This window comes from Embiotoca jacksoni, unplaced genomic scaffold (genome assembly GCF_022577435.1).
Source record: "Embiotoca jacksoni isolate LCO1_2020_lvr unplaced genomic scaffold, fEmbJac1.0.p SCAF_2, whole genome shotgun sequence".
NCBI classification, from domain to species: Eukaryota; Metazoa; Chordata; class Actinopteri; family Embiotocidae; genus Embiotoca; species Embiotoca jacksoni.
Window position 1 is genome coordinate 18,145,351 of NW_027185340.1, and position 144,179 is coordinate 18,289,529.

Below are 144,179 nucleotides of genomic sequence, written 5' to 3' on the forward strand. Positions count from 1 at the left end.
CCACACCAGGAAGATAAACTGAAGACTGATTCAGCACATTGATTATTATCTAGTGTTATTATCGTATCAGTATTTAAGTGATCACTTAGCTGCAGTTGCCAGAGACCAATTTTTTTTAATTTTTTTGATAATGTCCAGACTAATTAATACACAAATAAGTCACAAATTAATATACAGAGATTCAGCATCCCGCTAATTAAATCCCAAGAAATTGTAACGCGCACCAGGGCAACAAAGCTTACCGGCGTTGCCAAGTAAACACGACATGTGCTGAGCGAACGCATGCAATGTGAGCAGCGGAGAGCAGAAGCGGCAGAGTCGGTGACACTTTACCGCGTAAACGGCTGCCGCTGCGGAGAGCAGGCAGCGGAAGAACCGCAGCGTACCGCTGTGATCGTCTACTTTTTTAATGAAGTTGTCCAAAATAACACGATGGCCAACTGCGCTAGTGCGAGCGTGTCAGGTGCACGATGTCTGCATGCGCACCTGAGTGAATGTTATTGGATGCTACACGGCTGCAAACAAGCCGATCATTGTGATGCAAACTAAAAAAAAAAAAAAAAAAAAAAAAAAAAAAATGGCTGATGCCAGTCCACCAATACAAGCAGGACTCGGCCACAGGAAGAGTTTAAAACGAGGAGGACAGGACAGATGCGCAATATTAAGCATCGATGACGGCGGCACGCAGGTCGAAACAAAATGGTTAGAATTAGCACGGACCGCGCGGATCGGTGAATTTGGGACTCAAGGGACCTGCGGAGGTCTGGGACTTTAACCTTTTATGTAAATCTTATCAACATACTTAATCTGAGACATGTGGCAATAATATCACTTGTCTCGAGCCTCAACAACAAAGCTGCTGGCAATGAATTCATTTCCTTATTAAAACTTCATTTAGGCTTCATCCCTCATCTTTTTTTTTTTTATGATAATAATATGCGTAAATAATAATGAATGGATCGTTTAATAATATGTGCCTTTATTTATGAGTTCGTTTTTTTTTCTCAATGTATAGAAAATAGTCAAATATAATAGTCACATATTTTTTATGTAATCATCCTGCTTTTTTTGTTGTGTGTGTGTGTGTGTGTGTGTGTGTGTGTGTGTGTGTGTGTGTGTGTGTGTGTGTGTGTGTGTGTGCGCGCGCGCGCGCGTGGACTACACCAATAAAAGGATAGGGCCAGTGTTAATAGCACATTAGTGTGTTTTTGAGTACGAGCTGCGCGGTCCGAGTTAGAGGATGTCGGTTGTCGCTTCAAGCCTTTTTACCTGAGAAAACACAAACCTCCTCCCACGGCCTGTTATTGAAGTCGCACCCGTCAGTGACTTTCAGATGGGCAGGTTGTTCTCCGCGGTCACGTGGTCGTGCCGAGCATCCTTGGCAGATCCAGCGCGCTGCGTGGCGTGTCTTCACTGGGTTACAAGGATGGATCATATCGACCGCTGCCTCGTGTAGTCGCAGCATCTCTTGCTTCTAGGTTTGTTTGTTGTTTTTGTTTCCCCCCCCCCCTCACTCCCCCCCTCCCACACTCCCACCCTGCAGCTGGATTGCTCTCTGAAATCGCAGGTAGGTCGTTGAACGCGGTGGTTAGGGAAATGCAAACGGTATGTGGCGTTGAGTTGTGAGTGGGCAAACTACGCACAGGCATTAAAAAAAAAAAAAAAAAAAAAATGATGCCGAGTCTCCGCCTGCTGTGCAACAAAAGACGTGCATGTGCTTTCCGCAAAGTAAAACGTCTGTCTAACGTGGCAGATTTGAGGCGTTTTTTGTTGTTGTTGTTGCTCCGACTGAGACGTGCAAACCTCGTAAACGGGAGCGCAGACCGAGCGAGTCCTTTGCGGGCACGGCGCTGCGTTCGGGTGCGGGAGAGACGTCTTCATTGTGTGCAGGTGGAAGAGCGGCGCTGCTCCAGATCGGAGGCGGTGGCTTTTACTGAGTGTAGTACGTTGGCAGTCGTTGTTGTTGTTGTTGTTGTTGTTGTTGTGCTGCAGTGTGTGTTTTAATTTTTTTATTTATTTATTTATTTTTATCGTTGTTTTTATTTTTTTTTTTTTTGCAGTAGAAAGTGCATTTTTTTTTATCCTCTGGTCGCACAAGGCTGCGGGTAAACCGCGTGAAATAGCCCCCGAGCTTCAAGTTCAAACAGAGGCTGGAGGCGGATAAGGTCACATAGTAAATGACTCAGCAACCATCGCGCTGAGCAGCACGTACGAACTGATGGTGCTACGGAGGATCGCACGGGGTTAAAAGAAGCTGGCTCTTTTTTTTTTTTTGTCTTTTTTTTTTCGGCTCGTGGAAAACCAGATGGAGTTGAGGTAACCCGACACCTTTTCAGCATCTTATGTTTTTATAAATAAGGAATCTCAGAATTGAGTGCACATATTGATTGTTTCGACCACTTTGTGCGTGAGCCAGAGGCAGCAGAGTGGGATTTCAAAAAAAAAAAAAAAGAAAAGAAAGAAAAGCTGTGCAAATGACAGCGTGTCCTCGAGAAGAGCTGTCGTTATAAATAAACTGAAGACTCCGCGTCTTTTTTTTTTTTTGTCTTTTTTTTTTTAGCTTAAAAGTGTCTCTTCAGAGATTTTGATCATCCCGTCTCTCTTCTGCATTTTAGGCTGTGTCAGTAAACATGAGTCGTTTTACATGACAGGAACCAGCGATGAAAGGCTCAGTTCACCCTGATTACATAATACATTTGTTGAGATTTGTATTGAGAGTACATGTACATTTCAGTGACGGAAGTGAATTTAATATTCAAATGTAATATTCAAATTTTGTGAAGAACAGAGCTAAATACTAATATCAACATGCTGACATGCGCGCATGCTGTGTTCAAATGGGGTCTTATTTACTCTTACACAAAAAAGAGTCCATTTGAACCCCCACCCACCTCCTCACCCCCCCTCCACGCACACACACACACACACACACACACACACACACACACACACACACATATACATCCATGCACATGTATTATTCACTATGTTGGAACCAAGCGGCAACCGGCAGTGACGTCACCCCGTTAGTTTTGTGAACTGAACTGTGTTTCTGAAGCCTTGAGTTCAGCGTTTCGTCCATCGCCATCTTAGGAGAAGTTGCAATATTTGGACGAGCTGGGGAGGATCTGAGGATCTGAGGATTTGGAACTTGAGGGCACCCATAGTGGAAACCTGACTGCACCCCGGGCTTGTCAATCAAATGGACACACCTCCTTAACATAACGCCTTTTGAGGCTTAGTTTTTAATTAACGATAGAAATATTTTCAAATGGACCACCACAAAACTAATAAGAAGCAGTGACTCAAGCGAATAACACCATTTTGACTGGTGGAAAAAAATGATTGACTTTGTTTTTCATGAGAGAAGTTGAATGGCAGTCTGTGTAGCCAAAGCCTTTTTGAAGCCAACCCCTAGTGGCCCTTGGTGGTATCGCAATTCATGACATTTCCACATTGGCCTTGTCAGACCCGGAAGCTATGTCCACTTTTATATATACAGTCTGTGAATGGAACTTGAAATTTTCTCTAATCTCCGAGTTCACGAGTTGTGACGTGTTTGCTGAACCCCCATGGATGTTCATTTTTAATGTGGTGTTAAGCTAATATTTTGTAATTGTAGTCATGTAGAACTTTTCTTCATAACCTAAATAATGCGTCTGAGGAAAACGTTGATGTTCCCGACGGCCTCGTCTTTTCCCTCTGTTCTTATTATTCCTTTCCATTTCCTGCATCACGTAACCTGCCTGTTGGCAGCTTCAGTGTCTCAGATCCTGTCCACGTTGCCATTGCCAACGGTGTTCTCACGACTTGTACCACTTGAACGCCAAGGACACCATGCACATGACTTCCCATGTCGTAAACACGAGCTGATGACAGCTAGCTTATGACTACACACAGCACTCCTCGCTATAAAGTTGTGCGAAGAATTACGGCACTATATGGAAAGTTTCAATTCGACATTTAGAAGGTCCGAAAATGTTATTCTTCTGTGCTGCCAATGAACTTGCGTTCAGTTTGATTGTTTGGTATTGAAGCACAAATTTTACAGACTGCAATCCCAAAACCTTGGAAAACTATTGCATGGCCACAAATACCAGAGTTAATAGTTCTATTAACCTTTTCTATATGTGGTTTAAATGACATTGTGATTGTAGTACACAAGTATGACTGACTTTAGTTGATGAATAGCCTAAAAATAGATGTTCGAATTCCATCAATCATGCTAAATATTATATCACCTCTATTACAATCTCACCATGTGAATGTGCACTGTTGTTTAGTTTAGTTTATTTAATATTATTTTATTTTATGTTATTGTGTAGAATGTGCATTTAAAAAAAAAAATTATATTCCATATTTTTGCCCTGTACATGCTGCTGTAACATACAAATTTCCCTCTGAGGGATTAATAAAGTATCTATCTATCTATAACTGATTAATATAGTAGTACAAATACATTTGTTTACTACCCGTATTTGTCCTTGAAGCCATTTTTAATCATTGCACTCTCAGCGCCGAGCAAAGTGTTGAAGTTTGAGGCCTTTGTAGAACTATGAGCCACCGTGCCTCTGAGTTTGCTGCCCACTTGTCTCTAAATATAGATCTATACATCATGAAATAGCACGCTTGTGTGTCTGAAGTGGCCCGATCCGGCCTGGAAGTGGGGGCACCGGTTGTTACCGGGCAAAAACCTGTGAATGACGCCTCCGCTAGGGGGTTGCTGGTCCGACTTCCTAGAGGCTTCCTGACCAACGGGGAGAGCGTTTGTAGTGAGTTTCCCAGAGGACAGCAACGCTCTGCAGAGATGATATTTTGGAAGTGCTGCCTTAAGCACTGAGTAATCTTAGCAGGACTAAAGACTGATAAGTGCGATTTAACAGGTTAACACTGGTTGGCAGTAACTCGTGATCTCACACTCTCTGTCTGCACTGTATGTGAAGTCCTGTCCATGTTTGTCAGTGTGTACTGTGAAACTCTGCAAGATGTCCCTGTACTGATGCCAAAATTAATAATTGCTCAGTGTTTGGTCAACGTTTATTTCTCTCTCTGTGGTTTCATTGTTTCCGTAACAATTCCCAGATAATGTGATTAGCGATTACAAACACAAGAAGCTGTCAGGCTGATTATCTGTTCCAAATTCAGGGGTGTTGGTGAAATATTGCATGTTTTAAGGGGTGTCTTCACTACCTGAGATATTTTTTTTCCCCTGACAGATTTTTGATGACATTAAGCACCAAAAAAAAAACCTGGTTGGGTGTAGCAAAAGATCATGGTTTTGGTTAAAATGAGTAAACAGTTTTACGTTGGTAACGTTGCGTGTGTCAAGTATATACGTTACGTGAGTGAAATATGTTACGTTTGTATGTAACTTACTTTAAAAAAGTCCATAATGACTTTTGCTTTATTGCGGACTTAAACACCAGACTCCTGGGTGAAATTTCTGTGTTTGTTCCATTTGGCCACCCCTGATGTCCTCCCTCGGCAGACTTTATCACACCTCCTTCCGTCATATGACCTCCTTCTTTGACCCTGCACATGTCTGTTCTTTTCATGTCTAGGCGAGGTAAAACGTGACTTTTGCTGCTCTTCTGCACTTTTGCGTTTGAATGGGGTCGTATTTACCGCGTACATGAGAAGAGTCCGTATGAACGCCTCCCTCTTGAGCTATTCACGACGACGGAGGTTGAAATTTTCACGAGTTGTGACATGTTTGCTGACTTTGACGGAAATGGCAGAGGCCATGGAAGTTCATTGTTCCTTGGATGTTAAGCTAATATATTAAAAAAAAAAATTCAACTTTTTTCTTCATAACATTAATAGCTTACATCTGAGGAAAATGTTAATCTTTCCAACGGTGTCATCTTTTCCCTCTGTGCCTTTGCATTTCCTGCATTACGTTGTCCCCCTGTTAGTTTTCTAAATTGTGGCTTCTAGACGCCATCCATGTTTCTGTTGCCTAGCGGCGGTGTTTTTACGACTTAACCATTGAAATGCCAAGCATACGGTGCACACGGCATCGCGTGTAACCACAAGCTCATGCATTTCATTTCAACGCAGCAAGTGACACTCTAGTGGACTGATGGGTGGTTTACACATTTTTTGCATGTAAACAGTAAAACCTAATTTAAATTTATAACATTTTAGTCATTTGTAAAAGAGAAAAACAATGTTGATGTGTTTGGTTTTAGTTTCAACTGAGTTTTACAGTAATAGTGCATCAGCTAATTTGCTGTTTAACCATGAAAGTAAATCTTGCTTGTCAACCAGCAGGTTCAAAATGATAAATGCATGTTTTCAGTAAAGCAGTCAACAGAGGTGAATTCAACAGTCATACTGAGCATGATATACTTTGTGATTCCCAGCTTCTTTCAGACTGCATTGTATGTGAGTTGATTGAATCCCTGCAGCCATCTGGAGGCCACACGGCACCAATCTGAGTTTGGCATCTGCAGCCTAATTGTTAAAGTGCTGGACCAAAGCATCTCATAGTGGCCACGAGACACAATGATCCACTGAATCATAACCTTGATTAAATCATTTGCAATAGACACCAGGCTGCTAAAAAATGACTACATAAACATTTGTGCATCTCTTCTTCCGTGCGCATTTTACTGTTAGTTATAATTATATATCTTTGGATAGGCATGTTAACATTATAATTTTGGATTATTGTTGTTAATTTGTGCAGTTGTATAGTCTAACTGGCTTGAAGAAATCAGGGAGCTCTGTCAAATTTATTTTTTTATTTCTGTTTTTATCAAGCGAAACATCCCTATCAGCAGATAAATTCTTCACTGGCTTTTTAAACCCCAATATATTGATGTCAGTATTATCTCGGTAAACATCAAGAAATAATTCAGTGACTAATCCTCAAATCACTTATTGTGGTGAATCATTCTGCTCCATTGCGGTTTTCATCTACAACAGTTTGGAGAGGTTCCATCATTACTGTTGGCCATAACATTCTTAATGCAAAGCTCTTGAAATACATTTCTATCATTGTTGACATGTTCGCGGCAGCTTGTACGGCATTCTTCATGCAGAATGAGCCCTGACTGAGCGTTTGTTACAAAGTCAAGTACGAGGTGAAGTGCTCCGCTTTACACAGTGATCTAATCCAATGAAATGCCTTCCTGTACATCTTATCTACCAAACTGGTCAGTCACTAATTTTCTAATTTTCACCTAATCTAATATCTTAAGGGTTTCTTGGTTGTTGAAATTAATGATTGGGTGTTGTGTCCAATGGCCAAACATCCGTGCCATTGTTTCTTTTCTGCAGTGAAATACGTGGTTGAAATCTGGCCCGAGTCACCCCATCATTTCTATTGTAGACCAGTCATTCACCAGCGGTTTTGTTGTCCTTTTTTTGTTTTTAGCCTCTGTTGGCATTCCTCAGCTGCTCCCCCCACCCTCTTCCTTCACCCCATCACCACCACCACAACACCATCAGCGTCTGTCACTTATGTCAGTCAGCGTTCCCTTCACACATTCAAAGCGCTGGACCATTCAGGGCTCTCTGATTACACAGGCGGTATGAAGGGGGGTGGGTCATTTGATATTAATTACTCCGGCAGTGAGTTGGGTGGTGGTGAGCGGCCTGGCAAGAGCTGGGTCAGCTTTGGCCGAGGTGACCACACACTCGAATGACACTCAGACACCATGCAAGGTAGGAAGGTGCTCGAGTTAGGAAGGTGCAGTCAGGTGCTCAAACATAGGGAATGCATATTTTTCCATGGCACATTTAAACATCACTGTTTACTGAGAGGTATGAGACACTGGGAGTTACTCAGCATGGATTAGTCTATTGTTATGCAGGGAGAGCTGCAGGTAGAAGATGTTTACTAAGCTGTCAATGCAATGCTCTGCAATCATAGACTGTATATAAAAGTGGACGCAGCTTCAGGGTCTGAAAAATGAGGCCAATGCGGACGTTTCTTAAGCTGCAATACCACCGAGTTTCGCTAGGGGATGGCTCCAAAAAGCCTCCGGCTCCACGGGCTCCAATTCAACTTTTCTTATGAAATTCAAAGTCAATAACAATTTTTCCACACGTTTTTCAGTTTAAACTAAAATCCCTCCTTCTTACTAGTTTTCTGGCGGTCCATCTGTAAATAATCCCATCAATTAGAAACTAATCCTCATAAATCCGTGTCTGTTTGATTGACAGGCCTGTGGTGCAGTCTGTTTACGGCTATCGGTGGGCGGGACGTATTATCAATACTAATTTATATAATGTATCAATATCAATGCATAGAAATACAAAGAAAGAACAATAAGGGTCAAAAAACATCTTTTTGTAAAGCTTTTTGACTGAACAGGTTTTGGTTTTGTGATGACGAAGAAAGGTCCGCTTGTATTTTGTCTTTGGAGATGGAGCGCAGCGTAATAACACCATAGCGTGCACAATAATTACCAAGGTGTTACAGAGATAACCCAAAACTGTTCTGCATCTCAACGGCATACTTTTATTTGTGCAGTGCCTTGTGCATAATGTGAGCTTTGAGCCAAATGTAAATGTCTCAGAGGGAACGAATGAGTCAGCTGAATAAAAACTGAGGACAGATGTAGAGCCTCTAATTGTGACGGTGGGAAAAACAGCAGTGACAGAATGGGTCACCTGGGATTTATCAGCTCAATTGCATCATTTCCCATGACTTCTTTATGTCTGCAGAACCTACTCGGATATTATCGGCTCAATTCAGTCCAACATTTTCTCTTTTTTATTTACCCCTTTGCACGTATTGCTGCTAAACCTTTACAAAACATTTAGACACATGCCATTTTACCACAAGTAATAACTGAACAATTGAAAAATATGAATTGTACAAAGACAAAGTATTGCCTGCACATCGGAGAGGGATTCGTGGAATAACAGTGGAGGCTGAACAGAGACTCATAAAGAGACAATCTTTGTTGGCGTTGGTGCATTTTAAATTGTTTCTGTTGGCCTGTCCCCTCCTGCACCGCCTAGAATAATTACAGACCAACAATCCTTGGCATGTTCGCGTTGATGAGAGGCATCTGTTTTCCCTTCACGTACCAATATAATCAGCAGCATCTATTTTGGCGTTGTCAGGATAATTAAGCAGTCAAAAGGTACCTTCTCCTGTTTGTTTACGTGCATGTGGGCTAGTGGTGTTCAAATTAGACTGATAAGTGATAAGTAATGCAAATGCAGCGTGTTACTGGAAACTATCTGAAGTAAAGACGTAGAATTTTACAATTAAATCATTTCCTGCCTGAAGCGCTTAGTTTAGGTCTGTTAAAACATATTAATAATTAGTCCATCTGAAGCTGGTAAGTTGCTATTGCTGTGTTCAAATGGAACTCGCGGGCTCGTGGTTGCAACATGGGAAGTTGTGCGCACCGTACGTTTGGCGTTCAAGAGGTTAAGTCCAAAAACACCGCTGCTAAGCAAGCTAAGAGGCGAATAATTCATTTTCCAAGACCTCTTCCATTTCCATGAACATCAGCAAACACGTCACAACTCGTGAACTCTGGGTTTACATTAAATGTCGAGTCCTGGCGAAACTCTAGATTTCCCCAAAAATACAAGAGCATCTCTTACGTTGTGTTTGTTCAATTTGTCATAGAACACGATCATCCGTGAGCGTTAGAGGTGCTGATAGGTTTGAACAGAGCCAAGTTATCTGTTCCTGCGGTATTTGTGCTAAGTTAACTTCCTCCTGACTTAAATTACCATACAGATGTGAGAGTGGTATCTTCTTATCTCACTCTTGACAAAAGGCATGAAAGTGCATTTACGAACGTGTCACGCCGTTGCCTTCAGATGCACAAGAGTACACTGAGGAGCCGCACAGCGCGTGTCCTGATTGTTCTTGTTGTGTATAGATTCTACCAGGCACTGAATTCCAACAGTGGGTGTTGGTGTTGCACTGCATATTGGTGGACAGTGTTTGCGGTACATTATGTGTGCTTGGTTACTGGCTACGTATCTGCCTGGTGACATTGCCTGTCCTGTCCTTTCTGCTGCAGGTTATGCCACCCCAAAGGCTTCCTGGATCCCCAGCCGTGAAAGAGAAGGGCTGATCCCTGTCCTCCTCCAGGTTCCTGCTGCTTTGCACCCCGTCTCTCCCACCTTCCCTCTCCTGCTTATTCCCGTCTCCCAACAGCACTAACCCTACCCCGACACCTGACCCCTGGATCAACTCCACCTGCAAAATCCTCCCCCCGTAGCACCTCTCCTCCTACTTTTAGTCCAGCCGCACTAGCCGACATTCCCGCAGGCCGCTGCCCTCTTCAGACGGTCTACTCTTCATCCTCTGACTACTCCCTAGGCCCCATGGCTACAGGAGGTCATGCCCCTGACATAGATGTGTTGATCAACCTACAACAGGTAAGGATTATTCCGAGGTGTGTCTTCAATTTCTTAAACGCATTTTTGCACATTTATGGCTTCATCCCATTTGGAACAACCAGTTTGCAAAGAAGTCTCGTGCAGCCCATATGTCACAATTTCACAAGTCTTTCATTTAATAAAGAGCTAATCACTCCCTCACTGAGGGAGAGTCTGATGCCTCAACCTCTCAGGAGCTTAACCGTACACGCCGGGCCTTTGCATAACATAACCTTGTATTAAAGCCAATAGCTTTGAGTTTGATTTAAATTACCCTAATCACACATGAGAGCTCCCCCAAGCAACTGTTTGATGAAGAACAGGGGCAGACTGCCGGAGGGGAAAGAAGGTAACGCGTGTTCTGAGTGTTGTACTCTTTGGGTTTTTATTCCATTCACAGATCTGCTGTAGACGCCCACTGCAATGTATTTTCCCATTAAATCTGCGAAATTGTTCTGCAGACATTTTTGGAAATATTTTTCTTGCCGTGTCTTTCCGAGAGTGGGATGAGATGTTTGGTTCCAGCCTTGTTTTTGTTCATTAAGTATACATCTACAGCCAGGAGGTGTTTAGCTTTGCTTAAAGACTGGAAACAGGGGTAAACAGCAAAACCGGCCCTCTTCAAAGGTAAAAAAAAAAAAAAAAATGGATCTGCAAGCACCACTAAAGCTCACTAATGAACACATTATATCTTGCTTGTTTAATCCCCTACAAAAGCACAAGAATTAAAGACATCAATTTGCCATTTTATAAGAGCAGGGCTTACTGGCTTTGAAATACCTACTAGCATCTCTGAACCGGGCTAATTAACACTGTAAGTCTAATGTGCTTATTAAACACAAAAAAAGGTACAAATGTACTTTTCCTAGTAAACTGTACTTAGTGCAGTGACTTTCCAGTATCTGTTGTTTACCAAAAATATAGATATAGCATGTGAAAGCCCCGTAAAAACAAGTTTTACATTTGCTCATTGTGCAATGTGTTTCTGCAAAAGCCAGGATACCTGTTCCCCCCTGCTGATACGTATATTTTACAAAATGACCAACAATTCCTTGAAGAGAGAAATGCAAAAAGAATAGCAAAATCAACTTTATTGGTATTGAGAGCAATTAAGACTTTTGTAAGGACTGGATTCATTAAGCAAACATTTTTGCAGCGTGAACAATTGTTAGAAAAAATAAGATTTGCCCTTTTTAGACGTAAAGGAAGTCAACGAGGGGTGAGATTTAATTTTGCAAAGCACTGTGACTGCTGTCTTTAATGCAAATGTGGACTGCCGGGAGACTTGGGAAAACTACTGGAATCTTTGAAGTGAGAGAAGAAAGCTGGACATTGAGCGTGCAGCAGATGCTGCTACGGGAGCTTGTGCATTGGAGTCATGCTCAGCGAGCCGGTAAAAAAAAAAGTCTTCTGGAGCTACAGCGGGTGGCCTTTTTTTAAAAGAGACTTTAGCTACTGCCAGCCAGCGTGGCTGGAAGCTTGAGATGGAAAAGTGAAGTGAGAAAACAAGTTGTCCAATTTGTCAGATAGCTATGAATTAATTCTTTGATTTGGTGTTAACTCAGTTCTCAGCTGCAAAATCTGGAACAGTCATCTCACATTTTCACAGCTACCAGCTGCCAAATAGCAGGTTGATTACAGGCCAGAGAGCAGTGCCTGCAGATACTGTCTGTAAAATTTTGCTTTATGCATTAGTGTCAGCTGAAAAAAAAAAAATCACGATTGGTGTTGGTGGTGTGTTTTTGGTTTTATTTTTCCAGCAGGATGTGGAATGCATTGGCTGTAACTGTTGTGTAGCCCTACGGCAAAAACTGCCCTTTGCAACACTGTGTGTGTGTGTGTCATGAATGTCAAAAACAAAGAGCCTGTTTCCCATCTTTCAAAAGGCATTTCTGATAGTGCTACAGTATGACGATAAAACAAATAAACAGTTTGAAGTTGAAGCAAGCTCTGCCTACTGATCTCAAAGGTTTTATTGACCGCAGGCAATTCAGTTATTTCAGATTTTACTAAACTGTTTGATAAATGGAGAAGTTAAAAACCATTTCCATCATTTAGTCATTCAATATTCTAGTTGCCAAAGCAAAATAAACCCTCGCATGTGCGAAAATGTGGAGACGTGGTTGCACCAACTCATTGGCTTACAATGGTCTACAAACTGAATTATTTGAGATGCAGGTCGTAGTTTGGATTTAGGTTTTGGATTGTGCAACACTGCTAATGAGCTAAAGAAGCGTTCACCTTCCCAGACTCCCGAGGTCTCTGTTGCCGCCAACGTCAACACTGAACGATGATTAAAGCAAATTTTGACCTCAGGGTTCATCAAAGTTGAGCAATTTGCATTCGTTCTTTGATTATTATTTTTTTTTGCCATAAATTCTGCTGATTTAAACTCTACTGTGAACGTTTTTTTTTTTTTTTTTTTTTTTTTTTTTTTTTCATTTTTTTTAATCCCCGCTACTAATTAGAGCAACATGATTTCCTCACACAACAGCATGATGATTATCTAGAATGAAAAGAGCACTGAATTATCATCTGGACTGAATTGTTCCCTCCGGAGAGTCGACACACGTGTGTGAGTCACAGCCCGTCTGTGGGAAAACGCTCCTGTCCTTAGCAGAATGCTCTCTAGCTGCTCTTCAAGTGAGACAGATTAGGCGAAGTAGGTGATGTGTCATTATGCACAATGGGGACCGTGTCACTCCCAGGTGGGCATAGCTTGTTGTGACACTGTTCTGAAGAAAGTAACCGACCGAATGCATGGCTATATAATTAGACCCTTCAATTTTCTCCCCTCACTTATTTTTGAACATACACAACATCCATAGTGAGAGACTTCCTGATTGATTTGTTTTTTTTTGTGGTTTGGTATGAAATTTCAGATGTGAAAGAAAACTCCTCCAGTCCAGCTGAGCTGAAGAAATCAGCGGCTGCTGCTGTCACCTGCAATTTTTAAAGAGATCCGCTTGTGGGTGTTGGTGGTTTTGGTCATTACGCGTGTCTCGTAAGATTAGGATGTGGTTTTTTTTTTTTTTGATTGATAGAATACAGAGTAGGTCCTGGGTTCAGACTGTAAACTGTGATGGTCAATGGAGCTCAGTGGAGTCCGATCTAAAGATACAGCGTGAAGGTTTTACCAGTCATCGCACCATGATGATGCACATGCATGTGGATGACTTTACACACATTGTGGCGCTAGTTTATCTTAACTTTATGATCTAAACGTGCTGGTATTGTACCAAGAAACATAGCACTTGAATTTGACTGTTTAAAAAAAAAAAAAAAAACATTTATGCTACACACTTGATGTCAAATTGGCAATTTTGTTTCTTAATTTTCTTTGGTTTTACTTATTTGCAGGATTTATTTCCAAATGCTGCCTTTGTGTTGTCAAAGTGGTGAAAAGCTTTTCTTCAGTTGCGTGTGTCAGTTAGCAGTCGCAGTGCTTTGACTTCTGTCAGCTGCAGTAGTAAACCCTTTATGAAGGTTTCACAATAAAACGACCAAAGTAGCCCTTAAACCTTGAACTGATACGGTGGGCCCCGTTACAAACTGACTGTTCTGTCAAAAACCCACAAAACGTTTTATTAATGTGATGTTTAGGAGGCAGAATATAGAATATTTGTGTTTATATTCCAGCTATAAAATGTATACCTTAGAATATTTCACGCAGCGACATAAATAACATGATGAACAACACAATAGAGCAGGGGTGGGCAAACGTTTTGGCTCAGGGGCCACATTGACTTTTAAAATTTGACAGACGGGCCGGGCCAGCACCAGATGCATACATATCAAACATAAACATAAAAAAGGCATTACGGTGTTAATACGTACATTCACTTTTAGTGGGAACAGTGTTGTTGATCACCCTTCTTTGCCAGTGCATCGAAGTCTGGTGTTAGTTTTGTTGTGTGTTCTCAGAACAGATCTGAGGTGTTCATCACTCAACTGGGATCTGTGAGGTGCTTTGTTGGTGTTCATCACACTAAAAGTCTGTTCACACACGTACGTAGAGCCAAACAACACCAGCATCTTCTGTGACATCTTCTGGATGTTTGGAAATTTGGCTGCGCTTAATGAAGCATAAAACTCATCCAGTTTGAGAGAGCTGAACTTCTCCTTTAAGATGGTGTCACGTTGGAGATCAATCAGTTCCAACTGCAGCTCCTGTGGCGCCGTTTCAGGGTCTCGTGTGAAGGGACACGAGACCAGCTGAAGTGACTTGTCAATTTTCCCAAAATCAGAGAACCGATGGCAGAATTCTCCGTGCAGGTCGTCCAGTGATTTCCTGTATTTTTTTCACATGTCGAGGGGCGTCTTTCAGCGTAGCCAGCGTGGGGAAATGAGCAAATGACTTGTTTGACATTTGCTTTGAGAATAAAGCAAGCTTGGTTTTTGAAGGCTCTGACGTTTGTGTACATTTCATGCACAAACTGGTCTTTCCCTCGTAGCTTCACGTTCAGCTCATTCATGTGTGTCAGTACGTCCACAGCAAAAGATAAATCACAAAGACAATCTGTGTCACTCAGCTCAGGAAAATCGTCAGCTTTCTCAAGTAGCTCCAAAAATGAGATAATCTCCCGTTTGAGCTCCCAACACTCGTTGACGTACTTTCCCCAAACTTAACCAGCGGACGTTGGAGTGGTGAAGCAAGTCCTGGTGATCAGCGTCATTTTCTTCAAGAAACTTAATAACCTGACGACGGTGAAGTCCCCTCGCTCCAATAAAGTTAACCACTTCTACAACTGGCTTCACCAGGTGGTCGAGCTGCAGGACGGATTTACACATTGTAAGAAAATGACCTCCTGCTCAGGGTTGTCCTCTTTCACCCTCTCCTGGATTCTTTTGAGCAACCCGACGTTTTTTCCAGTCAGATTTGGCGATCCGTCCGCGGTAACGTTGGGCGAGCGTACTCCGAGGTAGCCGGAGCCTCTCGACGACCCCCGACACGCCGTCATACGAGTCCTCTCCCCGCGTTTTCCCCTTCAGGGGTTCCACAGCCAAAAACTCCTCCGTTATCTCAAAATTGTCATTAATCCCTCTGATAAAAACTAAAAGCTGAGTGGTGTCCTTTATACTTTCGTCCAGTGCCAAGGAATATAATGTAAATGACTCCGCTTTTTTGTTTAGCTTGCCAGCCAAGTCTTCGTCAATCATCTCAACACGGCGAGTCACCGTCCTGCGTGATAAGCTAATTTTTTCTAATTTGTTCTTGCTCTCAGGACACAAGATACCTGCTGTCTCTACCACGCACTCTTTGAGAAACTCCCCTTCGGAGAAAGGCTCGCTGGTCTTTGCTAATTTGAATGCCAGCAAATAACTTGCCTTCGTGCTTGATTCTTGGACGGCAGCTTGTCGGATAAAGGTGTTTTGCTGAGCCTGCAAACTATCTGCCGACCTCCGAGCGGTCGCCGTCCGTTCCCGCGTTGACTGGTTGTTAGCGCAATTAGCATGCTTGGTGGAAAAGTGACGGCTGATGTTGTATTCCTTTAAAACCGCAGCGGTTTCTTACCAAATAAGACACACGGCCTTCGACCGGACTTCAGTGAAAAAGTATTTTGTCGTCCGTTCCTTAATAAACACTCGGCGCTCGCTGTCGACTTTTCTTTTCTTTGGCCCGTTCATTGTTGCAGATGTGTCCGGAGCAGCAGCAGAGTAACAACAGAGAGCAGCCCGGCCTCCGCAAAATCAAGTCAATGTATCACTGCGCCTAGTGCGCCACCTGGTGGACCGCCAGGCATTACAGGACAAGGTCAAATGAACGCAGTCATAATTATGATGTGATTTGATTTGGGCAATTCTGTACCAATCTTCGGCGGGCCGGATTAAAAAGACCAACGGGCTGGATGTGGCCCGCGGGCCATAGTTTGCCCACCCCTGTAATAGAGAGTGGCATAGTGGGATAAGGTATTTTTTTAGACACCTGAAATGAAAACTAAATTCTATTTTCAGCATTTTTTTATTGTTTCTACTGAAAGTCTGTTCATATAGATGACCTGGCACATTCACCTTTGTCTCCGGATTGCTTAGCATCCCTCGCCTGATCCACTTTTGGCAGCAAGCGGCAACACGCGGCGGAATGCGGCGCCCTCCATCGCTGCCACCGGGGCTTCGGTGTAGATCGTTCTTGAATGTGAGCTTTTAAACGACTTTTACCGGTGGAAAGGGAAAAGAAATTCACACATTGTATATCTAATTGTTCCAGCATCCCATGGACGATATGATTTTTTTTTTGGTACGTAAATGTAAATATTTTTGACATCATGTGCGTGATTTCATAAACAATTTCCGCATAAATATTTGATAAAATAAGAATGTGATTTTGAATATTAAATTAGGGTTTTCTAGATACTTGTTCAGCATGTTCAGCATGTTGTTCAGCATCATCAGAGGTGAGATGCACTGCAGGTTTAGAGTCTAATATGTTGTATTTGTGTTCAGCTACTAAGATTCAAAACATAACCAGAGACAAAGCTCTTAAAACTAAAACTATATTCTGACGTAAACCAAATCATTTTGCTGTAGTGGGTCTAAATTTGGGTTGATTAAACCTAAACTGTCCTAATTGTAGACCCTGTAGTAATCCTAACCCACCTTGTCACATTAGACATAAAGTGAAGGCACAAATGGCCCACAGTTCGGAAGTGTTTCCTGATCACGAATGTGAGAGCACTTGATCCTGACAAACACACAACACCACAAATGCCCGCATGAATAGTTGTTCCTGAATAGTTAGCAGCTGATAAATATTTTAATGCACCTCTCTGGCTTAAATATGAAATATTAATGTGGTATTAGAAGTTGGGCAGTTCGTGAGATAAGGTTAAACAGCATATTCTGAGCTGAAGTGCAGCTCGGCTCGGGTTGATGAGGCTGTTTTTAATTGGAGCTCCCTCTCCTCATAATTCATTATAAGTGGCCAAACCAGCCGCTGAGAAGTTAGATTTCCATGCATGAAATATTAGCGTGTTTGATGTAGATGGAAACCCACAGAGATAATACTCACAGTAAACAGGCTGGGATTAGGTGATAGTTCCTATCCAGCATTCAATATCACAATATTTAGAAATGCTCTGTGCAGTAGTGGATTTATTAAACATGTCAAAGAATCCACTTTGTTGACTGCTGATTATTTATTTCTTATTTTCCTCATGGTCTATAAATATTAGCAAATGATGAAAAATGCATATCACTTTTTCTTGGAGTCCGAGTTGAATTTTATCTTTGGCCATTAATTCTGAAAACAATGATCTCCAGCAAGAACAGGCTGTTGTGTCTTTAAGGGGCATTAATATCATTGGCCCTCTCGTCTGATTGGCTAACCCTTTTCTGAGTGACACACGCCTAGGCCAATCACAGGCTTTCTTTGGTTTTGCGTCTCACTAGCTCTGTGATGAAATGACCGCTTGGTGTTTTCTTCTTCAAAATTAAAGGTTGAACTGTGGGCCGTGCTGAGGACGGGCATAAGACATAAGCATCAGCTTGTGACATCACAAATTTACAGAAGTCCAAACGGCACAGTTGCCTAATATAGACTGTGTGCACATGCACATGGAAAAGCTCAAAGGTTGCCTGATACACATTCCTGTTGATGATTTTAACTTTATTCTACAAAAAAAAAACAAGAATAATGTCAGTTCCAACATATATAAAAATTTATTTCCCACATTTACAAGCTCAAATTATGTTTATCTTAAAAAAACATTATTTCTTGCTACATGCCAAAGATCATAACACATTTTTGAGTAATTTTTAGGCCTCTCTTTTTCTCTTATTCTGACTCATCTTCAACTCGCGGATGTGGACTTAAATTTATGCAGTCAAATGTGACTTGAAGCGACTTGTGACCGTGAGACAGTGAATTTGTTACATTCACTTTTAAGCTGGCCAGTCAAGTTTAACTCCTTGTCATAAGTAAACCCCGTCTACTTATTCCCTTGTGCACTATTCTATCTGTGATAACTGGAGTCAAAATGTCTCCATTAAAGGAATTTACACATTTTCGATGTATTATTTTGATTTCTTTTGGAGCTTATTGTCTTTCAAATCTATTGTATTTAAAAAGAACATTGAGTCCCTCCATTGTCTGTCACCCTATTCCGGTTCAGACCACCACCACCACCACCACCTGGACCTCCCGTGTCCTTCCACCCCAACTGACTTCAAAGCTGACATGAAAGAGTTTCGAGACATTTGCAACAACACAGCTTCAGCAGCAACAGAAGCCGGTTTAGAAGAAGCAATAAGCTCGGCCTAGAGTCTCATTCCCTTGTTGCATTACATCAGGACCATTAAATTCTGGGTCTTACACCGATCAACGGCACAGGAACACAGAGCACCTTAAATAACGAGCGAAAAAATGGAGCCGGGCCTCCAGTGGAAAAAAACAAGGGAGTTACTGCTCACTCAGTTTTAACTTTTTCTTTTTTATTCTGTCTGGCTTTGTCTGCCTTTGGCCCTCGCGTAGATAGGTAGCTCGGATCATTAAATGCATCCTGTCCCTTCATCCCGCCGGTAATTAGGAGGTAATGGAGCCCTGGCACAGAGAAATCCGAGACCACTGAGCGGTAGCCCAGAGTGCTTACTGTGCCAGCACCAATCTGAGGCGGACGCAGCAGCCTTGTCCCAGTGATTTGACCTATCAGACAACACCGGGCGGCCGAGGCGGGACACTCCCGTCGGCCCCCACTGTCTCCAGGGGCTGACTAGTGCATTAGTTCTTTGCTGCTTAGCACTTTGTTGTATCGATTTGATGTCCTCCCTACGTGTAGTGGCGGACACGCAGACACCATGTGCCCATTTGTAACGATACAGTATTGTGTTAGAATACATTTTAGTGTTCCTGCTGCGACACAGGTAAAATAAATACAAACGTTTTGGCCTAAAAGCTTTGTCAAAATACATGAAGTAGCGTGTTGGAGCCAGGTTTTCTGTAACATCCCCACATGTATTTGTTTCTTTGGTTATCCCAGGTCAACATTTCCCTATCGTTTAGCATCAATATACTCCTTGTGCGACTTCTGTTTCTGATATCAGAGCCAAGCCGCGTCATGCTGAAGGAGTGACTGATTGGATGACACACTTGGCAAATACATACAATATAGTAATCAGAGTAGAACAATTCTGTAATCACCTAGTTTCAAATTCACGGTGATGATGGTGGCTTTCTGCATGAATAGATGCCTTGTTTCCTCATCATTGTGTGGTCCCTTATAGATTTCATAACAAACTGTTGTTTTTTTTTGTAGCCGTGGCTCACTGATCGGGACCGCACCGACCGTATGTGAAGATTTAAACATTTTGTGTCCCTCCTCCTGCAAGTTCTCCTATTTAAATAGCCGCATTGCCGTGACTCTTTATTTCTCTTCTTTCTTTCTTTTTTTATTATTTTTTTTTTTAATATTGAAATTATTTCCATTCTTCTCCAGGTGAAGGTGGAGGAGGAAGATGACGAGGGATCTGCGGAGGAAGAGGAGGAAGAGGAGGAGGGGGAGGAGGAGAACTGGGAGAAAGCCCTGTCGGTGGAGCGCTTCGGAGATATCATCAGTGACTCTGCTTCCACCAGTGGAGACAGGATGGGCCGGCACTACACCGAGAAGGACTTTGAGTGTGAGCAAAGCTGAACACGGGTCTTGTGCTACCGGAACGACGCAGTATTTGTAACTAAAGCGTTAAAGAGAAAGAGAAACTTGCTCTTAAAGTAAACTCGGGCTTAACAAATGCCATCAGACTTCTAAAACCTTCGCCTTTCACAAAGCTGATGAGAAGCACATCTTCAGCTATCATCTTTGACATAAGGGTCGCTCTTCATGTCTTGTTTCATGACCAAGCGAGCCATTGTTGTTCAGTAGATGGACAGTCCACTCGCTGCTTCGCTCTCAAATAACTGTGGGTAGCTGTGGTAGACTTACGACATGCTGGCTTTACCTGCCACAGTTTACACTACCCCTCATTTTTGTTTATTTTATGCAATTATTTTGAAGGGGTTGCATGCAGACATTTTTGACAGCTGTAGTTGTCTTTGCATGTTTCCGCTGTTTCTACGGTAGCATCTTGTCTTACAGCGCCGCCCACGTTTAACCACAACCTGGCCCTAACGCGTTCATATTCTCTTCTTTGGTTGTTTAATTGGCAAACCGCTTTTCAGGTGCATTACCGCCACCTACTGGCAGTAGTAAGACAGTACTATCTGGTGGTTAAAAGTAGGGAAAATAAGTATATGAGAAAAGACAAAAGTCGCATTAACTATTCAGTTTTTAAAATGTAAAAGTCCTGATCCATCCCTTAAATATTCATGCGTATTCATGTTAAATATCTCAACAACTATTAGACCAAGACGCAATAGTTTCGATTTGTCCAATACTTTGATTTGTGCTTCAATGCATGTGAAACTGATACATATTTATTTATATGATTTATACATATACCTTATAGTTAGTGCTACTAAGCGAATGTTAGCACACTATCATGCAAAACTAAGATGGTTAAAAAATGGCTCACATTAAAACAACAAACTTGGCAAACAGTGGCACGTTACTGTACCTGGGCACAGTGACCATATTAGCACGCTAAGAGTACATATCTAAAGGCTGCAGGCTGTTAGTGTTGTTCAAAAATGATTCATATTAAATGTGTGTTTACACTGTCATAAAAAGACAAATATTACCCCGGTTAAATATGCGTGTATAAGTACAAATGTATACAAAGTGATCCCGACCTTGACTACGATGGAGGTTCCATGAAGAGATCAGATTCGGAGCAGGGCACCACATTGTGTATGTTGAGTGTGAGGGTGGATTAGTGTTGGAGAGATTAGCAGATGGATGCCACATGCTCTGACAGGAGATAATACGGGCTGAGATAAGATAGAGCTGCTTTTGATGTTTATTAAACAGAGTGTTTATCCATTATTGAATGTTAATTAAAACCTAAAGCTTTTATTTGTGTTGTGTCTTTCAACTGTTTAATTAGGGAATTGGAAGGAGAGAGAGAGAGAGAGAGACTCTCATCTGAGAATTGCAGCCATTTTTCCCCCCTACTAAATGTTTTATGAAATGGAATTAATGGAACAGCCTGTGCACAAGAAACCATTATTTGTTTCCTTTACGGCGGTTTAAATGGAAAACCTGAAAACGTTGGTAATCACATAAGGTGCTGTAGCTTAACACATGATTTCATGTGATTTCTAAAACTTAAATTACTGGTGTGTTATGGCCAAGCGGTTTCATTGGAAACCCGACGATACTGCGTCCCGCCCACCGATAGCTGTAACCTGACTGCGCCACAGGCCTGTCAATCAAACAGACACCGTTTTTTTGAAGCTTATTTTATTACTAATGACGGGATTATTTTCAAATTCACAGAAAACTAATAAGGAGTGAATTTAGCTAACAACACCGAAATAAGTGACTTCGAATGTTTATGAGACCCGTTGAATGGGAGTCTATGGAGCCGGAGCCATTTTGGAGCCAACCTCTAGCGTCCCTCTGTGGTATTGCAGCTACGTCCACTTTTATAAACACTCGTGATAAGTCCAGAAGTACACCAGGCAGGCGGAAATCTGTGAAGTAGCTCAGAATAATAACCTCCCTTGAGGAGAACCTGTGACTTAACATTAACAGCCACAGTGTAGTCTCATTAAAAACACAACAGAACATTAGCGTGCCACCTGTTCGCAGAAATTTCACTTCCATACTTCCCAAATGCTTTACAACAGTTTTCTATATTGTGTGACGGCGTCTTTTCAGTCAGAAGGTATAAATAGACGATTTGACGCTTACGATGCGTTTCTGACTCGATTCGTTCTTTTCACCGCAGATCACAGACACACATTTCACCACACGCACCACCCCTTGTCCACCCACCTGCCCGCGCCCCAGCGTCTGCGCAAGCGGGTGCACGGCACGGACAGCAGGCGGCGCAAAAAGAAACGGAAGAAAAAAAAGACCTCGCTGCCCCCCTCCGACGTCACACCCACCATACACGAGGTAGACGAGGAGGAGGAGGCGGAGTCTGAGACCGAGGCGGCGCGCCGGGTGGCTGCCACGCCCACGGACCTACCTGATGTCCAGCCACAGGTAAAATAAAAGTCTGAAGAGCCATGGCGAAATGCATTCGCGTTGTTGACGCGGGCTTCAGCTTGCCCCAGATCACGTCGTTAACCGGTGCAGCTGCGTCGACGGAGGCGCTATTAAAACTATTATCTCGGGGCGAGCCGGCGGTAGTTCTGATAGGTATATCCACACGTCGGCGTATTCCTCCCCTCTCACCGATCTTCCTCTTCCTCTCAGTTTAGTTTGGGGTACCAAGAGGACTTGGAGGAACCTCTTCCGCTCAACACCGTCCACACGGAAAATGAAGAACATCCGCTGTCGCGGAAAGACGCGCTCACCCTGACGAAGGAGGCCACTCAGAACGGGGGAATAACTGTAGCCGGACAGAACGACGAGGTGGACAGACAAGGGTCAGCTTGCAACAGGTGGGTTATTACGTCATCTCAGGTTATTCTGTTTGGCCTGCGAAACGTGCGACGGTGGTACATCATTGAAACGATTTTTGCCACGGTGGAATGTTATGGTGCCGTTGTCTTCGGCCGGACTGCAAAGGTTTGGTTTATTCTCGCTGCTCCGTTCAATTTATAGTCAGACGTAGCCGCCGTTTTTGGCACGCAGCTCGAATATAACGATTGCTGCCGCAACCCACGAAGCATCAAACAGCAGATAGGTAGAGTTAGCCGATAGCCGACACGGTGAACAAAGCCAGATATGATCCGAGTCTAGTAGTTAGCAGCTGTAGAGCTGGCGACTTTTCTTTCTTCTTTTTTTTAACCAAAACACACCTGAAAAGATCATGAACATTGGATTTGTACATTCATCAGAGCACTAGAATCATTATGTGTCTGCTGGATGCTAAGAACTAGACGACAGTGCATCGATGTGATGTTCACTCCTTTATCTGTTGCTTCCATGTGGGTGTCAAAAATAGAATATTATTAGTAACTTTTTTTTTTTTTTTTTTTTTTTTTCTAACTACAGCGAGACAATTTGTCTGCTGTGGAAAAAAAAGGCCTGTTGTTGCAGCCCAAAAGGGCGGAAATGATATAAGATCGTCAGTCACGAAACATTTTGATATAATATTATAACAATTTGGAATTTTAAAGTTGCATTAACACATTTTCTTTCCATTTTGGTCAGCAAGACAAGTTGTAAACACCACAGTTATTCACTCACGTTATTAAGTGTTCTACTTTGAGCTTTTTAGCTCTGTTTTGGTCTCCACCAATCTTTATAGCTGCTCTTCTATGTTTACTAACTAGCTGCTAACCGTGCCTACGAGCTGCTTGATGCCGGTCAGGTAGCATGCCGGGTGTTTATTAAAGCCTTTGTTGCTGTAAACAGCTGCCCCGCCGAAGCTGAAAACAAAGCTGACTAAAGCAAGTGAGAGAAAATGAACATTGTGGGCCATAAAACCAGAACAACATGCTAAAAAAGCACTCCGCAGCAGGAAGGGCAGAGTGATTATCATCTGTAGGTTTGTCACAGCGAGCAACTCCTTTAACGTTACACATGTTCTTTTGATCGACTGTGATCCTCTCGTAAGAGAATACAGATTTTGCAGCTTTAAAGATGATTTGTTTTCAGTTTATCCGACCAATATTGTAGGTCCTTTACCTCACAGGGTTTACTGGTAATGCAGAGAGAAACAAAGCTCACACACAGCCTTAATGACTCATTTACCAAAAGACTTCGAATCCTCCCAAGAACGATCCTTCGTTTGTTTTAACACCTGCCAAACAGTTAGAAATCATATTGTGTCAGGCATGATGTGCATAAGAGAGAAATGCACAGATACCAATTGATCAGAGATGATTCAATCAATATTCAAAGGTTTATTTTGCTTTCTAGATTTAAAAAAAAAAAGAAACCAAAAAACAGGTGCTTTTCTGCGCAGATACAAAGATACAAAACAGGACAGACAAGACACTACAAGAGGATTGTTCCTTCTCTCATTGCATGTATACCTAGGCTGCATTTTTAGATGTGTGAGTTTGTATTTAGCAACAATTTCATTTTTTCATTAGGAATGTAAACATCAAACAAATCACCATTAATCACCCGTACTTGCACTTCTTAAACCAATTAGGATCCACTAATGGCTCCATCCAAGTCCCACACATTAGAAGACCCATCTGGCTAGCCAACATGCATAACCATCACAATATGAATTATTTGGTGATGCTTTGAATTATGCATGGGGTTTGTTGCCGGGAGGTCAGGGGCTCCATGGTGATTCTGGTTGGTTCTGGCGGGATAAAAACACAGGAACAACGGTCGTGCGATGACGTGTCGCCGTGTTGAGTGAACACAGCTGAGGATGACTCAGAGGCTCTCGGAGGGGAGATCCAGGCCTGTGTTGTGAAGCCCTCTGTTGGTAAAGTGACGGCAGTGCAGGCAAAAGCCAAGGCCTTGTTTAACAGAGGTGCAATGATCATTTATTAACTTATAACATTACAGATAATAAAAGAGGTGAAATGCGGAGGTCACTATAGCATCACGTAAACAACTTTTCTCACCAGCATCTTTGCCCTCTGTCAGTATTTCACCAGGATCAGATCCCTCGGCCTCGACTCGCGGCTGGTTCCGCAGGAAGCCCGTCCACCATCGCGTGCCGGGCGCCCAGCGCAGCAACTATGACCTGCGGGAGCGGATCTGCATCGGCAGCATGACCGCTCTGGAGACCGCCGTCTACCAGCAGGTGCCCACCGACGAGGCCGAGGCCCAGATGTTGGCCAGCGCCGATCTGGACGACATGAAAAGTAAGGAAGTGCCGGAGTGGTTTTTAGCTCTGATTTTATTTGTAGGCATACAACATGCACTATAACACGGTTAATGGGCAAATTTTACAGATATTGTTTGTTATTTTAGGTATTAAGAAAATCATTTCATCATTTCACAACAGATAAGATTTAATGAAGATTTTTTTGTATCCGAAAAATAATTCAGTAGGGAGCCTTGTATTCGTCTGATAATCACCATTAGTGGCCATCGCAAAATTCAGACTTTTTACTATTTTATGACATTTTAAGTCAGCTTTAAACAACCACTGCAGTTGGGGTCGACCTCGTCCAACTTTAAGACCATTTTTCAGCTGTAATTTTTTTTTTCACACAGACAGAGCTCTGATTTTCTCGGTTGAGTCTTCAGCCGTCAATTAGCGCAACATTTTGGAAAAGTTGGAGAAAGAAAAATGTGGGCTGCAATTCAGTCGCTTTTCCCTCATTGTGTGGATGTAAACACTCCAGATTAGTTTAAATAGTTAGCCCTCTTGCTAACATGGTTAAAAAAAAAAAAAAAAAAATCCTTTTTGTTTTTCAGTTTATTTATAGTTTAAACTTGAAGTACAGTTTCCATGGTCACCTGCACTATAATACACAGAATCATGTGCACTGTCACAGCCTCAGTGTTTACAGGAAATTATATTTGAGGTATCTTCCTCTGCATCTGCCAGAATATGCACATTTTAAATCCCTGGTTTTACAATTTATACGGTACATTAGTAAGAAAGGATGTAAATTGCTGCAGTGGTGCTGCAAAGAGATCCTGAAATCAATCATCAATCCAAGTTAATTGGTGTTGATTTATCATTAAAATAATTGTTCAGGGTGTTGTATTGGACTGCATTTTACAGTCTGCTGCATGTGTATAAACTGCTTTTTAATATTTTGCACTTATTGTTTATGTAAAGGAAGGGTGGTGGTGGACAAAATAATGATGATGATAATAATAATAATAATAATACAGTTTTATTTGTTTGTACCTTTCATACAAGAAATGCAGCTCAAAGTGCTTCACAGCAAGAAAATCACATACAGTGTTTCACATAAAAACAGATATAAAGGAATTTATATAGAAAAATAGAGAAAAGAAATGAAATGCATGATAACATAAAATGCATAACATCAAACACAAATAGAGTTTAAATATAAAATAAAGCAATATGCATTTTAAAGGCGTAATAGTTTAAATGCAGGCAAGTGCTAGAGAGCTTCAAGAGTAGCTAGTTAAAGGCTAAAGTAAAGAGATGTGTTTTGAGCTTTCTTTTAAAAATAAATACCTGATATCTGCAGGTAGTTTGTTCCACAGCTTTGGAGCGTAGCTGACAAAAGCTGAATCCCCAATTTTCTCGGCTGTCGCTGAGAACCTCCAATAAACCAGCAGCAGTGTCCTTGAAGGCACATAGTTAACCAGAGAGTTAGCGATGTAGAACAGTATGTAGTTCAATGCAGTGGAGGCAATCAAATATATGTTTGTCTAAGAAGGCGGGTGAATTGTAGAGTAAATGTTTACAAGATCCCGTGTGATATGCGACGTTGTTTCCAGTGATTTACGGTTATGTTTTTCCTTATATGAAAGTGTAATCTGAGTTTTTCTGCAATTCAGTTCCTCTGATGTGGTTCCCTACCAAGTGATGAGACTTTTACAGTAAAATAGAAACACTCCCTCTGCATCTGGTCATCGGTATTAAGAAATAAAGGTTTTGCAGCGGGGGAATTGGAGATGATTCTCTCCGTCTCTAAAAGGAACCTTCTTAGATGACTCAGTTTTACTTTTTCAACCTACGACTCAACCATGTTGTGAAGCGTGTCGTTTTCTGGTCGTGGTCGTCGGTGACTGTGCTCCACCCGTTCTCCATCAGACCTCCATGATAGCGCCTGATGTGGTTGCTAGGATATCAGTGACGTAACAGTCTCCATAGCAGTTAATGTGGTCATGTGTGAACATTTTCTTAGAGGACGAGCTTCAGTTGCAGCAGCACGTTGATCTGGACACACACGGATGTGACTGAGAACTCTCTTCCAGAACAGATAGAAATGGAGAGTGACTATCAGCATCTATTCTACCTGACAGGGAGCTGGATTTCCTTGATTGTTGTTGAGAACATAATGAAGCCTGCTCCTTTGATTATAATATAAAAGTTTAACTCTAAGCCTGTTTTACTCTCATAGTCATAACATGTTGGGCTTGAATTTAGAATATGCATTTTAAGCTGCTGAATATAGCCACAAACAAGCGACATGTTTCGGACACATAGTTTCTTCATCTGCATTTAAGTTTTAAGTCTTGAATTATCATTTGTAGTTGATATTCAGCACCCTCTACTGGCAGCAGGAAGTGTTACCACACAGTTGCCTGCTTAAACTACATATACATATGAAAAATAATTAATATTACAAAGAAATTATTATTAGAATGTTACAGTTCAAACATTTAATATTTTTTTTAAATCTTATTGTAAGTAAATTAATCTTGGATACATTGTCATGTTTAGTTTTAGATAGTTGGTCATAATCAGTTTCCTTGAATGATGATGACACGGCAGCTTCTGTAAGCCTCCAAAACAGGAAAATAGCTTTCTATTTAAAGAAATCTTAAATATCATTAAAAAAAAATCTGTTGCATTATGTGTTAGATATGACAGAATCATCAAAACATTTTCTGCACATACATATTTCATAAATATCACAAGGATTATATTGTTGTTTATGCATCATTTCCGAAAATAATTTGTTTGACATTTAAAATCACAGCTGTGACCATTTGTATTACACTGCAGTCCTCCATCTGAAGTATAATAATGTAATACAGATAAGAAGAACAGATTGTACACAAATGCACGACTCAGGAGATTCAGGAGATAAAAGTCTTTACTCAAGTGTGAGTATGAAAAGGTCGAGGCAGAGACAATACCAGAAAAAACAGGCGAGGATTGAAACCAGGCAGGAAAAAACTGGTGAAAGTACAAAACGGCCACAAGTCAAAAACTTAAGTCAGGAGACAAGGAAGGATCAACAAACAGGAAAGACTTTCTCAGAGAGCACGAGGAAACACACTGGCTAAAATAAATAGCTGGAACGGAGAGAATGAAGTAGAAAAACAAACTGGCACAGACAGACAGGAATAGGTAGACTTTATACACAGGAGGGCGGGAAGACAAGTGGACGCAGGTAGAAACCATCAGGGCAGGTGATCTCACACGAGGACAGCGAGGTCAGGACAGCTGAAAGCAAAATAAAACAGGAAATGAAATCCTAAATATGACCAAAACAGAAAACATAACATTGTGTGTTGTGACAAATAAGACCAAATAGCGTATTTTTACGTCAACAGTACCGGGTCAGTCGTTTCTCACAAACATTGCGACACAATCTCACTATTATTCCTGCTTCTTTCGAACAACTGGCCGGCCTGGAAAGTTTGTTGCAGCGTGCATCGACTCCCCCTCGCTGCACCGAGGCTCATCATTGACAAGTTTTGGCTCACCGCTTGCCTGTGGCTCGGCTCCACCAGTGGGCATCCCACACACTCTGTCTCATGAAAACAACCCACGCAGCTCCCGGCCCCCACATCCACTGTTTAAAGTCAGCCTCCGACAAAATACAACAAAAAGGAACGAGGGACAGAGCGATCATTACTCATCGTTTCTGCGCAGGATTATCACATGTAGGTTACTTCAATAAGAAAGAGAAAACTCCAGGATTCTAGGGATCGTTAATTTAATGCACTAAACACTTTTTTTTTTTTTTTTTAGATATTGAGTAATTAGATATTATAGTAAGCCCCACTGCAGTTGGGAATGTTAATGAGGAAATTAGTAGTACAATTCATTATTATTTTATTTTGTATTATTGTTCAGACCGAATTGTTTAAAATGAACAGAAAGGACAAAATACATCGTATAAATGCCATAAAAGGAGAGAATGATTGGGAGGCAAAAGCTTGTGCAGCCACAGAAAAACTCTCTCTCGTGGTATCAAGGGGCCATTAATTAACAGGCTGCAGTCGATTCCCCATCAGCAGCGACCCTGCCTCTGGCTTTTCCTGCTTTACCAGAGCAGAGTGATCATTGACTGTTTAGAACCCTTCTGGACACAGAAAATAGGCCATCGAGAGGCACTTAAAATGAGCTATCGGATTTGTTTCACATCGACTGGTCATGTGTATAAGCAGTGTATGTTCCTCTCTTCCATTATGGTGATTCGTTTTAGTCATATTATGAACTATGATTCATGTTTTAATCCAAATTTCAAAATCGCAAAAACTGTAAGTTAAAAGAGGTGAAGGTCGTACCCTCTAACCATCACTTTCACCAGGTGGTATGATAACAGTTTTATCAAAATAACGCCCATCACTCTGCAAAAGTATAAAGTTCAACTTTGAAGTAACATGTCTGTCAAAGATTGTTTCTTTTTAGAGAAACAACACTGTATCGTGGTGTTTAAAAAACAGAGTGCAGGATTTGGCCGTTAAAAGTACCAAAACAGTGATGAGTCTCTTGGTAAACAATCTACTGGTTGCACTATGAAATTTGTAGGTTTTTGGTTAATTTTGTAGTTTTTTTTAGTCATTTTTAATTTTTTGTTAATTAAAAAAAAAAAAAAAAAAAAAAAAAATTGGTGGGGGGTGTTTTTTTTTTAGGTTTTTGGGTAATTTGTAGTTGTTTGGTTAATTTTCTCGATTTTTGTTTTGTTTTGTTTTTTTGGTTAATGTTTCATTTAGTTTTTTTGGTTCACGAGCTCGGTAGAAGTGTTAGTGACAGCTATGAAAAAGTTGAGCAAAATCCTCTGGGTTCATTTGTTAGCTTTTACTGTTTACCCAATCTCATGGTCTTCATCAACAGATCCAGTGTCAGTCGTCCCCACGAGTATCGGACCTCAGTCACGTCCATATTGTCGTTCTAAATATAAATACTTTCAGCTTAAAATGTCTGAATCTGTACTTAAATGATTCAGAGGCAACTTGATAGAAATAAGCGTTACAATCCCAAAAAGGCCCTTAACAAAAGAGGTTGAATATAACCAATACCCTAACCAACTGCTGCAAAATTATTAAATTTGTATTACTAAACAATCTTAAAATTAGTCATAGCCGACACCTGCAACAAACAGAAGGCTGACTGTCTGACCAAAATTAACAAAAACAAGGGAAGTCACTCAGACCAATCCAGAACGGGTTGTAGGACCTGGTGTCTTTGCTCTCACGCTAAACCAACATCAGAGCTGAAACTAACAGAAATAAAACTGCTAAAACAAAACTATCCACCAGAAATGATAAAAAAAACAAACCCTCTGTTAGCCACAAAGCTAAAACTGCTGCTACAGTCGCCCGAAGGTAGAAGGTGCGTTAAACTTCCTGTCCCTTCTTTATTTGATTTCACCCAATCAGACCAAACCAGATACACCTGAGGGAAGAAGCCACGAGTTGAGGATCAAGTAGCCCTCATAAGCGTCAGCAAGGACCCATGTCAACATTATGGCACATCAACGGTCTATCTCTTAAGGATGGAAATCTATCGAGTAATATTAGAGTTTAAACAAAAAGAAAGGAGTGTGTCGTTTTTGGTTTTTGTAGTGAAGTCAATGGAACGACTCTGCAGACGGGACTAAACGGTGGCACTCAGAGACTAATCTATGACGGCTGTCTCATATGGGTGGGTCCAATAGGTATTCAGCAGACCGGCGTCAAATGCGCCCGGGGAGAGATGGTGTCAAATCCTTTGAGTTAACAAACAGCTGCATCATTTCATCAGCATCGTTTCATGTAAAAATACTATATTTTTGAAGTTATTCTTGGAAGAAATCAAATGCTTTGAAGACCATCGTTTGGTCCAGAGTGTAGTGTTTAGTTACAGAGTAAACTACACTTTCAGTTAAAGCCGGAAAAAAATCGGATCTATTTATAGATTTACCATAACCTTTTCAGCCCTGTAAAGAACTTAATTCTGCAATTTATTTAAGAAGCGATCTTGAAGCGGTGACCACAACTGAAACACGGTTCCAATTTAGATATTGTACTCCATCTTTAATCACACTTATGTCCCATTTATAAACTGAAAAGAATCTTGTACGGCATGTGCAGGCATGCATACAGATGCAGACAGTGAGTCACAAACACAAGGCTCAGGCACGCCGAGCTCGTTTATATAGAGGGTCCTATGGGTGCACCCGATGTAGACGAGTCATACCACGACAACCTAAGGGAGCGCAAGGTTTCCATGGAGACGCAGGGACAGGAATGATGCAGCTTCCTCTGGTAATTAGCCCTGTAATATCTCCACTAAGCAGAATGCGGCGGCTGATGGCGTTGTTCTGTTATCCTCATCAGTGAGGTTTGATTTTGAGAGTTGTAATCCTAGACTTCTCAGTATTTAGTCTTTTTGTGCTTTTTCCAGTTTATATCTATTCGGAACTTCACCTTTGCCCTCCTAAACATCACACGGTTGGGAAGGGATGGCGGCACTATGGAAACAAATGGCTTCAACTGTGCTGCTTTTGCTGCAGCCGCGGCAATCAATAGGCTGTGGAAATCATTAAAAAGGGGCAGCATCAACAAAGTAGACCATCCCTTATCAATACTTCCTTTTGGAGTAACAGCCAAAGCGATTGCTGTTACCATTTACGAATCTCACTGACTGAGGATTCAGCAAAGGGGGCCTCCTGCCTGAGGGTGCAACGGCAACTTTGCATTTTGTTTGGATTTAAGGCCAAAAAAAATTAGTTTTTTTTGACAATTTTGTGTTTGTACGTGTGATTTGTAGTTTTGGACTGGAAGGAGAATATTTTCATTGACGAATTCTCAAAGTTTCTGTGATTTTTTGTTGTTGTTGCATACAGTTTCTTTTCCAGAAGTTGGTCATCCCTTACCACAAGGCTTTATGTCTTTATTATCTGGATAACCCACCTAAAAGTTTGGTTACTTTGGACATCGGTGCTATAGCACAAATACGAAGAGACAGGTGGATCCAGGCTCTTCAGAACGGTGACCCAGGGAGAGCAACGGCGTTCAAGAGTTGGAAGCCCTGGATGAGCAGTGCATCCGCTTGGAGAGAGGTGGATAGGTGGAGGTGCCGACTGTGGAGATGACAGACATTGAGGGACAGGAAAACCAAGGACATGGGACCTCTGATAAGAAGCACCACGCAGACCTCCATGGACCGGAACATCGGTGCAGCGCCCTGAAAGGCATCGGCACCACAAACAAGCATGAGCACCACAGCTCGTTGTCAAATGTGGAGGGCATTGGGGACTTTGAAGAGTTTGTTTTGGATTTTGATGATTACGACTTGCTCGCGTCGATCCGCACCCAGCTGGGGTCGCCAATCGAGCCTATCCGTAAGTTCGCCTCTTGCTGGTTAGCATCTCATTAGTGTCCATTGAGTGAGGAGCTATATATGAAGCACATTTTACACCAGCGGCAGTTACGTCATGCTGTGATGGAATCACAACCCATTGGGAAATTCACATGATCGAGCATTTTATTCTATTTTTACATGAATAATCAATGGACGGGTGCACACTTGTTCCCATTGATCATGTGGCCGGCTGCTGGCTTAACAGATGGGAATGTATACTCTCATTCATGGCCACACACCGAGCAAAGCTGTCCACGGTATGGAGCGAATTGACACACTGCTCGACTGCTGCTGTTTCATACTTTTCCATTAATCCAGTGGCACCCATTTGGCTTTGGTCTCCGCCACAGCCAGAGTGGAAAGACATTTTATCAACAAACCATGTGTGGCTCTGCTTTTTTTTTATCCCTAATTAGATGTGGAAACATGTCATTAGCCCTGTTATTAAGCAAGGTTCCAACACATGGAAAAGAAACTAAAGTGGTGTGCCTTAAATACTGTGGCACATTTTAAACGCAGATAAGTACAGTTGTAGTGGAAACACTAATTGGGTATTAATGGGTAAATCGGCGACTTCTTTTTCTTTTACTGAGAAAGAGGGAATCAGTGGGATTTAACTTTTGCACGTTATGAAAATATGCTTGGTTTTCATTTCACCTGTCCTAGCATATGAAGCATATGGCGTGAAGTGATCGCTACCTAACGTCTACCTTATCCTCAATTGGTGACATTGTCCTAATTTTGAGAAGTTTCGTTATTGATCAACCACCTCAGTCAATACTGAAATGTTTTTTTGGATTCATGGTCCCCACAGGGTGAATCCTAATATCTACGAAAACCGTGTTTTTTTCCCCTCAGTGAGTTTGACATCTTTGGCTTTGTATGAAATGCCACAACAATTGTTGTGGTGGCAAAGGTTTGTGTCACATTGAGTTCTCAGTAAGAATCAAAACTTTCAGATACACTGATTGAATAAATTATCTGTAGCTTCCAAAAACTTAGTTCTGGTTGTGAAATTGTGACTTCTGTCTTGTGTTATATTTTTCCTGTAAAGACAAATGCTTTCTATTGAGATATGTAATCAATCTATGCTTACATTAGGGAAATATTCCCAAAATTCATCATGTTTGTCCGTATATTTTTCATTAGGAGGCCAGGTCCCATCTAATTTTGCAAAGAAGTCTGGACATTTTTTAAGATTTAATTTCACCAAATCACCTAAATTATGGCAGTTTAAATTCTTGTAGATCACAGTAAGAGAATACAATTGGCGAAATGCCATAAAGGTATAAAATTGTTTGGATCTCATTTGTTTTGCACTGAAATAAAGCTACATTTAAAATGATCTGATTAGAAATAGGTTTCATATCAGATTTATAACAACTGGCTTTCACTCAGCCCAAGAACACAAAGAAATACACATGGCAAGCAAATAAATTGCCTGATGATTTTTGATATCTTTGGAATTATTTTCTCTGCATTTATTGAATTTTAAATAACCACATAAATCAGTATTATCAAATGGAATGGTGGGTTTGGGGTATAAAGACAGCCAGGCTGACTCGTTTTCCTTGGAATAACTATAATTCAGACCATGTGTGTCTTATCATTGACCCAAGTGAACAAGCGAGGCTCGCATCCCCATCACAGAGAAGAGCAAAAACCTCAATCTTCCCACTGTCCTCAAAGGAAACGTTAATAAATGGTCCATGACAAGGCTTTATAGGCAATATCCAACATCTAAGAAAAATGATGTGTAACTTCTGGGTAGGACTTTACTCCCACATCTAGACTCTATATAGAGTATCTGTATTTACATTTATTTAGGTGTGGCTTTTCCAGCAAGTGCAAGCGTAGCCAAGAAGGCATGGAAACTCCCAAATGAAAGCATGTAACATTTTGCTAACAAGGGTCACTGATCTGAAAGATTGAAATATATTGATGCCACAGAAACCTCATCGGGAATTCAACACATATTTGTGGTATTTCTGGATCATTGCTACAGAACTGGTCATCACAGTTACTGTAGATGGTTCAAATACTCTGGTATTTTACATACGGGGCACTTTGTGTCAAGGTTAAAGGACAAAGTTCAAGAAGAGGACAAAGAGGAAAAAAAGTATTACTACTACTCGCCCCGTCTTTGCCCCGCCGTGTGGTGAGAAAAATCTGCTCATCCAAATCAGCGAGAACAGTTCGTACAAGGTCAACCTTGTTGTTCCCTCTGGGAGACTTTAGAAAAATTAAATACAGCCTAACTTCGTTTGGCTTTCCATTTCTCTCCGTTTTCCTGAGGAAGGCATGACGCAGCAGAATGGAACACTTCAGGCGCACACACACACACACACACACACACACACACACACACACACACACACACACACACACACACACACACACACACACACACACACACAGAACCTCCAGCTGCTTATGTCGAAATTTAAAAAGATAGTGTTTATTTAGTAAAAGATTATGTTTAGCCATCGGCAAAACTGACTGGTCGGCAGCGGTACCCCATTGGAGGCAAACTGTCTCCCACGTCTTTACCATGACCTACACCAACCACATGCTCTGACTTAACCATGTGTACCTTCAGCACATAGATAGATAGATAGATAGATAGATAGATAGATAGATAGATAGATAGATAGATAGATAGATAGATAGATAGATAGATAGATAGATAGATAGACAGATAGATAGATAGGTAGGTAGGTAGGTAGGTAGGTAGGTAGGTAGATACTTTATTAATACCTCAAAGGGAAATTTTGACACATTAGCATTTAACAGATAACTTAAAGTCATGTTTGGTTGTAGAAAGGCTGACTGGAAGTTAAATAAACCTAATTTGCTGTTAAAATATGCAAAACTACTTTCCCTTAACCAGCGAGTTATACCTAAATGTCCTCAAACACTTTCATTTTACCATCGATGTATAAAAACTGGGCTTTTGAATAATACATAAAATGATATTTTGCCAAATTATACTCCAATCATAGCCTCCAATCATGCACCGCTCTCTAAACACATTTCGACACACGTCATTTTCCTTTTCTTTACGTTTCCCAGTTCCATTATTCAAATCAAGTGACCACCCAAGATTCCTGCTCTTTCACAACACATAAATAGACTGACTCATTATCCTAAATTCAATAAAATATGATTTGCACGTTAAGGAAATCGAAAGTGAACTCGCTTTCTTTTTAACTGACAAATGTCTCTGGGTAAAACCGCCTCCTCTGTAGCAGTTTCCCACGGCACGGAAACTCCAGAGAATCTCTCACGTGTAGTCTTTTCCTTCTGTTACTGGATGCTCTTCCGTTGATTTCCGACTTTCCAGCGTGAAGCATGTTTTCTAACGCGGGAGGGATGTTTGGTCTGTTCGCAGTCCTAAAAAGACCTGTTATAGGCCACTGCTTACAAAATGCACCTCGTTCGGTCGGTTTGCTGAATTAACCCAGACATCCTCACTCAGCAGTGTCGACCTTTCGCTAGTTGACTTTAAATTCTCGTTGCGGTTCAGGTCACAGATTTGAGGACAACCCCGGCGTGCGACGCCACCTGGTGAAGAAGTCGTCCCGATGTCAGATGAGCCGGACCAGCAACAGCTCCACGCCGCTATCCAGCCTGAAGAAGAAGAGGAGGGTAGCAGACAAGAAAACTCATGAGGTAAGCAGCACGGCGGCAAAACATTTTATTCTTCAAATACTTTTTAACCAGCATATTGATCACTGGGTGAATAATTCAGTTTGCATCTTTGAGGCAGTATTAATGATTTTTTTTTTTTGTGGCTACTTGGGGATTCATCTAAACATAAAACTGACATATTTTTATCTTATTAATTTGGTATGCTGAACATGTTAACACTTAGTCTATGTAATACAATCAAAAGTAATATTCATTTGGCATTTTGTCTCAGGCCAACCAGTTGACCAGTAGGGTCAATATAATCAACTCCTCGGGGGAAATGTCCAGTTCTTTAGCAGCAAAATCCTCCAAAATGCTAGCTATCTAGTTGCTAACTTTGTCTGTCAGCTACTTGTTGATATGCAGTAGTTGACCGTGGGTTTATCAGTGTTTTTTATTTTTTTTTTATTTTACTGAATTCAGCTGCCTACTTCTGCTGGAAACAAGGTTGATGAGAGAACTGGCAATGAACGAAAACGTAAAGTCGCGGGCGGTCAAACCAAAACAACAAGCTCAGAGAGACTAAAACTGGAAATGTAGAGTTGGGTGATCATTATTTGTGTGTTTATCATTACACATCAGTATGTCCATCGACCCCTTTCACACTGCACACAGCACTGGCCTCTGTCGTTATTAGAAAAATACTGAGTAGTGCAGCTTTACTTAAAACCAAGAGTGTAGTCTTAAAGCAGCTCAATTACAAAGAACAAAATTGCATCTAATGTTTAAACTGTTTGACAGCAAAAATGTGGAAAAAAATAAATAAAAAAATCAGATCAGTGTCACATTGTGTTGCTTTCAAAATAAAATGTGACAAAATGTCCCTCAAAACCACTTTATTATCCAAAGTTCGGTCAAAACCACCCAGTTTTTCTGTCAGTCGGCCGAGCGTGCTGACTGGGTCACTGGATTCACAGTCTTCGATTCAAACTATTATTTTTTTTTTTTGTTCTATCTGAATGGCACGTTTTCGTAAAAAAAAATAAGAGAGGAAATGGGAAAACGAGCTCAGGTTTTCCCCCCCGACCGAGAATGCAGCCTTTAAATGTATTACCAAAAGTATTCTTGAAAAGTTGCATGTGAAACGTGAAGCTTGTGTTTTAGTGCTCACGTTCTTTTTTGTCCCGCTTCGTCTCCAGTTGTTCGTGGAGCTGAACGAGCTGATTGTGGAGAAGGACCATGAAATGCGTTGGAAGGAGCGGGCTCGCTGGATCAAGTTTGAGGAGGATGTGGAGGAGGAGACGGACCGTTGGGGCAAACCTCATGTGGCCTCACTCTCCTTCCGCAGCCTCCTGGAGCTCCGCCGCACCATCACACACGGTAAAATCCTCCTGCAGCGCATGCAGCGGTGCAGATCCTCACAGGAGCAGTGGGGTTTACCTTTTTTCATGTGCAGCTGAAATAAAAGACACGAGGATAAGCATGGCACCTTTAAAGAAGCTGCGCTAGTTTGCTAGTTTGACAACAGTGAGAAAATGAAACATGCCAACATGACACCACTGAACCAAACACCGGACTACCAAGTACTGAACTTCTATAATAATAATCCAGTCTTGGCAGCCATTTTGGCTCATTGTTTTCTTCTGCCTTCCTTCTCCAGGTGCCATCCTGCTGGACCTCGAGCAGAACTCTCTGCCCGGCATCGCCCATCTGGTGGTGGAGACGATGATCATCTCTGATCAGATCAGAGCAGAGGACAGACCCAGCGTTCTTCGGGCTCTGCTTCTCAAACACAGGTCGGCAGCCAGACACTTGCATCGATATCTAAGAGACATCTTATACAGATGGTTTTATGCATTGACCGGTCAAATTATGAATATTTTTGACCAAATGATTTTTTCCTCAGAACAGGTGAAAAATGAATGTAGTTCTAAGATTTCCCCTCTAAAGCCCCTGGTTAATAACGGTGTGATTGTCGGCAAATATCTAAACGATCTGATGCTGTCTTATCAAGAGATTCAGCTTAATCGGGCTCTTTTTTTTACTTAAGTGTGGCTGAAGTAAACTTCACGTACATGCATACAAATGTAAAGTGTTAAAGAAAAGAAGGTGCAGCTATATATGTATTTTTTCCAATACTGCACAAATAGCACATGAGTGTGTTCACAGTCTGATCCAATTGCTGTCTGAAATTCTGAGAAAACCTGAGCACAACTTCTTCATGACTAATTCTGACAATGAGCTCTGATATTTGTCAGAAACCCTGTTTTCTAGAAAGAGGAGATCATATTTCTTGTATTTGATTTTAAAAAGTGATTATAGAAGGTGTTGTTTGATAGATCTACCATTTATTTTCTCATTTGATTACGATGAGCTGTGGCGGTCAGGGAACACCTTCAGCCACAGCCTCCTCCCTCCTCGGTAAAGAGCAGAGGATGTCCGGCGTTCCTTTGTGCCGACGGCAGTGCAGGCAGTACCACACCTTTTTGCACTACATGTCCATCTGTTTGTTCACTTGTTTATTTGTTATTATTTCATTATTACTTATTTTGTGTATCTTACTTTCGTTGTACCTTGTTTCCTTATTATTATTTTTTTTACATTTTATTTTTCTTGTCTTATTAGCTTGATATTATGGACCAATTATTTTTTCCATGAAAATGTATAAATATATTATTAAGAAATAAATTCCATTTGCAATGATAGAAGGAGCAAACCAGTAAATAATAACATTTGAAACATTTACAAATGTCAGATAGTTTGTTAGAATTACTAATTACTAATCAATTATTTGACTAATAGGTGAAGTTTTTGGCCTTAATCAGTCGTTAACTCAGTTGATTGATGAGTATGTGCTTGCTTTATGTATTCATTTTATCTTTTGATCTTTAAGCCTGAAAAGAAAAAAAGAACCGGCTTACAGTTTAGGTCTGGGGGTGTTAGTTACCATGGCAACCTCCAGATGTTTTCTGTGAGACCAAAAGCCAGGATTAATGCCAAAGTTACCTTACTATCCCTCAACTTCTGCTTCGTGAGATTCGAAAAGAGTGCGATCTCAGATTTCGTTGTTTCTTTACTCATGTCTTAACCAAACTGTCAGTTTAGGATTGTGTGGATGCAGCTTTGTTTACATTTTGATCCTGGATTGTTGGCTTGGTACCGTGAAGAACCAAATCCCAAGGCTTCCCTCCTCATTAATCATTATCCTACAGTGGAGGTTGTTAAAAAAAAATAAAATAATAAAAAAGCTCTAACTGAGCAGGGACTTTCCATTAAGTGACATTTAACAACACTTGGCTCATCAACTGCAGTACTTCCCCGGAGTTGACTAAATTGCAAATGTCAAGACATTGCTGCAGCTGAGTCTTAAAGCCCGGACTGGACTGTTGGATTGTGTGAGCCATGCTCGACCTTTTTAATCTTATTTTGTCTCTCAGATTTTGTTTTATTCTTTTTACTACACATTGAAAAGAACAGTGTAAAAAAATATATGACCTGGCGAGCGACCAGAATTAAAAAAAAATCCACTGGTTTTATGTTTAAAATATTCAGTTTGAGACGGGACTGAAAGAATTTAAGAACAAAACTATTTGTGCGTCTTCGTTTGCTAACAGAGCCAGTTGTTATTTCAGCCTCTTAGTTCATGGTGTTTTTCTGTTTCTGTGTGAGCAGCCACTGCCGCTATCAGGGTCGATGACATCTGTTGGAAATTATCGACTGCGATGTTGTTAAATCAGCGGAGTAGATGTGGGAAGGGGACACCACAACCAGGCTTTTAGGTGACAGAGTCTCAGTTCATAGAGGCATCAGTAACCCCGACTTGAGCTGCTCCGCAAAAAGGTGTCGGTACAATTGTTCACAAAACACCTGAGGAGACATTTAATTAAGATCCTGTGCACTATTAAATGTAAAGTTAAATGAATACAGGCGTGTTGGTGTGACTACAGCTCTCTCCAACAGTGCCCACGTATTGATTGGTCCTTACACGGACATGAACTGACGCGCATGGCCGTTGGAATAGTGCACTACAACATAGTGATTTACAGATTTTTTTTTTTCAGTTACATAACCCCAAAAATAACAGAGGTAACTAAATGTCACACTGAATTACCAGTGGGAAAAACAAGCCCTGCCTGTCACAAGTACAGTATATACTGCCATCCTACTTACTAATCCTCCGGTTAATGTTTTCTGACAGGTCCGGGATTATATGACTTTTTTTTTTTTTAATGGAAATTTCTCAACAACTATTGAATGGATGGCAGTAAAGACCAGCAGATACAGTTAGATGAATCATAGCGACTTTGGTGAGCCCGCGTCCCTCTCTGCCTCACGCCACCAGGAGGTCAAAACAGACACTTAGACTGTGAATTATTTTAACATCTACTTAGCAGATTAACTGAGAAATTGGTTAAATTAATTGTTGCCAGACGATGAATCACAATGACTCCGGTGATCCCCCAACTTTTCCTCTGGAGGAGTGGATTGCGATTAAACTTGAATATCATGAGGTAAAAAAGTTGAACAAGGCGAGTAAGAAGTGTCTTACATAAAACATAAAAGTTATCAAGACGAAATGTAAAAGCAAGAGTTAAATAGAAAATAAAAGAAGGAAAATAAAAGGAAAAGTTACAGTTCTGGGTCAGAAATGAGTAAAAATGTGATTCAGTGAAAGTTATAATGAAATAATGATAAAATATCAAATGTAATATAGCCTAAATAATACTATTCCCAGCAGCACTCTTTTTTTGTGCTTAATGCTAATTATCAATTATATTAATTGGATGCTAATCAGAATTAGCATGTCAGCATGAATTACTAAACTTAGTGAACATTATTATTAACATATTGCTTAACATCAGCTAAATTAACATTAGCATTGTAAGCATGTTGACATTAGCGTGACTATTAACATTATAGACATATTTGCAAGGTCCACTTATAAATATATGAATCGCCACCTGCTCAAAGTAGCTCCATTTATCAGCCGTTTTTGAGCTGTGGCTTGAATCTTATTTTTCCTTATCAGATGGTGTTTGCCCAGTTCTCACAGAGACGGCAGTCAAACGACTTTCCTTAATGTCAGCTTAAAAGTTCTCGCCTTTTATTGTGTGTTACAGTCAAAGGTTCCAGACCGGCGACTAACGTGGGAGTGAGTTCGTTTTGTACCACGTGCTGCCGAGGTCAAGAATAATTTGTGACTCAGACCTGTTTTCGTGATGTATTCATCTTCTTTTTTTTTAAATTTTTTTACTGCAAACAGCTCTCCAAAGGCATCGATCCAGCATTCCCTGCATTCGCCAGCATGGCTAATCTTGCATGGACAAACGGTGTGGCGTGTTGACGCCTTAAAAGTTTGGATAAAACCGGTGGATTATAGCAAATAATTATACCTTAATTTGGGACAAAACGTGCTGCGGTTCACTAAAACCCGGTGATGGATTTTGCACATTATACTCGTAAAGCGACACAACAGATGCACGTGAACGAAGCAGGCCAGCGGACGTCGTTAACAGCAGGCCACCGAGCCTCCGTTCCACCTCGCGCTGCCTTTCCACATAAATTCCCAGCATGTCACTGGCTGCGTCCGCGGGGACAAACATATTCTGTCATTAGAGTCATCGCTGGCCTGAGATATCAGATTTACGACGTGGAAAGAAACACAGTTGAGGTGCTGCTAAGATTTAGCTCATCGCTTACTCAGGCCACTCAAAGGATCCTTTGGAAACGTCCCGAGCACAATTCACTTCAGGGTCACACCTCGTTCCTTTGTCTCGGGGCGCTGTCGCGTCCAATTTGCGCGCAGTCTTATTGGGCCATGTGGGCCTAACGAGCTAGGTGATGTCACCGTGTGGACTGAACAGTGATGTAATGAGGCTGTGTTGAAAAACTTGGCTAGTGTGACACACTAAATACTTCTCTTTAAGAGGGGGTGAAATGTGCTTACGATCTCACGCACGACAGCACAGAAGAGAAGGCTGCACCGATTAGTCTCTGGCTGTTTTATTGTTCTTCTAATTCAGATATTAAGTTTTAAATACTTGATGTGTCAACACAGGTTTTCTTGATATGGCGTTCCGATTAGCTTGACCCGTAAAGAGATTTAGTTCAGGAGGGACTTTGCTGATGGCTTTTCTAAATTGTTGGGCGACATTGCAGCTGCATGAGGTAAAGATCTTCAGCATGCTGCATTAACGAAAGGTGAATAAAACTCACAGTTGTGCATTTCTCAAATTCAAATGATTCTGCAGCCCACCTAAAAAACAATTTTTTTTTTTGTAAATAAAAACGACTGTTATTCTATTATAATTATAATTTCATTCGTTATTTGTGCTGCATGGGAAACAGAAACACTGTGAATTTTCTGACGTTTGTGAGAAAGATATACAAGCATTAGTTATTGACCTTGGAGATCGTATCTTAATATAAATTAGATTAATAACAGCTGAACTAACTGCTTTACCTTGAGTTATAAAGATTTTTTTTTTAAAGTATAGATATTGACTTTTGCCAACCTGATGCAGAAACACCTGCTGGAATCTCAGGCCATCATTAACAACCTCCCTTTAGCCACTGTGGTTGTTGCTCTTTGTGGATGCCAACAAAGATTGGTCCACCTTTTCGGTCCAGACAGAAATATCTAAAAAAAAAAAACTGTTCGATGGATCGTCTAAAAGTTGATGCAGATATTTTTGAACCACCAGAAAAATAATTCTAATTACAGACTTTTCATCTCGAGCTATTTAGCAGATTAATAATCCATCGTGGAGTTGGATCCAAAATTGGTTCAGATTGAGATGTACAATTATGTATTAGCATTTTCTGGAGCGCCACCACGAGGTTGAATTAGGTTCAAAATTAAATGACCTGATAATTACTGGGTGCCAAAACTTTGAATCTTGACCATCAGTTTATTTTATTACCAACACGTCTGACGTATCTTATTTGTTTTCTTGTTGCCTTGTATCTGCATGGTTTTTGTTTACCCTCCTTCTTTGTATCATTTTAACTGCTAGGTTTGATTTGCGTCAGTTTTGAAATGTTTTAATTTTGGTTCCTCCATGTTAATCACATTGTAACTTTGTTTTGAAAAGTGCTGTAAAAATACAGTTTATTATTATTATATATTATCATGAGGCTCAGTATTTTGGATTTGTACTCATACTCATAAATTGCAGTAACACTAATTATATTCCCATCAACTTCAGATTTATTTGCTTACTGCAAATTTTCAAATTCTAGCATGCTAACACACTAGAGCTAAACTAGCAATCCCGGTGAATATCAACATTTGTTTACATTTCCACTGTGACATGCTACATGCTAAAAAAAATAGCATGTAGCTGCACGCACAGCGGCAATTTTTCGAACCTGCAAGCATGGCTGTAGATGCATGTGGATACACGTTTGCTTTGTTTTGCCTTATTTTTCTGCAGCCATCCGAGTGATCTGAAACATCGCTTTCACCGCCAACAAACCTCCACCAGCCTCCACGGCGGCTTCAACCACAACCACGTCCAGGACACCAGCCTGCCGCTGGTGGCCGAGGAGCACGAGGAGCACCCGGACAACAAGGGGCCGGTCTACGACCCCAAGCAAGACGTGTTCGTCAGCCTGTTCGTACGTTTCTTCGCTTTTCTTTGATTGGCGTTTGTTTGTCCCCGAGCTATGTTGGTCACTTAATTTCCCGCACCTCATTTGATAAAATTTGAAAAGGTTCCTGACAGAGATCTGAGAAATATGGGGCTCAGGACGATGAAAGACTCTGACGTAGTTGAAGCAGAGCAGGCGGAGAGCACGTTAAATATGTTTCTCCGAAGCCAAAGTAAGTGATTAACTAGTTTTGACAAGAATCCCCCAGCGTAATTGAACTCAGCTATCTAAATGGACAGAGATAAAAGCCACGCTGAGCTGTCTTGTTCCCGTTTATGGTTTGCATTAAGTTCTAAGAAGCACCAGTAAGCGTAGATTTAAGCAAGATTACACCAAAGTCCTAATGTGAGGCCCGTGGCTCTCGCATTGTTCTTTGAAACACCACTCCGTGAGGTCAGAAGTCGCTTAGGTAGTTCTTGAAGTCGGAGAACGAAAGCCCCTCTGCGCCATATGTCTCGAATTATGTTCTTTCTCAGCCAACAGGTGCTTCCAGTTAAAGCCTCTTGATATGTTAACTGTGAAAACTTAATGTTCCCCCATGGCTTAAAATGTTGGCAAATTTAAACCAGCCTATTAAAACAATTCTCTTCGCACATAAAGTACCAGTGACGGGGTTGGAAATGGGCTACACGAGGACATCAGAATCCAACTGTCAAAGCATGCATCCCCACGAATTCCCACAATAATTTCAACGTTATTGGTCCCAAGCACAGCGATAGTGTCACATCACGTTGGTCGGGGACGGTCGTGTGGGTAATCTTTTTTACTGTTCTTCCTCCAAGAAATCTCTCCACCCTCTGCCTCCGGAGAGCCATCCAGCTGCAGCTCGATCCATGAAACTCCTCGCCAAGATTCCCAAAGATGCCGAAGCTGTCATCGTTTTAGTTGGTAAGATTACTGAGAGGAATTGTCTTTTTTTGTTGTCTCTTTTATAAATCTTCTAATTGTAAATTCTCTATCAGGCAGTAACTCCAGGAAATGTTACGCAAAAAAAAAATTAACTCAAAACTCTGCAAATTACATCGCAATTTTTTTGAAAATCTGCCGCAGAATCAAGCATTTTTAATCGCAACAACCACAAAAAAAAACTCTGCCAAATCCTGGGGGGACTGATTGGGGAATCCCTTAAATAGAAAATCACATCATACTCACCCCTAATGGACCCGTGTCTGTATCTTCCGATGAACCTTTCTTGTGCAAAATCTCAAATTACCGAACATGTTGTTGTTGTTTTTTTTATTTCTTCTCAGGCTGTGTTGAATTCCTGGAGCAGCCAGCCATGGCCTTCGTCAGGCTGAACGAGGCGGTCCTCCTGGAGTCGGTGCTCGAGGTCCCCGTCCCCGTTAGATTTCTTTTCGTCCTGCTCGGCCCCAGTCAGTCCAACGTGGATTACCACGAGATCGGACGCTCCTTCTCCACTCTCATGTCTGAGAAGGTAGAAATTACACAACGACCACTGAGCCCACGTGAGCCCTGAAAACAGATTAATGATGCCTTTCAGTGGCGCTGTCGCCTCCCAGCGAGGAGGTTCTGGGTTCGAACCCTGGCCTGGAGCCTTTCTGTGCGGAGTTTGCATGTTCTCCGTGTGCCTGCGTGGGTTCTCTCCGGGTACTCCGGCTCCCTCCCACCGTCCAAAGACATGCGTGTCAGGTTAATTGATCTGTCTCTGTGTGTTGGCCCTATGATAGACTGGTGACCTGTCCAGGGTGTACTCTGCCTTCGCCCAAAGTGAGTTGGGATAGGCTCCAGCCCCCCCACCCCACCCCCCGTGACCCCGTTCAGGATAAAGCAGTTGTAGATAATGGATGGATGATGCCTTTTATAGTCTCTAGGCAATTATGCTATTTGATACAGAAGCCTTTTAAAATCTCCAAACCTCAATCTGAGACGCTTTTTCTTTTCACAAAAATGCACTCAACCAAAAAGGAAAGCCCAGAAAATGATTCCGGTTTTATGAAGCGGCGGATAAAATTGGTGAAATCATGCAAATAAGTTCCTAATTACCCTCGTTTTTCATCTCGAATGGCCTCTCTTTTATCATCCTCGGTGCTGAAATCCGGCTCTGTTTGGTTACAGAACTTCCATGAGGTGGCCTACTTTGCTGACGACAGGCAAGACCTCCTGAACGGTATCAATGAATTCTTGGACTGCAGCATCGTCATTCCACCCTCTGACGTGGAGGGCAAAGACCTCCTGAAGACAGTGGCCGACTTCCAGAAGCAGATGCTGCGCAAAAGGAAGGAGAGAGAACTCAAGAAGCACCACTCCGTGGCTGGAATGGAGACGGACAGCAAAGGTACCCCGAACATTTTAATTTATAAAAATAAAAATCCATTAATGAAGTTTGAACAAAACACTTTTGATCCTGTAAATTGGCATTATTCCAGCAGTTCAAACACATATTTAATCCTTAAAGCTTCTTTTAAATCCTTGCATTTGAGGTTCCTAAAAAATATCGCAGAGAGTGCTTTTTACAGCTAAAAAAAAAAATCAAAAAGAAAAATACATTTGTACCTGTAGTAGATTCACAATTCACATAGTACCGTGACTGGTGTAAGAAAGAAACTATTGTTATTCCCAGATTATGTGTTAGGTAAGAGATTGTGTTTAAAATTGATTAGCCCTTACATACGGAAAGAAGCTCTGACCCGAAAATTATTCCTCTCCCGTAATTAAATACAGCCTCTTTGAAACAGATGTGTGCTTTAAAAGTTCAATTAAACTGCTTAAATCAGTATTTTTATTTATTTTTTTGCCATATAAATGTATTTAATCAATACATTTGAGGAAATAAAGAAGCTGTTATTCTAGATTTTTCTTATTGTTTACAAATTTGAAAAGTTATCTCATGAAAAGACCACCCTAGACAATGCAATGATTCATCTCTAAATACTTTCTGACTTTCCTGCTCCGTCAGTGGTACTCAGGCCCAAATTCAGTTTCCTACTGAGTCTTTGAAAAAAATACCACGAATATAAAGGTTTTTTTTAGTTTAAAGAACACATTAGTAAATTGCACAAATCACTCAGCAGTGTTCTTTTTCAAAATAAGTGATGCAACAAGAGAAATTAGTGCATACACTGGGGACTACTTTCAGAAGCGTACTAATACACCTTTGGTGTTTTAGTTTTCTTTTCAGAGTAATAGTGTGTGGCAAATCTTGGTTTAGGATTTGATTGATGTATAGACTATACAGATTTCCCTTTTATTTTTTTATTTTAATATTTATTTGTGTAGTGACAAGTATGTAGCATAATATAGAAAACCCAACAACTCATAACACATATGCGAAAGATAGTTCAAAGTCATAAACTTAAAAAATAAGTGTGTACTTTGAAAACACAAAACTTAACAAGAAATACAGATAGATTAATGAGAAAAGATCATACAAAAACGCAGCATTAAAAATTAGCCCCGGATCATTCGAGGCTACGTAACTGATCCCTCTTTAAAAACGGTTTCAGTTTGAGTTTAAAATGTTGAAATGTTGAAGGTTTACCTGCTGTTGACTTGCATAATTCTTTTGTTTTAGTATTAGTATGATCAGTAGTAATTCCTTTTTGTAATGAAGCCTGTAATAAACCCCTCAGAGGTGAGTCCAGAGGAGGAGGAGGAGGGAGACCAGGAGGTGGACCCGTTGAAGCGCTCAGGGATCCCGTTCGGAGGCCTGATCCACGACATCCGCCGGCGCTACCCGCACTACGTCAGCGACTTAAAAGACTCCCTGGACATGCAGTGCGTCGCTGCCGTCATCTTCATCTACTTCGCCGCGCTGTCGCCCACCATCACCTTCGGAGGCCTGCTGGGTAAACAAAAGCAACGCAAAGAAACGTGGATTTCAAGTCATTTCGATACTTGTGCTCTTATTTACTTTGTGGGTTTTTTTCACGCGCAGGAGAGAAAACAGAAGGCATGATGGGAGTGACCGAGCTCATTGTTTCAACTGCAACTCTCGGAGTTATATTCTCGCTGCTCGCCGGTCAGCCTCTTCTCATCATCGGCTTCTCGGGACCCTTGCTGGTGTTCGAAGAAGCCTACTACAAGGTGCTTTAACAGAGCACAAAAAGAAAAAAAAAATCACAGTAGCTCCTAATAATATATCCTAACTAATATTTCTTCTCTCAGTTCTGTCAGGCCCACAACTATGAGTACCTGACGGGTCGAGTGTGGATCGGTTTCTGGCTCATCTTCATCGTCCTGGTGATGGTGGCAGCGGAGGGCAGCTTCCTCGTCCGCTACATCTCACCTTTCACCCAGGAGATTTTTGCCTTCCTCATCTCCCTCATCTTCATCTATGAGACTTTCTCAAAGCTCTTCAAGGTAACCAACTAAAAGGATTTTTTTTTTCTATTCTTTTTGCTTAGTTCAGTTAAAAATTGTAGTTTCATCCTTCCTGGTCGTACGAAGACAACGCAACCAGTCAACTTGAATAAAGTGAGCCTCTCCGGTTGTTTCCAGGTGTTTAGGGAACATCCACTGATGGCGATGTACCCCACTCACTCCACCACAGGGGAAGAAGACTACCAAAACCCCGTCTTCAACCAGCCCAACACGGCTCTTCTGTCTCTGGTGCTCATGATGGGCACTTTCTTCGTCGCGTTCTTCCTCAGGAAGTTCCGAAACAGTCGGTTTTTAGGTGGCAAGGTAATCCTCCCTCAATCTTTCATTTCAAACAGTTGATATCAAGCATCTCGTGGGAGTTTTAAAGGGATCTGTGTAGCTCTTTTGTTGAAAGATTAGGTTTTAATCTTAAATTTATCTCTAAAATGTGTAATTTAAACTTTGTAAACAAATTCACTACGTTTCCTTTCACTTAAAGATTTTCTACATTTGAAACCTACAAAACTTTATGTTTTTTTTCTCCGACCTCTGTGAAATTTGTAACCCCTCTTTGCACATTACTGCCACCAACTGCTCTGCGAAAGAGTAAAAGGTTCAGCAGGGATGTGTGTCCTTTCTTAGATACAAACAGAACAAGAACAGAACATGAAACGTTGCTCTTTAGCGCTACTACTGGTCAAAAAACTCCGCAGGTCACCTTTAAATCAGGTTTCAGTGAAAACAACAAAACGACAACATTTAAAATGATTACCTTAAACACACCTTTTATACAAATGTTCCTTTATGTGTTGAGGTTTTTTTTTCCTTCCTAATGTAGACAGTTTGATCATCATCTTATATGTCCAGAAAAACTACAAAGAAGCTTGGAAAAAAGATGAAGATATTTGTCTACGCAGTGACAACAGTTATGTTGTTAAATTGTTAAGTTACTGCAAATACTTTTTCAAGCTAAATTCAAATTTCAGGGTCAGTAACAAGTCAGGAACTCCAGATAGCAAAGGCAGTTTGACGGAAAATGGACACGTGAATAATGTAGTTTATACTTTTTCATTAGAGTTTCTAAACATTGCAGTGAACACAGTTTATATCAGCGATACTGATGCATCCAGCAGGGTGGGTTTCTTTTTAATTTGACTATTTTCTGGTTCTTGTACTGCTGTAAATTTGAAGAAATCTGATGTATTTTTGTTTTACTAAATATGTGGTCTCTCTATATCTCCAGGCCAGAAGAGTTATTGGTGACTTTGGCATCCCCATCTCGATCTTAGTTTCAGTATTGTTGGATTATTCCGTTACTGACACTTACACACAGGTAACTTCCCTCTTTCTCACCTCAGTCCCAGTTCAAGTGCATTTTATAACGGTTGTAATAAAGCAGTGTTTTTTTGGGGGTTTTTTTTTTGGTACTTAAACGTGACTCCTTTTCCTTTTAGAAACTCAACGTGCCGTCGGGCTTTTCAGTCACATCCCCTGATAAGCGAGGTTGGTTCATCAGTCCTTTTGGTGACAAGCAGCCCTTTCCAACCTGGATGATGGGAGCGTCTGTCGTACCGGCTCTTCTTGTCTTCATTCTCATTTTCATGGAAACTCAAATCACGTCGTGCGTAAACTATGATTATCTCCAGCTGTAATGCACCGGGTTTAGATTCTGCGTGTTCAGTAATAAGGTGTGTGTGCTTTTTTTTTTTTTTATGTGTATTCATCGTTTTCCTGTTTTTTTTCTCCGATCTGTCAGCCTGATAGTCAGTAAGAAGGAGCGTCGCCTGGTCAAAGGCTCGGGCTTCCACCTGGATCTCCTGCTCATCGTCATCCTGGGAGCCATCTGCCCCCTTTTCGGCCTGCCGTGGCTCACCGCGGCAACCGTGCGCTCCGTCACTCACGTCAACGCACTCACAGTCATGAGCAAGGCCACGGCTCCCGGCGAAAAGCCCATGATCCAGGAGGTGAAAGACCAGAGGCTGACCGGGCTCCTTGTGGCTGTGCTTGTTGGTAAGAGGAAAAGCAGGGAGGGGAGTGTGGAGTGCCAAATGACTGTTCGCCAAACCCCGTTCCTCAACGGCAAATGTCAAATCATAGCTTAGCAACTGTAGCGAGACTCATGGGCCTGTTGAGGTTTGTTTTTCTGCGCAGGCCAAAAACAGGACTATTAAAGAGCGATGCTCACAATCTCAAGAAGTCAGTTGTTAAAACCAAAAACAAGAATACATTTCTTAGGAATGTAAAAATAATCTGATTACCAGCTTGAATATATCATTACCAATTCTAGCTAACCAACTTAATACCAACTGTATAATAACTTTAATATATTCATTATATTAGTATTATTTTCAAAGCTTAATTCAGAAAAATAGTAAGTAAAGCATCGGCCACTAACGCCAACAGTGGTGTCCCTAAAGTTATGGAAGACTTTTGTGCACCTATTTGTTGGGGGTTTCGGGGGTCTTCCCTTATTATTACCATATTTGTATAAAAACAAAATTATTTAAATCCAAAATTTTTGAAAAACTGGAAAAATCTAACCAATTTAATGTAGTTGAATTATGATGAAATTTGTATCTATAATTCTCTATCTCATTACTAAAACCAACTAGCCCTACCTTGTGTAAAAAAAACAAAAAAAACAGGCTGCTCTTTTATATCCGTGTCTCATACGTAGATCATCAACTATTGAGGCGGCTAACTTTTTGTCTGCGACGTGTTGGCTTCATTCTTTAAACACAATATCCTAACTAGGTAGGATATGGTAGCCTTTTATAACAAATCTGCTGGAAAGAAGATTAAAGCGTCAGCTGGGGACAGAGTTATGGACCAACTCACAGAGCTTTAACATCAGCATTGGCGTCATTTGCGAGCAGCAGCTTTTGATAGCAACAGCTGCAAAACTCAGCTGGACATGAAAAGCCTGCTTGTTTTCTTTCTGCGTGAAACCAGAGACCGATTGAATGTGTCTCAATTTTAAGTGTTCAATTCTGCCGCTGTTACCACGTTAAACGGCAAATGTGCAATCTCTGCCCACAGAAAGCTTGACAGGTGAAGGTATGCAAACAAAGGGGGACACGGCTTCGAGAGCAGTCCATTGGTTGGTGTAATGCTCCTTTTCAGAACTATTATTTAATCATTATGACTTTATGTAACCACGCTGTTCTGTAGTTAATCAAGAAAAACTTAAAACCAATGAAACGTGTGCTTTAAAGGTAGTTTACTCTTTGAAATGCACAACAGATAAAGTAGATTAGTGCATCTTGGAACGAAATGGAGAGAGAAAAATACTCGCCAATTCCAGGACAATTGCTCTATTTTTGGGGTTGAGGGGGTTTTATATATATCTATATATATATATATAGATATATATAAAAATATAGATATATATTTTTTATACACCATTAATTACAGTGTTGGAATTTCCAGGCGTGCAGTTGTTATGAGAGGCAAACATGAGCTGGGAGGTACCGAGTGGCACTTCTTCAGCTCCTGCATGTCTAGACATTCATGGATTATGACTCAGCCCTCTGCAACAGCTTAAAACCATTTTATATTTCTGTTTACAAATTGTCTTCAAAATGAACCGAAACAGCCGTTTTTCCAAATGAAAATTTGCTCAACTCGAGATGTAGCGTCTGTCAGTGTGGCGTTGTGTTTTTTTTTTTTTTATCCACTGACTAGCCTTTAGATTGCCAGCTGAATGTCTTGTTTCGATTAAGTTACGGTTCCCAAAGCGGTCCTAAGTACAGTTTGATCCAGTTTGGGTATACAACCATAATGAGTCATCATGATTGTTGAGCTGTTGTTTGATTGAAATGCTGTTTGGATTAGGAATGAGACTTTTTTGGATTTGCCCAAAGAGCGTTTCAAACCGAGGCATCTGAACAGGGAGTATGTTTCAAATAAACGTCACGGACAGTGTGTTTGTTTTTTAAGGGCCGTTCCCTCGTCGGATAAATCATTTTCTCCACAGTTGCGAATAGTTGCGCACGTGTGCAAAAATACCAGGCGAAAAACGTGCCCTTTAACCTCCGTCTCCGCCCATCAGGTATGTCCATAGTGATGACAGATGTGCTGCGCCACATCCCTCTGGCCGTCCTCTTCGGTATCTTCCTTTACATGGGGGTAACCTCTCTGACGGGCATCCAGCTGTACGAACGCATCACGCTTATGGTCACGCCTGCCAAGCACCACCCGGACCACATCTACGTCACCAAGGTAATACACGCAGCGACAGTGTTTACACACCCTTGTCTCTTATTATCAGTGGTAAGATGGAGAAACCAAATCCACCAGAGTCAGAAACCAAACTACGTCCGTCCTCGAGTTTGGAGTTAATTCAGAACAGAAATAACAGAGAGGCTGGGATGTTGAACGATAACAGAACGTCACAGAAACCTGAATATTGACAAACTCCTATAAAAAATAAACAAAATAACATTTGCACTAGTATTTTGGTTTTAACTCTCTGAACTCAAAGCAGCTTTTGGGTGTTTTTTTTTGTTGTTGCTCCTGTCACACTTGTACTCCCTGTTGGCTTCTTTTTCACTGCACCAGTAAGTCCTGCACCTCAATGTAAACAGCACCATCACGGCTAAAAGGAAGGAGAACTTAAACATGTCTTTTGTGGAGTACAACACAGTTTTAATGTCATAAATAAGAAAAGAAGAAGAAAACGTAAATTGAACTTCTTCGGGAATTTATTTTACAAAAGCTGAAAGAAGACGAAATCTGCAACAACTTTTTGTCCAAATGTTCACAAGTGTTATCGATATATGAAAAAAAAAAAAAGGGGAGAGGGGCTCCATGTGCTATACATTTTGAGCTATTTCCATTTTTAGGAGCTCTACAAACCTCTCCTTCGTGCTCCTACCTGTAGTTCAGTTGAAAATTTGCTGAATGTTTGACTGTTAATCTCAGCCGAGTCATTCACGGCCTCCTAGTTTTACAGTGGAGCGCAGGATTGATCTATTTTTCACAGAATCTGTAGAATAAAGTGATTTTGACGATCCATAACTACTTTAGATTTGGTTATTTTTCCTGACGGAAGTGTTCAGTGCACGAGTAGTTCAAGAACCAGTGAAAGTTTGAAAACCTGACGACAATTTCTATTATTACAGTTCCTGGCTGTGATGAAAAGGTGTAATTCTTCGGCAATATTTTATGGATAACGTGCCTCAAACCCGCTGGCAGCTTGTGGGGCTCAGAGAGCGAGGTCTTGGTTTTTAGCTTTGTTTTGAATGAGTGATATCAGCAGTTTTTCATCTGATCATCACAATTTAATACGGTTTATGTATCCTCTGCATTCTTGGTGTCAAAGTTTACATTGTATACGTCCTCATTTCATGGTTCATCATTGTAGTATTGTTTTGCTGACTCACTGCCAATTTGAGGTGATGATGCACCTGCACTCAGCGGAGAATCATCAGAAACCTGGATGCGGTGTTTGTGTTATGAGTCTGATCTTGCATTGTGTTATGTAAAGGCACCACGGATTCCCAGTTGAGTCGGTTTATTCTGATAACGGACAGCCAGCGCGGTCTCTGGACCGTTCTTATCTTCAAACATGATAAGGCTTGTACGGACAGGTTAAACTAAGAGGAACGGACTATGCGTCATTCCCCTAAAAGGCAACCACAGAAGTGTTCCAAAGTGACAGAACACTGCCCTAAAATGAACACATACACCTGTGATACAATGGCAAGTGGAAGAAACATTAACCATGTTACATTTACATACTGTGATATGCCAGTTTGGATTGGGAGGACAGCAGCTTTCATATTTGTGGTTTTTTTTTTAAACTACAATGGGGCCTTACCTGTTAAATTACCATGATATTTAAATATATATATATATATAACTGGGATGTAGTGGAACCATAATTAAACTTAGTTCAGTCAGACACCAAAAAAAAAACCATTGTGTCAGAAAAAGTGTCCTATATTATTATTATTATTAATAAGACGGCTGTATTTTACATAGTGGGGATGCTATGTTTGACCTGGCTACATATTTCAATGAAAGTTTTTATTGATTACTATTTTTTACTTACTATTATTTTTAATGAGTATTTTTTTATTTATTTTTACATTTCAGACATGAAACAACCAATAAAAACAATAATATAAATAGCTATAAAAACAACTTTGTAATAAATAGTCAATAAATATATGCACTCTAGATATAAATATAAATAAGTGTAAGGTAGGCAGTCAGCCAAATTGCCTGAACGTGACCTCAACGCGTTATTAAATTGATAAAAGATAAAGTTGTTGCGAGTGTGATAACTTTCCAGAGATGTTACACCCTGTGTCGTAGTATGATAAACAATCATTCAGTGTTTTGGTGTCCGATAAACCTTCACACTTCAGCATCTGTTACCCAAACAGGACTATATTTCCTGTCTCACCAGGACCTGAAACAATATGTCCCCACCTACGCAGACCCTTGGATTTGATATTTTTACACTTTAGATGCCGACTTAGAACAACCTACATGTTGTGATGTAAGACATCCAAAAAGGAACCCCACAAAAGTGTGAAACTGTAACTCGAGAAAGGGTGTCTTAAATTTCTCTGGAGTTTATTCATTGATCACAAACTCTCGTCGGGTGCTTTATAAAGCCATCCGCCCTTCATGATGGCTGAAACAAAGTTACACTTATTCCTTTGTTTTAAAAGCCAGTATTATGGTCTTTATAATTTAGATTTTTCGAGAGTTTATTCCTAAAAAAGGACAAAGAAATCCGGCCTCTCTTTCTTATTTTACACAAATGATTGGACTCGGAATCGTCCACTAGATGGAGCCAAAAACATGTGAGATTTTCTTCATGTAGGAGAAGCGTTTGGTGGTTGAGTGTGTTTAATGTGTGTCTTTACATGCATCTTTGAGTATCTGTGTGTGTGTGTGTGTTGCTTCAGGTGAAGACGTGGCGTATGAACATGTTTACCATCATCCAGCTAGCCTGCATCGTGGCCCTGTGGGTCGTGAAGTCGACCGAGGCCTCGCTGGCGTTCCCCTTCGTCCTCATCATGACGGTGCCGCTGCGCCGCCTCATCCTCTCCAGGATCTTTGAGGAACGTGAGCTCCAAGCGGTATGTTTTTGGGTAGCGGAGCCACTCCAGGAATGTTTGAAAGTATGCCGCAATCATCTGATCCCACACTGCCTCGGGATACTTATTTTAACAGCAAATTTAACATGCGATGGATGTTGGCTTGTTTTTATATCGGTCTAATACTAACAACTCTTGAGAAAATGCTACAAACGAACTTCACCTCTGACATATCTGATGGTTTTCTCTGTTATTGTTGACAGCGTTCTTAGCCAAAACATTTTAAAATGACATTCAAATATTTCTTCTTGCTCTGTGTTCTGACCAGAATAATTCTCCCTCTCCATCCTGAAGCTGGGATTTTAATGATTCCTTGGTTGGAGCCCCTGAACCCCGACATGTCATCAATGTCAGATTAAAACCTACCATTTCCAAAATGTCAGCTTTTTTTTAGGAGCTAGAATAAACAGCTTTGTTCCTAAACAGACCGCCGCTGCTATCGTGTTCATCCAAAGGTCTCATGAAGCCTCTGCGATGTAGAACTGCCCCCAAAACCACCTTAAAATGAAGGCTTATTAAGATTTTAAATGATGTCGAATTCAGTCTTAGACCAACCAGATAATAAATGTAACTTTTCACAATTGTCATTCTTTTCTTTCCTGCTCTCTGTAAAAGATAATTGATCGAGAAGAACAAAGAAAAACTGGTCTGTCTCATGTTTGCACTGGTATCATGAAGTAATATAAACTTACAGAAAACTGATTTATTGGACCGTTTTGATGATCTATGGAGAACCACATGGAGGACCCATATTCAAGTCACGGTGCACTTTAGTCCACCTGATGTCTTTAATGACTTCTCTTGTCTTCACAAAGACCCCATGAGGACATCATTTAATTGGACAGCTACAGTATATCACAATATTGTACAATAACATTGCCAAAGAATAGATACTGTGTGGCTTGTAGACAGACATAAATGCCGACATTTTTACCCAATTTTCCAATAATATCTGACACATTATTCAAGCTGTCTAGATCAAGAGATTTTGGAAAAATCCGTTTGAATACTAAATATGAAGCTCCGGCCCAACTTAGCTTAAACAACCATACATTGAAAAAAAAGTGGACGCAGCTTCTAGGTCTGAAAATTGAGGCAATTGTCTTAAGAGTGCAAAACCACCGAGGACCACTCGGACTTGGCTCCATGGACAGTCGAGTAAATGTCAGTACATTTTTTTTTCCACGAGTCGTAATGGTGTCATTTGCTAAAGACAATCCTTCTCATTAGTTTTCTGGCAGTCCATCTTAAAATTAGATATCAGGCTTGAAAAAGCAGTAAGTTTGGGGGCGTGTCGGTTTGATTGACAGGCGGGTGTAATGTGCTCGCTCCTCCCCAGCTCATATAAATATGGTCACTTTTGACTCCAAAATATCAAGATGCCGAAAGCCCAAACTTGGGGCTTTCAGGACGGCAGTTCACAAAACCAGCGGGTGACGTCACAGATGGTTGCCGCTTGAGAACAACTGAAAAGTGAGCTGGAGACATTGTACTCTGGCTTGTAGTCATTTTTAATTACTTTTGGACAAAGTCATGCTAGGTGTCCCCCCCCCATATTTCCTTTCCCAATTAGCAGATTTCACAGTATTTTAGTTGTTGAATTCACGCTAAACTCAAATCCAAATGCGTGCAGAAGAACACCTGTTCACAATGTCTTTTTCTAATAATGTGTTCGGACCGAACGCAAATTGAATTTTCACCTCGCGTTCCTTGCGCTAGTACGGCTGCGCAAGTTAAATATATAAATATGAATCCTTTTGCGTCAGCCGGCGGGTGTTTGCATACATTCGGGTCTTTGCGTTGACTTCGTACGTAATCTCTCCGCGTGGATGATTCGCATCGTGTTCGGTCTAAACACACCACCATATCTTAGTTCACGCCAGAGTTTGACTGACAGCTCTCAAACCAGCAAAAAGCTCGACGGGGTTTTGTTTCAACCGCGTGTGAAAGCACCCTGAACCTCCTGCAACACAAATGACCCAAGATTGTTTCTTTTCTCAGCTGGATTGCGACGAGGACTCGCCCAACTTTGACGAAGACGGACGCGACGAGTACAACGAGATCCACATGCTTGTGTAAATGTAAACTGGAACCCGGGTTCGTAGGACTCCCTCCATCCTCCAGCTCTGACCGATCAGAGCCAGCGAGCCTCTTTGGAAACCTCGGCGTCTCTGGATGGAGGTGATGAAGCAGCGAGAGGCGCTACTGTAACGGTGTTTGTAAAATAAGCAAAAGCTATATCTGGATAAGCACCTACCTTTGTTTCATCCAGTTTTTTTTTTTGTTGTTTTTTTTCAAACAGCACACCTAATGTTAGATCTTTGTGGTGGTCGGTGGTGTTGTGTTAACCTCCCTGAAGATATTATTCTGTCAGAGGCCAGAAAATTGCTCCGAGCACATTACCTGAAGCGGACACTGCAAATCGAGCAAAACACATGACTCACATGAACACTTTTGATCCTATGTATCCCTTTAATTACTCTGCAGGTTCTGGGCATAAGTGCAATGATACTGGTGACTTCTAGGACTACAGCAGGTTGGAGAATTGATGCTAGGAGAATTGATAAATTTCCTTTTTTTTTTTTTTTTTTATGTTCGTCATTCAGAAAAGTGGATTTTCATTAAAACCTCAGTTGTTCAGATGAACTGACCCTAAATCTCAAATGTCCTGAATGAATTTCACTGCCTCTGTAGTTTAGCTGCCTTTTTTTTTTTTTCCCCCCCTTTGTACTACTGCCATTGCCTATACATTGCAATGATGTGCAAACAAGGAGTTATAAGTAGTCCCTTTTCCTTTCTGTACAGACTTTTAGAAATGAGCACTTTGATTGGGCAAAAGTTCGCTTTTGCCGCTGTCAACCGAGCTCCCTGGCACAAAACCTGCTCTCTAAATGTAGTCCCGACCTGAAGCCAGAAGCCCTACAGACTGTGCAAGCCTCGTCCAGGGGCGTTACTGTACTTCATTAGGTGTTTAATGCCCCACATACCAGTCCACTGATCCCATTATTGTGACCTTGGATGTATAAGTAAATAGGTAACTTGGTCTCAACCTTATTTTTCTACAGTTGTATCTATTTATTTTGTGAAAATTTGGACTCTTAGTGTGTGTTTAGACTCCAAAGAGCCTAAACTGTAAGAGTTAGTGTAAAAATAAAAAAAAGAACATTGTGTAGGTTTGACACGTTCAAAACAGAGAATATGTCATTATTCATCCATTCGTTCTTTCATCTTCTCTGTGAGATCTCCATAGCCTGGTGCATTTTTTTTTTAATTTTTTTTTTTTTTTTTATCACAGATGTCATGAATAATATTATAACACACTTGACTGGAAAAGCATAGAAACTGAGCAAACACACAAGCACTGAAAACGCTGGGGAGCAGTTGAGCGTTGGCAGGATACTATGAATGATGCATTGTACAGAAAGACTGTGAGCTTGGAATTATAATGTACCATCTGTGGTCAGAGTTTCTTTTTTTCTTTTTTCTTTTTTTTTGTGAAATACCGAGAGATCTAGTTTTCACCTCTTATATTTCGAGCCCGTTACAGGATTTTTAATCGCCATTCAGCCACGACACTTTTCAGAAACCTTACTTCTGCCGCGCAGAGACGCCTTTTCCTCGGAGCTACTGTACACAGAAATGACAAAATTTCACAGGAGGCTGAATTATTTAGTTAGCGGTGTAAAAAATTCATGCGATTTCACTGAGGCCTGTACAGTATGTTGGAGTATGTTCAGGCCCAACACTCAAATACTTGAAATGGTTTTCAATGAATGTTGACAGATTTAAGCCTGAGCTGGAAAATCATGAAGGAAAAGCCTCCATTGAAACTTGAAAAAAAAAAAAATCAGAAAATTTCTCTACAAGTTATGTTTCCAAAAGTCACTGCTTCTTATTAGTTTTCTGGCGTTCCACCTGAGAATAATCCCGTCATTAATTAGAAAATCACCTTCAAAAAGCTGTGGGTTTTTTTGGGGGTTTTTTGGGGGGGGAGTGTGTCTGTTTGATTGACAGGCCTGTGGTGCAGTCAGGTCACGGCTATCGGTGAGCGGGATGTAGTATCGCTGGGTTTCCAATCAGATCGAGTCAGATCCACCGCTCGCGCCTCCCCAGTTCGCCCAAATATGGTCGCTTCCTGCTCCAAACCGCTTTGAACGAGCAAGATGGCGCCGGCCAAAACTCCAAACAAGAGGCTTCATAACATCCGGGCACAAACCAATGGGGGATGTCATTGTTGGTTGCCTCTTTCCTCTAACCCTGACTCCAATTCCACATTCTGAGAAATGCCAAATAAAAAGTTAACCAATTCAAAATGGAGGAAGGCTTTTATTCTATGATATTCACTCTGATGTTTAGTTGGCAAAAATAACATTTACGGAAGAAATTGCGTCGAAAAGTCAGTGAAGAGAGGACTGTGTGGCGGCCGATGAGGTTTCTGTAAGTCATTGCCAAATATACCTTAACCCCACCTAAAAATTTACTTTTTAAGGGTCATTAATGTACTATTATGTATGTATACAGAAAAATTCTCATTTCACATGACCGTGTCCTACATAATGAGCCATGCAAGAATTCTGTCTCAGGGGAAACTGACCTTCGATTTGTAAATATTTGCTTCCCAGCCTTTAGTTTGTTGCCTCTTTAAAGCGGTCAAGGCAATCCAACACTTGCAATGTTAAAATATATGTCTTACAGTCCAGGCTTTTATGTTATTCAATGGAGAGAAAGGAGGTCAAGCGAAGAGAATTATGTGTTTACTCCAGTCAAGTGACGTCGAAGTTTAACGGTAAATTAATCTTTTTTTTTTTTTTTCTTTTCGCCCCCGTTTGTTCCCTTTAGGCCGACACTTGAAGCTTCACTTTGATGTGAAGCGTACACCTGCTGTAGTCTGCGTTTAATTTTGCAGCTCCCCGAGTTAATGAGTCACAGAATGTGCTTCACATTAGCACTCTGTAGCAGCTTCGGTTCAAATGGGCTGCGTTATTAATGGACCTTTTCAACCATGTGTTTATATTTCAGGGTTTACAGGGAGTGGAATGGCATGCAAAGAAACTGAGAGGGTTTTTATTTTTCATTATATTTGCCACACTGTATTCATGACATTATTGAATGTATGTGTTTCACTGACCTTGTTTTTTTTAGGGTCCTAATTTTGATTTATGGATGTTCACAAATGACAAACCTATTGAGGATTTCAATGAGGCATGAACAAACTGGATTGGATAAAACTGGATAAAATTGATTTTAATTGGTTTTTTTTTTTTTTTTATGTTTTGTTTTGAGCTTTTTTGTGGTTATTTTTGCTCATCGTTTTCTGTGAGTCTTCATTGACAATAGAAATTACAATTCAGGGCCCCAGATTTCCAGACTAAAATGAAAAAAATGTGTCCTAGCTCTGTAAGTTAGCAGGTAGTCTTCCTCTGCTCCTCTGTCTTCAAAGTCTTACACTGTTTTTTTTTGGCCGTTTATGTTCCTCTTATTTAAAGTGCACCTGAAAGCAGAGCACCCCATTAGAAATGACCTGCACTATCGTTGTAATTGTGGCCCTAAAAGGTAGATGTCTGCATGTATTGTTGAAGCCTGTCGCTCAAAACATTTCTGGTCTGACACTCTGAAGATGTCGAATTCTGAGAAAATAAGAACAAATTTCAAACAGGGTTTTCCTCTAAGTTTGTTTAAAGCTCCTAAATGTGTCCCTGCTTCTTGTTTATCAGCTTGATTTAAGCTTGAATTTCTTTTGTTTTTGTCATGAATACTTCTGTCAAGATTTAACTTCTGTACATAACCAGCACAGATAGTCAATTATACTCGCAACACTTTTAAGTGCAATGCTTTGAGAAACAAACATTATGGACACCATCTGTGATTGTCTGGCCAAAAAAAAAAAAAAAATAAGGATTAGAATAAATGTGCTGGCATTTATCTTTTAGTTAAAACTATTCCTAAATTAACCTTTGAGCCAGTGTAAGCTTTGATGATTGATTTTATTTTTTTTAGCCAAAGTAGTTGTCAGAAGGCATCCGCCACCTGAATCCAGTGGAGCTATATATTCTCTGCAATGACTGACCCGCAGCGGTTAAAGGAGTCACTGGGGTTTATGTCCTTTGTTGTCTGAGAACACAAGTCTGTTAGACCGTTTAACACGTCCACGTGCTTTTGTTATGAAAAGAAACGGTGTGTCGGAGTAGCCAAGACAGAGCCGGGCGAACGTGCACTGAGCAAAAAACATCCTTCCAGTATTTACACAAGAGAGAAAAAGTTGAATTGCGAGTATTATTTGAGATAATAAAAGGTGTGGTGCTGCCACTCAGTCCTGTCGGGGCGTTAGATGTTGAAACACGCAGGATGAAGAGAAAAATAGTCTTTTTGACCCTTTGAAAAAACCTCTGCCACGTCAATGTTCTGAGTTCACCACATTTCATCACCTTGTACCTCCATGGTAGTAAAGGCAGACCACCCACCCAAATCTAAGACTTGGCTCTGTTATTTTAGAACCAAATCTAATTCAACATCATCGGTTTGAGTAAAGACGTCTGGAGTTTTAGCATATGGAATAGTGTTTTGGCTTCCACCATTATATAACTATAAATCAGATATGTGTGAAACGAGATCATCTATTAAAGGCAAAGTTGCTCACACTGATATTTCTTCAAGAGCAGCAGAATAATAGTGGATAGTATCTTTGGGATATTGTATGAATGCCGTTCATTTGTTTTTAATTGCACTGCCTACCAAAGGATGAATTCCTTCGCAGGATCAGTGTCCTAATTTTGGTTTATCATTGATCTCCTATGTTGTAAATTCAATACAATCCTTTTACATTTTTCCTTTTTTTTGTTGTTGTGCATAGTCCTTTTTTATTCAAAAGGTTTCATTTCTATGTTGTGACAGATATGTTCAGTCAAGAAAAGATATGATTTCTTTTTCTTTTTTTTTTTTTTTAACCGTACCACTTATTTAAAGCCATGATGTTCCATAAAACCTAAATATGTTGCTCAAAGCACTGTCAAAGTGGCATGAAGCAAGTTTTTAAACCTCCAGAACACAGAATGAAACTCTACAACAAGCCAAGTCAAGATCTAATGGTTGATTTGTTAGCAATTAACCGTAGTTACACATATGTGCGCAGAGAAAAACTGAGAACCGTAAGCGTCCCGTTGTACAATGTATCCGCGAGTTCTCGAGAAAACTGGAGCACTTTGGATTGCTTGATACTCAACTCTCTTCAATCCCATTTTGTTCACTACAGCTCTCTGCCATGCTGAAGCAGGTATGAGTGCAGCCACAGCTGGTGATTCTCAGTGAGATCAGCAGCACTAACTTCCTTTTCACATTACAGGGACTCATTAGAAATGTTGAAGTGTAGAAATTCAAAACATTGCTTAATGGAGCTTTACATTGCTTTGTTGACACAGAAACTTCTTCACGAGGTCTGCACAACAATCCTTTCATGTATTCTCGTCGGAATTATAAATTATGAAATGCACTATGTTGGCATTTGCAACAGACTGACAGTTAGGTTGTGTGAATACTTAAATAGCAGGTCCATCTTGCTATGGCTGTAAAGAGGTTTTCAAACAACTGTAAAATATTATTTTTTTGTCTGAAATAAATATTTATTATGTGTTTCAAATACAAACAGAGTCATTCTTTTTTTTTTTTTTTTGTCAGTGTAGACACATTTCAATACAAAACAGATGAACTAGGCTATCACTTTTCATACATGCCTGGAAGGTGATATTATCCAGTACAGTACAGCACTCACATAAAAGGTCAGTTTGAATGTATGACACGGTAAATGTGTGCTCATGTAGCAACTGAACCTAAAAGCGCACCCAGTCATAAAGAAACACAGCATTTGCCATTCGAGGAGAAAAAAAAAAATACTCACTGTCAAAATGGCCAGTAATATGGGAGTGCTGGCAAGGCCATTGAAAAAACAGCTCTCCCTGGCGGTTGGTGGAGGACCTGCATCTCAAAAAATATAAATAAAGTTAAATGAAATAGAAAATATATATAAATAAGTTTTTGTTTTTGTTTTTTGTTGATTGTGTTCATACTCAAAACATATTCTGATTTCAGTAAATGGTTAATAATAGATCTCATGTTTCGAACTTTCAGTCGGACCGGAAGTGACGTATGAGGTTCAGCCCATCGCAAACCGGCGGAACAGTTCAAGATGTTGACACGGCAGCAAACGTTTGGATATTTCTAAGGAGCCATCGTAAAGAAACAACCCTGGAGTGTCTATTTAAACGCCCAATAGCTGTGAGAACGGTGTGCTTGTAACGGAGCAGGGAGCTAACGTTTAACAAGCTGAAGGAACAAGCAGTTCAGATTTAAAGCTAAATGGAGCACAATGTGTTGTACCACATTTGTTTTGCCAGCGTCTTGGAAATCAGGCGATATAACTTTACAGATTGCTTAGCTGCCTCTCAAATTACCGTTGACCATCTTTCCCTCCTTTTAAAGACCCTCCGACCTTTCATGAAAAGAGATTGAAGATAGGTCAATTGTGGGTAAGCTGTGTGTATGATGACATCGTCACAGCTTTCCTAAATGCTCATTTGTCAAATATCAACTGTTGTTTTGATGCTCTTGCTTTTCCTGTGGTTAATAACTATATTTAGTGGTTGACGCCCTTCTCAACAATATAGTTTGTAAATCTGGCTTTCATAACAGCCAGTGCGTAGTTGCTTGCTGTCAGATCATAGCCTGCTTTGGGAGTAAATAACAGTCGTTGGTCGCTGTTTTATCATTGTTGTCCATTGTGTAAATCTGGCTTTCCTGTGAATCAGCACCCAGTGCTGTTAAATGTGTGTGTGTGTGTGTGTGTGTGTGTGTGTGTGTGTGTGTGTGTGCGTGTGTGTGTGCGTGCGTGCGTGCGTGTGTGCTTTTTACATGATTATTATTATTTCTTTCATAGACATCTATTGTGTTTTCATGAAAGTATAGATCTTTTTATTCCGAGTATTTTTGAAAACATGCACAACAAATGTACATTTTACAGCACGAGTCATACAGATATTTTTCAAATAGGTGTTTAGGGTGGTATCCCAGCCCCCCCCCCCTCCCCCCCCCCCTAATCCATCCCTCCCTCCCATTTGAAAAATGCTCCCACAGCTGTAAGTGCTGTCTGAAAAGGCACTGCAGGTTTTCCCTTTGCGGTTCCGCACATTTACAGCCCCAAAGAGTTGGGCATCTCTGTGTTCCAGGTGGTGAGGTGAACACACAGAAGGGGCAGGAGGAGCGTGGTAATGACAATAGGTGCTATTAACATGATGACAGTGGAGAGCGAGGGGTCGTGGATCTGTCCACAGAGCGGAAAGTACGTCTGGTGGACCTCCAGGAAGACCTTATTCACCAGAAACCCGCAACCCTTACACCAAGACGCGTTCGCCCAGTCGTCCACGCACCACTTCAGTTTGTTGTAGATGCTGCAGAGGAAGAAGAGAGGGAGGCAGGAGAGGAAGTTAAGATGAGTCGGAATCATTCCGGCAGTCCCACCGAGTGGTTAAGGGAATTTATATTAATCTGCAGGGTTTTCCCTACCAGTAGAAATAAAAAAAAATATGTATTAATATTGCTCGTATCAAAAAAGTGAAGTTTGGAAAGAAAGAAAAACACAAACTTTGGTAAATATCCGTCATTCCAGTTGAAATTTCTCCGATTTGGCTGAGATTGTCACTAAAATAAGAATAGCTGGTCTGGTAAGGTTAGTTAGGTAAAGGCATTGTTGCTGACTTTGAAGCCAAGCCCCTTTACTTTGATCAGGAAGTTACTGTATATACACGGGAACTTGGCCTGGGTCTTTTAGGAGTTGTTTGACTTTATTCACTGGTTTGCAGCTTAATCTGTGCGCACACAACACTGCAACGTTCATACAGGTCTGCTGCTAGTAACTCTGCTCGCGTGCCCCGTGGCCGTGCGTTCTCCCTCTTTTGATCGAAAACTCTTTAAGCCTCTTGAACCTATGCAATTAGCATGTTTTTTGTTGTTGTGTTTATTCAGCTTAGGCTCTTTAGAAAAACGCTTGAGTGCTGCTCTTAAGTCTTAATATCGTAGAGAAAACCCCTTTGAATATGCAGTAATGATTATGGCATGTTATTTTAAGGAGAACACGGTATTACAACACCTGTTCCCAGGTGCAGAAGTCTGAAACGGCTTCCGTGGAATTATTTCTCAAAGTATATGGTGCATTACAAATTCTGAAAGCTTGCATCTCAGCAGTCAGCAAAGTCAGAAGTGACAGAGCTTGAAGCAGAGTAAAAGTTCTTTACCACGTCAAAAAACGAAGAAAAAAACAACAACCCAAGTCTAAAAAAGTGAGCTAAGCAAGAGCACTGTTTGGAATGTGATTATTTTAAATATATATATAGATATAGATATAGATATATATATAGATATATATATATACATATATATCTATATATATATACATATATATATATACATATATATGTTAATGATATATGTTAATGATATGTTAATGAAATGTTTCATTTTATATATATATATATATATATATATATATATAAATAAAATGAAACATTTTATTACATATATATGTATATATATATATATAAATAAAATGAAACATTTCATTAACAGCGGTCAGCATTTCTTCAACTGAGGAATAAAAGTGAGAGAAGTGATGCCTTTGGAAGTATATATACATGATATGAAGATTACTTGCTAAAAATTGGCCTTTAAAAACTCCAACTTTAATATTTAAAACCACTACATTGAGATACTGTTGAGTGACATCAGCCAAACAAAAAAAAAATTGTGCCTTAGAGACTCCTAGATTTTTATAAATGGAGAAACAACCCACCGATGTTTAGGAGGCAGCTTACATTTCACGATTCAGTATTAAATGGTCACGTCTTCAGGATGGAGAAGTTACCGTAACCTCGGTGAACCAGCATAAATCTGGCAACCAGTTGTCACTACAAGATTTTAGTGTGGAAAACATCCACCAAGATTCAATTGAGCCTGACAGCTGGAAGCCTGATCAACAGGCCGGACTCCTTGTGATGATGGACGCCCCACCCTAACACACCATTTCAGCTCTGCGAGACCTCAGCCTCAAACCGTGTTAACAGTCAAATATGGATTATTACGGCCATAATTAAAGTCTACTGCAGCCCACTGTAGGTAGCGTGGCAAAGGCTAACGTCTCCACAAACAACTGCTGTCTGGAAATATGAGCCCAGGAGCGGCGGTCTAGCACGTTTTCATTAAAATATGACTAATTAGCTGAAACTCCGAGCAGCAGCGAATGTAGCCAGGAAACAGGAAAGTATCTGACTTTCCCATGACTAAAGGTTATATATCTTTACTGAAAAGGCAATAAAAGAGTGTGTAATGTTCCACTTTATCCAGCCTTCCTGTGTTTTCACTCAGCGGGCTCCTACAACGTTGAGCTCATGCAACACATGCATACCAGGGCTCAAACAGCAACCGTAAACACAGACTTATGGATGCATTAATGTCAAGTGTTGTAAAGCAGTTCAAATTCATTTGTATCTCATGTATAACAACAACAACAAAAAAAGAAGCTTCGATTTACCGTTTGACAGTCGGCCACGGGCACTTGTGCTTGTAGCCACTTGTCTCCATGCTCTTGTTAAAGTCTGACAGGCAGTTGTCAACATTACTATCAAACATGTTCTGGTCGCATGGCGGAGCAACAAATTTCCCAGCCTTTCCTGGAGAAAATGACACTGCACAGCATGAGAGAGAGTTAGCAGCTCCGACCAAAGTAAACACAAAACTATAACATCATGTCTGTTTGATATGCTGCCAATAAAACAAACTGACTCGGCTCAAAGTCACTTCCAGTAGACGCTCTACTAGTGTTTCAAGTTTATTGATACACACACCTCAGTGTTTCAGAGCTGTTCTCTAAAGCTTTTTTTTTTTTTTTTTTTTTTTTTTCTGCTATAATTCTAATACACATTTGTCGTTTTTTTTTTTTTTGCCAGACTTCAGAAACAGTGCAGCTGAGCAGAGTTTCCCAAACTGATTTAACCCCTTTTTGGACAAAAAAAAAAAAAAAAAGACTTCAAGTTTGGAGGCATTTTGTTTATTGCACTCTCATAGTGATAAATATTGTGCAGCACCCAGTGATTCAACATGTGCCTCCATTGGTGACAAGAAAGTTTTGCTGTGGCTGCACCCTTAGTTCAAAGAAAATAACTTTTGTTGCTGCGGTATTTGTATTTTAAAATGGTTTCCGCTGTTTCCATTGTGAGACTTTGTGTTTTCTGATTATGTGCCGTCTGTTAAATTGGATTCAGAAACCAGGATCCGTTCAAAATGCAGCTGCAGAATTGTCACTGACTGTTAAGGGGTTAATGAGAGGTCATACCAGTGGTTTTCTTAACTGTTGGGTCATTACCCCCTCCATTTTGAGTGGATGTGCGCATGGGCAAAAAGTACAACTTTTATTTTGAAGTATATTGAATTTCTGATGCTGCACTGTTGTGTTGAAGCACATACGCTTCCCATGATGCTGCAGCTGTTTTCTGCCAGCGTTGTCACGACACTAGCAACGTCACATCAGCAGTTAGCTCTCGTTTGAGCATTTGTAAGCAGGGTTAAGATTAGATAAGTCTGCCTTTTTATTTAATATTTTGTACAGTTCAGTTTAAATCCCCGCAAGCACCGTCAGTTTAAACTTGTTTGAAAAGCATATGTGCCTGAAATTTAAGATACTTTTTTTGTTATTATTATTTCATGAAGGCATTGTAAGTTAATGCGGGGTTTTTTTTCTGTGAAATCACTTTAAGTGGCTCAAAAATGTGTGCCTTAATGATTCAGGAAAAATGGGGATTCTGAGGCTCAACCAGTTGAGAAACACTGATCCATACTAACTGGCTAAATCTGAAAATGTAAAGCGTAAGAAATGACGTGTCCCAATTGCATTTTCAGCTGTGCAAGATCTCCATGCACATAGACCAACTAATGTATGTTCGGCAAAAGTTTTAGGACAACTCGATATGTCTTTAAACTAACCACCACTCACACATAATTACCAACTTCCCATGTCAGACTTTTTAAAATGTTGCATGACACAATTTTATCTAATTTAAGCCTTTCAATAATAGTGATGTTATATAATCAAATGGGTCCCAATTATATGAATAATGTGGAGAACTAATGCGTTTGTATTGAAACTCTGGCTTACCTGTCCAGATGAAGAAGGGTGCTAGCAAGTGGGCAGTCCACACCATCTGTTAAGACAGTCACAGTATTAATGTTAATACATTTCTATCATAACTTTTATCAGTGTCCTGCTGGACAGATTTTTATTTTCAGTATCAGTCATTTCAGACACGCTGTTAAAACAAAATGCACATCGAATAATCGACTTCTTTACATGCGTACTGCACCACGTGTGTTTCCGTTGATGAACTGGTGGCTGTGCATTCGCCAGCTTCCTCTGCATGAAACTTAATTCTGCATAACATTTGTTGCTGTCCGTTTATGATATCGGTCATGTCGAGGCTAACGACCTGACACTTTCACCGCCCGGAAAATCCATTTATTTTCTCTGATGCCTCCCCAACGCTAGAGTGATAATGTGCAAGGCAGCGCTTTGATTAAATGCAGGACCAAGTCACAAAAGCAATGCAGCATTTCTACACCCAAGAATTATTGCGATAGAGATGTTACGGAGAAGAACAATAACAATCCCCCTCACTGGTACTGCATCTACCAGTGCTTAAATCTAAAACGCACCCAAACATTTGAGTTTTATGTCATCCAAAGTTAAATTTTTCAACTTTCACCTCAAAGTGAAGCCACATACTCTCAAAAGGGAAAAAAAAAAAAAAAAAAAAAAAAAAAAAAAACGAGATGTGTAAGAAACAGACGTGATGTCCATCTGCTTCCTGAACATTCCCACAAACTAATGAATTTATCTCGTGGGAGGCAGACTGTGAAACAGATGTTAGCAGGGAATGTAGGGAGAGGAGGCATTTTCCTTTAAATATTTTAATAAGCACGCATGTGCGTGTATGAAACAAATATACCGTCGGTGATGTCAATTCCCAAATTGTCAAGGAAGCTGCAGGACCAACTAGTTAAAAAAAAAAAAAAAAGAAGAAGCACATAACCACCCATTCATCTGACCAGTATCAGTTTAACAAAACAAATGCATCAATTTTGTATATCGGGTGTAATGTTACAAAACCCCAAGATAAAAAAGTTCTATAAGAACATACCTCAGCTCTTATGTTGCTCCTATTTTTTTTCCCCCCCTTTAGAGATCCTTGGTCAAAGAAGAACCTGTGCTGAAGATGCGTTTACCAGCCAACTATTAGATGCACACCCGGTCACACAAAGCCTCTGTGGTGATCTGGTCCAGTTTCTTATCTGTGAAACTCGGAGCTAATTGGATTGCGCAACAGCAATGGACAATCTGCTTCCTTTCCCAGACTCAGCCTGGCTGTTCCCATGCTACCCAGAGGCATGTTCCCCTCACAACCCCCCCCCCCCCACCCCCGAGACACTCGAACTAAAGTCCCAGTGTCAACAAGGCAGTGCGGCGATATTTCACAATTATATTTAGTGCAGTGTTTATGTTTTGTGGAGAATATTATTCCTGTACGGGGTCATGAGGTTGGAGGTTATGGCGTGGACGATAACGTGAGGTCGGCAGAGGCACAGAAAGACAAAAAAAATTCACAATGAGACGCAATTCACTGTCTCCAACTCACCTGTCTAGCAAGAGCGGAAACCTGCACATATTCAGATGTGATGATGTATGCAAAAAAAAAAAAAAAATTTTTTTTTTTTTTACTCTATTCTATTACAGCATTTCCTCAAGGAAAATCTTCAGGTTATTAGGATAGAGACTATTTAACAATGCTGAAAACCAAAGTGGGGACACAAACTCTGACATAGACTAAGATTACATTTACACATAAACACAAACACTTGTGCTGAATGACCTTTATCCATTGTAACATTACAAACACCATATTTGCCAATCCTCTGAGATTTTGCTGGAACTAATAGACTGTCAGGGGGATTTCCACTTTATACTGCAGTGTGTCAAAGTCACTAGGAAACCTCTTGACCTAAAAAATGATCTGACTTTATACATCCCCATACAAAAGTGCATTGCATTTAAGCTCCACTCCTTGAATTGATTAAAGCCCGAAAAACTCTTTCCTCGTAAGAATAATGTCAATATTTATATTTATTTTTCCAAGAAAAAAAGTTCCTGAGTGCCCCAAAGTGGCTTCGATATAACTCGACACCTTCATTTAGAACTAACTAAATATGCAAATAGTCGTCGCCTCAATTTTGAAAGAGGAATTGTTCATAGATAATTCAGCGTGCTGCTTTTTCCAAATGCAAGCAAATATAATTCAAAAAATGGGGCATATTTCAGCCCATTGTGTAACCGACTGTATCCATGGCAACGTTATACTTCCCGTTTCTTGCAATATCAGATTATGACATTTTTCCAAATATGTTGTTGAAAGACAACGAGCTAGTCATATTGACATTCAAAGCTCATTACTATTATTATAATAAATCAGGTAGTGCCATCAGTCCTGTCCTCTTAACTATAGATGATCAATAACCACTTAAACCTTTTCTCATGCAAGATCTTCTCTTGTAATTATGAGTTCCAGATCTTGTAATCTGATTGTTTGCTGTTGCTGTAGCTGTTCCACACTGTGACATTTTGTTTTTTCTCCTTCTTTTTGTGAATGCAGTGTGTTTTCATGCAGTTTACGCTTAACTTAAAGCAGCCTCTTTATTTTTTTTTTCTTGGCCAGTTGGGGTCAGCGGAACAAGCTGTAACAACACCGATCTATTATCTCCTTATGACTGCCGCTTTACACATCCATCAGATGGCGCTGGGGAGGTAGCACACGGTGGATTTGTAGAGCTTTTTCACAGAAAGCAACTACTTCCTGTGTCTGGAAATGAGGTTGACGCGAGCGGTGAGGCAAAATAGTCACAGTGAAAACCAATACAATCTGCTGAAAGATGCTACAACGCTCCATTGAACTAAGAAGGTTTTCAGATGCAGGTGAGGACTCCCTGCGGGTTTTGGACACTGATCACATTGCATAGTTACCTCATCAATTCGTCACGTAAAAATGTTGATAACTGCCGGTTAAAACTTAAATTTTTATCTTTGCATTTACAGCGTGCAGTTATTTTATTTTATTTTTTTTTGTTAGCTGTGGGCCGAACTTTACATGTGTAAAAGAAATTCAAGCCACGGCTGAAGTTTAACAAAAAGTCAAAGTAGAACCAGGCTGTAATTGTATCACCACAGTGGACGAAGCCAGGTATGCACAGAGATTCGGGGACTTTGGTGCCAAACCTCTTATTACATACTGGTTAAGCTGACCGCTGGATACTGGATTCCCATTCGGTCCCGGATCTCCATGTACAGGCCCTTGTTGATAAAATGAAGGTTGGACTGGGTCCTGTTTCTTGCTACGGGGCTGTTTGGTGTTCTCTCGAGTAATTACATGATAATCTGCTCCACAGATCTGCTACCGAGTTTATTTCCCCAAGCACACAAAAACACTGCCGATAGTTCTGCTTTTACATTCGATGTGTGTGGAGACTATTAATACATACGGATTTTGTTCAGTTTTAATCTTTCTTCCTTTTTTTTTTAATGGGTCGTAACCTCTTCTTGGAATAGCATTAGCAACATAACTAAATCGCCAGGAAAGTAAATAAAGTGCCTCCGCCATCCTAGAGATTAAGTCATATTGCACCAAAAAAAACAACAACCCGGTACTAATCTTTCTATTTCTATATTAAGTCATTCTCAGTAATTCTTACTCCGGCGATCTCATCAGTCTCTTGTGTATTGCTTCATATCAGAATCCTCCTAAATATGGGCCTCCTTTTCGCTGCCCTCCTTTAACTTATACCCACGACGGAGGAAAATGACTGTGTGTGGAAAATGTGACCACCTTCCTGTGGTATTCCATTTGTCTCGACGAAATGACTCTTTGAGAGATGGATCTTTCAGGAGCCCAGTTAAAATATCTCTCAGCGCGGCACTATCAGGTTGTTCCGCTTAAGTGTAAAATTAAACGTTCCAACAATGTTCAGCCATCGCCCATTCATTCGGGGTTGCTAAGCAGCGCGTGTACACATAATACAACCGTAAAGCCGTCGCGAGCGGAGACATTGTTGAGGAGCGGTCGTAAGAAAACATGTCCATTTCCCTAAACTCCAGGCATGATGGCGTCAGCGAGCGAGCAAACAAGATTACACGGCAGATACGCGTGCAGGTTTGGGAAACGCACGTCTTTGTGCTGTTTGGACAGCGTCTGTCGTCCACGGCGATGCGAAACGTTTTTCACAGGTAGGAACACGAGCAGGATGAGGGAAGGGGTTGGGGCGTTGAGGGGGGGGGGGGGGGGGGGGGGGGGGCAGGACTCCTTGTTTAGGCCGACAAAGTCCTCTCAAGGCAGTTTAAGCACATTTTCTGTGTGCGTATGTAACCGGCGCCAGACCGAGGGGTATCTGCTGGACCGGTAACATGGCCGAGCAGCGCCGCGGACCTGTGGTTCACCGCGGATCAATGAAGAAACATACGACGAGGCGACGTCTCCGTCAAGCCAGCGCCATTTTATTCTTGCTCTATATCGAAATATTTTCCCATACTACGCCCGCACATCGGTATTCAGAACAATAGGAAAATACGGAAAAGTGCGAATAAAATGTCAAGTCATTAGAAAAATAAATAATATTCTTTCTGTTACCCAAATAAAATGTGTGACTGTCAAAAACACCAGATTCACGACAACTTCGTACGCCGTTGGCAAAAAGCACAACACGGCGGACGGTGGCGGCAACGGCTCAACAGCAATAGAAAAGTAACTCTAAACAACATTTTATGGTGAAACTCATTTCTAAACACTGAAAGCTGTAACCTTTTAAGTAACGCGAAAATACGTACATGCGTGTAAAATCATTTCTCAAAGTTACACAAAATTACATTCACAACCCAGCTTTACTAAATGTAGCGGCTGACTGGCATCTTAACCGCGGCCGTTGCTCTCGGCAAATTCACTCGGTTTGACTACGCACTCCGACGTCACGTATCTATCACAGTCGTCTCAAAACACAGCAAAGTTGTTTCATGAATTATTCACCTTCAGCGTTGACGGTAAACTTAAAGAGTCGTAAACATATTTTACAGTACCTGTGGATCAATCAAGAAACATACGATGAAGGGAAACTTCACGATGCGTTCGAGTACACTCGGTTAGCGTAGTTTCTGGTGGTATCTCCAAAAAATAAGAGGGGTGTCTGTTTTATAATAAAAAACTTTGCTACAGCGTTTTCAAGCTATTACACATACCCACCAGCCTTGTACACGTTGGTAAGATGTTGGCATTAACTGGTACAAGGATTCCTTGCTTTGAAAGTTGGAGATGACGTGACAATTCAAATGTTATAGACGGGATACAATCGGCCAGACATTAGGCGGAAGCAAGGCCTGTTTTGGGTAGAAATGAAGGGACCGACTCGCTATTAGTCAGGCGGTTTTAATGTTGTGGCTGATCGGCTGCATGTCTAATGGGAACACCGCCTTAGCAGCCTTTTAGGAACTGAAAAAAAAAACAAAAAAACGCAATGTCTCGTGATATGCCAGTTGTTCAGTGGAACAAGTGTCTTCCATCGCCGTGCAGCTGCATACGTGGGCGGGGAGGAAATTGCAAGTGCCTTAAAATGCCAGTGGTGTGGAATTCTTCCCCTCCGCATTGGACTTTAGGCCAGAAAGTTGCGGCCGATGGTTTCTGAGCAATCACATGCATTTAGTTCGCCTTTTTTAGTCTACCTGTTAGGTGCGCCAAAGTAAAACACAAAAAAAAAATCAACACGTGCTGTCTTTTTATTGAAAACAAAATTGCTCACGTAGTTGATATGAATCTCATAACATGCTTCGCTTTTAAGCCAGTAATGATGTGGTGACATTCAAGTTTTCTAGCCAGGCATTTAGAGACTAAGATCCTATCTCTAATATTCGAACATTAAAAATGTGTTTTGTTAGCAGGCCAGTCCCCCCCCGCCGCCCCACCACCACCACAGTGCTCCTATAGCAGACCTTGTTTTCCAGCCCAGAAACCTTCTGCAAGTGGCAGAATCGGGCAAAGTGAGGATAGATGTCCCTGACAGACGTTACTTCATAGACCCAGAGCAGGGAAGCTGCAGCACGTTTCACAGGGAGCTACACTGACGTCACACTGGAGCTGCACTGCAGGGCTGGAAAGCCTAGCGTGCGTCCTCGGATCAATCAAAGAAGAGGAAATATCTTCCTCATGTAATAGGCGAGACATTTCCTGTTAGTGCTCGGTGTCCAAGAGGTGCAACTTCATCGTGTGACTGTGTGTTAATCCATCATTACATCACGCGTCACTACGTCATCATCATTCATGCACTCAGATAGAGGTGCACAGTATGTGTGTCCTTATCCACAAACAGAGTGTTAGTGTAAGACATAATCTACCACAACAAAGTTGGTCTAATGTATATTTAAGATTTTTGTTGGGGCTATATATACACATAATGAATATAATCATTCTACCACCCTGAAAACAGGTAACATCCTTTAAAGTCTTGGCTATAAACAATAATAGATAGATAGATAGATAGATAGATAGATAGATAGATATGTGTGTGTGTGTGTGTGTGTGTGTGTGTATATATATAACAATAACAATAACATATATATATATATATATATATTATTGTTTATATCCAAGACTTTAAAGGCTGTTACCTGTTTTCAGGGTGGTAGAATGATTATATTCAGGTCGAGGGATTGTATTCGATCAATCGTCCTCCTCCTCCTCCTCGTGGCCACTTGGTGAAGTTGTTTTCTTGAGTTTGATCAAGATTGCTGCAAGATTGTACGGAGTTGAAAGAGCTTAGGTGTACATTTTGATTTAGTTTGTGCGCCTTGCCTTACCAATACGGATGAAGTAAAGATGGATCGAAGCCTGTCCTCGTGTGCTTATTGCAAGTTGCAGCTGTTTTAGCAGAAGAACTGCTTGTTTTCTGTTCAAGGCTACTGGCATGATCAGTAGCAGAGCTGCTAACATTAGCATCCTCGCACAGTTCGCCAGATTCAGGTTGGTTTTGTTGAAAAGTAACTCATTCAAACTAGTATGTATTCAGCTTAGGCGCTACTAAGTGTTTGTATGGTAGGGGAAACCGTGTGTATCGATCCTGCGGTGTTGTGCCCACTTTTAATCTGATGGTGCTTTGGATACCATTGATCCAGTTTCCACAAGGTGATTTGTAAAGTCATGCGCTGCCCCTGGAAACTTCAGTCTAGCCCCGATTTGGTGCCGAGAAAAAAAATCTGATCTTTTGAATAAAGGAGTTACCGTGGTCAACGACACAATTTAGTTTACATTTGATTGTGGACCTAGAGATAGTGTAGAAGCTCCAGTATGTCCGAACTTTTTTTTTTTTTTTTGTTTGTTCCGATTAGTTCCAGGTTTACATGAAAATCACCAATTGTGGTATAAACGACAAAATAAAAAAAAAAATAAAAACCACCATTCCCGATGTCACAAGGGGTTAACTCAACAGTCACTTATATAGGGGTTAAGGGACAGACGGACCGTAGGCGTTCGAAATGTGCAGGTTCATTTGCTAACGCAGCACATTATGTTGACTATGACATCAAGGCCAAATGGTTGCGCTCCGTAGAATAGAGAGGGCAGCTCACCTGTAACTGAGCGCTAACTGGCGCGCAACGACTGAATGGGCCACATCACAGACTCTCCGCACAAACTTTAACATTCCTCACAGGAGAGATCTGGTTCTCCACGGTTTGTTCTGGGTTGAACTTGGTTTAGTAAGAGAGTGCAGATGTTGCAACTGGACCCACTTGCATTTGTGTTTGTCATTTAGCCGACTGTGATGAATTTCCCACAAAAAGAAAAAGAAATGCAGTGCACCTTCTTTCCCTCTGGTAATCTTCTATTGATGAAGAAAATAGGAAGGGGAATCATCTGCTGGTGTAACAAATCAACTTGAGCACAAATGATAATACCTGCGAACCTTTTGGATGCTTCTTGGGATTCCACTGCCGTAAATATCTCCGATGCACTTTTTAAGGTGCCGTGTTAACAAACAGAAGTCAATAATTCCAGGATGTGGATTTTGTTGGTTTGAGGAATTGGCTCTCCTCCTCCTGAGCCAGCCGGTAATATGAGAGCAGATAGGACCCTGTCACCGGCACCAGGATGTTTACCCAAACACAGTTGACTGTCAGAGGATCATGAGGTTCGTGCTGTTACCTTCCAAGGGTCATTTGTGCTGCAGTCGGCACTTAAATACCTAGAAAGCGTTATAATGATTGAATATTTAACATACGCGTTGTTGTTTGCATATTTCGCTTGGCCTGGATTCTCGCTGGGGGATTTAGCCTTTCGATGTCCAAGCTGCACCGCGGAGCGTCAGGCTGCGTGTCCCAAAGTGACGGCATTATGCATAGAAATAGTGAGGGAGCCCGGCTGCGGCTGCTGTCCGATGTGTTCCCGGCTGGAGGGTGAGCTCTGTGGGGTGTACACGCCGAGGTGCTCCAGCGGCCTGCGGTGCTACCCGAGCGTAGATTCTGAAATACCTTTGCAGCAGCTCATCCAAGGTTTGGGGCGATGTGGACAAAAAGTGGACCTCGATGTCACAACAAGTGCGGACCACCAGGCAACAAATGGTAATTTTGTTTTTGAAGAAAGCTACTGAAGTAGTAAAAGAAGGAATTTTGTGGAGCCTTTTTGTGATTGTGGCGATGAAAAAATGTTTTGATTTTGTGTTGTGGCTTTTCTGAAAATTGCCGTGACGTTTGCTCACTTTGATTAACTCATTATTCTATTTTGTTGTGGTAAAATTGGGCGAGTTGGCAAATACTGCAAGTTGAGGAATAAATATGCCTGTTTGTTCTTAACTACTGTCTAATGAAGAACGAGTCACGAGTAATAACTTTCTATGGTAATAATCATACTGCACATCACAGAAATACTGCAGATATTTTAGTTCTTCTTTTTATTTCTTAATTCTGAACTTAAAGAACCACATGGGCTCAAAGTCACAAAAATATCCTGAATCGTAAAAGTGACATAACTTTACAAAACACAGTCTTTGACTGCAATTTAGAATACAGAGGTGATATGCTCTGTAAAAATGAATCCTTTAAATTTGAATACACACTTACTGCATGCACAGAATACAATTGCAAGGCTGTACAAGACTCAACCTAATTGAATGCATACCATACAAGTAGACTGATGCAGGAAAGTGCAAAGACTGGTAGCCTAACTCTCCTGATTGTTGCCGTTTTTTTTCTGGTCAGCCGGCATGTGTTGTGTTTTGATGATGAGAGGAGAGATTGAAGAGCCCAGCTGACTGTAAACGAGGAGATATTTTGGGGGATGAAGTTAGTTTAGTTTTTAAAGGCTTACTTTGTGCTGTAATGCCTTCAGCAGAGCTTCTATCGAGTGTATTTATTGAGGAGAAATCGTGGGAATTTTGAGGTTGAATTTGTTTTAATTCTTGTGATTGCTAGATTGTGATTTACCGGATGGGTGCTGACCAATCCACGTTAACAATGGATGAAATTATTACGTGTAACAACAGAAAATAATCACCTAAAGCTGCCATTCCCTTCAGCTCTACTATTTATATGCATTTCAGCCTCTTCTGCTTTTTGCTGCCGCAACGTACAGCTTCAAGCCTGTATAGCAGAGTGCTTGTTCGAAGTCACATGCATACTTTCATCCCATGAAAGAGACCCACTCTTTTGGTACCTTGGCTCCATCAAACTGTTCAATTTTGCTTTTGCTGTTTGTTACATGATTCACAATTAGAGGGTGCAGTGGTTGTGCCATCCTTCTCTGGGACTTACTTTGTTGTTTTATCAACAAAGGAATTATCTAATTCCCAATAAATATCTTCTCATATGGTGCCAGTGACAAAAATCCTCTAGCAGTTTGGATCCTAATGCAAGTACGCCATTGTGGTGTTTCAAAGGATCTTTTGCCATGATAGAAAATTGCACACAGACAATAAACCGAGATGTTGCACAGAGATAAATCCAATTACCACTCAAAGGAGGTAATGACTAGCAGGTTCTGTAAGGCCGAAATCAAAGCCTTTTTCTTGGTTTTAATAATCTTGTACGGAAAGGATGAACACCAAAGGGACACACAAAACATCTACACAACTTTCTGTAGCTCTGTTTGGGAGTGCAAGCTACTGATACATAGCACATACGTACAGGATCGAAGCCCTTTTCCCTTGCGTGTTATTTTGTAGCGATATTTTATTGATTGCGATACACATACATTAACTATAACACACCTTAAAACGGACAGAACTGTATGTATAGGTTCTACATGAACTGGTTTTGTGGACTGAAAGACTTCCTCTGCCAGCTACCTTCCGTACCTTCCCAGTATTCATCAGGGGACATATTAATCAATTTTTACAAGTGGAGCCAACATCACCCTGCCAACTAGTTTTGACCTGCCATCGTACCTGGGCATGAAGTTATAAAACGGAGCCAGAAAGTTACACTGAGAAGTTGTACTGAGTCAACACTATATTTTCACTGCAGGGCTCTTTTAATGTCTGAAAAACCACCATCTACATCAAACGTATTGGGTCACAGTAACTACCCAAAATAAATAACCTAGAAATCCTGCAGGGACACAGAAATGTTAAGCTTTGCTCTCCCACATTACAGTTATTAGGGACAAAGGGTCACTATTGATTCCTGAAAATGAATGTTGACATATGCAATGCGTTTGGCAGGCCGTGGCAGATCCACATCTGTGAGCGCAAACAAGCAGTATCCCTCCGATGAACCCAGAACATGTCTCTAACCCACATATTCTCAAAGCTCTCGTATTGGGAACATCTTATTTTGATGTAGGCCATTGTTTAATACACATTTAAAAATTAAAGACTTACAGGCAGATATAACTGTGGGACTTTAACATGCAGAAAATATGGAGGATGCACGATACACGCGCTCAGTTTGTTGTTGGGAAAGATCTCCATGGCAACAGGTGCAATCTAATCACTCAAACCGGCAGTTTTTATATATACTTAAACACGGAAATATTTTTAGATAAGAAAAAACAGAGCAGATGTGATTTTTCTTCTGTGATAATCTTCTTTAGTTCTTTTTTTTTCTTTCTTTTTTTTGACTTGGAGGTTTCAATTGGAAACGGTACTAAAAACAAACCCAACTCCAGTCCCTGTAACTTTAGCTAAGCATGATCGGCTTGTCTGGGCTCTCTGCTGTGATTTACCATCTTTGGTGTTCAGACCAGTTAGCACACAAAGGAGAAGCTGAAAATGAGCATCATTTGAGACTGCGGTTTGCCCCTCGGTTCACTGTTAAGGTTGACTTTTCAAGCTTGAGTAACTGCCAGCTATCAGATGTCAACATCTGTCTCCTTCAAAAATGCACATTTCAGGGTCGTTTCCTGAAGTTGGTTGAAGTTACACTCGCTTCTAAATAACCACGCTGCTGTTGCTGGCTTAAAAGTGCGCAGACTTGCATTTTTAGGTGTTCTGTTGTGGTTATTTGGTGTGATCCTGAGTTCAAATGGCCACATTCGCACTGAAATGAGGTAAACAGCATGGCAGCCTGAATAAACAGTCCAGAGTTCATGTAATCAACTCCAGCTTTATCTATTAGGGACACACATCATATCCTCTTGCAATTTTGACACAACTTTTGTTTTTTATATTGTTGATATCTTAGAATGACATCCGTGCTCCTCCACACTTTGAGCTGCAGTGCAAATGTCAACATTGTCAAAGTTACAGAAAGCCGCCCTGGTGTTTTAAATATGGTTTAATTCCTCCAATCTGAAAACCGGGTTGTAGTAGAAATGGCACATCATCTTAAGTGTTTCCACTTGAACAATTTTTTTGGAACATGAATCAACTTGGAAATGTTCTCCCAGTCAACGGTTTTAGTCTGGAGAGGAGTCCAGGCTTCAGTCTCCAAATGAAACCAAACATTTCCTTCCTTTGAATTCCGGAGAAAAGACGCGAGTTCACCATCTCTCAGGAGATGCTGAAGTCCATGGCAGGTGTAGAGCATTTGTCATGGTTGAGTCATGATAAAACAGTATTTGCATTAGCCACAAACATTTCAGCATGTACTGTTTCTGTGCGGGGAAGTTCTGTTGGGCAATGCGCGCTCTTTGTTCAACACCGTCTATTTGACTTACTTAAAAAGCTGAAACCCAATCCTCACAGTGTACCCCACGGCTGCCAGCAGCTCCGGCGTTTGTGAGGATGAGAATTTCTTTGGAGGCCAATCCGGGATTGTGCTTAACTTAATTGGTGCAAAATCATATCCAGCTACCGCTTGAAAAACAAGCCAAAAAAAAAAAAGATTTAAGTCTGTATATTACTGTTTATATACTATGGTTTGTAAGAAAGGGGAAAGTATAATTGCTCTTGTAGCAGTTTGAATGATAGATACTGGACTCTAATTATCAGTTTTACACTTCTTCCAGATATCTTATAGCATATGAGTCTGAAATTTGACATAATTCAAATCCGGTGCCAACTTTCATTAGTGGTGGTGGTAGTGTTTGTAGCGTAGCACTGCAGAATGTTAGGATGTTGTGGTCTGGCTGCTGGATGGCAGTATAGACAGTTCAATTTTCATGCCGGAGTTTTCATGCTCGTGTCCTATCGAAGACCTGCAACGTTAACATTTCTGTTGACTAATCACATTCTTTCCTTCCGCCTCAACCGTAAATGAAGCATTATTTCTAACCTTAACAATGGGTCAGCCAAGCGAGAACATTGCTACTGAACATCGGAGTCAGTTGAGTCTTTTAGTGATGGTCTTAAACCTTGCAGACCACCAATGATGTAGGGAGTCGGAATTCGCTCTGAAATATTTGATTTAAAAATAAATTTTTTAGAGCCTGGTAGCAACATGTTCTTCTTCCCCTCAAGTTGTTTAATTGAGGTTGGCAGACAGCTTTTAGGTGCATTACCGCCACCTTCTAACGGGAGTAATACATTACAAACAGGCGGCAGGTAAAAACGGGAAATCATCGTCGCACAAACTAATCGATTTAAAAAAAAAATTGAATGACTATTCAAATAATCGAAGATCATGTCCCATCCCTACAAACCTCTCTTTGTGTTGGCTTTTCGGAAACCCGTGCACCGTGAAGTACAGTCCTTTTTTTTTGCCCTTTCCTTGTGCGTTCTCTGTCTGTTTTGGTAGTTTAAGACTGCCCTTGTTTCTTTGGAAGTGATCCTCTGCTGAGACTTGCTCTTTCTCCTTCACTTACACTCTCAAGTCTTTAATTATTCTATGTAGATGTGTGCTGTACACAGTATGTGTGAAAAGGTGAGGCTATAAGAGATCCCTTTGGGTGGGAATTGCATGTGGGTGCCTGCAATTCTGAGAAAACTCCCCCTGAGGTGTAAATAGTCCTCCCTCTTCCTTGTGATCTTAAAACAGGTCATGTTGAAAGTACTGTCTATGTTGCATAATATTATTGCAGGAATACTGGATCAGAATTTACCATGACAACAGGTTAAGCACATTTACTCATGTATTCTACTAAGATTCAAATGAAACACACGATCACTTTAGTAAACATAAACCACTGTTTGTAGATTTAATTATGCAACATTACAGCAGCAAACATTACTCTAAAAATACATTTCTGCATACAAGTTCATGCGTGGTACAAATCTTCATGTAAAAATAGAATATACTTCACTTTGAATTAAGATGAAAGTTGATGTTGCCCCAGTGTTTGCTTGCAGGCACACAAAGCATTTAGCTCTGTTTTGGTCTCCACCAGTTGTGTCGAGGTGTCTTGGTAAGTTGGTATGTTATGTGGTTTCAACCTAACAATCACAACAGTTCAGAGAAAAGTATGGACAATTATTTGACACTTTTAGTTACTGTTTTCTTGATAGATGATGATTTTACGTCCAAAAGTTATTATGAGCTGACAAAATTAGACTGTGAAAACTTGCCCCAGCTTGAACCAGCTGCAGCAGTAGTGATATTAATACCTGATGTTCTGTATATAAAATATACATGGTTCTCTGTACAACAATATAATAGGGGTCAGTTTACACTTCATATACTGCGTATCAGCGCTTAGGACATTGGATAAAAAAAGTATATTTTCAACAACAACAAAAATCACTGACCTTTTTGCCTTTTAAGTCTGACAAACGCTGTCGAATCGCCAAAAGTTTCCCTCTAACAACTACAAAGGGAACTTCATTGGTTAAGATGACACACAGGGCCACATAGAAGCAGAGCAGCATCAGGAGTTGAAAGAGCGAGCTAACCGTAAAAGGTTTGAAGGGGATCTTCATTATTCTGTTTCTTTTTGTACATTTGCCAGCTGTAAAGTGTTTGAAGTGGTCGGGCCTCAAGAGGAACCATTTACGCAGACAATAGTTTGAAGCACTGCGAGGTCACTTTCTTAGCCGTCAAAGCCCAGTCAAGTATTTGAGACACGGCTCCACTGTATATGATAACAGGGCAAATACATTAATGCTAAGCAACTCTGGAAATACATTACTCATTCTGTGCTGTGAGAGTACTGTGAAAGCATTGCTTAAAGGCAATACCCAAAGCCAACACTGCCAACAGCTCGAGACAGGTAGTTTCTATGGTGCTGAGACGGGATCAACAACACAGTATTGAGATGACAGCTGTCGGCTAAACACATTTTTTTTGTTGTTGTTACTCTTGGAAAAATGCTGTCATTGCTTTCTATAAGTGCCTATCGAAGAGAGGTTCTTAGACACAACCCTAGAAAAGCTGAACAACCTGTTTTTACACTTCACTTAACTCACAATATAGCATTCCTACTTCACTCAGGGTCGCCTTTGGAAACACACATAGCAACACTATTCAACTCTTATGAGAGGAAATGAAAACAATATCAGTTTGAAAATGTTTTGTATATCTATGATCGCAATTGTAAATTATAAATGTCCAGCTCCGTCTTGATGTTTGACGACCTTGACGCTGATTCTCGGCTTGTCGGCTCAGCTGGACGTCGGAACTCCTGACGTTTAGGCATCGCTGACACACTGCAGTGAATGTCATTTGACTTCTTGAAACTTAAGGTCTTGTTTGTGGCCACTCTTTCCAATCTGATGAAGTTGAAAGTACTTTGTCGGATTGGAAAGACTTCCCATGTGTGGCAAGCATTTTTATCCTCTTCACTCAATTTGAATTGGAGCCGAAGGAATAATAATGTTGGCCAGTCAGTCTGTCCACCGTTTCTTCAGAAAGAAATAGTCTATCGCATTAAATAATGGATGGATTGCCATGAATTACCAAACCAAATAAAATACAGAACAAGCCAAAATTACACAAAAAGAAATTGACAAAAGCAATTGGCATTGACTATTCTCTGTTTCATATTTAAATTAACAGACACCTTGCTTTTGATTTTATGAAAAGTCTTTTCAATCAAAACTCGCTTTATTAACACAAAAATGCTCCTCCTCATCTCCTCACCAAAACAAACTGTGCACCGGAGGAAACCGGAACAAGCGGAAAAAACAGGAGTGAAAAAAGATTAGAACTCAAATATTTCTGTGACGTGCAGCATGATTATTATCACAGGAAGTGATTACGTATTTATTACTTTATCAAGTCGTGCTTAAAAAACAAAACAAATTCTTTCTGAACTCGCACTTTTTTTTAAATCCTGCAATTTTACGCCAAAAACGGACTTAAAAACGTCGCAAATTACATCGCAATTTTTTAGAAACTCCCCCGGAAAATCAAGCATTGTGGATCGCAACAGTCACAAAAACATCCAGCGAAATCGTGGAGGGACTGATAAGCATGACAGAGGACTCTTACACTGGACTGTATTTCACTGGTAAATGACTTCATATTCATCTGATTTGTATTGAGCCCTGCACAGATTCAAGGCACCCTGTGCCAGATGCAGCACATCAGCCCCAAAGCACAACTGAACCTCCTCCATCTTTCACAATGAGGGTGGTGTTATTCATTATTCTTCTGTGACCATAGAGCTGATGTATCTTACCAATAAACTCCCTGAAGCATAGTGCGCTTTATCAATCTTCAGGTATCCTTTTTTTTTTTTTTTAAATACATGTTTTTCTTTACAAAGTGGGTTCATCTTCCATGCGACCCACTTTCTTTCAGTAAGTGGTGTTTGGTGCAACCAGACCTCGTTGTTCCTTCACCTTTGCAGGTCATGTTGCGTGTTTTGAATTTTTCCTTGGTTCTTTTTTCACCCTTCGTACTCTCCTTCTGTTCAGTCTGGTGTTAGTTTTCTCGGGAGGTTGGCTGTGGTCGAATGGGGGTGGGGGGGGAAGCCTTCCTAATAATACCCTCATCAGTTAATATGATTGTGCCCGTGCTAAAGTTTCCACCTCCTGTGGCCAAAATTCTTTTGAAACGATTAAAACCTACATTTCGAAGGAATCAAATTTTGTCAACACATCAGCAAGCTTGACACAAAAAGACAAAAGGCTCAACGAGACGTGTAAGACGACGGTTTGATGCGTTATTTAAGCCGCAGTCACGCAGTCTTCACACCTGGCGGAGTTTGCACCGGTACATGCGTGCACAGACACACATGAGCAGCCACGGAAACATTCAGTCCGCCATGGCATGTGTCGGGATTTGTGATGGCGAGGGGTGGGGGGGAGGAGGGGGAGGGGTGATTTACAACCTCAAGAGTTCTACCTCGGCACTAATTACAGACGCACACAAACACACACTCATACTGCACACCCAATGAGCCTCTGGCAGGGAGGTTATATAGTCCAAAAAAAAACCTTAGTCAGCACAAAAAGCCTTTATCAGATGTGCATCCTCACGAGTCTGGACTCACCTCCGATGACTGGCAGTCGGGTTCAGCTCTGTAATTGGCTGCGTTTGTCTCGAGTGAAATGTGTCATGACCGTGATGACTCCTATCCTGATAAATGTCTGCGAGGGTTTTCACTCTTCCACGTACTTTTGTTTTACCATTCCAGTCCTCAGTGCCGCAGCGTATGTCTCAGTTTCAGGCTTAATTTGCCATCAGCCTTTGTGTCTGGACTGAATTACGTTGTTTGCTTGCTGTTTGTGTTTTTTTTTTTTTTTTTTTTTTTTGGTCTCTCCTGTCTCCACCAAATGATGAACATACTTTGGTTTAAATGGCAGCAGGAAACACTCTCACCGTGAGCCCACAGATCATGGGGCGCGCCGTCGTAAGCTCTGTGCTACAAACCTAAACGGGCTGGACGCAGCACTTCACCATTTCACAAAAAAAGATCTTAGCGCAGTCTGTCCACACTGTCGCCATTGTAATTACAGCCATTGCAACGCCTGACTGTCCAGCATAGAATTAGTAACATGAGGTATGAGGGACACAGGATGCCCGGAGGACACAAAACGACTTTGTCTTCTAATTCCAGGATTAAGACGACTTGTAAAAGGGCCTGTCATTAGAAAAATGGTGATTAAAGAATGGATAAATGTAGATCGTGAGTGTACGTTTTTAAAAACAATTTTTTTTTCATAGCAAGCAGTGAGGCAGTTTGGTGTACCATCTGTCTATTTACTCCATATCTAAAAACAAGAGAAAATCACTTTCATGTTCAAAGAAGTGACTCAGAGGAGGGATTTCTATGAAGCTACCAAGTATTGGATGTTACACTGCAATCAAAACCAGACAGGTCCAGTGAGCTGCATTTGGACGAATATTTTCTCGACACATGTAACGCATTAACTGCACGTCTAAGTTGGTTTGTGTGTTTATTTGCTTGCAGAGGTGCAAGGGACTCAAAGTCCACTCACCAAGAGACCTGCCAATGACGCTCGGTTCTGGCAGGAGATGGCCAGGCAACAACACCAGAATCAGCGCAAAACCAAGATGAAGCAGAATCAGGTGGAGGACCCTCGAACCCAGAAAGAGCCTCAGGTCAGGACTAAACATCTCACCCATACCCGTTTAACAATTCAAGATTCATTTCCAAACAACTTTCACAACTTTGCACCAGTGGTACCATATATTAGCTCCGTGTTTTGAGACAGTTGGATCCACAAGTTATTATAAATCATACATGCCAAAGTGTTGCAACTTTGTTTGTGCTCCAACCTCCCCTGCAGCTTTTTTTTTTTTTGCTAAAGCGACACAATAGGAGATAAAAAATGAACTATTTTAACTTGACAAAATCTCCGCAGAGTACTTTTACTTTTTTTTTTTTTTTTTTTTTTTTACTTTTTCCTCACAGCATCACACGTTATATCATCTGTGTTGGCACATCGAAGGCCATCAATGACACGAGGTCAATAGTGTGCCATGTGAGCAGGAACGTCTGATACAGTGGTGCCCTCCTCTGGGCACTCGGTCACTCAAACAAACACACGCACCCAATGTACACACACACACACACACACACACACACACACACACACACACACACACACACACACACACTTTTTAAGTACTCTCATACAGTATCTATTCATTCTGCATGCCCAACCCCAAACTCCTACCTGAACTTTACCCTGAAACTTGATGGCTCCCCTGGTGAGGACACAACGTGTTTAATCCAAGAACACACGTGTACGTGCTTTCATAGAACTCTTGGCTCCAGACTCAAGGATGTTGATCAATTTCCTGCATTTCTGCATTTCCCGGAAATCTTACAAGGTATAATCAGTGAAAGTATGAGACTGATAAAACTTTTAATCACCTGCCTGCAGAGTATCATGAAAACAAGGTTACACCGTGTGTTCCCACTTAAATAAATTGTAGATTGTGCCTACATTTCTTTGGCATGTCAAATAAATCGAGGGAGCACCTGCAAGAGTCACACCTTAGCTTACGAAAAACAGAGCAATGAGTCCCACTGCTGAGAGACCTGTGAATGTGAGCATTCGGGTGTTCAAAGCCCTCGATACGATTCATGTCAACTTAATCACATGTTAACGTAATGCCAAAAACTGGTTGATGTAACATGTTCATAAATGTAATTGTAGAGAAAACCGGCTGGTTGTAATCTGTAGCACCAGGAGAGATATTCCATCGTCACCCTAAAAAGATCCTGACAGCTAATAATATGTTGTCAGTGCAATATATCGATACTATTTCGATATCAGACTAACAAAAGAAATAGTAGCCTGAAAGTAGGGCGGATCTTGGACTCTCTATGCCAATACACACACACACACACACACACACACACACACACACACACACACACACTTTTTAAGTACTCTCATACAGTATCTATTCATTCTGCATTCCCAACCCCAAACTCCTACCTGAACTTTACCCTGAAACTTGATGGCTCCCCTGGTGAGGACACAAGAACACGTGTACTTGCTTTCATAGAACTCTTGGCTCCAGACTCAAGGATGTTGATCAATTTCCTGCATTTCTGCATTTTATTACTGTATTTTATTTCTTAAACTGCACTGCAACTTTTATTCTATTTTTTTTTTTTTTTTTTTTAGCTCGTTTCGTGTTTTAATGACTGTTTTTAATGTTTCGATCAATGTTCTTAATTGTTTTTAAATGTGCTTTTCCTTCGCCTGATGTTTTGATGCTTTTAACGGTTTCATGTGAAGCACTTTGAATTGCCTTGTTGTTGAAATGTGCTATACAAACTTGCCTTGCCTTGCCTTCAGTGCTGTAAAAACTAAAATCACAAAACAAAATGCAATGAATCTGTTGTCAAGTAATGTGGTGACGTTGAAGTCAGATTCTGAAATGCTGTGGTCATCAACTCATTCACTGTATATCAACCTTAGCAAATGCAGGCCTTGAGTTTGAAACTCTTTTTGCTGTCGATAGACTAATATGACGATGTCTTTCGACTGCAACAATATTTTTAGTACAACTCCTGCGTATTTGTTGATTCATTTTCAATTTACTGCACAAAGTTGTAGAAGCACGTCAGCTGCGTGCCGACAGAGTTGCTTAAACAACTGCTCATAATGACCATCTTTATAACGAAAATTGATTTTGTTTTGACCCCCACGGAGGAATGCGCTCTGGCAGTTTAATGCAATCTATAGACTACAACCCCCCCCTCCTCCCACCTCTCTCCCGCTCCCTCTATTCTTTAGCATACATATTCTGTTGTTTATGCAAATGAGCGTGGGGCCCCGGGAGGCTGCGCATGTGGAGGCCCTTATATGTCACAGTAAGGCAAATGCTTTTGCTCATTTTCTCCCTCACTTTGGGCCAAACAAAGTGAAATAAAAACAGAGTAATAAGTGGGGCGGTGCAACACAATTGTCAGGTTCATTAGAAACAACAAAAGAGAGAAAGCAGTAAAAGGAGTGGTGCAGCTGGGCAGGGGGAGGGACTTCAGGCGGCTGGTGTCAAGCATGGATGCACTTCGTTGTGGGTGGTCGTGTGAGGTCATAACAAAAGGCAGGCTTTACGGTCAGAGCTGGGGGTCACGGCAGGTTTCGGCACCTTGTAGCTGACCGACCGACAACCCCCCCACCCCCCGCCCGCCCCCGACAGATACAGAATATGAACGTACTCACAGAACTGCAGTTGCGTACAGTAACTACTATTTATTTACTTAATTCCCGTGCACCAGTTTCATTCCAGCTCGGCGTGAAAGTCGCTCATGCGTTTTTTTTTCCTGTCACTGAAAGACGCGCCGGTTTGCCCTTTCGCTCTGCTCTGCGGCGGACATGCAGCGCAACAAAACAGAAGGTGGACTCGGGTGAAAGTTACTGGAGTTGATGAATACTAAACTCGTTACGTGATTGTAAAAAAAAAAAAAAAAAAGTACAGTAAAACCCTGAAGTTAAGCTTATGAATGGACGAACCTCAACCTTAAACTTCTGAAAACCAGACCAGGGTGTCGGCATTCTTTAAACGCACACAACCTGTACGTACTGAACGTGGAACCGACGACGCTTATGGTATCAGGCTAGCGGTCCGACGCCGAGCTGACACCCCCCCCCCCGACAAGCAGCGGAGGATCAACAGTCCAGGCTGGTGGTGATGTAATGTTTTCTCAGCACACTTTTTTTTTGCCCCTCAGTAACAATCAATTCACTTTATGACCATCTTCTATTGGCTTACTTCCAACATCATAATGCACCAACGTCACAAAGCAAAAGCAGTCCGGTTTCATGAACCTGGCGATAAGTTCAGCGGCCTCCTCCCTTTGACCAGATCCAAATCCAGTAAAAGGTTTTTGGGGATTTTGTAGATTTGCAGCATGACTGAGCTGCTCATAAATCTGCACAAATGATGTGATAAACCGGCCGCAGGGAAGAAAACCGAGACAAGCAAGTGACAACAAACATTTTTGATGGGAAGCTGTGTAAATCGCGAGCCGTGGAAGTTTGTTTTAACCCTGCGAGGTGGCGTTGGCCTCTGCAAGTTGCGCTTGCGGCCCTCTTTAAACGTACGTATGGCACGCGAGTAAACGAGTAAACGTTCTCTTGAAACGATCCTTCGGAGGCGGGACTGAAACCGGTGGTGGCGCGTACCGACGTACGGCCTTACGTTTGTCTTTATTATGCGAGAGAGAAGGAGTTAAAGACTCTGAGAAAGAGAGAGAGAGAGAGAGAACTTTTCATCCATATGTTCAGATGTCTGATAAGGTTCGGGGCAGACTGTGCCTCCTACTGCCGCTCTCTCTCATCCTCAGCCAACTAATCATAAGACCGGACTCCTTTGATCCCACTGGCAGACTGACACACTCTCTACTGTGCGTGTGCGTTTACAGCACACGCTTGAATACACGGTGTGTATTGTGTACGGGGACAGCGTGCACGGTATTTACGCGTGAACATGTGTCTGCGCAATTGTGTGTGTGTGTGTGTGTGTGTGTGTGTGTGTGTGTGTGTGTGTGTGTGTGTGTGCGCGCGTGTGGCCGTGACCACCAGCTGAGTTAAGCAGTCTAGCCGCTCGTATTCCACGCCACCAGACTCGCATCAATAATATTGGCTGAACTCGCTGCTTGCCTAACTGCACCTCATAAAAAAAAATGCGAGCTATAAATGGGTATATTTGTGACATTTTTACAAGACACACAGAAGTATTTTATTTCTCCATTCCTTTTCTTGGACTGAACACGTTCCTCGGCCTCCAGCTTAAGTCAAACTTAACCAAACTCCAAATTTTGTTATTTTTTTTTGTCTCTTCAAGTATTTTTTTTTTTTTTGTTGTTCTGTATGTATCTGTGCTTTTGATAATTGTCAGTGTTGTTGTATTCATATTTTCCGTATTCATCCTTTCAGAGCCCCTGTCAGCAGGAGCTGGACAAGGTTTTAGAGGAGATCTCCAAAATGACCTCTGAGGATAACAGGGGCCCGCTGGAGAACCTGTACGTGCTCAAATTTCCAAACTGTGACAGACATGGACTCTACAACCTCAAACAGGTGAGCCACGGCCCGAGCGCTGCTCTCACTGTCTGACACTATCTGGGTGAGAACGTTGTGGCGAGGACGTTTCACAGGGAGCCTCATCCATGACACACCGATGGTGGGTAAATTCATGTAAGTTTTGGTTATCGTCCAGAGCATAATACTCCAGTGAGTAGAGGGTAGTCATAAAGGCAAGAAAAAAATCAAAAAAATCCCGGTTACAGAACGATCTGCCCGACAAGGCCTCGGGAAAAACGTGTTTACGTCCATGTTTACCGTGAGCAGTGACAACATTTGCGTTGTCTGAATGTTGTTACCAAATTTCTACCGCTACATATATGCAGTATACACCCTGCCTTCAGACCTGTGGGAACGGTGGGCAGCTTCCCCGGGACCCCGCAAACTTCAGGGGTCCAAAAAAACCCCTCCTGATAGAGGCCCTGTCTTGAAGAGTAGTGATTCCCTCTTGCACCACCAGGCGGAACACGAGGCTCCACCCGGTGTGTCGCGCAGGAGCGCTGCAGAAAGGCCTAACAATGGCACTCCTACCCAAGTTGGAAAAAAAAAAAAAAAGAAAGAAAAGTCAATTCACTTTTTTGTAGACAACAAGTTCCTATATATACACATCTGATTTGAACGATGTAAATGTTTAAATATTTCAAAAATAAAATTAGCCTTTGCTTTGCCACGAATTGTGACGTCTCGTCTGACATAACATAAAGCAACATTCGCTTGACGCAGTCGGAGTCGGATGGAATGATATTTTGAAATGGTTAAAAGGTCAACAACAACAACAACAAAAACGCTCGGAGGCTAATTGCAAAGCCAGACCTGACAGATCAGACGAACAGTTCAGTGCTGCAGAGGACACGAAGTCGGTAGTTGAGCCTCCAGGTGGTGTATTCTTTGATTTTGAAACCGTAGCCTCATAATGTTATTTAGTATTTGAGGCTGCTGCATGGTTAAATCAATGGATTTGATGTTTGAAAAAGATTGTTGGTATTTATACTGAAGTGGTCATTTTTGTTTTGGTACGTCATGGTAGATGTTGTCAAAAGTTGGTGAACCCCTTTTCTAAAAGATACATTTACATTTTCATGCAGTTGAAACATTAGCTCCTGTTGGCACGCTGTATCTGTGGATGCAACAAGATGTCAACAAGTACAAACTAATAAGGTTTGCTAAGAGGAGGTTTGTCAGTTACAAAGTTATTTGGTTTTTTTTAGGCTACGGCATTGTTAAATCAGTGAATTTTTTATTTATTTATTTATTTTTTTAACGTCTCTTCAGTGAGGTGGTACTTGTAAAATTTGGTTTGGTACATAGTAGTACATGGTCTGAACAGAGCAAGGGCCTTTTATTTCATTGAATGGTAATGTCAGGGGTCAAAACATTCAGTTCAATAAGGTTCAGTAGCAACAATCCAGTGTGTGGTTAGTTTTTTCTGTGGGTTAGGAGTATACAAAAAGTGGGTCATACAGTGCAGCCAATATATGTAAATTATTTTTTAAAAAGTATGTTGCCATACTTCAGTAGCCTGGTGTTTCCAGACCTACATCCACTGCATGAATATATGGGTGTGGCCGCGCTCCATCTGTGATCGCTTCCGTTGCATCCTAATGGGCGTCGACCTCAGGTTGATTTTGAAACTATTGGAGCAGCCATTAACCAACCAGCATTTAACCGTCATATATCGTAAAGTCACTGTTGGAACTACTTCAATGTCATCGAACTTAGCCACGCCCACCGGTCGCTGATTGTTCCACCTTTGAGAGTGGCTGAGCAAACCTGAATGCAAACAGGGTTTCCAGACTGTAATCGCAGATAATTGTATTTGTATTATTGTACTATAAGCTGCTATATAAATAAGTTTACCTGACCTTACAGCTGATACTGAAGCTGTGAGCAGTAGTCGGGCAGAGCCAGGCGGTTATTTCAGTCTTAGATTTGCAATAAATCGTTTAACTGAAAAATCAAATCAAAATTACTGCTGATAAAGTCCTGAAAATATAAAGGGAAAAAAAAAAACAACAACAAACAACACTGATGTCCAGGGCCAATTTAAGAAACGGAACAACTTTTGTATGCCCGTGGTCATAAATATAAAACTATATTTTCCAAAGAGATACCCGAACACAGTTTGTCAGGCACAATTTTAGGAAAATGTTTATAAAATGACGCACATCCAAAAATCTATAAACAGTGTTTCAGTAAAAGAGTGTTGTTTGACTTGAGTCTGGCACCTCCGACTGCATTTTGTGCCACTGGAAATATATCTTTCCTCGTAACACTCATTTCTTCAAATTCCAGTTTTGGGATGATGGATAATTCCTATCACGTCCACTGTAAACTCATTTGTCATGTCTGTAAAAAATAAAGCGAGCACTGAATCACGGGGCAGAGAGCGCCCCGATCCCCGCGGGTGGAAACTTTCACGAATTGTCACAATACCGGACCGCGCCCCGATCGGCCGTGTCACAGCAGGTGTTTTCCATCCGCCGTCGAAAAAAAAAAAAAAAGGCAAAAACACCTGCTGTGACATCACTCATCCGAGGTTTTGTCCTCGGTCGTGGCGTGGTTGAAGGGTTCAGCCGCGAGAGAGCGGGGCAGCGGCAGCTTTTCTGCTCTGTGGGAATCACTCGCTGTTTCATGGTGAACGGTAACACGGAGAGCACAGAGAGACTCAAGTGGTTGCAGATGTCATCAGGTTTTTAAACTCTGCTGGTAGTTGTTGTACAGAAGTGACCGCTGACTTTGATGATGGAAAAAAAAAAAAGAAAAAAAAAAAGGCTTCTGTGGCGATCGGTATCAATGGAGATTATTGTGCCGACATGTGTAACGCATTTAAGGTCGGTGCAGCTCCATCTTTAATTTCTCCTGCTTTGCTGCTCACCTTTTCCCCCCTTTTCATTTCTCGACTTTTCTCCGGAGACAAACATATTATTTTGTGTAGTTCTTCCCTGGATTTGCCCCCCCCCCCCCCCCCCCCCCCGCTTTTCTTTCATAGTCTGACTCACACACACACACGCACGCACACGCACACACACACACACACACACACACACACACACACAATTCTCTTGTACCAGCCTGGCAAAATCACCCTGGCATAAAAAAAAATATAACCTCCCCTTTACTCCTGCCACCTGCCACCACTCTCCACACACTCCCCCCTGTTTTTATAAACTCACACACACCCTCCTCCTCTTCCTCAGCGCTCTGCTCTTAAACACACACACACACACACACACACACACACACACACACAAATGCGTGGGGAGATGTTGTCATCGTGAATGAGGCAACAAGCTTCTGAGCTGAAGGTTACAAGGCAATAAAACTGTTTGGCGTACTTCATGGGAAGACTTTTGTTAAGCCGAGGAACGAACTGCGCTTCCGACTGGGGGGGAATTCGAATCCTGCTCATCCATAGAAATCAGACAGAGGAGGACAAACAAGGTCACATATCCAGTGTTTTCTTACAAGGATAGTAGAGCAGAAAAGAAGATTTGAATAGGCGCCACAGTTTCCTAAAGCAGGGCCCTCAACCACTCAGCCAATTTTCATCACTGGTCACAAACAACAGCATTGTTTCGGACCAGAGTCCTCGGTTCCCAGGGAGGAACACTGTACCTCCTCAACACTCGGCTCCCTTTTGGAGTTGTCCCTCCTTGTCGCGCGGTAATTACTGTAACTGTCACTTTTTTTGTTCTTTCTCATCGAAGGAAGAAAATGGAAAGTCTTTTCTTTCCCCCCCAGCTCTTCATTCTTTTCGCCGTCCCCTACTCAGCCGCCCCGCGTGCGCGGCGTAAACTGTGTCCACTTCAATTACGACCTCATTTCTGAGGACAGGGGGGCTCTGCGGGGGGGGGGGGGTGTCTACTGGCATGCCTCTGTGTGTGTGTGTGTGTGTGTGTGTGTGTGTGTGTGTGTGTGTGCGCGCGTGCGTTTGTGCGTTTGTGATGACATGTGTTGCTGTGGAGGGGTTGTGGGTTGTGTGTAGGGGGCATGACCTGAGGACGGGCTGTTATTGGGTGAGTTTAGTCCCACCCGAAAACCATAGCCCTCGATTTCAACCAATCGCCCCCCCCCCCCTGTCACCAGAACATACAAACACACCATCTCAAGCCACCGTACGCTATGCTTCATTAACGCATCCCCTGCTTCCCACTGTGCATCCTCAACCCCCCCACCTCCCTCCTCCCCCCACCGACACCCTCCTCCTGTGTTTTTTTGTTTTGTTTTGTTTTTTTTCCAATGTTTTCCAACTCGTCTCGTTTGTGTTTTTCTTCTCTCTTTCCAGTGCAACATGTCCACGCACGGCCAGCGGGGCGAGTGTTGGTGCGTTGACCCCTTAACGGGGGTGCAGATACCAGCAACCCCCAAAGTCAGAGGGGATCCCAACTGTAACCAGTTTCAGGAGGAGCTCAGGACGATGCCCACCGCAGCGTCTCGCTAGCACACTTCAGCAACCTGCATTTTTTTTTTCCAATTAATTGTGTTTTTCTTTCCAAATGTGAAAAAGTCAGTACATTTAAGGGGTTTTTCTCATTTTAAACTGACACTAGGTTTGAGGTTGTATTATGAACTATACTAAGTAATGAATACATTTGTCATTTTACTATTTTTCTAACTGTCAATAAGCACCACGAACAACTAAAAACAAATCGTCCATCTCTTTCCAACTTCCCCGCTCCGTCTGTGAGACACAGAACCAAGTCAATTTATTTCTACAAAAGTTTTTAGATTTTTTTAAATGGAGGTAAAAACATAGTTTAATTTCTTTAAAAATATATATATATGTCCTGAAAGAACTTGGCATTGTAGCTTTTAGCAAATGTTTATTCAAACTGAAGAGGCGATGGTATGATGGCAATAGTTAACATGGGACTAACTAAAACTACACATTGTAACAAAGAAACATGTCAACCGTTGCAATAATGGAAACATAATATATATATCATTCTTCACAAACAATACATGTCAGTAGGAGAATTAATTGTTTCTTTCTGTTACTTTAAAGCTTCATTAAGGATATTTTTGCCCGTTGAGGACAGCAACTCAAACTAAACACAACATTTGACATATTATTACACAATGGTCCATTCCTGCAAACGCAGCAAAATTGGCTTTAATTTCAAGTTGGTTTTGAGCCATTGATAAAACTCCAAGGTCCATTCATCACTGTCTTTTTTTAAACTTTTTTGATCTCCACCAACTTCTGAGCATAATATTCAGGGCTCTTCAGCTGATAAATGTTTCACCATGCCTTGTTGCTAACTTTGTCAGGCTGACATTTAGTGCTGTGCGGCTAATGTACAGCAGAACTATTTACCTGAAAACAGCCGCCTGCTGTGGCTGGAATCATAGTTAATGAAGATTTCAAGAACCAAAACAGTAAAGTAGCCGGTCAGAAAACCAAAACAATGAGCTAAAAGAGACCAAAATGCTCTGTGAAGAGTTGGGAGACCCGTTGCTTCAGGTGAGCGGCCACTTTGACATTACATTTGATCTGTTGTTACCATAAACATATTGATTGGAGCATCTTTAAAGCTATATTAAGGCTTATCTGAGGATATCTAAGGTTATCTGAGGATGTGCACAATATAACACCGAGGACTCTGCGATACGGACAAAATAAAATACCACATTTGTCACCAAATACCTCGACATCACTTTTACTTTAGTGGTGCTTTGACAAAGTATTTACACAGCGAGACTTTTAATCAATAATCATCAGTAATGTGGATATAATGACAAGGTTGAGCAGCGAGAATAGTCTGATAAATTCAGAAAATTACACTTTTTTTTGGTAACGCGACCTATAAAACCAGGAAAAGACAACATATAAACCCATTTTGGTATTCAAAATTTAAGACGATTTCTAGTCTGATATCGAAATAGTATCGATATATTGCACTGACAACATATTATTAGCTGTCAGGATCTTTTTAGGGTGACGATGGAATATCTCTCCTGGTGCTACAGATTACAACCAGCCGGTTTTCTCTACAATTACATTTATGAACATGTTACATCAACCAGTTTTTGGCATTACGTTAACATGTGATTAAGTTGACATGAATCGTATCGAGGGCTTTGAACACCCGAATGCTCACATTCACAGGTCTCTCAGCAGTGGGACTCATTGCTCTGTTTTTCGTAAGCTAAGGTGTGACTCTTGCAGGTGCTCCCTCGATTTATTTGACATGCCAAAGAAATGTACGCACAATCTACAATTTATTTAAGTGGGAACACACGGTGTAACCTTGTTTTCATGATACTCTGCAGGCAGGTGATTAAAAGTTTTATCAGTCTCATACTTTCACTGATTATACCTTGTAAGATTTCCTGGAAATGTGCCAACTTTGCTTCCTACATTGATAACTGTGAAATCATTAAATCCTCTAAAAAAAAAAAAAAAAAAAAGGATGGGAAAGGAGGTTTTTTTTTTTTTTTTTATCATCGTTTTTTTTATTATTTTATTTTTATAACAATCTACGGTACAAATGTCCTGTTGATTTAACCTAAATTTAAAATCTGACACCATTCCAAGTTTTTCTCGGAATCAACACCAATCAGTTTGATAAACTGCAGAAAGTTATTGTTGTTGTTGTTGTTTACCAGCAGTTTTCAATCCTAAAAACACTCCAAATAAGTGCCACTCAAGAAAAATTGCACTTTCAGTAATAATGCAGGAAACCGCTGGATGCCATCATGATTCCTATCACTGCTGACGTGTGTGTGTGTGTGTGTGCGTGCGCGTGTGTGTGCGTGCGTGTGTGTGTGTGTGCGTGTGTGTGTGCGTGTGTGTGTGTGTGTGTGTGCGTGCGTGCGTGTGTGTGCCCATGTGTTGCTGGGGTTACTAATGAAGTGTTGACATGAGAAAGGATTAGGATGGGGGTGGGGATAGGGGTGGGGGGGGGGGTCTGACATTGACAAATGTGATACTAAGTGGGTGGAGGTGTCTGTGAATAAACCAACCGAATCACACAAATACACAAACACGCACACATATTTGTGCTGCAGATCGTCACCTAAAGAGAGGAAACCGACATCGGGACTTAACGGAGGAATGTATGGCTACTGTTACTGACTCCGAAGGCCTCCTGGAGAAACATGTTGGGATACGTGTGATTTATTTTGTACGGTATTGTCTCACTGTCAGTCTGTGCTGGAACGATGTTGAAGGGCTGCGAGCGGTCCACTCTTATTGCCCCTCACAGTCAGCTCAGCAGCTTCTTGTCATCGTCAGTGATGGGTGACATCAAAGGGTTTTTAATCATTTCTTTTACAAAAGTAAACCGTAGATTCTTATCTGTAACGCATTCCCGACGTCGTTGAAATTGTTCAGCGGATGCAGCATTATTATAAAGTCGTGTTATGCCTGTTTATTTCCTCTGCAGTTATAGAAGTGTGGAATGACTGATTCCCAAACTGTTGGTTTGTCTTGCTGAAAGGCCAAACAGCTGAACTGCAACTGACTCGAGTCCAAAAAATTCTCATTGCACTTCACTTTATAAAAAATTTAAAAAAAAGAAGGTTATTACATATATACGTCACAATATGATTTAAAATTTAAAAAAAAAAGTTGTTAATCATTGACACCTTTTATGTGCCATGCAGCGGGAATTCAAGTGCGACATAGTAAAACATGACGTAGTCGGACTCAAAGTCGTCAGTCATGGATCTCATCAAATGGAATGAGTGGAATTTATGAGATGACTTCAAGGTAAAAAAAAAAAAAAAAAAGAAAAAAAAAAAAGATGCAGCTTTCTCGTGCCTACCCCAGCTAATTGTGAGGGATTTTTGTGATGAATAAATGTACTGTGATATTTGAAAGAGCAGACTTTTGTTTGGCAGTATTGAGCTTATCTCAGGCTGTTGCGTGGTTAAATGGTGGTTGATTTTATTTTTCAAAAATAAATTGTGGTTGTCTGCAGCAGCGGTGCCGGTGCTGGGGAAATTTAGTTTGGTGTTTATAGGTACATGATCTGAAAAGTTTGGAGACCTCTCACTTGCATTTGATTTGGAATAATAATTTCACCACTTTCTACCACGTCGGTAAATCATTAAGATGATGATGTGTGGCTGGAAAATCTAAATTATTTTAGCCTTTTCATTTGTGTATCAGGTTCCCGGAATCTCAATCACTGACTACTATGATAATTGATTAAATTATAATTTTCAAGGGAAAACGGTCAAACGTTTGCTGAAAGCATTACAAATTTAATATTTTGTTTTGTGGGTCGATTGGTTGGAAAACTTAAATGGACATTTTGCACAATAATCTGAAATTGTTTTGGAAAATTCCCTCTTTGTGTCCCTATGGAAGCTCTTTCCCTGCTGATCTGTTTTGGAAAGACACATCCATGCTGTCACAGGAAGGTTTGTAGCCAAAGGGCAGTATGGAGGAACAAAATGATGAAAATGACCAAGAATAAATGTATAAAATCCCCTTTGTTATGTCCGTGTCAGTGTATAAAGTATTAGTTTTCATCAATGGTGCATCAACTGTTTGAGATTTCTCACAGCTTGGTTATAGGTTATGTTTTAATATGTTCAGCAGCCCGAGTACATTTCCCATAAAGTAGAAATAGCAAACACTGGCAAATGTCCCCAACAAAAGTCACCGATGATGTGCGATCAAAATGATTCAAGACTTGGGTGTAAAGGGGGACTTCTTTGTAGTTCTGGCCAAACGTGGATCACATGAGACCACTCCTGACTGGCTTTGGCCTTGTAACCTTATACATGTGCCAGTGTGCCAGCACTGGGCCAAGGCTGCATTTAATCAGGCTGTGCAGAATATGACAGCCACGGCGTCGCAGTTTTTTTTTGTCGCATGATTTATTTTTATTTTTTTTCTAATTTTGTTTTATTAATGCCTGTTTTTTTGGCAGAGGGTTTTACAATAAATATTTGACAGCTTGGCTTGGTGTCGCACACGGGCGTCCTCGGGTTGTTCGGCACATTTGATGGTAGTTTGAGGCCGGGCCTTTTCCTGAAAACAAATCAAAACAAGTGTCTTTTGTTTTGGGTTTAATAGGCACAATGGGCTGAGGAGGGTAGTTTAGCAGAGAGTGGGGGTGAGTATCTGTGCTCGCGTGATAATGTGTGTGTGTGTGTGTGTGTGTGTGTGTGTGGAAAAGCACGTGTGTGTGTGTGTGTGTGTGTGTGTGTGTGTGTGTGTGTGTGTGCGCGCGCGTGCGTGTGCGTGTGCGTGTGCGCGTGTGCGTGTGTGTGTGTGTATTGGCATAGAGAGTCCAAGATCCGCCCTACTTTCAGGCTACTATTTCTTTTGTTAGCATTCAACAACATCCCTTGATATGTTGATGGTGGGTCTGTTTCTAAGACTCCCGGAAGCTGTACTTGTTGAATGTTAACAAAATAATTGTTGTTTTATGTTTGTTGAAATGACAAGGTGCTCCGATGCTCGCAGGAAGTGGAGATAGTTATCTTTGAATATGGACAAAAAAAAAACCCAAAAAAAGCCAATTATTATGTGTCAGCTCATCGGGAAAGATTTCAACTCTCCACAGTGTGTAACAGTGCTGGTAGTCTGTGGTTATGCACTTGCATATTTGTACTCTGCAAAAAGGGGAAGAACAGCGGAATAGACTGAAATTCAGCTAATAGACAGATCTGAAGCTAAAAACTTTCATCTAAAACAAAAAGTACAGTTTATTGCAACTTTATTTCAATCCCATTTCACTGGCCGTCAGTTAACGTGGCATTGTTCTCACCGAAATCATTGCTGGGATCCCAGAAGGGTTTAACATCGCAGGAAATCAACGTGGCAAGAAAGACCGTCCCCTTCAGGAAATCACGACCTCGTGATCACAATAATTATTGCCAGTTCAGCCAATCTCCACAATATTTGCCAAAGCTTGCATCTTCTCAGTCGAAGCTCAGCGGAAGGTATTGCCTCTCGATGGTAAGTCTTTACCAACAAAACTTGCTTTATCAGCACAAAATGAATCATCTTTTTCAGTCTGTTCAACCTGTCCTCTCATCATCAAAACAAACCACGTGCTGGTTGACTGGAAGAGAACTGGCAAAACCAGAAGTGACAAGGTTTATGGGAAATGTGTTTTTGTTTTTTTTGTTTTTTGTGTGTGAATTAGGTTTCTGGTATATTACAAGGTTTTATGCTCCCTGCCGCAGTTTTGTTTTTGTTTAATACAGTACGTGTTGAAATAATATCAATTTGAAAACACCGTAGCCTCTGTATTGTGTTTTGTAAAGTTGCCTTACTTAAATGACTCTGAAACTTTTTTGTAACTTTGAGCCCATTGTTCTTTATATCCAGAAAATAGAAAAAAAAATTAAAAAGTGTAGCAGTTGAACCAGGAAGTTGGCCTCTGAACTGGAAAGGTTGTATTTTAATTTTTTTTTGAAAGTTTACCTGTGTGTGAGCTGACAGAAGAACTGCAGAAACGGTTCCCGTTTTCATCACCGCCGTTGATATGGAGCGTCGGCCAGATCACAACCCGAGGCCGGGTGCCCAGTTAAAATGATGAGAGGCTGTTAAGGACTCAGCTGTAACCCAGGAGGGGCTTGTTCGTGGGTATGCATTAGTGTGGCTTTCTGTCACTGACGCGCACCGTGTCAGCGGTTCATGATATGTACTGTACATCAAACAATCTTAACAGCGAGCACACAACATAAAGGGGCATAATGGGGGTTAATGACATAACTGCTGCAGTTGACCCGCGCATCGCCAATTAAAGGCACATGCCGGCTATAATGTGGCCATTGTTTATAACCTGCTTGCACGCTAATTTAGTAATGGGACAAAGAAACGACTTTGCTCAGCGCAAAGTTAACGCGACACGCGGTTAAAACTACAACCCGAGGTGTTAATAAATGTAAGGTGACTTTGTTAAACTAACGAAATCTCTCATGACGTGTGTTTTAGTCTCTATTTTTAATTCTCTTTTTGTCTCCATACAAAACTTTATCCCCTCCCCCCTCCCCCCCCCCCTCCCCCCAGACGCCTGAAATACAGGACTACCAACCGAGCCCTTGCAATGCTTGCCAGCCTGAACGGCTACAAATAACTGCACCTTTTAAAATGCCCCTTCTGCGGCTAGTGGGAGGTCAAATCTTAATCTCAGAGTTAGTTTACTTAACTTGCAGTTGTGGTTCTCACAGTCACATCCGATCCGCTCTGAAGAACCCTCCATTTGGGATTCCAGGTTTAAGTCCATCTGTGATGAAAGGGCTCGGATGAACAACGAGCAGACACTTGTCTGCCGTCTTTTACCACCAGCATCGGAGGATTCCACCGCTAAGTCATGTGATTTACTCCCAACCGCCGTACATTCTTTCAAATCTCCTTTCATCTCCGTCTCGGTGATGACAAGAGCCACCATTACCTCCTTTAAGAGATGGCATTAAACAAGAGCACAAGCGGTGATTTGCAGAGATCCCAATTATGCAGTGTAAACATCTGCATGCCATTTGTAAGCTTATGTCCCGTTGTTGTTTCTAAAAGTCACATCTAATGATATGAGCCGCGGGGCGAAGCGACGCACGAGCGACTGGAAGCGTCTCCAAAGCTGTTGCTTGTGATTTTACAGCCCTGATCATTTGTTTAATTGCATTACTGGAGCGCGGAAAGGAAGATAATCCGCCGCTGCTGCGGGACTTTGAGGTCCGTGCGGCTTGAGAAATGCTCGGCACGGCAGTTTGACAGGGTTCGGGATGGAGCGAGGTGCGTGGGTTGTTGTTAGATGTAGACGTCCAAACGATGTCGGACTAATTATATAATAAAAGGGGCATAAATGCTTTGAAGTCCTAAGTGCAGTTGTCAGTTTCTTTGAAGGCAAATAGTAATTGTCATGTTCACTGCCTCACAAATCAAATCTTCTACACATGTTTCCTCCTCCCCGAAGTCAAAGTCTGTGCTGTCGCTGCCACACGCACACGCACACGCACACGCACACATGCACACACGCACGCACACACACACACACACACACACACACACACACACACACACACACGGAAACATACCACAACAACCTTTACGGTAGCCTTGATCTGTTATACAGGAACTGCTGGGACCTCCACCCTTTCATGCCCTGCCTCAGTCACCCACATCTGGATTTAGTCAAAGTCTTGAGGTCCCCAGGGAAAGATTTCAGCGGCCCCCCCCCTGAAAAAGAAAAGTCCCATTCTGTCACTTCCTGGAATCCACAGAGGGGATCAAAATGACCAGACACCCATCTGCAGAGATGAATGAACATATCCCTCCATCACTTTATTCCTTTCCACAGTTTATTCTTGGGTAATAGAAAGAATAACGTTATCATTTGCTCTCGGGTTTTTTTTATCCAATTATGTTTCATCTTTTTTGTTTGTTCTTTAAACATTGAGGCAGAGCTTCGTCTTTGAGCGTTTATTGTTAATTCTTGCTCAGATGAGCAAACTCGCGGCGAAACATTGTCCACGTCGAGCCAGCTCTCATTCCCAGGGCGTCAAATACCGCTGTTCTGTCAAGAGAAATCAAACAACTTGTGCCCTCTTGGCTTTGTCACCGTGACCATCCGGGTCGAAAGAGGAGGTCCCGACGGAGCGGAGCGATTCGGGGTGGATGGACGGAACGAAGGCAGAGCTTTCAGTGCCGATGTTCAAGTCCGCGAGAACGTAAAGTCAACGTGGATTTCTTTTCAGTTAATGTGCGTAAAGCACGAAACGTTACTGACATAAAAGTACTTATTTTAATCCAAACCATGATCTTTTCGTGAACCTGACCACGTGGTTTTTGGTGCCTAACTCTGAGGCATCTTTGAGACGCTTTGACAAAGCAGCCCTATTTGAAGCCCTGAGATCAGAAGGGATTGCCCCGCCTGCTGTGTGCATGAGCACATGTACAAATTAGGGACGGCCGTTTCAAGCAAAACTGCTATTCGAAGCAGGAGCTGTTCGATTTTTAATGGAATATTCTTCTTCTCCCTATATTATTTAATGTGGCTGGCAGGCAGCGTTTAGCTGCATTACCACCACCTTCTGGCGGTAGTAATGCATTGCAACCAGGCGCCAGTAAAAACAGGGTAAATAAAGAAGAAAGATAGTCGCATATACCAATTGATTTTGTAGATTGTAAGGTCTATTCAAATATTCAAAATTCGTGCTCGATCCCTAATACAAATATGCGTACTGTTGAGCGTAGTTTTTTTTTTTCTATTATTAGAAAAAAAACAGTCTCCGGTTTAGATATATAACTTTTACGTATTTCATTTATATTGTTCAGGTGAGCTTCAGATTTATTCTGTTGCTACAGTACATAAGATTGTTCTTTACAATTTAAAAAAAAAAAAAAAAAAAAAAAAAATTAAGCTGGTGGCCATAAAATAATCCCAGTATGTCAATACGCACATGGCCAAATAGAAGAATCTTAAACCTGGAATATTTTCTTCTCCGCATCTTGTGAATCCATCTGCGTATGCACTTACGTGTACCTGTGTAAACGGGTGCGTCTCAGGGGAGTCCACTCAGCCTTTAAGTGGTAAAAAAAAAAAAAAAAAAAAAAAAAAAAAAAAAAAAAAAAGGCAGCTTTTCCATAACATGATGAAGCCTCCTTCAGGCTACAAATCTCTTCTTCCCAGTCATTTGAATAGTGAAGCTAGTCCCACTAGATGTTACCCCTCCCCCCCCCCCCACCCCCTCTCTTGAAGTTCAAACTCATGCTAAATGACTTCCTTGTTCCTGTGCAATCTTTTTCGACTATGGTGTTGAAAACCAGGTGACTTGCCCTCGGGCGAGGCTTTATAAAGTCACATCCTGCATGCTGCATGAGATCCTGTGGGCTAGCCTGGGTGTCTCAGACTTACGTCTAAGAGGTTTATCAGCTCGTGCCTTCGGAGATTAGTCAGTGCTTACTATCAGGATGATTCCACTTCAAACCGTATATTTCAAGCCAATCCAGCGGCTGCTTCCTCCCCTTAAACAGGCAACGCTAGAAATGAACACCTCGGCAGAGTGCTTAAATGAATACATAACTTTATTTAAATAAATGCTTTGTCATAACAAAAAAAAAAAAAAAAGGACAAAGGTTAAAAGAGTACATAAATTACAAGTTGAATAAATATTACACAGTGATATTCACTTTAATAATTTGAGATTTTTTGTCTTTTTTTCTTATTTGTCGTATGTAGCTCCAAATACTGACCATTTTATTTCCCGCTATCCTCCTGCCACCGATGGGTCTTATTTCACAAGCCAGTGAACACCAAATTATGAAAACCAATTGTGTTGTCTCATTACATCCAAAAAGTGTTATGTATTCAGAAAAAAAGCTGTACTGTAGTTACTGTCCTATTGAAGTATGAAATGTGAATATGGGTTCAAACCGAGTCGGAGATGAGAAACTGAGGAAGCTACAACTGGCAAACAGGAAGTCAAGTGACTTTTTTTTTTTTAATATCCTGAACTTCAACCAGTAATTCAAACAAAATAAATAAATACCTGGAACCAAACCAGAGATTAGACAGTTCCAGATACCAAATATTTCTTCTTTTTTTTTCAACACGAGCATTGGAGTCTTATTGCCGTGCTCCAGTTTGCAGTAGTTTTCCCCAGATTTCCATGACTCCTGGTAAGCTGTCTTCCTAACTGTATCTAAAGTCATGCAATTGGTGACCCCACATCGGGGAAGTGGCTAGGCCCTGATTATGACCACTGCCCATGGCGCTCGCTCTTCCTCTTCCCTCTCTCTCCTCCCCCATCCCATCCCATCCCCTTCCCCTCCCCTTCCCTCCCCTTCCTCCCTCCCTCCCTCCCTCCTCTCTACCTCAGCTGTCATCTCTGTGCAATAGGCCATGAGAACATCTGTAGCTGCGTGTTACTTTCGATCTATTTTTTTTTAATTTTTTTAATTTTTTAATTCCCTAAAAGATGTTGCAGTATTGGAGGTCCCAGGCAGGCATGGGCTTCAAAGCCCCTGTCAACAAATATTACCCCAAAGCACCACCTCTGAAAGGTAAGCACAAGATAACACAACATTTAGCTTTTTTTTTGTTGGTTTTTTTTGTTTGTTGTTGTTGTTGTTCCACTAACTTCATGATACCACATCTCAGGATGTCGTTGTGTGTCAATATCAATAGTGAGTAACTGAAATAAGTGCAAGCTGCTTTTTTTTTTTTTTTTTTTTTTTTTTTTTTTTTTTTTTTTCTCTCGAAAGTGGTAGGGGGGATCTGGTGTTGGAAGTGGGGCAAGGAGCCTTGTTAATGTATTCACAACTGGAAGCCATTTAGGATGCACATATCATCTCTCTTTTTTTTTCTTTTTTTTTTTTACAGAAAAACAAAATGGTTGATTTACCTCCAAAACATCCTTTGGCTTCCCCTCACTGGCAATCATATACATTGGCATTCACATGAAAAAAAAAAAAAAAAAAAAAAGCAAGAATCTTAGCTTATTGGTTGTCAAAGAAAGAGAAGACCGACTGCGGTAACACCGCGGTCCCTCACACATCGCTCTTGTCCAGAATTACCCCGAGGAACAGGCATTGCTGACACCCAACCACATTCACTGTTCTTCTCTTAATTAGAACTGAACCTCTTTATCGTCGTATCAGCCCCCTTGCGGGGGAGGGAGGGTGGGGAGGGAGGGCGTGTGAAAAAAAAAAAAAAAAAAAAATCGCCCCGTATGATATCCATGTCACTTTCACGTCAGTATTTAAATGTATTTGCGTGTAGGAAGGCACTGTGACTTGCACACAGAGAGAGAACAATTCTATCAAAGACCCTGTTACTACCTGTAAGCTTTTTGTTTTGATCACGCCCCACCCAGACGTCGGTAGATAACCTCGGCGTGGAGGCAATGTAAGCAGAAGGATTCCAGAGGGTTAGCTTCTTTGACTGCCCTGCTGTCAAACGACTCTGGGGGTCATTCTCCCGACAGGCTACAAAGGACTTATTCAAATTCTTTACAGGCTAAAATCTTTTGTCCAAGCACAATTACATTATCGTCATACTTTGTTTCTACAGGAAAAACAACATTCAATAACTATATTTAAAAGTAATGTAATACACCATGGTTACACTGTAGTAGCAGTACTGAGGGGAAACCACTTGATAAAGGAACATGGCTCAAAAAAAGTGGGCAGTCTTTACTTCACTGAAGGCAAAGAAAACAGCACAAACAAAAACCATACAAAACTACACTTCACACAAATGAATCAGAGAAGCGGGCGACCCCGACCGGCGCGTTTCGTCACGCGCTCGACTCGAAAGATCGAAGTCGAAACTGGAGTCCCGTCGCTTAAGCGGAAAATCTTTATTTTGCCCAGCGGATTCAGCGCTCTCTAAGCTCTGTGTCGCCCTGCATGGCAGTGTCTGTTCAAATAGGCACAGTTGGCATATCAGGCTAGCTACATTGTCGAAGAGCCACTTAACATAGGTTCATCTGTGACGATCTACTTTTGTTTCTGAATGCTCCGTGTCCCCAGACATACTTTACATTGTAGAGAAGGCCAGCCCCAAGACCACCTCAAGCGCTAGCAATACTTGTGACAAAAATCAAAACAAAAGAGAAAGAAAGAAAACAAAAAAAGGACATTCTTTTTTGTAATGGGCTCACTCCGTCATAGACCAACACACACACACACACACGCACACACCGCATTCGCACTGAACACACACACACACGAGCACACGCGTCATTTTGTGAAATTACACTCGTTTAGTATCCAAGCAGGTTCCCCTATTCATAAGTGCTCTGCCAGAACCACATACCCAGATAGAGTCAACTGTTACAGCATATCCCTATCTCTTTGTTTCTTTTTTTTTTTTTCTTTTGGAAAACAGACACACAAAAAAAACCAAATTACTCTGCCAATCGTCAGTTCCACAGTGGCGTCATGTTCCACAGCCTAAAACGAATTGGTTTTTCAATCAATGTGCCTGATGCTTTGTTTTTTTTTTTCTCTTCACAATGGTTTTGTGTTATTGTTACGTCATACAAAGCGTTGTATTGAAACCTCCAGCTTCTATAAAAATATATCCATTTGTGTGCATATATTTTCATGGATCTGCGGCCAAAGGGACCCGGCTCATACAAGGGGGAGGTCCCAAGATCGATAAGTCAAGGGATCTAGTAAACCTTCTGGGACTTTTTTTTTCCCCTCATTCGGAGAAGAGTGCTTGGTCAACAACAGAAAAGAAAAGAAAAGAAAAAAATTACAGGTGTCTTTTCTTTTTGTTTGGATTTTTTTTTTTTTTTCTCTCTCGTCTTCCTTTTTGGGTTTTTTTTCGATTTGAAAAAAAAAAATCATCTCGAAGCGAACGGAGGGCGGAGCATACAGGTGTGATTCAGAGAGGAGGCGTGGGCCCTGGGTCACGTGGTGGTTACGGGGTGGGGGGACGGAGGAGGTCAAAGGGTGGTCCTCCCCATTTCACTCGTTGTTGTTGTTGTTGCTGCTGCTCTCCAGGTCTTTACACTGAATATCCCCTCCGCTGTAGTCCGTGCCGGGCAGCTGAATGCCGTACTTGTCCACGCACCAGCAGATGCCTCGTTTGCGGCCGCGAGATGGCTTGCACTGCGGACAAGAGCACAGGATGCGGTGTGAGTGGAAAGAGGTAATCCCACTACAAAAAGGTGGCGGGGGAATAAAGGCCTTTCACCGCAGAACTTGATGTAACAAAATACATGTACTTTGGGTACACGACTCAAAAATGTTCTCAAAAAAAAAGTAGCAGCAGTGTGAACTCGCCTGTCTCAGCTCAACTGAAGATGGCAACTCAGCTTGTCCAAGTCACAAGTGGGCAGTTTTACAGTGAAAGGTAGGTCAATTCTTTCAACAGCCATCAGCTCGTTGCAAAGTCACTGTGACGCAAGCCGTGTTTTTGCCATTTCATCACTACTGCAATGCAACTGGTGCAAGAAACTCAATATCATTTAAATTTGTGTTTTAGGATGGACCAAATTATATCCAGTTACGAGAAATCTGGCAGTTAAAACCAAGCAACCATCAGTGACGTCGTCCATCGGTTTGTGAGCAGCCGTTCTGAGTTCAGATTTTGGTCGTCTCCATCTTGCTATTTTTTTTTTCGCAAATGACGCCATTATGACTTGTGGAATTTTTTTTTGTAATGGATTTTGTATTTCATGAGAGAAGTTGAATGGTAATCTATTGAGCCAGAGCCTTTTCGGAGGCGACCCCTAGTGGGCCTCGGTGGAATTGCAGTTTAAATCATTTCTGTCTATAGTTAAAACGAAATTACAGAAAGTTGTTGCTTCGAAGATGTTGTTTGTGAGTAGCTGCACATTTCAAATATCATCACAAATCTTTTGTTCGCACGGGCCTTTAAAGTGCTCGGAAATGTAAGGAAACAACTCGTTTAAAAACGATATATCAACATTTAAAACACTCACCTGCTTGCGCTTGAAGAATCCTTTTCTGTCACAGTTGGGAAGGTACAAAGACAAAGCCATTACACGAGAAGTGTCCTTCATCCCCTGAATGATCCCATCCAGTTTTCTCCTGCACGGACCCTTCAGAGAAATACCGCTCAGGGTTACAACCAAGCAACATGGTCATCAGAGATTATTCCACGTTGAAAAAAAGGTGTCGGATGCGGTTACAGGTGCCACAGAAGTGTGTCGGTTCCACACTTCCGACCACACCAAAGCCTGTGAGTGTGCTCGGTGTGGTCAGAAGTGAAAAACTCTTGGTATTTTATTGCCACTACGTGTTGCCAAAGTCACAAATGCGGAGATACTTACGAATTCCGGCTCATGCTTGTCAATGGGCAGAGGGGAGTAATCCATGGTGGAGCCCATGGAGCGCTGCTTGCCGAGCTTCCTCTTCTGCTCCTTGCGCATTGCGTGGACTTTTTTACTGTTCACAATGTCTTTGGGAAGGAGCGGCACTTTAGCTGGCTGCAGCTCCTCTGTAATCTCTGTGGTTATAGTGTCCTCATGTTCTCGAGACTCACGATCTGCAGCGGAACAAAGGAAAGACGGTTAGTTAATGGCTCATTTTTCAACCAATTACCGAGCTCCAGCTTCAGCGTTAATGCAAAGACATTCTTACATGTGAATACAGCAAGTGTGAATGGACAGAATAGGACGGCTTCACTGAAAGTCAGAGCAACTTGTAAACCTAACACAGACATCAGCAAATGCCATCAAACTTCGAAAATACTCGCCTTCAACAAAGCACGTCTTTAGCTGTCATGTTTAAGATGTCTGTTCTGCTCGTCCAACATCAAACTTACTTTGTCTCGAGACAAAGCTCGCCATTAATCGTTGATCTGTGCATCGACCGTCTGCTTGGTGCTTCGCTCTCTAACGACTGTGCATATCTGTGGCAAACTTACGATATCCTATATTTACCCAGCAGAGTTTGCACTGCACCTCATTTTCTTGTATTTTGTTAGATGGCGTTTGGCATGGAACGTTTGGACAGCTGTTAGTTGTCTTTGCATTTTTCTGCTTCTTTTTACAGCATCTAATCTCACAGTGCCACATGTGTTTTATCGGAGCGTGTTAGTAACGTGTCCCCTCCTTTTGTTGTCCAACGGCAGTGGGCAAACAGCTTTTAGGTGAATTACCGCCACCTTCTGGTTGTAATAACACATTACCATGACCCACCCCTAATTACAATATGCCATCTTTACGCATTCGTACATTTCATGTTGTGTTTGTATCCACTATTCACTGTCCTTTATTATTTATTTTTTTTAGCTCTCCTTTGGTCTCCACCAACTTAAAGGGTAAATATGTGATTCTTTGGTTGCTGCATGCTCCACTAGTTTCACCAGCTAGTGGCTCGCTTTCTGTCTGTCTGCTGTTTGGCTTTGGGCAGGTAGTATACGGTGGGTTTACCGGAGCATTTAATAAGCTGACAGAAGGTAAAACACTATATGATATCGGCATTTCACCAATTGTTGATATGAACGTGAATTAGTACAGCCTTAAAAGAAATGTCATTGTCTCTGACAGCATACGTAAATAGTTGCTTCTCATTTGATGTTCATCAAGATTATTTTGTGATAAAACTTTGATGTTTTTTTTTAACTGAAATGTAAAAAATAATGTCTGATTTAATAACATTTATTATTGACCAAATAAGATATATGATTTACATCTAAACAGAAAAAAGTCAGTATATGTAATTATTTGCTCATTTTCTATCTGCACAAATTGTAAAATTCGGCTTCCTGTCAGTCCTTCTCACATACGTACAATAACAGGTGTGTGCTTCTCCCAGAGTTTGTGCCAACAGTTGTTTAACATTTGTTTACAGAGGAGGGAAGGCCGGAGGTCTGACCGACAGCTGATGAACTCCTGCAGCTAAGACAATAGTTTAAACTCATCTTATCTCCCCCAACCTCACACAGTAACCTCCCCTTTCCTCTACTGTTAACAGTAATCGAAAGAAACAAGCTCAAATGTGCAATTCATTAAGACGAGTTTGAGCTGACGTGCATCCATGAGACAAAGACAGTCGGCACCACTAACGACATATCTTCCAATGTGTTTTAATGTCTCAGATACAAGGCAGCAGCACATATTTGTGAGCACACAGACCTCTACGACTTGGGAAAACTGCATCACATTTCGCATGACTGCCTTCGACTGTGCCTGGAAAATCTGCTAACACGTTATCTGGACGGCTGCTAAACTGCAACCGGGACCGAGGCCCCTGAGTGAAGTAACTTTATAGCGACGTGTCCCACATTAAACTGATTCAAATGTCAAGCCGAGGAAAATCCAGTGGCTCCGTGGACTTGTATAAATGCTTGTACATTTGTGTCACAATTTATGCACTTTTCTTAGATGTCATTTCAGGTTCCCAGAGGGGGCACTGTAGTCTCAGAGATCCGAAAGTCCCCCTTGATGGGATATTTACAGGTTCAGGTCCTTTATCCTTAATTTAGCCCCCCCCCCCCCTCCCCCTTTCCTATCTTTGGGGCTCAGCCTCTTAAGCCCGGACCCCCAGCCAGAGGTTCTTTGAGGCCACAGAAAGAAGCCCTCCGCCACCCCCATCCCTTGGCTTAGCTGTACCATAAGTAGTTATTGTGGGGACTTTGCCAGGCCCCAACAGGCCCGAAGCGACGGTGCCAGTGGATGACCCTGGTTATATTTATCTGACAAGGAAACCCGCCGTGGTGCGCAGGGCCAGACACGCTGAACCGGAGAGGAATGTTTGGCTCCCTTGACTGTAGGCCAGCTGCAGTTGAAAGACAAATCAACATCCATACACAGACAAAATGTTGAAAAAAAACAACAAAAAAAAACGATTATTTTGTTTTGTTTTTTTCACAAGTTGCGGTTGCTTTCGCTGACTGACTGTCCCGTTAGTACACAGCCAGCGTGGTAAAAAAAAAAAACACAAAAAAAAAAAAAAAAAAAAAAAAAAAGGGCACGGAGACGTAACAGGGGCACGAGCTCAGAGAAAACTGATGTTCAAAGAGCCTGACACAGCATGAGCGTCTGGGAGTCTTCTGGGAGGGGGAGGTGGGATGGGCGGGGGGGGGGGGGGGGGGGGGGGCAGGGTGATTACCAGAATTGGGTCTTTGGCTTCTGCGCCGCACTGCCGTCTCTTTGAAATTAATCTCGCAACTCATGACTTGGCAGGCCTTGGTTTGTGTTTAGATATGTCCTTGTGTCTCCCCGCGCAGACTACGAGGCTATTGCCGGCTATAAATAAATACGTCAAACAAGCATTCCTATGTACACCATGCATGTGACCGCTGTGGAAAAACTCTTTATTTCTGCTGTACAGTCCAATAATTTCTCAGGGTGCTTGATTAAAATGCCACATATTTGGCAAAGAGACATGCTGTTGAAAATAAGGACTGTTTTTTTGTGTTGTTGTTGTTGTTGTGTTTTTAACATTTAAATTTCAGTTAAGCATAAAAATGTCCGGACTAAAAAAAGGTCTGAGCCACGGCACATCGGTTACACTCACCTCACCTAATCGCTCCCAAACTCTCTGTCTTTGGTAAAATAGTGTCATAAACACAGAAAAGTTTTTTTTTTTTTTTTTTTTTTTTTAAATTCATGCAGCTTTTATGAAGACAATGGTGTTTGACTTCTTTTGTCCTCAAGTCACAAAATTACCAAATTCATCTTTTCTTGATGTGGGCTCTCCACTTCGGCCACAAAAACTCAGTTTTTCCATGCTAAGGGTACCCAGCTTGTAAAGGAGGCTTAGAGGGTCTGTGTTTAACTCCTGAAACTCAGCCAAGTTGCTGGACGGGAGCCAAGTGAGCCAAGTCATGTGCAGCTCTTCCATTCAGCTGAGCCCAAAGCTGTGCTGCTATCTCTCTCCCTCCGCTCGAGCTAAAGATTTCATTAGGGCGAGAGGGAGCGGAGTAGCCAAAGGAGGTGCACCTGATACTTCTCTGTTTAAAAATTAACATCTGCACACAATTACGCTTCATGAATATCCCAAGTTTCTTGCAGGCGGCAGTCCAAGCATGAAAGATAAGCTACCCCTTCTTTGGATTTTTCTCTCAGCTCGATCTTTAAGACTATAATAATACCGTTTAGACAGCAAAAAAAAAAAAACCTGAGACAATGGCTTCTCCCACCTTTCATTGGATTTCCCAGCATTACACCACGTTGTTACGTCCTGCCTTTGATTAAGTCAATCTCTGCAGTGCATCTGAAATTACATCTTTACAAGATGCAAGAGAACGGAGAATGGAGGTGCCGTTTAATCTCATCTGGGGGTAAGACAAGATAATTCACGGGATAAATGAGCCCGAGGGCCAGTGTCACATAAAGCACAACGTTGGTAAACCATCCTTCAGTGTCAGACGGCCTCCGCTACTTAATATTTGAAAGCGAGGCCGCGGCCGATAACTAGAGCAGAAAGAGAGGTGTGAACAAACCAGCAGAGCTGCGCAAGTCACTGAGGATGTGTGTGCAACAGCACAAAAGTTAGGTTCAGGGGACTGAAAACAAAATGGGTCAGAGAGGCTTTTTCGAAAGTGTGGCAAAGTTACCAACTCAAAAGCTAAAACAAGATTTTTCAGATAAAATTCTAGGTCTAAGGTTAGTATCATTGGACTACAGCAAAACTGGACTGAAACATAGGCATGAATAACCAGTTGTATTCTCTTAAAGAGACAGTGGTTTTGATGCTAAAAGCCAATAAGACATATTCTCTAAACTGGGAATGAGTCATCCAAAAATTCAAGATCAAATAGTTTGTGACTTTCGTCTTGTCCTATTTCCCTTCTTTTTACCTGCGCCGCCCAGCTAGAAATGTGTTACGACCACCAGAGGGTGGCGGTAATGAACCTAAAAACTGTTTGCCAAAAGCTATTCAGCAACAAAACGAGGAGAAGAACATGTTACGACCAGACTCCGGTAAAACTTGCCTCGTTGTGTAGATTCTAGAATAGTGACAGTGGAAACATGCAGAGACGACAACAGTCATCAAAAAGTTCGAGTGGAAGTCCTTCAAAAAAAGGTCAACGAAAGTGAGGTGCGGCGCAAACTCTGCTCGATAAAGCGAGCACAGCATAAGTCGACTGCAGCGAGGCGCAGCCATTTTAGGGAAAAACACAGTCAATCCAATCGAAGATAATGTGACATCATGTGAAGTAAGTTTGATTTTGGCAATGCAAAGCATACAATGACGCCCATCTCCAAGATCACAGCTAAAGAGCTGCTTCTCATCAGCTTCGTCCAAGGGAAGGGTCTTTGAAGTTTATAGCATTTGTTTGGCCTGGAGTGTACGGCCTACGGCCAGCTCTGTCTCGCTTTGTGTATTTGTGTGTCGTAGGTGCACGATGAGGGGACGAGGTCTTCGGAAAAAAAAAATTCAAATGGTTCGCACCAAATTATCGCATTGTATTTTTTGCTTGAAATCCTCATTCCCACTCTGTTACAGGACATGAAAGCGGTGCAGTGGTAACAGGAGAAGGATTAAGAGGCTGATGATTGAGAAAGGCTCACTTCCAAACCAGCTGGAGCTGCAAGGAAATATGGACTTCAGCAAATGTTCTGTCCAGGATATGGTTGAAGCACAAGTGTAGGATAGGAGAGTTATGTTTTGACCCATATGTCCTGTTGTTTCAGTGGAATTTATGTTGTTCGGGCCTGTTGCATGCTCTCAATCAGCTTCTGAACTTGCAGGAAATAACTCTTCCCATGGTATTGTGCACAAAGAATATGTTCTTTGCAATCAAAAAGTTTCCTGCTTTTCTGTATGCGTGGTATAAATAGCAACAAGAACAATTCAAGGATTAAAATTTGCAAAACAGGACTCATGAGGGGATGCGAAATCTTTCCAAGAGGGAAATGCTGCTATAGGTAAGCAAACTTTCAGACCTGTTTACAGCCTCCGCAATGCAAATAAATGCTCAGTTTCGTGTTAGAAGCCATCTGAAGAGTAAATTATCAAACTATGGCGCATGGCTGCTCTACTGTACATAGCTAATTTTGGTCTGAGGTCTCGTCCCACATCTGAGTTTGGGTTTTCAACAAGCCACATGGATGGACGCAACCTCTTTTTTTGGGTTGCCATCGCCACAACACAATTGCTGGGTGTGACGATGTTCTAACTCCCCAGTGGCAGAAGCAGCTATTTTGGCGAGAGCCGAGTACTCCTGGATGTACTGCACAAACATTATCTTCGAGCAGAATAAAAAAAAAAAAAAAGAAAAAAAAAAAAGTAAATGTCACATTGGGCGAAGAATTAGCTTTAAGATTAGTTGGCGGCTAATGCCGCGTGATGGTGGGAGTCATTGCGAGACCAAGAATCATTTAGGAGGAAACACTATTCAGTGACGATGATGGGCATATCTACCGCGACAGGGAGGCCAGTCTCACATTCTTCTAGTGGGGGAGGGGAGGCGTCTTTGGAATAATACTTACCCGTGAACAGCAAATAGTATTTGTTCTTAGAATTCCCGTCCTTCCTATGCAACCAGGTGTGGGTGAGACTGCAGTACACCGGTCCGGTCTCAACACATGTGACATCATTTTAAAACCCTGCACTACCGTGAGTGTTGATTTCTTCCGCAGCTGTTGCCACCAGCGGGCTAGGTGTCAGTGACCAGTAAGCTGTACAAATACCACTGTAAAGTTTTATAGGGAGAAATCATGCGAGTGTGCCAAAGAGGTTATTTGCTCGCCAGCAAAAAGCCCCGGAGCTGTCGACTGTCCGTGCGCTCGCGGTGCGCCTGAGAATATGCCGTAAAACAAAGATGTCGTCGGTAATAATGCCGCCGTATCCAAGGAACGGGGTCTATACCTTTGGTCAGCATCACATTTTCCATGAATTGCATTCACCGCAAGCGTTTCCTCGAGGCCTTTCGCGCGACAACCTTGACAAAATGACCTTCCCAACAATTATCCCCGAGCACCTGCGACAGATCAGTTGCAGCATGCTAAGCTTTCACTGCGCTGTCTCAGATGTTCAAGGTGAGACGGACGGACAGCCACGTACGGCCTTTCCTTTCGCACGAACCCGTCGTGAAACCGTCGAGGCAGCTGGGACCGCGCGTGACCGCAGGTGACCGGCGCCATACGCGACGTGACATGTCTGCATGAGCACGCAACGTACGCAGTAGGCAGCAGAGTGCGGCGGCTGGTTGTCATTAGTCTTAGCGAGGAGTCAGAGAGAATCGGCTTCTATTTTTTATTTTTTTTTGGTTGCCGCTCGCTTCGGTTTTCTCAGCTGCGACCCGATGACCGGCTGCGCCGGTGACGACGTGAACGTGGAAAAAGCAGACGGGAATGCTCTCAGTTCGAATGGCTTTTCTGGAACTGTGTGATGACAAGTGATCCTGTACGGTGCTTAGAAATGAGACGGCAACAGTGGAGCCATGTACGTGAAGCTCTCTGGTAAATATTAAACATCGGGAGTCTGCAGTTGCTCGACTTACCGGTGATTGTAAAGATTTATGACGGAGACGTGACCTGTGCGAAACCGCTAACCTCTCAGAGCGTCACGCGGTCCAAACAATCTGGCAACAAGTTGAAACTGCATCGACACACACGCGAAGGGCCGAGACAAACGTAAAGTATTAAAGTTGTCTGTAAAGGCGGTGGGTTTCCTGTTGCTATGCTAATAAGGGAGCGTAGTATTTCTGCCCGTGTGCGAGCCTTCAGCAGTCTTCAGGATTTTGGAACCACTCCCTAATCATCTTTTGTTTTCTTGGCAAAGAGCAATCTGTTAAAACATAAGGCCCCTTTCTGAAGCTTGAAGAACAAGGGGCCTGCTGCCATGAAGTCATATCTTTTGGCAAGCCCCCCCCCCCCCCCCCCCCCCCCCCCCCCACCCACCCACCCGCCTCCGATTCACTCGTAGGGGGCTAACAAAGTCAGCGTGCTCCCCGAGAGCCCATACCACCTCCTGTGCCTTACAATCCGAGCAACTCCTGCCATCACAGTGCAAGAGCAAAATATGAATTAATGCACCACTGGGACGTGAACCCGGGACCCAGAGGGACGGCCGGGATCCTCATTCTTGGAAGGTGGGTGGGGTGCTGCTGTAGGAATAGCAAAGATTCCTCTCTGCCATTGTTTGACTGCCCCAGTCAATATTTAGTAGCCTGCAGCTCGCGTGGCCCTCATGAGTGTCGCGGACACTCGAGCTCCTCCTCCTCTTGTGTTTGCCTTGCTCAGCTGGTGCTGCACACGAGACAGCTGCAACCCCACACGAAAGGAAACCAGAGGCTCACCTCACTAGTTCCCATCTGCGGAGCCGTTTGACAGAAGGTCCCTTCGGGGGGAGAGAGAGAGCGAGCCGGAGGCATTCTGCTGAATCACTGCGTTGTGACTGAGCGCCCATGCAGTGAATGCAGCGCCAGAGGCAGGAAAAAGATGCTCCGATTACCTCTGTGGGCCAACAAAGAAGTCAGGTTCTGTGCGTGTGCGCGTGCACAAAGCCAAGAGTGAGACAAAACTGCCTGAGGTGTCATCGCACACAATGCACACCCAGACACCCACACAGCCCCGCCCAAGTATACGTGAGAGCAAACACATAGGCTACACCAACTTGAAACACACACACACACACACACGCGCACACACACACACACACACACACACACACACACACACACACGCACACACACACACACACGCACAGACAGAGTGCTGATAGCAAAGCCAAACTTTACATCATTTCAGATTGTGATCAATGCTTCGCAAACCACTCGGGAGTATTTTGAGAACAATGGCGATCACAGACGGATCACATTCTGCAGTGTCACGGCCCGAGGACTCCGTCAACGCTCCAAACGAGACCTTTGGTAGCCGATTTTATAGAAAGAGGCTCGTAGCCAAAACCTTTGTGGTTCCCACCTACTTATCTAGTTGTTGACAAGCTGCTAAACCCTGAGTGACAGTGGACCTGTCAGCCACACCGAGAAATGTCTTAAATCATTCAAGAACACTGGCTCGGCTCTCCTTCTCCCTCTCTCTGTGTCTCTGTCTGACTGTCTTTCTTCTCTTTTCTCTCACGCATGCAGATTTAGTGGTAATCCGACTCTTAAACACCACCCTCGGGGTATACAGCCTGCAGACCTAAATCTACCTCAATTCTGCTTTAACAAGACCCAAAGTTTGTGGAGTGGCACCTCATTCCTTCCCCATAGAGCAGATGCTTTTTTTTCTGCCTGGCTTGAGTTCACAAGTTAAGCAGTTTAAAGGTGCGAATAATGTTGGAAAGAAGCAAAAACAGAGGCAAGAGAAAAAAAAATTAAAGACATAAGAGCCTCTCTGGCGTGAGGATGGAAAAATCAGGGGCTCTGACAGACACTTGTTACAGAGCTGGATATTAAAGGCGCCACTTCAGGGGCTACCACATTTTCCTCTTCATATTCCTTACATCAATAAACCAGCAGTGGTCCATAGACCACTTTTCATAAAGTCTTTTGCCCCCTGAAAATAAAAAAAAAATGCGTCAACATTCCAGCACAAACGGTGAATCTTAAAATATTTAGTCATTCCCACTGCCTTAAGATTTTTATTTATTTATTTATTTTTTTAAGTCTTGACTGCCTCGATCCTTGTCAACCCCATTTGGGTCTTGCCTAACCGCAGTTTGACAGCCACTGCCCCGCACTAAAGGCGCGACTCAACCGGGACGCACCATGTGCGTTTACCGCAGCGGAGCGTCGACCCGCCCGCCACAGATCAACCGGCAGCAGGCACACAGCCAGAGGTTGTTTTTTGGTTGTTGTTTTTTAATATCGTGCTGTTACTCTAAAGATAAATAATGTGCACCCAAACGCAACTTTATTACAGCTGGATGCTGAAGCTGCCACCGACACACAAGGTGCGTTTCTGTGTCTGCAGGAGACACGAGAGCCACAATAAGCTCCTGCAGCCAGTGGATAAAAGTTAATCAGATGGCACCTCAAACCATCTGTCAAACAAACAGTCCGTCAGAGAGCAGCGGTACCAGCTGCTCGTGCTCTACAGTGAGGAAAGGTGATCCTTTATACGCTCCCTGTGCGTAAAAAATGAGGAAATAAGTGATGCAATTGAATTCACTTCAAGAGAAAACTTATAGTAAACGATAATGTTGTGCATTTTTATGTACTCCCTAAAGACAGTATCCCTCCACACAGCAGCTCACAGTGGATCCCTGCACGGGGCAAGATGTCATCAAACACTGATCCACAGAGGACAGAGACTCCGTGGTCCTACTCTACATCAGACCTGTGGATTTAATGCATATATAACTGGACCCGTGTTCATTTCATTCTCAAGTCATCGTTTGCTCCCGAGCATGCAGTCAGCCAGCCGGGTGCGCCGCGTCTTACCTATGGGCGGGTGGGCAGGTTTGTATCCTTTCTCGTTGGTGCACACTCCCCTGCCGTGGAGCAGGGCGTGCAGGGGCTTCTCCTCCCCGCTCCTCGGCAAGCAGCGCAGGCCCTGGGTGCACGTCCCGGTGTAAACGCCGCACGCCTGCCCCTCGGACAGCGCACACGTTAGGCAGCAGCCGCAGCCCGGCTCCTTGACCAGCTGGCAGCCGACCGGGACCGGAGGGCACATGGACAGCGCCTTCTCGTCACAGGGCTCGCACGGAACGTACGAGCCCAAGCAGCCGGACAGCCCCAAGATAAATGTCACCAAGAGGCAAAAACTCAGGAACATTGTTGGCGTAGTCTCTCTTCAGTTACAGCATAAAAACCTCAAATGCGGAGGGGAGGGGAAAAAAAGTAGCCTCGACTAATGAACACAATGCCTCAGTCAGATAATCCGATTTTTACAGTTAAAGCCAAGAGTCTTTATCCAGGAGTGTTGCTATCTTTAAAAACATGAATGACAGGCTTGACGCTGTGCACGCTGCAAAAGGAGTTCAAATGGCCAATTTTTAGAATAAATGTGCTATTTGTTTTTCCCGTAAATATTGTCCTCTGCAGGAGCAACGCAATTCTGTGCACAAAATCTCAACTTCTCTTCTTTCTCTCCCTCTTCAGTTTTGGACTCCAGTACTTTCTCCAGCAGAAGTTTCCTGAGCAGACTGATCAACTTGAGAGCTGCCTTGCCTTTTTAAAAACAGCCCGAGCCCAAACCCCTAACTATGAATACGCTAAACAGCAGGGAAGGGAGGCGCACTTGTTCCACAGCTTGGCAGGCGGCCAAACATTTTTTTTTTTCAGCAGCAGGAGGATCGCTCTTTCACCCTAGAGACTGAACTGATGCCGAGGTGCAAGAGGCAAGGAGCAGAAAGCAACAACGCAACCCTCGAATCGAAACATTTCAGCTGCAGCGCGCGTCAAAACCTGCAGGCTTTCCACTGCTTATAGATCTGTGGCTTCAAATTCTTACATCTCTAAGCCTCCACATTGAAAGTCCTTCGTCACAATGCTTTTCTAACCAATAAATTCTCCCTCTTTTAAACTAGATTTGAATTTAAACAGATTAAAAGTACGTGCGTAAATGGATCAGTGCGTAAAAATCAACTTTCACCCCAAAAATATATGCGTAAAATATGGATTTTTAAGACGTTTTATACCTCAAACTTTTACTCAAGTCTTGAGGAAATGTCATTTTCTCACATGACATCACGATTCATTTGTGGCCATAAAATCATCGGTAAACCCCTACTTGAGTCATTGTCACGGGTTGAATGGAACATCCTGTTGGAGGAAAAGTAGGTGCGCAAATCTCGAAGTGCTGCTTTACAATTCGGAACAAGGACAAAAAAAATAAGAAGGTGTGTGCGTGAGAATAATAACTGCATATTTCACTTATACAAGGGAAGCTGGAACAGGAAAGATGGATTTGCCATTTTACCGCTTTTCCTCCGCTTTTTGTTTTGATAACGCGCGCTGGGGGATACCTGCTCCGGTCTATACGTTACCTTTAAAGCCTGCACCTGTTGCTTCCATCGGACAGTATTTGTGTTAACAGCCGGAGGGAAATCCACCACACAAACACACACACACACACACACACACACACACACACACACACACACACACACACACACACACACACACCACTGAGAGAGACAGTCATGTGCAGAGAAGAAAAAGAGAAGCAGAGAAGAGAAAAGATGTCACGCAGCCTGACAACTCCAGCGCCACTGTGCTCTATTATTTTATAGCCTGCATGCAGAATAACGCCTGATTGCTTCAGCGTGTGCTCCACCACATATGCACTCTCCATCAGGGGGGGCTGCTCTTTCCATCCATCCAAAGGCACTTTTTTTTTTCTTTCTTCCCTCCAGTACCAGCCGGGGTGTCAAAGGAAGCTGTATCTCGCTGCTCGTCCTTCCCCTTAAAAAAAAAAAAAAAAAAAAAAATCCACTCACTGTTTGATAAACTGCCACAGTCATTTCCTATCTTTTTTTTTTTTTTGTCTTCTGTCTAATCCCTTCATTTGCTGGCTGGAGATCCTCACAGGGAAGTGATTTCACTCCCCAGTGGTTCAGCCGGTGGCCACTAGAAGGCGCTGTTAGCAGTGATAAACTCAGTGGAGAAGCTCTCACTCACAACCAACCTTTGAACTCCCAGAAATTGCCACTTTATGAGTGCTTAATTGAAAGTGATAGCTGAACATGAGTCTGTGGAGGAGAGTCACAGATCGTACGCAGCATGGGGATTAGTTCATATTAATCTAAAAATAAGGGCATACTGAATGTATCCAGTCATTTAATTCCATGTAGAGTTAGTGGCTGGATAATTACATAGTCTATATGACACTGAATTCACATTGTGATTTGTTTTTACCGCAACATGAGTGTGGCACATGTTTAGTGTTTTTCTCCACTTCGGTTCAGCCGTGATTGTTTGAAACTCGGTTTGAAAGCCTTCATAACTACCGTTTACATATCTAGACATATTTTTTTCCCCCCTTTTGTACCTCCATCTCTGCTATCACTCCTCATCCTTTTTTTTTTTGCTTTAAAAACTCTAAAGCAGAGTGATTTTTTTTTATTTTTGTTTTCCCGAGTTCGATATTAAAGGAATCTCTCCCGGTTACAAATGAATCCAGCGGCCGCAGAGAGAGCAGAGAGCGAGCTGCGATAGTTAAACGTCTCACCAGTCAGCTTCCCGAGCGAAGAGCTGCGGTGAGTCAGTGTTCCCTCCAAAACCAACAGGAGCGGCAAAAAAAAAAAAAAAAAAAAACCCTGCAAAGACCATAAATCTGAGCTCCTTTGGCCGAACCGGAGCGGCGATAATGAAGCGGGATTACGACGGTAAAGCGGCGCGGATTAAAGCCGCATACACCAAATCTCAGCTGGGCAGTATTAGACGATGGATGAAGAGCGGATGACAGAATTAGGAAGGAAAATATGCCCCTGATACGAGCCAAGGATGCACATTGTTCATGTTATCATCAGCGAGGGGGGACACAATGTTCTTATTCGTGTCTTTTCTCTGCTCTCATTCTTTTGCACAATGCAAATCCTAATTCCCCAAAGATCTGTTCATGCATCAATCCATCTGTTCCTCCCTCTGTCCCACCCTCTGTCGACCCATGCATCATTCTGACTTTAAAGGAACAATAACAAAAGTTTTTCTTTGGGAGGTGTTGGGATTCGAATGCCAGAAGAACTCTATGTAAAATAAAGCAACTTCCCCCAACTACATGTACAATGCTTTAACTGCTGCCTTTTCCTACGGCTCAGCAGTGCAATTTAAGTCCGAGAGAGCAGCCAGCATCGCAGGAGATCAGCAACAGAGGCTTAAAGCTGACTGACAACAACAAAAAAGTACGAAGCAGCAGCAGTTCAAGTTTCTGTTGGATCTCTGCTATTATAAAGTGGACAGTAAGATTAATGAGCTAAAATCATGCCAGAAGTGTTGTTTTGGTGAATGAATTGCCGTCCTTTGTTGTCGCATTTCCGCCTGGACACGAGCAGAGGTCGGTAAAGGTCACGCAGGTTTCATTGGAGTCCCCAAAGTTCCTCTGAAAATCCTGCATGTGTCGCCATCTAGTGGTTGAATATTTCAGACCATAAACTTGTGATGTGGTGATGTACTCAGTAGTGCAGGGAAATCATCAAGGATCGGGCGTGGCGACTTTAATCCCAGCGGGTCGGCGCAACAGAGAGGTTAGCTCTGTCTCGGACAACGTCCTCAAACACACAAACATCCCAACAACTTCACTGTGTAGTCTACACGTGGACAGATGAAATAAGTTCGTTAAGATAGCTTGCTACCCTTCTGCCACGGCGCAGCAGAGAGACACCGTCTGAGGAAAACGATTCTGTGTGGAAAGTAGAAACCTGATTTGATTACCTCAGACTGATTGAGTCTCTTTACACGTCAGCATTTCAAAGAAACGCATCTCCACCTGCGCGTCGACCTGTTGGCTCTGAGTGTAGCTTTCCCCGATGACGAAGAATAAATATCATCCCCGCCCACTTCCGATGAGTCGAGCTCACCCGCGACCCCGATAGTTTTAGTTTTGATTTTGTGACTGGATTTCATGGCTGTGGTTGCTTCAGAAGACAATGAATTGCCCGCCGGTTGCCTCCCTGATGTTGTTGGACTCACGGTGGACATTTTTGTAAAAGGACCAAAATCACTGCGGCAGATTCACGGATTTGATTGTTTTCATGCCAGTTTTCTTGCCAAACGCTGACGCCTCAATGCAAATCCACCGCCAACAGTTTGAGCGAGTGGTGGACTTTCTGGGCTTTCGGTCGATTTTCGTTACGCCGAGTGAAGCACCCTGAGTAAAGCACACTTTGCAGTGCGCCACCAATCACTGCGGCGGATACCTGCATGTTCAATAGGAACGAAGCTGCCAGCCAATCACAGTAGTTAAATTACAGTAAAAGTTGTTGCTGCGTTTGTCTGAATTTCCAGATTTTTACAACACAAGTTTCTTTTTGGATTGCAATATCGGTTAAAAAAAACCACAAAAAAAACCAACACTTTGGATAAAACATTTCCAACCAAGTAGACATATCAGGTGTGTTTTAACCGTCAGGAAGGCAACGTGATCAGCATATACTGTATATCGAAAAGTGGACATAGTGACGTAAGCAGTTTTAAAAACTCCACCACATTTTTCTCATGTTGTATCTGAAAGCTCCTCCGGCTGATCCATTCTAAGACACCTCACGTAGCCTCCAGCCTCTAACATCGACTGGACCAGATTTTTTTTTCTTTCGCAATTTCTAACTTGCAGTCTTCGGCCCCACCTCGACGCCGACCCAGGTGACAATCACTCGAGGACATTTATTAGACTTCACTCGGCTCCCTCTGGAGCCACAAAAGGGTTTATAGAACATTTTTATGCGGTGAAATCCCCCCGAAGACCTGAAACACGATGAGATGTGTGAAGTTTATTTTTTGACAAATGCAGCTGAACTGCAATAAAGTTTATGACAGATCAGCTGCGAGATGTAGAAGTTCATACTTTTTTTGTGAGATAAATTTGTTTGTGAAGTAGCTGAGTAACCAGCAGGATAACACACTGTAAACGGCAGCAAAGTTCGAGCATGTTTTCACACGTAACCTCAGAGCCTTACAGATAAATGCTTTGCTAATTTTAGTGATCCGCTTTTATTTCTTTTATACTTTAACTGTTTTTATTTGTTTTATGGCTGCTTTATACGATCATTGTGTTGAATTCACAGGTTGTTTTGTTTTGTTTTTACAGCTCATTTTATGTGAAGCACTTTGTAACTCAAGATAAGAAAAGTGCGATACAAATAAACTTTATTATTATTTTTATTATTATCACTCAGTACCAAACAGGGACAGCAAAAGAAGTGAACTTGACAATGTTGTCCATGTTTTTATTTGTTAGTCAGTGTTTAGTGTTGTTTGAAACTAAGCTCTTTCTAAACTTGTATATTACTGATTTCTTTTACGTCAGTGTCAGCAACATCCAAAAAAGGAACAAACTTTGGGTACATGTGTGATATTCAGTACTTCCTCTGTACAAGCTGTACTTGAGTCACTTTTGTGTTTATGCGTTCAGATATATTGTAAACACTGTGTGTGTGTGTGTGTCTACGTGTGTGTGTGTGTGCTTGTGTGTCTATGTGTGTGTGTGCGTGTGTCTGTGTGTGTGTGTTTACGTGTGTGTGTGTCTGCGTGTGTGTCTACGTGTGTGCGTGTGTCTGCGTGTGTGTGTCTGCGTGTGTCTGCATGTGTGTGTGTGTGTGTCTGCGTGTGTGTGTGTGTGTGTGTCTGCATGTGTGTACATGTGTGTCCACGTGTGTGTGTGTCCACGTGTGTGTGTGTGTGTGTGTGTGTCTGCGTGTGTGTACATGTGTGTCCACGTGTGTGTGTGTGTGTGTGTCCACGTGTGTGTGTGTGTGTGTGTGTGTGTCTACGTGTGTGTGCGTGTGTCTGCGTGTATGTGTGTGTGTGTGTGTGTGTATGTGTCTGCGTGTGTGTGTGTGTGTCTGCGTGTGTGTACATGTGTGTCCACGTGTGTGTGTGTGTCTACGTGTGTGTACATGTGTGTCCACGTGTGTCTGCGTGTGTGTCTACGTGCGCGTGCGTGTGTGTGTGTGTGTGCGTGTCTGCGCGTGTGTCTACGTGCGCGCGCGTGCGTGTGTGTGTGTGTGTGTGTGTGTGTGTGTGTGTGTGTGCGTGCGTGCGCGTGTGCGTGTCTGCGACTGCGGAGGTGTATTGGTGTTTTTACGACCTCTCGTTCCCCATAGATGGAAAACAACGAACACCAGAGGAAACCTCCGGCTTGTAATTTTTCTCGTTCCACTTCGTGCAGTCTTTACGTATACACAAGAGGAGCGCGCGGTACACAAACACTCCCCGTGCGCACAAACAGTCCCGCTTGCCAAGGACATACAGAAAAGGTGTTGCAGCGTGTGCCTGTTGAGGAAGCAGACAGCGCGGCTCCGAACCCGTTCAGCAACGGCGAGCGTCTTGGACGGGCCCCTCTCTGCGTCACGTCGTTCACGCCGAGGACTTCAGACTACGCAGGAGAGTGTGAGAAACGTGACGTGACACGAGGACGTGCAGGTGATCGAAAGGGAGGAAGAGCTTTGAGCAAGATTTAATCGGCTCGTCGGGAGATCTGATTCAGGGAAGTCATTCACAAGCTTGGTTTTATTCTGAGCGAAAGCGGCGGAGCCAGTGAGCGGAAAATGATGTGCTGCTTTAATATCTTATTACGGTAAAAATGTCTTTTCTTCACGGTTGAGAAGAAAAATATTGACATTTTGGGGCATGCCTCTGGTCCAATTTTAATGATCCGTATTGAATATCGGCGCAAAATATGAGCTATTGACAACTCCCAATACCAAAACACCGATATCGGTGTCAGCCTTGAAACATTTGAAATCCACACGACTGGACTAAAAGAAAAAAAAACCTCATTTAGTTAATGACCCGGAGGAAAACGTGGCGGTTTTAACTCTGTGCGTGCGTCGGCTGGATGACGGCAGGTCACTTCTGAAGGACAAAATAAATCTCACGAGTGTGGTTTATTTATCTTGAAAACGTCTCGCTGGAAGCGCGCGCGAAGGCCTTCGGTTCGTCCCGAATAGTGAGAAACGTTCAGCTCGCCGCCTCTCGGATTGCATCTCGGTGCAGTTGTCAGTGTTGCTATAGCGGCGTCGTCAACAGCGCGGCGAGCTCTCGCCTTGCGGGTTCCCATTAAGCGCAGGAGTCGCCTCGGTGTGACCGCGAGGAGACCTGCACGTCTCCTGTAACGCGAGTCGGTGCAAAAAGGGGGCTTATCGGAGCGCTGCGATGGAAACTCCGCAGATCGAGATAAGCCGGCGGTGCAAAAAAAAAAAACCTTACGCAAGCCGCCACTTCTTTTTATAGTCTATTAATGTATGGCCGGGCCTAAAAGCATTTGTAATCGACATCCAGGCTTGTGCGATCGACCCGATAAAAGAAGTCTGTCTTTTGTTAACCCTCTTGACGCCGCGGGCTACGCGAATCCCTTTCGAATGCAGAACCCGTGTTCATCTGTTATTCCACGCGTGGCTGAGTGCTTTCTTTGCTGTATCTTTTTGAAATCAATTTATTTCATCATTTCCATATTCCAGGTCCTCTTTAAATATCTTCTTTTTGTTTACCGCAAATCGTTGTTTTCGTTCTTCCCTTCTTACTTCACGAATAAAAATAGGCAAAAGTAAAGCTAACTGTAATACTAATTTTGTTAACATGATGATTTTTAGCAGTGATTTGGACCAAACAGTAATATTTGAAATATGTTTACTTGTCACTTTTCACATGTACACAAACCACTGATAACCGATCATGGAAGCAGGAAGTGACCATATTTGGATGAAATGGGGGGAGGGTGGGGGTGGGGTGGATCTGACTGATTGGAAACCCGGCGATACTATGTCCCGCCCACCGACAGCTGTAACCTGACTGCACCACAGGCCTGTCAATCAAACAGGCACTCCCCCAAAAACACAGCTTTTTGAAGCTTATTTTCTCATGAATGAGGGAATTATTTTCAGAGGGGCCGCCAGAAAACTAATAAGAAGGAGTGAGGCACTTCTGCATTGACCTCATTTTTCAGAGCTGGAAGCTACGTCCACTTTTATATACAGTATCTAGTAGTGCCATAACTATGTTTTGATTCAAAAACTCAGAAAGGAAAACTGAAAATAAAGATATAAATATTCGTGGACCACCGAATGATGAAAATATCATATTGCAAAGAAATAAAACGTTAAAGGGTTAATATGTGTACGTGTGCGTGCATAGAGGGGGCTCAAAAGTGACTAATCCTACCAATAAATATTTGAATTTGTACATCAAGTACTCCTCAAGGTGTTCTTTAAACACTCCCAAACAATGTCGTTAGTTTGTTAGTTTAGGTATTTAGCAAACAGGATCAACATAAAAAAAAATTCCAGTAAAATTAAAGTGAAACTCCTCTGCTGGCGACATTCCAAGAAAGCAGGAAAAGCAGAAATAGCCGCACACGCAGCACAATAAAAAAAAAAAATCACTTCAATCAACAGTGTTTGAGCTGAAATTTAAAAACAGACAGGAGTGTGTTTTATTAGAATAGCTCGCAGCAAATGTCAGGCTGGAAATGAAACACAAGCAGTCAATTGCATTTATATAGAAATGTCAGCGTACTGAATGTAATGTCTGGTGGAGGTGTGGGGTGGGGGTGTGTGTGTGTGTGGGGGGGGCAGAAAACTTTCCCATGCAAACGAGGTGTCTGTGATTTCTGCTCCAGGGGGTGGGGGTTGGGGGGGGTGGGGGGGGGGTTAAAGCTGAGGCCGACACTGCTTTTCAACGCGGCCGTGCCAACGCGCGCGGCTCTCAGCACCAGATGCTGCCTGGTACGCTAAACAGCTCCGGGGCGAGAAGGGCTCGATACCGGACAGCTCAGGTATGTGCCAACCTCTGGGTATGAAAGGCATCTTGGACGAGCGGGAGACGAGCTGGCAGCGGCTGAAGCGCACCACCAGGATCCCGCTGGAGAGCAGATCAAGCAGATTAACCGTGCTGTGCCAGGCTCAGTGTGTGTGTGTGTGTGTGTGTGTGTTGTGTGTGTGTGTGTGTGTGTGTGTGTGTGTGTGTGTGTGTGTGTGTGAGATGAGGTATGATTGTGATGTGTGAGGAGTTAAAGCTGGGCACATGAGGGTGGTGTGACAGAATAAAGAGCAGATCTAAATGACATTATAGAGCAACAATGAGAACGGCCGTGCCAGTGGCTCGGTGAGGCCTGCCCCGCTGTATGCTCACAAAGACATGGCAACCATGCTCGAAACGCTGATGTTCGGGTGTAGTTTGTACACCTTCATCAACTCAGCTTAATACGTTCGTTCGGCCCCTGAAATTGACGTCGAGTTTTCACCCCACTTGTACAAACGCTCCGAGCTGATACGATCTCCCACCGCTTACATTTTCCATTCTTCCGTGCGACAGAACTTCTTCAGCTCGGCTGATATTTAAGCAACGCTGCTGGGAAACTTCAAGTTTAGTGGAGATTAGAGCGGCCCAATTTGAGGCCTGCGGGCCGAGTTTGTCTATAAATACAGCGTGTTTAGTACGAGTTTTAATATTAGTGGTTATTTTAGTGTCAATTTCTAGTTCCTGGGGGAGAAAAAAATTACAATTTGAGTTTGCAGCAACATTAAAAAGTCAGTTGGAGTCGTGCTTCTGGCCCCTTTTCGCTCTGCTTTCGGTCTCTAGCAGCTGCCGAAGTAAATATCTGCTTCTTTTGCTTCTAAATGTTTCACCGAGTTCACCAGCAAGTTCTAACGCTGTTCTAAAACACTGTTTGGTGCAATGCAAGCTTTCTAGAGCCTTTTAGCTTTTTCCCTCTTAGCTTCTTTTTTTTGTAGAGCAGATGGTTACTGTCTGTTGATGGCTACAAATCACCCATTTTGTGCAGATAAAATGTACATAATATGACTTTTATGGAAAGGAACGGCCTAATGCTGTTAAGCTTCCTTATTAAATTCCACTGGCCGAGATCTTATCTACAAAGAATGATGGTATTCTCTCTCTCCCTCCCGCTAATGCTCATGTGCTGTTGGTGTCAGTGTTGCCGGCGTAACATCAGCTCAAAGTTTAAAGTCATTCACGAGCTGTGACGCGTCTCGCGGTTTAAAAACACGAGAGTCCATGTGACTAATTTTTTACAAACTGAAGGAAAGACTGGCTGAACATAAACACGCCATAAGAACCGGCTCCACTCGGCACACAGCATATAGAAAACTCTACAACGGGTGGAGGCAGATTAAAAAAGTTCCCACCAAGAGAATCAATTTGGATAAAGATATTAAAAGCTTCTAAATACCTCGGTATGAATGGAGAACTTTGATTTGTCTCCTTTGCTGTAAGTGTCTCTTACCCGTACATCGTTTCTACTTATACATGTGCGTCTTTTTAAAATGTAAGTTTGATGTAAACTGTGCATTTTAGTCTGTGTATTTATTGAAAACTTAAAAAGAATTAAAAAAAAATATGTATATTGATATTTATTCTTCTGCTTATATTTAGCTTTTCTTGCCCTGAGATTAAGTCAGATTTATGTAAGGTGTTTTGATGTTTGCTTTCCTCTGCTGACACAGTTCATCACGTGACTCCTTATTGGTCCATACCGACCGTGTCACTACTTGCCGACAGGTAAGGACCCAGCCCGAAGACAGCCATTTTGAAATCCCTCACGGCAGGGCGTGTCTACGGCCGTGACTAAATAAGCAATGAGACATTAAAAAGGCTTCTGCTTTGTTCAACTGAAATTGGTTTGATCCCCAAACCGAAGCGCACCAGAGGGACAACCGTCACTCACCCGCGCTTCACTCGGGCTGATCGGCGGATCTGAATGTGACGACCACCACCGGCTGAAGAAGGTAAGCCGTGCTGCTTTGTTGCTGATATGAAAGATACGCGAGAGAAAACAATGTTTGGTATTTTGGCAACTCGGTGTCAACTTGGTGCAAAAAAAACAAAAACAAACAAAAAAAAAAAAAAAAGACTCCCATATTGAAAGAAATGTTTGCAGTGCAGAGCTTTTGCTGCAGAATCAGCCAGCAGAGCGTAGAAATAAATGCATTAGATTCAGATGAGCTTAATTTTAAGCTGACGATGATCCACTGAAATAAACCCCGATCGGCGCGTTGTTGAGCCGCAGCGTCCGCTCGCCACCTCTGCTGCTGATCACACCTGGCAAACTGTTTCCTAAAAAAAAAAAAAATGTGTTTCATGCTAACGTATGCTATGCTAAGCTACAAATACGCCAACTCCAGCTGTCGCACCCCGGTTAACTATTTCCTGTTTTATTTTGTAGTTTTCCATTTCTTGCTGTCGTTGATATTGAACTTCCTGTCAGCGGGTCAGGCGGTTTTCCGCTTCCCGCTCTGTTTGCTGGCCGCCTTTATTCACGTGAACCTCTGAACAGAAAGTAGAAACGTGGAATTTGAATGAAAAAAACGCATAAAAAGAATCGGTCTCTGAAACACCTTTGCTTTCGCTCGACCCGGAGTTCTGCAGCTTTTATCATCTTTAGCTTCAGCTATCCTACGTCATCACATTTTTGAGTTTTCTATGGGTTTTCGGGGCTTTCCAGTCCGTCACTGCGGTGTCCTTGCTGCACCGTATTGTCATTCCCCTCAGCAGACCTCCGCCAACTGTAATGACGGGACATGTTTTGCACTAGTGCTGCACAAACTGCAGCATTTTGACCGAATGTTGTTGTTGTTTTTTTTTTTTTTTTTTTAAAGTTTGGCCGAGCTGCAAATCAGAAATTACACCCCAATTGTTGGTGTAAGGGTATTTAGCAAACTGCAGACATAAAACTTTGCCTCTGGATGTGAGTTTTCCAGTTTTTTGATTAGAGAGTGGGTTTGAATTTTGATTTGGTCAAGGCTCTGGTTGTGACTTGCAATGCTGCAGAGATTCCCAAACGGGCCCCGAGTGGACACGGAGGCTTTTGCAGAGTATGTAATTACATAGTAAATTATTCAGCGGGTCCAAACCGAAGCAGAAAGGCATTCATTTTCAAAACCAGCTTACAAGGAAGCCTCTGGCAGCGCAGAGCCACACTCTGTAAAAAAAAAAAAAAAAAAAAGGGGGAGACTTTCGATGGATGCTGGGACCGTGTACCTGGAAGTGGTTTGTTGTTTTTGTGAAAAGAGATGAAGTGTCGCGTTTCTTTTTTTCTTTTTCCTCACGTGGCCTCAGTGAAAATGTCAGCAGTAAATAGGAACTAAAGCAGTGATTTGTATCTTGGCTTCAGGAACCAAAATGTGGGTGCGAGATGCATACCGTAAAAGTGACAGCAGAAAGTCGGCGACGACAGAAAGAGCGAGAGGGACGGCGAGAGATATATTAGGTGGGCCCGATGGGTTTGGCCACGACTTCCATTCGGCGTAAGCAGATCCAACCAGGCGTGTTTGTTTAGGCGCAAACGACCTGACTTTAAAAAACGCGGACACAATGACTTCTGCGAGGAGTTCAGCATTCTTCTTCTGCTGGGACGACCTCTTCCTCGCACAGCGATTGAGGCACGATGAAGTTTCTGGCTCTCCGGACGAGCTGCCAAAATGTGACACGTGAGTTGGGATTTCGCTCCGAGTCAGCAAAAGCCAGCTCATCGCGCCGCGTTTGAGACTTCTGGTTCGGTGGTTACGATCCCTGACCTTTTGAGATCTACTCCTCAATTCAGCTCATCTCCCGAAACGGGATTATCTCAGCTCGCGGGCTGTCGTTTATGCTGTTACGGACGATGTTGCGTGTGGGCTTTAGTTCCCATAGCTCTGTGTACGACACCTATGTTGACACCAAAACGAAGTTGGAGTTGTCAATTTGTGGTTTCACTGATACTTCTTCATTGGTTCAGTTTTCCACCAGTGCTTTATTTACCCATCAGTCAGTTGGGTATACTACTCTGCCTTCCACTTCCTGTTTCGCAGATTGTCTCTATGTTACTTGTTTTCAAGCTCTCCAGTGATTCCTCTTCGCCTCTCTTCTGGTATGATTGGCAGTTTTTTTTTTTGTTGCCTTTTCCTGGTTTGTTTGTTTCGCTGGCTGCTTTTTCTTTTGAAGGCAAACCTTTTGTAACAGAAAGTAATAATCTTGATTTTGAATGCTGATCTGCTCTCGAAAAAAGAAAAAAAAGCCAAGAAGCTAAGAGAGAAGAAGCTAAAAGGCCCTGGAAAGCCACTTTGCACCACCTGCTTTGCACCAAACAGTGTTTTAGAACAGCGTTTGAACTTGCTGGTGAACTCGGTGAAACATTTAGAAGCAAAAGAAGCAGATATTTACTTCAGCAGCTGCTAGAGACCAAAAGCAGAGCGAAAAGGGGCCAGAAGCACGACTCTGACTGACTTTTTAATGTTGCTGCAAACTCATATTGTAATTTTTTTCCAGGAACTAGAAATTGATACTAAAATAACCACTAATATTCTACTAAATCACGACTGTTTGATGTCCCGGCTCCTAAATGGTGGAATGAGCTCCCCACCGACATCAGGACAGCAGAAACTCTGTACATCTTCCGCCGCAAACTAAAAACACACTTCTTCAGACTTTACCTTGAACAGTAGAACTTTAGTAGCGCTTAAAATGGTACTTACTGATAGCACTTTGTAGTTTGGCTTTCTTGAAGAAATTGTATTTTCTTGATTCCTGTCGTTCTGGGTTTTGTACCCTCATGGGTGAAATGCACTTATTGTAAGTCGCTTTGGATAAAAGCGTCAGCTAAATGTAATGTAATATTAAAACTCATACTAAACATGCTCTATTTATAGACAAATAAATCTTTACGTAATTAAGAAAATGTAAAAAAAAGACGAAAATAATCTTCATCTGGGTGAAACAGTCTCTCCCTGATCTTCGTGTAACTTTTTCTATTTACTCGTTCACGTGTTTCCACTCAAAAGAGGAGAGGGAAGACAATCTGGACGCGTGTGTTAAAATTTCTGCAGTGTTCGCTGATGTTGTTATCAAGCATTTATGTGCTTTGTTACACAGAACTTTGTGGCAAACCCGGCATTTAAAAAGCACTTCATAAATTACAGCATTGACCGGACCAGACGTCTTTCACTCCGTGCTCCGTTCCGCCATGTGAGCGGCGGGAGATAAACTGGAGTAGGTGCAATCAGTCCAACGAATAAAGTGGCTCCATATGGTTTTGTGAGGGCTCTGGTGTTGACATTATTAAGTCAGAAAAGCCTCCAGTGTGGTGGGGCTATTTTGGACTCTCCACACAGCATCTGCTCTGCTTCAGCTTTAAACCGGCGCAATAGTTTTGTCACAAAGCATTTGTCGTACGTCATCTCGGAGTCCCTAATTAGTGGTAAATATCATTCCACATTAATGGACGCATGTTCAAATGGACGTTTTGTACTCGCAAGCTTAGGAATTACCATTCAAACTATATAATTCAAACGCTGTAGCATTTTTAAAGCCAAAGAATATGCCGCTAATAAAAAATTATTAGGTGTCGTCAAAACCTAGACCAGGACTTTAATGAAATGATGCACAAATCCACATGTTTCCTTGCATGCAGGGCAGCGTGGTTGAGTCCAACTACTCCACGGCTTGTCAAATTACAGCAAAGAAACCAGTTAGGTTTTGGGGCTTAGAGCTGTTAAAGTATTCATCTGCCATTTGTAACTTAAAAGCAGGACCAAATCTAGTCTATTTCCAGTATAAATCAAACGTCAATGGTGACCAACTGCTCCAAGCCCCAGCCATGCTTGGTTGGGTCCCCTAATTACTCCGAAGCTTCGGGGGGTTGTCATCCTGGCAGAGTCTCCGTCGCCACACGCCACGGCCGAGGAAAGGGGCTGGCGGTTGGAAGCAGCGGGGGTCAGAGGGTGTTCGTCAACATGTGGGCCTGCTTTCAGCATGTGACTGCTGACCCATGCATTGTATCACATTGCACTCATTTAAAAGGTCAGGACTTGTTGGACCCGGTGCCTTTTGCCCAGCCCGACCCCACGACCCGGCCGCGTACACTTGCTCCGCGCTTAATCCCCAACAATAGGAGCCTTTCAGAGGGAGGCGACCTGCGGAACATCTGTTTCTGTGGTCGGGGGGGGGGGGGGGGCGACCGTAGATCAGCGGGGAGGGAAGGAGGCGCCTGTAGGTGCTGCTTTATCAGAAACATTTACCTTTTCCTTTGAGAGCCGATGGAGAAATGAGCAGAAGGATTTGAGTTTTCAAGAAAACCAACAGAGTGTGTTCTTTTTAAATGCGATCCATGTTTAAGACTGCATACAGAACTATTACAACCTTGTCTTTGAGTGTAAGAAAGTAAGATTGTCTACCAAACGCGAAGGACACAAAAAGGTACCTTTTAATTCATATCGGACTTTCTGAAATTATTGCAGCATTCGTTTGTCATTAGAAGAACGCGCTGTGCTCAGCCTGACTATCAATCGATGGCAAATGCACCATTTGGTTCTGATTAAGTAACTTTGCTGTGATGTACAGAGACCAGCTGTTTCAGGATTACAATTTAGCCTTAAAAAAAAAAAAAAGAAAACCCTATTTTGTTTATTTTTTTATCTGTGTCTTATGGCTGAGTTCCACAGGTGTTTGAGTGTGAAATATCTGAGCGAAGTACCAACACATTATTGAGTTTGGTCTCTCTGTGGGATTTTGTTTTAACAGCTTTTTATGTCCCCCACTGGGTTGTTGAGACAACACCGTCTTCCGTGTTCAGTGATAGAAAAATTCCATTATGTCAGATTCCAAGCATGGAAAACTCAAGTCCCTCTGCGCCTGAGAAAAAAAAGATTTGGTGGTGGCAAGAATTTCTCCTGTATGAAAAAAATGAGAAACCTTTTTTTTCAGGGTGGTTGCCTCAATCTTGAAACTGATAAAATAGTTGCCATAGATACAAAGATGCCTGATTATGTGAATGTCAGTCTATTCTTGGATGACATGATAGAAAACAACGTACTCCAGGAGGAAAAAAAGAAAATGTTCATGATTTTGGAAATTAAAATTGTCCTGTATGAGGGCAAACTTACTTAAAAAAAAAAAAAACACCTTTGGCAAAGGAAGACGCTATTAGCAATGCAATTAGCGGCATTAACCTTTAAGACCTCCGCATCCAAATTATGCGTTCATCCTTGGACTGTAATTAGTTTGTTGTCACTCTGTAGACGCATCCCATTTCACAGGCAGCCGATGTAGAAAAAAAAAAAAAGCTGGAGCTGGAGGATTTCGGGCTTGTGGGCTGGACTACCGCGTGTGTCCTTTAACAAGCGGTTTTGCCATACAGCAGCCGTCCTGAGAGCCTTAACTGAGCCACGCAAAGGTAATAGTTCATTCAAGATTTCTTTGTCTAATTTCCAGCTTTCTGGGAGCGTGCCCGAAAGCGGCGGGGGGGGAAAAATTTTTTTTAATTACGACACGACAGCTGAGCTTTCTAGTTTTTAGGTTTCAGTTCAACATGCGATAAGCAGCTGTCACCGTTCGTGTCTTATATTCCTCTTTAGCGGTTTTAACAGCTTCTCCAGACAGGACCGTCTCCCGTTATTTATCTCCTGCGGTTCTGTTTTCATCGGTCCGGTTGATGTGATGTGTTTACCAGTGACCGGTGACCACCTCAACACACTCCTGCTGAAAGCGAGCATTGTCATGTGACGTTTCTCCAACTTTACGAGTGGATGAGGACTCCCCCCCCCCCCCAGCGCCCTGTTAAACAATTGTCTGGTTTTGAGATACGGAGGCTGGCGAGATGTGCAGCAGCCGGAGCGCAGCAAACTCGCAACGGCCGCGTCGCTCGACCAGCCCGGCTGAGTAAATTTATTTCTCTTTTGTTGTGCATCTACCGTTAAAATGTCATTTATGAATTTGTACCCGGTGCAATCTTTCAACCAGTCAAATGAAGCCTTACTAGGTTTTTTTGTTTATACGATCCAGATGTTTCCACGTGCTGTGCTTAAGTAAACACAGACCTCTGGTCTACAAATCTTAGGTCTTGTCAGAGTAGATTACCAGTTTTTGACGTGCATTTGATTGTTGACGCAGAATGGTACGTATGAAAGAAGCCACGTTGCAGCCCCGACAAATGAATAGACGCGTTAATGCTGAAGTAACGCCGCATCGATCACAATGAGCACAAGTTAAGAGCGGTGATGGTATTTGATCATCCGACCTGTTGAACCCTGCAACTTTAATGTTAAAACGACATGTTCAAATGGGCGGACCATCCGGGAAATCTCGATCTCGTGATCGCCATAAATCTAGCTAATTCAAGCGATCCATTTTCAGGAGTGAGAAATTTGTTTCAAACTTCCGCGATGTTTTTGCAAAAAAAAAAAAAATGTCGTCAGCAGGAGCCGCACTGAAAGTATTCCGGCGTAATGCAGGTCTTGGCCAAACAGAACTCGCTTTAGTCACAAAAATAAATCCTCACTTGCAATCGGCACCAAAACGAACTCCACCGGAGGGAACCGGGACGAGCAGAAAAACCCGCAAGTGACGGTGGGGGGGGGAGGGGGGGGGGGGGGGTTTGCGGGAAACGTGATCTCAACATTAAAATTCTCTTATTATCAAAGGAAGTGATTACATGTGACTGTATGTTAAACAGTTTGATATTTTCTTCCAAAAATGGCATTTTATTCTTTTCTTGCAATTTTTTTTTTTTCCAAATGTCCGCCAAAATAACCCACTTAAAACTCCTCAAATTACATTTGGGGGGAACAACAACTCAGTGAAATCCTGGAGGATCCGAATAGTTATTCTCTTCTCGCCTTTTTAAAAAACAAAACAAAGAAACATGCACGTTTCCACCCAGCTGCAGCCCCATGCAAAGACGATGGTGCCATGCAGATCCAGTTACACGTTAGCCACTGTCTGCTCCTCTCGTGACGGGCTCGCTGCACCTCGGGCGCTGCGATGCCGGGCGAGCCACGACAAGAAGTGACGAGCCGCTCTGACAAAAAGTGCTGACATGCACGCTTCTCTTGCCTTTGTCAGTCAAGACAAAACAGCTTTTTTTTGTTTTCTTATTTTTTTTTTTTCCCCTACAAGTTACTTTGTTTTTCAGTCATATTTCTGTGGGGTTTGGATTTATTTATTTTATTTTTTGTGTGGGGTGGGGGGAGGGTAGGGGGGAGAGAGAGAGAGAAGATTCCTTCTTCTCTTTTAAAGCGGTCCAGTAATGGCCGAGTAGCTGGCTGCTTCGAGAGGCATGAAAAATGGCAATAAATGTATTTCTCCGCAGCAATTACGGGAGAAAAAAAAACAACAAAAAAAAAACCAAGAAAAACCTGCAACCCGTTTTACTTTGTCTCTCTTCCGTGCATTCAGGACCGTGGCAAATCAAGCCACATGGAGCCTAATCAGCTGTCACAAGTGATTTTAAGCATGGAGTTTCATGTCAAACTTCATAACCGTTTCTATATTTGCGTGTTGCCGTCAGTTTAATTATGTCTTTTTTTTTTCTTTTTCATAGTCCAATGAAAAAGGGACGCAATGAACCACAGCGGTGAATGAAAACAGTTCAAACAAATGATAAACGGTTTAAATAAAGCCTCTCCTGGATGATATGTTCTCTGCGGGACACAAAAAAAATATATATACAAGGGGATGATTACAATGTGTGTGTGTGTGTGTGTGTGTGTGTGTGTGTGTGTGTGTGTGTGTGTTTTGTTTGCGTGTGTGAAAGCCAGCATGAGGTAATACCAGTGTGTTGCAGGCCCGCTAAGTATAACCATATTCCCCTGTATCTGCTATGGGCGTCCGTATGGTAAGACGTTCCATGTGTCGGGGAGTTTTGTGAAGTATTGAAATGATATACAGGTACTCTGATGTAATGACGCGACGATTGCTGATCCGATTAGCCGCAACGACAGCACCAAGAGGCGAGATGGACCTTCGATGACGTGCTAATGACACTTTGCAGAGATTGCCTCATGAATAATCAGATTGGTTGTTTTTTTTTTTTTCCCCCCTGGCCGAGATCAAGTTTTTTTTTGATAAACAATAACTCCAAAATGCGCATGAAAGGGAAGGGGGAGGGGGGGGGGGGAGTGGCGCATGGTTTGTTTCTCTTTCGCTTTTTCGCAGTAACCAAAACCTTCAGGGTTTTCTGGATACGCTCAGCATTCCTACCGGGTCGTTTTTTTGGACGATGTTATGTACGCAATAAAAGTTTTTTTTTTTTTTTACAAGGTTGATCCAAAATCTCTATTTAATTTGTAGGGAAAAAAAAAAAGAAAAAAGAAGAAAAGCCTAAAACGTATTTGCAGAGATTGGTTCGAGCATTCCTGCTGCTTTCTGACACGCTGCTTTCTTTACCCCGGTGCCGTTATTTGCATCCGCACCTGGACGTTGAGTAGTAAAGCTGACAAAAAAACAACAACAACAACAAAAAAAACACTGAGCAGAAGCAATGCAGCATCTGGAGATTTAAGACCTTTAAAAAAAAAAAAAAAAAAAAAACGGGACCAGAAGTTCATAAACAGAAGAGACTGTTACGCATTTACTCACTGACTTCACACTTTTTTTTTTTTTTATTGTTTTGAATATTCCTGTATTGGTTCTGTGTTTCTCCCCGTGTGGCCGGAGCCTCCGGTGACCGTGAATGTGCGTGGCGTGATGTCAGCTATTCGGACACGATGGGACCCCACGCGGCCACATGTTTAATGTGGGTTTTCTCAAAGGGCGATATCGGCACGCTTCCCAAAAGTCGGGCGTGCGGGACACCGTTCACAAGGTTCATTCAAAAAGTTCCAACACCGCGCACGTAAGGACCAAATTTACCCGATTTAAATCTGTCCACCTTCCTCTTCAAAGAGCGCCGGCGCTCCGACCCGTTCAAGTCCGCGAAGCGCGTCCCCCCCTCCCCCCCCGGATCGAAAGGGGGGGGGGGGTGTTTTTTGGGAACGCGGTCCATTTGTCGAACGGAACCGCGTCATTTGCCAAAAAAAAAAAAAGGTTGACGCGGAACCTGAAGTCGCGGAGCCGAACGCTCCCACGCGTTCCCCTCCCCGCGTCGTCGGGACGACCGAGGCGATTTAAGGGACGGGAGTTGCGCCGAAAGCGCGTTTACAGGGGAACCGGGGGGGCGGGCGGTTTCTCGTTCTCCTTTCAATTCTCCCGTCGCGCGAAAGGACAGGCGGAAACGCGCCGCCGGACGCGATCTTTCCGCCGCGCTCGTCGCGGGGAGAGAGGGGGGCGATCGAGACGCGACGACGAGCCGGCGCGTCGCTGAAAACGGCGGCCCTTTCGGCGCCCCCCCCCCCCGCTTTTTCCCGTCGAGGGAAAGAACCGAAAGGAATCGGGGATTGGTCGGCGGCGGTGCAGCTGATAGGAGGGAGGGGGAGGACGATCTGCAATAAGTTCCTCCCCGGAAACCTACAAAGCACGTTTTTTGTTTTGTTTTTACTTGAATTTGTATCCAGAGTCAAAAGTAAAAAAAAAAAAAAAAAAATTGCATTTGATTTTTTTATTTTTTTTATTTAGCAAAGCAATGGCGAAGTAAAAAAAAAAAAAAAAAAAAAAACGCATTTCCGCAGCAACCGTTTTAACTCGCGACATAATCACGATGAAAAACTGGTAAGATATTCGCGCCGTCTCATCACGCAATCTCCATACGCTCGACAAACAGGAGTCCTAATGTGGTTGACGGGGGGGGGAAGCAAGAAACATTGCAGCTGCAACTTGTTCCCCCAAAGTGCGTTGCTGTAACTCAATTGCTGCAATTTCTTCACGACTTTTAATTCTGTTTTTACATGAAACGCGGCTCGTCGCGACGCGGAAGTTGCAGGTTTAGTTCTCCGGCCGGCCGGCGTTTTGAATTCTTTATTTACTTCGACACGTCGACGACCGCACGCACGCTTTTCGATTTAACCCTCCTACGACAATCGGCTTAGAGATTTCAAAAGGAGGAAGGAAAACGACGACGAATCCGCGGGAGGGCCGGGAAACCCCGTTTCGTTCATGACGGCGGTCTTTATGGAAACGGTTGACCCTTCCACGCGCGCGCGGGAAAGTCGGTTGCGAAGCACCCTTCGTGCCCGAGGGCCCGTCGGTTTTTTGCGCCGCTTCGGCCCGTCGGGACCGTTCGGGGACACGTTGCGCAGCGTCAGACCGCCGCGGTCCGTCGGCCTCGCTTGCCCCGCTGACCTCGAACAATAAAGCCCGGCGCCGTTCTAGACTTTTGTTCTCCTCGACCAATCCCGCGGAAAGACCAAAACTATGTCGAAACAACTCCAAACGAAGGACACCGGCGTCGCTCTCGACTCCCCGACTCGGTCTGTGGCGCTCCGAGTCCGTCGGGTTCTCATGGTTTTTTTTAAAACTAGTCACAAATGTGTGTAATTGCGCAGTCATTTCTTAACAGCTGGGAATTGTACCCTTTTTAATCGAGCGAACAAAACGGGAGTAATTAACTTGTATTTGCTGAGAACTAGTTTTTACTGCAAATGAATAAGACTTTTTGCGTATATTTCCAGTGACGGTGTGACCGATGAAAAAAAGTAAAAATAAAAATAAAGCCACATTGACTGCGTCAATTGCAACGAAGGAACGCGGTCGGCGTGCGCGATCGGGGCTACTCGATGTGTTTTTAACAATAGCGCAGAGCCGTAGGTTTTGCGGGCAACAATCTCGGCCTCGTTGTTTCCTTTTAGACTTTCTCGTTCGGTTTTGTGAAGAAAGAAAATCGATCGAGTTCTTTTGTTTAGAACTCCCGGCGCTTTTATTTTCTATCTGACAGGGGCAGGAATCCTCCCGGCTCGCGGAGAAGTTACATCTCAATGAGGTTAGAAGCCCGATACTCCCCGTGGGCGCAATGGCGAGCGCCGTCGTCGAGGCGGAGGGAGGGCGGAGGGAGGGCGGAGGGAGGGCGGAGGGAGGGCGGAGGATGACAGAATGAGAAACAGCAAAGATGTCGGCAGAAAGGGATTTGGACAACGTAGAGACAAAGCAGCGCGGCGATAAGGCCCAGTCTCCGTCGGTGCCAAGCGGATGACAACACCGACACCCTCGAACCACTGTTAGTCATTAGAACTAGTAATGGAAACACAAGAGTGGAAATATCGACCGCATTCCCCGAAGACTACTCACCCATCAGATCTTAAGAGAGAAGGCTGTGTTTTTCCTTTATCACGGTAAACGAAGCCGACTGCTCCTCTGTATTGTTTTAGGAGAGCACGCGTCTGCATCCCGCCGAAGCGGGGCGAGAAACCGCGTCGTCTTTCCTTGAAGTCGAGTTGGGCGTTCTCGCATCTCATAACCCCGGGGGGGGGGGAAACTGCCTCAAAGAAATACGGCCAGGACCCGCCGTTCCCCTTTTGGAATTTATCAGATGTGTTTTACTTCATTCTGCAGTAATCAAATTTCATTTAAACAAAAACAAAAAAAAAAAAAAACGGGGATATATATAACTGGAAGATGAATAAATCTTGGCGATAAAAAAAAAAAAAAAGAGAGAAGACGCGTCGTACGATGCCATTTTAGCCATTACTTCTCGAACGTTGGCAGCCGCTTGGAATAGTTTCATCGTCTGCGTAGGTCCGTGTTTAAACTCATGCGGCGCAGGCTGTGCGCAGGCATAAATATGAAGGTTTGACGAGGAGCACAGTGCGCTCGCTTGAATCGATACTTCTCCATGTTAAACAAGGGCGTTGCGCATAAAAGAAGCTTCCTGCATTATGTTTACTGGGAGTCCAGGCCACGACACCGACCACGAGGGCCAACGATCCAGCCGTAGTCTCCTGCGGAGGGGCGGACTGGTCAGACTCGGGTCACTTCGATCGCGGGGGTGGAGGGGGTTTAAATATTTTTTTTTTTGTGGCAAACATCTGGTCACGAGCCTATTTGTGGACATTTATGTTTACCATCATCAGGGTCAGGGGGCCGGCACGGTTAATTGGTCATTTGAAATGAACCATAGCTGAGTATGTGGGCATGGACCCTGTGATTGACTTAGTGACCTGTTTCAGGATGTACCCCGCCTTGTTGTCCAATGACAGCTGGGATAAGCTCTGCACCCACCCCTCAAACCCCCCACCACCACCACCACCACCACCACCACCACCCCCACCCCACGCCACCTTGTAAAGCGGGCCTTTCATTTTCCTATGGCCTGCACGTAGACTGTACATAAAAGTGGACGTGGCTTCTGGGTCGAAAAAAATGATGCCGATGCGGAAGTGCTTTAAGGGCCTTGGGGGGGGGGGAGGTTTGCTTGATTGACAGGTGTCCATTCAGGTTACAGTTATCAGTGGGCAGGACGTAGCATCATTGGGTTGCATCATTGGGTTTCCAATCAAATCGGATCAACCCAAACACGGTCACTTCTGGCGATTACGATCGGTGCATCCAAATTAGTTTTTTTTTTTTTTTCGGTAGCAAAATCGTATTTAAAAGATAACACACATTCTGCTGCTTTCCATTGTTCCACCGAGCAGGAACGTCTTCTGTCTCCATTCGTTTGCAGTACGGGCTCAAACTTTCAGCCTGGTTTTTTGACGAGTTCTCTTGTTTTGAATTCGCACCGCTTCTCATCTGCCAATCAAATCATCGCGCGTCGCTGTAAGCAACAACGTCACGGCGGTTGACGATCACATCAGATAAGACGAAGAGATATTAAAAGAGGTCCTTCGGGAACCAGTTTCCAAAAATCCCGTGAACAGCAGCCAGCCCTGTTGACCTGAATGTCGACTTGATCTGAGGTTCGGGGAAAAAAATTTGTTTTTCCTTCGCTGCTGTCAGCTGCGATCTTTAGATTTGTGATTTGTTTTGGTGGTCCAAACATTTCAATATTAATTTAAATGATGCAGAAGAGCTTATAAAAATGTTTGGCATTAATCGGCAGTCGAGTTCTGCTGGGAGGTTCCACGCTGACCAGTTTACATTTAGTTTTTTTTTTTTAGAACTGCTCAGCTTTATTGGTCAGGTTAAAACATTTGTTTGAAAAGTGATTTCGTGCAATCAGTAAAAACTTTAAACAACCAACTAAGTTTGACGTAATTGAAACAGATCCATCCAGAACATCTCATTACGGTTTTAACGGGGTAACTATTTACCAGTAGTTTACATGGTAACTATTACCTGTCGGTAATAATCTTCCCGACACTTTTGATTGGCTGCGGCGGGACTACGCCCTCTCCCGCACCCGCCACTCGCCGAGTCGAGTCGCGTGTTCATCGATCGCTGCTGGCTGAGCTAACGCCGAGCTAAGCGAAACGGCGAGCTTCAAAATGTCGCTCTGAAAGCTCAAGAGACGTAAAAGTTGAATGTATTGGCGGGTATTTATTTACTTTGCCAGCTGCAACAAGTAATAAAGTAGTATCACTGACTGCTGTCTGGTATTGATCGCAACGCTATTGTTAAACTGAAAGAAAAGGGATGTGCATGACCAGTTCATTCCATGCAGTAATGCATCTATTAACATTATACTGGGGGAGTTATTTGCGCCTGTGAAGACCCGGGGGGGCGTATTGCTATTGAACAGTCCGGCTGAAGAGGATCAAGCAGGCACAGCTGATGGTTTGGTATCAATCTGAAGGATATTCTTCGCGATCGTATGCATCGGCGTCAGTGTATTTTTTTTATTTATTTATTTTTTTTAATAAGAGGCCAATTCAGTTCAAGCCCAACACGGCGAAACACAAGCTTAATAAGTATGTTTGGACTAAACTAATTTACTGCCGGTCCT

The 144,179-nt window shown here is 42.3% G+C and overlaps 4 protein-coding genes and 1 long non-coding RNA gene across 5 annotated transcripts in view; 3 read left to right on the plus strand and 2 right to left on the minus strand.

Annotated features, from left to right (window-relative positions):
• Positions 1-1,257: 1,257 nt before the first annotated feature.
• On the plus strand, positions 1,258-62,910 carry slc4a3 (solute carrier family 4 member 3). The gene is made up of 23 exons (XM_069154851.1): positions 1,258-1,567; positions 10,002-10,362; positions 19,794-19,974; positions 22,183-22,442; positions 22,656-22,843; positions 24,960-25,180; positions 36,080-36,225; positions 37,383-37,563; positions 37,844-37,979; positions 43,620-43,803; positions 44,619-44,724; positions 45,087-45,271; positions 45,913-46,132; positions 47,427-47,642; positions 47,732-47,880; positions 47,962-48,156; positions 48,295-48,480; positions 49,400-49,489; positions 49,611-49,777; positions 49,913-50,166; positions 52,208-52,377; positions 55,080-55,253; positions 57,273-62,910. Exons 2-23 carry the CDS (start codon positions 10,309-10,311, stop codon positions 57,348-57,350), a joined length of 3,741 nt encoding a protein of 1,246 aa, XP_069010952.1. The 5' UTR covers positions 1,258-1,567; positions 10,002-10,308; the 3' UTR covers positions 57,351-62,910.
• Positions 62,911-64,374: 1,464 nt separating this feature from the next.
• LOC138201395 (receptor activity-modifying protein 1-like) lies at positions 64,375-69,616 on the minus strand. The gene is made up of 4 exons (XM_069154853.1): positions 69,503-69,616; positions 68,464-68,509; positions 66,844-66,997; positions 64,375-64,708 (listed from the first exon to the last, which is right to left on the minus strand). The coding sequence occupies exons 2-4, from the start codon at positions 68,507-68,509 to the stop codon at positions 64,450-64,452; spliced, it is 459 nt and encodes a 152-aa protein (XP_069010954.1). The 5' UTR covers positions 69,503-69,616; the 3' UTR covers positions 64,375-64,449.
• A 6,960-nt stretch (positions 69,617-76,576) lies between these two features.
• On the plus strand, positions 76,577-97,293 carry LOC138201394 (insulin-like growth factor-binding protein 2-B). The gene is made up of 4 exons (XM_069154852.1): positions 76,577-77,004; positions 86,111-86,262; positions 90,564-90,704; positions 94,993-97,293. The coding sequence occupies exons 1-4, from the start codon at positions 76,644-76,646 to the stop codon at positions 95,146-95,148; spliced, it is 810 nt and encodes a 269-aa protein (XP_069010953.1). The 5' UTR covers positions 76,577-76,643; the 3' UTR covers positions 95,149-97,293.
• Positions 97,294-105,554: 8,261 nt separating this feature from the next.
• Positions 105,555-120,161, minus strand: LOC138201396 (insulin-like growth factor-binding protein 5). The gene is made up of 4 exons (XM_069154854.1): positions 119,441-120,161; positions 109,425-109,639; positions 109,074-109,193; positions 105,555-108,237 (listed from the first exon to the last, which is right to left on the minus strand). The coding sequence occupies exons 1-4, from the start codon at positions 119,772-119,774 to the stop codon at positions 108,094-108,096; spliced, it is 813 nt and encodes a 270-aa protein (XP_069010955.1). The 5' UTR covers positions 119,775-120,161; the 3' UTR covers positions 105,555-108,093.
• A 10,083-nt stretch (positions 120,162-130,244) lies between these two features.
• Positions 130,245-144,179, plus strand: part of LOC138200763 (uncharacterized) — a 22,429-nt gene continuing 8,494 nt past the window's right edge. The window contains exon 1 of the long non-coding RNA XR_011178423.1: positions 130,245-130,401. This is a non-coding gene — a long non-coding RNA (uncharacterized lncRNA). The remainder of the gene's footprint in view (positions 130,402-144,179) is intronic.

Bases quoted from the DNA above. Each gene is read 5' to 3' on its own strand.
- LOC138201396 (XM_069154854.1), bottom strand. From the start codon at position 119,774: ATGTTCCTGAGTTTTTGCCTCTTGGTGACATTTATCTTGGGGCTGTCC. The intron at 109,194-109,424 runs GTAAGTATCTCC...ATTTCTCTGAAG, and splicing joins ACAAGCATGAGCCGGAATTC to GGTCCGTGCAGGAGAAAACT. The intron at 108,238-109,073 runs GTGAGTGTTTTA...TCTTGTCCGCAG, and splicing joins GATTCTTCAAGCGCAAGCAG to TGCAAGCCATCTCGCGGCCG.
- LOC138201394 (XM_069154852.1), top strand. From the start codon at position 76,644: ATGATTGAATATTTAACATACGCGTTGTTGTTTGCATATTTCGCTTGG. The intron at 77,005-86,110 runs GTAATTTTGTTT...ATTTGCTTGCAG, and splicing joins GGACCACCAGGCAACAAATG to AGGTGCAAGGGACTCAAAGT. The intron at 86,263-90,563 runs GTCAGGACTAAA...TCATCCTTTCAG, and splicing joins GAACCCAGAAAGAGCCTCAG to AGCCCCTGTCAGCAGGAGCT.
- LOC138201395 (XM_069154853.1), bottom strand. From the start codon at position 68,509: ATGGTGTGGACTGCCCACTTGCTAGCACCCTTCTTCATCTGGACAG. The intron at 66,998-68,463 runs GTAAGCCAGAGT...CATGCTGTGCAG, and splicing joins ACCCTTCTTCATCTGGACAG to TGTCATTTTCTCCAGGAAAG. The intron at 64,709-66,843 runs GTAAATCGAAGC...CTTCCTCTGCAG, and splicing joins CCGTGGCCGACTGTCAAACG to CATCTACAACAAACTGAAGT.
- slc4a3 (XM_069154851.1), top strand. From the start codon at position 10,309: ATGGCTACAGGAGGTCATGCCCCTGACATAGATGTGTTGATCAACCTA. The intron at 36,226-37,382 runs GTAAGCAGCACG...CTTCGTCTCCAG, and splicing joins CAGACAAGAAAACTCATGAG to TTGTTCGTGGAGCTGAACGA. The intron at 44,725-45,086 runs GTAAGATTACTG...ATTTCTTCTCAG, and splicing joins AGCTGTCATCGTTTTAGTTG to GCTGTGTTGAATTCCTGGAG.